At 42.9% G+C, this 130,597-nt stretch overlaps 19 protein-coding genes across 27 annotated transcripts in view; 14 read left to right on the top strand and 5 right to left on the bottom strand.

Annotated features, from left to right (window-relative positions):
- Nucleotides 1–1,779, top strand: part of LOC129588762 (uncharacterized) — a 9,757-nt gene extending 7,978 nt beyond the window's left edge. For all 3 annotated transcript variants that reach the window (XM_055483128.1, XM_055483129.1, XM_055483127.1), the window contains 2 exons: nt 1–155; nt 1,110–1,779. The exon at nt 1–155 is cut by the window's left edge and continues 100 nt beyond it. In XM_055483128.1, the coding sequence (XP_055339103.1) occupies nt 1–155; nt 1,110–1,481 (527 nt within the window). In that variant the 3' untranslated portion in view covers nt 1,482–1,779. The remainder of the gene's footprint in view (nt 156–1,109) is intronic.
- Nucleotides 1,780–4,865: 3,086 nt separating this feature from the next.
- On the top strand, nt 4,866–8,225 carry LOC129588726 (uncharacterized). Its single transcript, XM_055483083.1, has 3 exons — nt 4,866–5,704; nt 6,692–7,183; nt 7,880–8,225. The coding sequence occupies exons 1-2, from the start codon at nt 5,018–5,020 to the stop codon at nt 7,172–7,174; spliced, it is 1,170 nt and encodes a 389-aa protein (XP_055339058.1). The 5' UTR covers nt 4,866–5,017; the 3' UTR covers nt 7,175–7,183; nt 7,880–8,225.
- Nucleotides 8,226–9,321: 1,096 nt separating this feature from the next.
- On the top strand, nt 9,322–14,597 carry LOC129588827 (mucin-2-like). The gene is made up of 5 exons (XM_055483220.1): nt 9,322–9,652; nt 10,274–10,603; nt 12,823–13,164; nt 13,467–13,937; nt 14,101–14,597. The coding sequence occupies exons 1-5, from the start codon at nt 9,517–9,519 to the stop codon at nt 14,529–14,531; spliced, it is 1,710 nt and encodes a 569-aa protein (XP_055339195.1). The 5' UTR covers nt 9,322–9,516; the 3' UTR covers nt 14,532–14,597.
- A 1,055-nt stretch (nt 14,598–15,652) lies between these two features.
- On the top strand, nt 15,653–16,576 carry LOC129588814 (uncharacterized). The gene is made up of 2 exons (XM_055483202.1): nt 15,653–15,843; nt 16,091–16,576. Exons 1-2 carry the CDS (start codon nt 15,730–15,732, stop codon nt 16,370–16,372), a joined length of 396 nt encoding a protein of 131 aa, XP_055339177.1. The 5' UTR covers nt 15,653–15,729; the 3' UTR covers nt 16,373–16,576.
- A 793-nt stretch (nt 16,577–17,369) lies between these two features.
- Nucleotides 17,370–18,374, bottom strand: LOC129588790 (uncharacterized). Its single transcript, XM_055483173.1, has 2 exons — nt 18,108–18,374; nt 17,370–17,867 (listed from the first exon to the last, which is right to left on the bottom strand). The coding sequence occupies exons 1-2, from the start codon at nt 18,240–18,242 to the stop codon at nt 17,592–17,594; spliced, it is 411 nt and encodes a 136-aa protein (XP_055339148.1). The 5' UTR covers nt 18,243–18,374; the 3' UTR covers nt 17,370–17,591.
- Nucleotides 18,375–20,988: 2,614 nt separating this feature from the next.
- Nucleotides 20,989–22,398, top strand: LOC129588764 (uncharacterized). Its single transcript, XM_055483134.1, has 2 exons — nt 20,989–21,312; nt 21,822–22,398. Exons 1-2 carry the CDS (start codon nt 21,187–21,189, stop codon nt 22,095–22,097), a joined length of 402 nt encoding a protein of 133 aa, XP_055339109.1. The 5' UTR covers nt 20,989–21,186; the 3' UTR covers nt 22,098–22,398.
- Nucleotides 22,399–23,205: 807 nt separating this feature from the next.
- On the top strand, nt 23,206–27,669 carry LOC129588759 (uncharacterized). Its single transcript, XM_055483124.1, has 4 exons — nt 23,206–23,301; nt 24,802–25,052; nt 25,232–25,381; nt 27,500–27,669. The coding sequence occupies exons 1-4, from the start codon at nt 23,291–23,293 to the stop codon at nt 27,667–27,669; spliced, it is 582 nt and encodes a 193-aa protein (XP_055339099.1). The 5' UTR covers nt 23,206–23,290.
- A 4,866-nt stretch (nt 27,670–32,535) lies between these two features.
- LOC129588855 (uncharacterized) lies at nt 32,536–34,153 on the top strand. The gene is made up of 3 exons (XM_055483252.1): nt 32,536–32,666; nt 33,095–33,241; nt 34,005–34,153. Exons 1-3 carry the CDS (start codon nt 32,585–32,587, stop codon nt 34,130–34,132), a joined length of 357 nt encoding a protein of 118 aa, XP_055339227.1. The 5' UTR covers nt 32,536–32,584; the 3' UTR covers nt 34,133–34,153.
- Nucleotides 34,154–34,713: 560 nt separating this feature from the next.
- On the top strand, nt 34,714–37,064 carry LOC129588793 (uncharacterized). The gene is made up of 5 exons (XM_055483177.1): nt 34,714–34,933; nt 35,398–35,581; nt 35,723–35,961; nt 36,213–36,362; nt 36,496–37,064. Exons 1-5 carry the CDS (start codon nt 34,852–34,854, stop codon nt 36,807–36,809), a joined length of 969 nt encoding a protein of 322 aa, XP_055339152.1. The 5' UTR covers nt 34,714–34,851; the 3' UTR covers nt 36,810–37,064.
- Nucleotides 37,065–42,162: 5,098 nt separating this feature from the next.
- Nucleotides 42,163–43,005, bottom strand: LOC129588758 (uncharacterized). Its single transcript, XM_055483123.1, has one exon. It carries the CDS (start codon nt 43,003–43,005, stop codon nt 42,163–42,165), a length of 843 nt encoding a protein of 280 aa, XP_055339098.1.
- Nucleotides 43,006–54,633: 11,628 nt separating this feature from the next.
- On the top strand, nt 54,634–55,683 carry LOC129588757 (uncharacterized). The gene is made up of 2 exons (XM_055483121.1): nt 54,634–54,714; nt 55,142–55,683. Exons 1-2 carry the CDS (start codon nt 54,642–54,644, stop codon nt 55,681–55,683), a joined length of 615 nt encoding a protein of 204 aa, XP_055339096.1. The 5' UTR covers nt 54,634–54,641.
- A 2,035-nt stretch (nt 55,684–57,718) lies between these two features.
- LOC129588778 (uncharacterized) lies at nt 57,719–63,919 on the top strand. 4 transcript variants are annotated; one of them, XR_008690510.1, is made up of 5 exons: nt 57,719–57,859; nt 59,499–59,593; nt 60,402–61,032; nt 62,100–62,269; nt 62,936–63,919. XR_008690510.1 is itself a non-coding variant. In XM_055483153.1 (5 exons), exons 4-5 carry the CDS (start codon nt 62,194–62,196, stop codon nt 63,475–63,477), a joined length of 618 nt encoding a protein of 205 aa, XP_055339128.1. In that variant the 5' UTR covers nt 57,719–57,859; nt 59,460–59,593; nt 60,402–61,032; nt 62,100–62,193; the 3' UTR covers nt 63,478–63,919. The 4 variants fall into 4 exon arrangements, 3 of the variants coding, with proteins under 3 accessions (XP_055339128.1, XP_055339130.1, XP_055339129.1); XM_055483153.1 differs by having other exon boundaries at nt 59,460–59,593; XM_055483155.1 differs by lacking the exons at nt 59,499–59,593; nt 60,402–61,032.
- A 513-nt stretch (nt 63,920–64,432) lies between these two features.
- Nucleotides 64,433–66,017, bottom strand: LOC129588777 (uncharacterized). Its single transcript, XM_055483152.1, has 2 exons — nt 65,694–66,017; nt 64,433–65,175 (listed from the first exon to the last, which is right to left on the bottom strand). Exons 1-2 carry the CDS (start codon nt 65,770–65,772, stop codon nt 64,631–64,633), a joined length of 624 nt encoding a protein of 207 aa, XP_055339127.1. The 5' UTR covers nt 65,773–66,017; the 3' UTR covers nt 64,433–64,630.
- A 5,679-nt stretch (nt 66,018–71,696) lies between these two features.
- LOC129588727 (uncharacterized) lies at nt 71,697–75,994 on the bottom strand. The gene is made up of 6 exons (XM_055483084.1): nt 75,145–75,994; nt 74,468–74,639; nt 73,784–74,028; nt 73,082–73,240; nt 72,746–72,895; nt 71,697–72,127 (listed from the first exon to the last, which is right to left on the bottom strand). Exons 1-6 carry the CDS (start codon nt 75,230–75,232, stop codon nt 71,922–71,924), a joined length of 1,020 nt encoding a protein of 339 aa, XP_055339059.1. The 5' UTR covers nt 75,233–75,994; the 3' UTR covers nt 71,697–71,921.
- A 285-nt stretch (nt 75,995–76,279) lies between these two features.
- Nucleotides 76,280–78,669, top strand: LOC129588844 (uncharacterized). Its single transcript, XM_055483242.1, has 2 exons — nt 76,280–76,491; nt 77,621–78,669. The coding sequence occupies exons 1-2, from the start codon at nt 76,404–76,406 to the stop codon at nt 78,466–78,468; spliced, it is 936 nt and encodes a 311-aa protein (XP_055339217.1). The 5' UTR covers nt 76,280–76,403; the 3' UTR covers nt 78,469–78,669.
- A 711-nt stretch (nt 78,670–79,380) lies between these two features.
- Nucleotides 79,381–82,876, bottom strand: LOC129588828 (uncharacterized). The gene is made up of 4 exons (XM_055483221.1): nt 81,868–82,876; nt 81,635–81,728; nt 80,401–81,135; nt 79,381–79,970 (listed from the first exon to the last, which is right to left on the bottom strand). Exons 1-4 carry the CDS (start codon nt 82,460–82,462, stop codon nt 79,847–79,849), a joined length of 1,548 nt encoding a protein of 515 aa, XP_055339196.1. The 5' UTR covers nt 82,463–82,876; the 3' UTR covers nt 79,381–79,846.
- A 1,485-nt stretch (nt 82,877–84,361) lies between these two features.
- Nucleotides 84,362–85,899, top strand: LOC129588854 (uncharacterized). Its single transcript, XM_055483251.1, has 2 exons — nt 84,362–84,496; nt 85,064–85,899. Exons 1-2 carry the CDS (start codon nt 84,409–84,411, stop codon nt 85,891–85,893), a joined length of 918 nt encoding a protein of 305 aa, XP_055339226.1. The 5' UTR covers nt 84,362–84,408; the 3' UTR covers nt 85,894–85,899.
- Nucleotides 85,900–94,208: 8,309 nt separating this feature from the next.
- Nucleotides 94,209–98,199, top strand: LOC129588848 (uncharacterized). Of its 2 annotated transcripts, none has more exons than XM_055483247.1 (2): nt 94,209–94,385; nt 97,185–98,199. In XM_055483247.1, the coding sequence occupies exon 2, from the start codon at nt 97,220–97,222 to the stop codon at nt 98,039–98,041; it is 822 nt and encodes a 273-aa protein (XP_055339222.1). In that variant the 5' UTR covers nt 94,209–94,385; nt 97,185–97,219; the 3' UTR covers nt 98,042–98,199. The 2 variants fall into 2 exon arrangements, with proteins under 2 accessions (XP_055339222.1, XP_055339221.1); XM_055483246.1 differs by lacking the exon at nt 94,209–94,385 and adding an exon at nt 94,481–94,598.
- Nucleotides 98,200–111,107: 12,908 nt separating this feature from the next.
- LOC129588763 (uncharacterized) lies at nt 111,108–122,350 on the top strand. 3 transcript variants are annotated; one of them, XM_055483131.1, is made up of 6 exons: nt 111,108–111,616; nt 112,659–112,728; nt 119,440–119,547; nt 119,642–119,732; nt 119,891–120,112; nt 120,417–122,350. In XM_055483131.1, exons 1-6 carry the CDS (start codon nt 111,396–111,398, stop codon nt 121,757–121,759), a joined length of 2,055 nt encoding a protein of 684 aa, XP_055339106.1. In that variant the 5' UTR covers nt 111,108–111,395; the 3' UTR covers nt 121,760–122,350. The 3 variants fall into 3 exon arrangements, with proteins under 3 accessions (XP_055339106.1, XP_055339107.1, XP_055339108.1); XM_055483132.1 differs by having other exon boundaries at nt 111,112–111,610; XM_055483133.1 differs by having other exon boundaries at nt 111,113–111,616; nt 119,440–119,541.
- The last annotated feature ends 8,247 nt before the right edge of the window (nt 122,351–130,597 follow it).

The raw sequence follows: 130,597 nt of genomic DNA, 5'->3' as shown, positions 1-130,597 counted from the left end.
AGCGTTTCAGCAGCCTCTTCATCCCGCTGATCGTGCTGGCGGCCATCTGCGTCTTCGTCGCCGTCATCACCGTCGCCTGCCTGGTCAAGAAAGCCCAGACCGCCCGCCACGAGCAGCACCTCAAGGACACCCACGAGAAGATCCTCCGCCCGCTGGTCAGTGCAGTGCAATCAACTGCAATGTATAGAAGTATAGCGTGTTGTAGCGTACTAACTTGTAAATATTAAACAGAATAATTTATTTCATTTTATTAAATAATGATTTAATTTGTTCAGGCATTGTAAATGATTTGATTGCTTAATTGTAGTACCGAAGTATGTAGTAGAAAATTTGCCCACGCATGAGAATTCCCAGCGGTTGTAAAATTAGTCACCAAAGTAGATGACTTCTCGCCATACGATATATTGATAATAAGTTAATAAGTGTTCATTTAAGAAAGATTTGTGATCTACCGATCGTAGTACGGTGCCATACGCATTATCGCGTCAGTTGCTCTTATCTCTAGAGGCCTTGGGTAGTACTAACTTCGCCGTCACTGTAGAAAGAATTATTATATAAGCATTTATTTATAATATATTAATATTTATAATTTATGAGCATAATTATATAAGCATTTATTTTTATCGTAATAATACTCGTTCTAATTTATTAACGCTTTGTACTGTGATATTTTTTATATGTAATTGTTTTTGTTGTTTTTAATTTTTATAAATACTGTAATGTTCTTGTTTTTCTTAATACATAACGCTGTTAAGTGCTTACTACTTAGCGGTTAATTATCTGGACTTGCATACTCTGTATGACTGTATCTGTTGCTCTTTTATCTGCTAAAAAGTAAACTGTAAAAAAATTAAAAGTCCATTTCTTGAACTAACGAATTTCCTTGTATTAGTATATGGATTCGGATTTTGGCTGCGTCATATATTTTGTTACTAATAAAAAGTCGCGGGCGTTTTGACCTGGCGGTCACCGCCAGTACGCAGTATTTTTTGTCATATAATAACGGATTTAGTATTTACCACAAAAAGAAAATAAAATCGATCGTTGCTGCATGATTGGCTTTCTTAAATTATAATTTAACCCTTTTAAAATCTTTTCAATTTCGGCAGGACGTGATGGGCGTGGACAACCCGATCTCCGACGAGATGATGAAAGCCGGGGAACTGCGGCCGCACTCCAACGGCACGGGGCCCCCGGGGGCGGGCGCCGGGCCCGGCCGGCCAGTGAATAAATCCAGTGTGGCGCCGTTGCCGCCGCGCGGCGCCCCGCACGCCAACGGCAGCGCGTTAAGCGCCAAGGAGAGATGTACGAGACCGAGGGATGGCCCATTGATCCGGCGGCCTATGCCGTTGCTCACCGGCGCACCCACGACGAAGAGGACACCAAACTGTGAACCCCGGGAAGCGCTTTTCTTCTGTCACATTCAAGATAAATTCTCGTCGTGCGTTACGCCTCGGGGCGGGGGTCTGCGGTTGATATGAGCACGGGATATTTTTGTTATGCGTGGAAATGCACCGCGGGTTTTTTTGCAGCTAACGTGTTTGGGGACGGGTTTTTTTAGTATTCTGGATTTTGGATATGCACTTTTTACATTTTATTATAGTGTCGACTGTCTGTTTTGCATACGTCAGCTGGAAAAACGACGCAGTTACAAAGATATCGTTTGCAGATTCACACCGCTATTTTTTAATGGAAAGTTGGAAACTGCCAAATACATCAAATACTGTATTTTCACGAGTTTAAGGGACACAAAACCCCTTTGGACCGCCCGCACTAGGTGTCGGCTTCTTTGACGTTGTAAAATAAAAGGCTGAATATACTCAATATACATGTAGTCAATGAAGCTCATAAATAAATAAACAAAAAATAGTAAATAAATTACAGCAAATAAACTGCAATTATTATGAATTATAATATCCGTAAACTGTATAGAGTATTACAGATGTAGCACAAGCAAAAATGCAGTAAATAAATAATAAAAATAAAACTGAAATACGTGATAATAAATTAGGTACTGTACTGTACTGCATGTAATTGCATATGGATTGTACGTCTTCGTTTTTGTTTCTTGGGTTGTTTTATCCCATTTTTTCGTAGATTACATGCTAATTTTGCGGGTTTATATTTTAAAATATGGTCCATTCTTATCTCCTGTCCTAAAGCAAACCCTTGTCTACCGGATACAGCAGCTGCAACTGCAGATATTTTGTAGTGCAATGGCAAATGGTGGCCCTCGTGTTCATTTGTGGGAAAGTGTTGCTCTCATAATCTCATTCCACTCCGACATTAAAGTGACTGAAAAGTTAACAAGTCGCCGCGTCGCGCAACAAACATTTTTTTCTTTAATAGAATATTGTTTTTCTATTATTTTTTAGTTGCAATAAAATGTTTTCGTTTTCTGATACAGCTGATAGACTGTTGTGCCATTAAAGTGGAAATGGAAAATTAAACCGAATGGCGAATCTATCTATCTATCTATATAAAAGAATAAGAAGCTGCACGAATTTTGTGTGTGTCAGGGTTTAAGTCATAGACACGTTCAACCAAACTTGAATGTCTTTATACCGTTCGATAGCCCTGAATGTGTAGATTTGTACAAAGTTATCAGATTTCAGAAAAACGTAAACAGTTTTGAGAAAAAATTCAAAACTCTGCCATGGGAAGTCTACGGGGCGTCAAAAACCAGTTAACGGAGCGCAGTTAAGTAAATATGTAGCTGCCACCTTGCGCAAGTTGTGGGGCTCTACTGATTTTACCGTAACGGCGAAGAATTATATTGTACGGCTGCAGCTTGCAACTCAGCTTGCAACACGATGACTCTCAGATCGCTACAAGGGAATTTCGGTGCCTCATGAAAGAAAAATGTTTACTTTTACCCCTGAGATTTTCAAAATGTTCCGCCATCGCAGTAATATCAAGTACTAAATTTGCAGTTGACACTTTAAGTTTTTTGTTGAAAACATTGCCAGGTCAGAAGTGGCAATAAAAAGAATAATTTTCCAAAAAGGTGCTGAAAAAAGTGCAAAAGTAGCATTCACCATTCTGTTTTTCGTTTGGCAAGTTCTTCTTCGATTCTTTTGATAATTATTTCTTGACATAGTTTACATAATGGGTTACCCAGCAAAAATTATACCATTTGTGTATAACCTAAAATCGCAGGGAGACAGAATAGGGAAAATTATTTTTGGAATCTCCTTTGTAGTCGAGTTCGTTTAATTTGCGTTTAAATTTTCGAAGGTAAAAGGCACACGTTTGAACTTTAAACTTTGTCCAGGTTTGATTTCTACAGATTATTTTAAAAGGTACATGTACAACGTACACATAGTAATCTGACAGCTATTCCAGTTATGAAATTTGTGCAGTTGCTGCTGCTGGGCTGCGAAGTTTCGCACAGTAAATCTGTGGAAACTGCTACAAACAAAAACTGAAACAAACCGGGAAATTTTTTGTTTGTTATGTTCAGTTTTAGTAAGCGTGGAGACTTCTTGCGAGCTATGCTGCCGTTCGGGTTTCAAACCTCATGTTACCAAATTTGATAGTTTCACAGGCAGGTGAGACACGAGCGGATCTCGCGGAACATCACGCGAGACAGTATTCTGCGCAGTGCTTCGTAATTCCGTGGCACAGTGACAGCCAAATTCCGAATTCGCACAGACTAACAATACACAGCAATCCCGAAACTGGCGAAAGTCGAAAATTAGATTTGCTTTTAGCGTTTTCGGAATTGCACTTTCAAACCACAAGTGGACGTGGAAAACTAAAAGCCAAAAAGTTTGCGACCACTTCGTTAACAAAATTTCAAAACCTTTCGGTTGGTCTCATTACTTTCACCCCGTGCGCTACACTGCGCACTATTTACACGGTAAACTACCTTTTGGGTTTTCGCCTTTCACCGTCCCTTATGGTCCGACGTGGGAAAACACTTTGCAGTGTATTTTCTGCACAATAGTTTTGCTATGTGTAAAAGAAGTACGCGTTATTGTAAACATATCTGAATTGCAGAAAATATTCTCAGTGTATGTCCAGAAATCCACTGCGCGACAACATGATTGGTATGTTGTCAAATTTGTCCGACTGTTTAAAAGTGCAGCTGCATGTTTCGGACATTTACGAAAAATATACTTTACAAATATCTTGCAAAATGAAAGTGAATGTAAAACAGAAATATTTTGAAAACAAGCAAATGTGGTCAAAGCAAATGCAAATATCAGGCGAAGGGAATTTTGTCTTAGACCGTTGGGCAGGCAGTAACGCAGTGAACGGAGGGAAAAGAGTACGAGTACCGAATTCGAAAGTTTCAAAGTTTTTTGTGTACAGAAATACGAGTACGATTGAAAAGCAAAGAAAAGTGGTGAACGGAGTGGTCAAATTATTAATCAGTTTTCAAATGTTCTAAACGGTGCAATCGCGCAGGTATTTTTGGTTGTTTGGCTGGCTGTTCATTAACACTGACTGCTGATAAGTACGTATGACATGATACTTAATAATGGAACTGATAGTACGTATTTTTTAAGTTTGTGGTATTTATAATAACGAAAACAAGTACAATATTGTAGGAGCAGGTCTCCATAGTTCGTGCAGTTATCAGCCGCTAATTTACTCCGCGCAATTTGCGCGGGGTCCACTAGTATCGAAATAATCGAAATAATTTGAGTAATTTGGCGGACTTGCAAAATGCAAATCCAGTGTAGTCAGTGGTCACCAATTTCCATACCAATGGAATCACCAACCGCGCGCGATCGATGGAATTTCCGCTTCTGACTCAACAAAATCCAACTCCGCCCCGCCTCCCAACCAATCCGCGCAGCCCTCTCTCTATCTCCAGCTGTTGCCATCTGAAACCGCTGCACATTGCGACAGCAGCTAATTTTTTCACGTTCATTCACGTCGCGTGTGCTGCAGCGATTAAATCATCGTTAAACTCGACAGTTCTTGGGTCTCCGGCAGAAATCTCAGTTTTTCTCCTTCCCTCATTCATCCAACGATTTTCTAAATATTTTTAAATCATCCCCGGACCATGGCCCACAAACACAACGGCAAAGTCGCCCCGCACGTCCACCATCACGACGCCGGGGACGCGCACTCAGAAGGCTCACACTGTGAATCCGACATCCAGCCCATCGTCTACCCGGAGAATATCCAGCGCCGGCTGAACGCCTTGAAGCACATCCACATGGACATTCAAAAACACGAACATCACATGCACGTCCAAATCTTCCAGCAGGAAGCGGACACGTACAAGAAGATGCTGCCACTGCTGAAGAAACGTGCCGAGATCATCAGCGGCGTCCACGAACCCACCGCGGAGGAAGGACAGTTTAAGCTGAAGGACGATGCCCCCGCACCGGAGACCACCCCGGCCGATGGGCAGAAGGGAATCGCGAATTTCTGGCAGACGGTGCTGATGAACAGCGGCCACACCGTGGATCTGGTGGAGCAGCATGACCATGAGGTCCTCGAGTACCTGGTGGATGTGCGCACGGTGTACACGGAGAAACCGTTGGGCTTCAAGCTGGAGTTTGAGTTCCGCGAGAATCCCTGGTTTAGCAACAAAGTGCTGACGCGCGGGTATGAGTTCGAGGATGAAATCAGCCGGGAAGATCTGTATTTGATCACCGGACTGCAGCCTAAGACCACCCAGGGCACCGTCATCGAGTGGAAGGACGGGAAGAATCTGACCAAGAAGGAGAAGATCACCTACCAGGTAATTTAGCAGTTTTAACAAAAATTCACCGTAATTTTGGCCGATAAAGTGGTTTAAAAAAGCGCTGGAGTTAGCGAGAGCGACCGCGGGGTTCCCCGAGTTTTCTCGGCTTTCTCTCTTCGATCAGTTGACTTCTGGTTTTTGGAAAATATAGCCTAACTTCTACAGATATTCTCGTAAATATTTGTCACAAATTTGTGTAATTTTGCCCCGTAAATTATCGGTAAATTTGAGCTGAACGCGTGGCTGTTTTTTGAAATTTCCGTATGTTTTTTAAAAATTATTCCTTGGTTGGTTTTATGTTGGATTTGGTTGTTGTTGATTTTGTAATTTTCCAGAGTTATTTCTGAAATATTTGATTTGTAAAAATGATGACCTTGTCGCGGTAGTTCGGAAGATGAGGACAGAATGCGTTGCCGTAGCGTTTCTGTGGATATTTCCAGAAATCAGGTCGTGGTAAATGTGGTGATGCTAATGAATAGTCTGTTCGGCCCAAGGAGCGGATATATGGCTGGTACAGAGCTCGATGTGATTGCGCCTAGTTACGTTTCCGTCAGTTCATGTTTCCTTGATTTTTCGCGTTTGACGGTTGAAGGTAGTCATTAGTGTGAACTGTGAAATGCGTGAAAAGAGCGTGATCAATGCAATCAATAATAAAGTAAAGTGCAAAGTGATTTAGTAGATTGATACGAATTTCATATGACAGTGTGGAGTAGATCAAAAGAAGATGCCAGCTCAAATCTTTAAATGCTTGTTGAATATTTCGATTTTTACTTTAATTAGCGGAATTAATTTGTTCAGTTTTGTATGAATATTATTCCGATATCTAAGGGAATAAATAGCGGAATTAATCAGCTTAATTTCCTAGTGAAATGAATTTGCTCAATTTTTATGCATTAATAATGATTACGGTAAATTACGGAATATTTTTTTTACCGTAAAAAAAAATCACGGGTTAATTGGTGAAATTATTTTGTTACTGTGTAGCGCAATAAGAAGACGGGTGAGCGTCGGCAGATGAAGACGGAGGAAGAGCAGGACACCTTCTTCTCCTTCTTCACCCCGGCCGTCACCGATCTGCGCGCCCTGATGAAATCCCTGTCCGCGGCGGACGACAGCGTGGACACGGAGGTGCGAATGGCCACGGCGCAGAAGATCCAGGACGCCGAGATGGAGTATGAGCTGGCGTCGGTGCTGCGGACGCGCGTCATCCCGCGGGCGCTCCTCATCTTCACGGAGGAGGACGACGAGGATGTGTACAGTGATGATGAGTTCGGGAATGAGGACGATGAAGATGAAGACGAGGACGACGATGAGGACGGCGCGGGCGATGCTGGCGAGGATGAGGACGAGGAGAGCGACGATGAGCCGCCGGCCAAGAAGGGCGGCCACGGTCCCGGCGGGATGAAGAAGGGTGTGGCGGGGACGCCGCCCGGAAAGGGCGCGGCCGGCAAACCGCGGAAGAATTAAACAGGCGTGGTAAGGGGAATTTTACGCATTTTAATGAATTTTTTGTTTGTAAATAAAATTTTTTATTAAAATTATTTATACCGCGGAGGAAATGGGAATTTTCGCGTATTTTATTTGCACATTTATCCGGTATTTTTCGGTTGATGGCGCTTATCGTAGACTTCATAGTTGTAGTAAATTTTTGTGTGATAAAATCTACTTGTGTACCTATTACAATATTTCTTGTATTGTTCTGTTTTCACGGTATGATTGTTATTTTCCTGTCGTAGGTTACACAACTTCTGAAATGTACGCTTTAAATTTTAATATGTGTATTATTAACCCAATAAAATGTATGGGAATTTTTTAATGGCTGAATCATTTTAGTTATTGTTGCGTTTTTTGCGAAATAAATTGTCTAATTATTGTGGTAATTTTTATCTTCGAGTGCGGTACTGTATAATTTTTGTTGTAATTTTCGTATCATAAAATAATTGTATTTATTGCGATTCTTGTGTCTTTTTGATGGATTAGTAATTGAATATAATATAAGCATTGTAATAATTTCGTAATATTATTTTGTAATTATTCCGTTAATTTTGTGATTTTGCTATGAATTGTAGAAATGTTTCTGTTAATTAAGCTCTAAAATTGGGAGTTTGTGTTTGATGTTGCCTTCAGATTTTAATGCTGATTTGCTGCTAATGATTATTGTTCGTTTTGCAGATTGTGTTGAGTAGTCTCACGGCGGTGTTGGATGGAACAGTTTCTTTCCTAACGACGATTATTTGATGATGATGATTGATTGGAAGCGATACGTGTTACTACACTCTACTAAATGTCAAAGAGGTTTTTTCGGTTATTTTACATGTGGCGCGGAGTAGTTGCTTGTTCTTTCCGAGGGACTTGTCGCGGGTAGAATTGGTTGGATATGCTATTTTTTGTATGGTTCTCACTTTACTCTGTCTGTTCTTCTCTCATTTAACGTCCGCTGATGTCGCGGCTTGACGCTGGCATTATTACCCTTGAAATTGGGACGCTTTTTCGGTATTAAAATCATGATTAACGCGAAGAGGATGTGCTGTGGAAAAGGATGGTCAAGTGGCTGGGAAAAATCACGGAATCACGTTGATCAAGTGTTGCTTATACCATGGGTTGCATTTGTGAATGAACGGATTTGACTATCGTGATAAGTGCTCTTAAGAGTCGAAGACTGCTTTAGGGATTTTTCTGTGTAAAATGCGAATGTTGGAAAAAATAATGCAGACCGGTAGAGCTTTCCTTTTTTATTAAATCATTATTCTTTTTAATTATTTTTTTTATTGGTGTGGCGTAAAATAAAAGCCGTGAATATATCACAGAAAGGGGCTCAGTAAACCAATTTAAAAATATGATCACCCGGTATTGCCCGCACTGAAAATAACGAAATTCGTAAATTCAACAATATGAAAAAAAAGTATATCACCGAAAGAGACTGAATTATTAAATAATATTAAATTGGTTTCTAAAATAATGAAGCACATAATAACTTAACAGCACCAAGGCAGTACATCTGTAATTTCTACTATTTATTGCAAAAATTATAAAAATCATTGGTTTTCCCGATTTTTATTGATAATCTCCTAGTAATTACTTTATAATTTCGGATGATTATTTTCGGATTTGTTTTCTTAAGTTTTTATTAATACTCTGTTGCTAACTTATTATTATTGAGTGAATGAAAATCTAAATGGATTAATAAAAATTCAGAAAAATCATTTCAGCCTATATGGATTAACGATAAAATAAAAACCTTACTGGACATTTCTGTGGTGTATTTTGTCATGTGTACAATTAATAATAATTATCTATTAATTGGTACAGAGTGCTGTATACGTTGTCCCTGTATATGATGTAGTGCCGATTACAACGAGACGACAGGATAATTAAAATTGTAAATTTTATGGGAGGTTATTGCCGTGTCAAAATAACGAAGCCGAGTCATCAGGAAAAACAAAGACAGTTAACCAATAAGTCTGAGGATATTTTTTAAGCAGTGAAAGTTGTGTGGATTAAATATGATCGTGCCCGGCAGGCTGGATACATGAATAAAACATTGACACGCCGCTGAAGAATCGCGCGCATCTTTATATATATACATTTAACAGCTGGGCGGATGTAAGAAATAAAATAAATTACACCTGATCTGTCGGATGTACAATGGACTGCCGGCAGATTAAGCGCCGACGCCCAACCGCGAAAATTACTGCGGAACATGACGGTTGTTTAACTTACGATTTCGCTCCGCGGTATATCTTGATGAAATGTTTATTTTACGCCGTGTCGCCGGGTAATTTGGGTCGAGAAATTACTGTCTGTTTGTTATGTTTGATATTCGTGATTTTTTCGGGATGCTGCCGATTACCATGGAAAAATTCTTTACTTATAAAATTTTGGGAATAATTGTTGTCGTGATGCCGGTTGTGTTATTGACTACCAGTCCAACAGTATACGGCGCAAGTACGTATTATTAGCTTTTGTTATATAATATGAATACTGTACTTAAATAACTTTAAATTATGTTTTTAACCGATATTTTACCCACACTTGAGATTCTTCAAAATTGATCTTCCGCAATCCGCATTACATATATCCCATATATAGATATGATTTTATTTTATCAAAATGAATTAATTTTCTAATTTGATAATAATAGCGATTTTCTCCGAGAACGTTTAGGGCTGTGCACGGATTTATTATTATGAGAATAAAAAAGCGCATCTCGATTTTATAAAAAAAAAACAATTTGTATTAAAAGACTTTCCACACAGAAAAGCTCACGTTGTAATTTATTTACGAGCAGACTTTAAGCACAGTATTATACGCAGTCGCTTTGCCCGTTTTGGTGCCATCGTTCTACGTTATTCACAATTTTGCAGATAATAATACGATTATATTTCCGTCAATATACCGTATGAGCCTTAATGGTTGATAAAGGGTGAAGCTCATTATGTACAACAGATTTAATTTGTTAAAGAAAATAAAATATGGAATAATTACAAATAAATCAATATGAAATTACAATAAATACCGAAAATTTCAAATAATTTCATTTAATATGTGGAATTTCCTTACGTGTAGAGAAGCCGCAGACCGCCCGTCCCCGGCAGTACGGCTACTGTCCGCCGCTGTACAACTTGCAGTGCAAGTACCACTGCTACATCAACCAAACCAGCAACTACACACTGACCTACCAGGATGCCGTGGATCTCTGCCAGTCCATCAACGCCACCATGCCCACCATCCGCTCGGCCGGGGAGCAGCGCTGTCTGGAGCGCTACCTGTCGGGGACCTGGTACAGTATCTGGCTGGGACTCAGCATCGCCGAGAACCCGAACAGTGCCGGACAACACGGCTGGCAGTGGGCCGATACGAAGGTCAAGTACGGCGGCTTCACGAAGTGGTCCATTGGTACGGTGACCTTTCTGGTATTATTCCTTAAAATGCAGACTTAAATCCTAGGTGGACACCTAAAACGGTATATACATAGATGTCCACGGGTACAGTTTGTTTTTCAACAGTTACTGTATCTTTCTTTATGAAATTTAAATTGTGTACATATGTGTTGGTCAGGTGATTTTTCGTTATACAGTATATGTAATATCGGACTTAATTTTTGATTCGTTGGTAATAATGATTGATTAATTTACTCGCATCTCCTAGCGTAAACAACAAATGCGTAGATAAATACAGCGTAGAGTTTTAACTAAAATAGCTACTTAAATCGGTTGTATCTACATTTATAAAGTTAAACTCGGAGAGAATAGATATGTAATATGTAAATCAAACACCAGTTATACATCGCAAAACTTCTATACGTATTTGTAATTATGGGTAATTTCATCGACATACTGTTGTATAACACATGTACTTATATATTGATTATTCGGATTCCATGCAGCTGGTTGGCATTTGCCGACAAAATTTAATTTCAGACTACAGAATACAGTACAGTACACTCCTGCAAACGATGCTAGCAGTCGTGAGATATTGTATAGTGCAAAGGCGCCTGCATGCCCACGATGGCACACAAAATTTGAGCGTTTGCTTAAATACGTATCGTACTTACATGTACAAATACAGTACAGCTCTATCGCACCAAGTGTGGACAGTTGCATAAAATAAATTTAAAAATAATTTTGTACGTCATTTTGTTTATTGTTTTGCACTATTCTAGTGTAGTTTTTTATTGCGGATCCAGAAACATCAAAGCCAAGGTCTTTTGATGTGCCAGTAGGGAGACCAGCGCTATTTTAGGGGAGGGGGTAGCGGTCGTTTGTTTTATGCTTATGAATGTTCCTGGAAAAGTATCACCACTTAAGATTTTTGCGTGCAGTTTTTTGGAAGTTATTGAATGATCCACAAGGTGTCCGTTACGCGCTATCAAAAGCATCATGCTAATCACTGCTTGCGGTGATCCCGGAAGAAAGTGGTTCTCCCATAGACTTCTATGGTAAAAAGGACATACCGAGAAATGCGGTTGCCTAGCACATGGAGCTGAGTGACCTCGAACTGATAACTTCCATGAATCAGTCGTGGGTCACGTTAGCTTATTTTAGAGTGTTGACAAATATCAAGAACACAGGCGAGTAGGTATAAGTGCCGGACGAATGGAAGAAAAAACCATTAAAGCGGCGACTAAAAAAAGCTAAGACTGCTGCTTAATGTTGCTGGAACGAGATGCCTCGGGCTTACTGTGCGGACGAAAAGCTTAAAAAAGACGCCCAATACCTTCTGAATGAGATTTTACCAAGAACGGGTGCTTGCGACATTCGGCGGCTGTTCGTCGAAGGCGCAAAGGAGGTCATCCCCGTATATAACGAGGCCCGCCGTAACTTTGCAAAGGTCACGCAGGCTTCATGGGATTCGATAGGTGTCCTGCATATATCGCAAGAGCCTTGGTTGCGAAACAGCCCTAACGTATTAATTTTGCTTTGCGGCATCAGTGAAATTTTTAAACAAATTTTAAGTCGGAAGATGGCAACCATAGTCAATGGGTCGAGCCAAATTTTAAAACCGGTCGGTTTTGATCTTTATATCGCAGTAAATTAGAACACGCTTTCAGCAGGGCAAACCAAAATGCAAAACATGCTAAACACATGCAGCAACCATATCAAAATAAAATAATTATAAATTTGTCGACTCCTGACCTTTAGTGATTTTTGAGAAAAAGTGTCCACACTTGGTGCGATAGAGCTGTATAAGCTTTCCAAACTTTTTTTTACTAATTTTCGGGTTAAAACTTCTACATTTCTTTTCGTTGACAAGGGGTGTGCAGTAGCAGCAGTACTCTGTACATAAAACGAGAATTTCAATTCTCAACTATTTCAAATAATCTTCATTAGTAAAATTTATTGGAAACTGTTTTAAACAACCTCTATTAATAAATTTAACCGTGATAAGTCCGTCTGTAAATCTGTATAAAATTATGCAATACGTAGTACATACAGTATTAGAAGCTTGCCGCGTTTGATGGTGTATTGGTGTATATGATAGTTATTGTTTTAGAATATCGCATATTGCTGCTACAATTACCAATAATAATTTAAGTATTTTTGTATATCAGTTATATTCCCGGTATAGAATTAAAGATCACACGTAGTCTTATCTCCCACTGCTGCCGTTAATAGGGGAACCACGGCCTAGTACGGTCAGCGACCCGCGGGAATGCGCCGAGATGAGCGCCGTGGTGGGACAGTGGCGCGCCACCGATTGCGACACTTTCCGCTACGGTGTCCTGTGCGAAACCCCCAGTCTACCCTTTCCCGATATGACAACGACCGCGGCGGCCGTTACAGAAAGCGAGCCGGAGAACCCGGAGGATGACGAAACGACCACGGTCACAACAACAGTGACAACGGCGACGACGACAAATGCTACCACAACAAGCACGACTGTGACGCCGCCAACCACGACGGAAACCAGTACAACGACCGCGGCAACCACCCCAGCCAACACCACACAGATCTCCGGTACAAAACACCTTGTCTTATTTCTAGGACAAAATGTCTCGAAAGTATCTTTCGATTTTGTAGTTATTCTTTGTGCGCCGAAAAATAAATATTTTTTTTTACACGTGTATGATTTAATACAGTGTATCAGTGAATATAGCTGTGTTATTTAAGCTGGCAATTTTTGGACGTATATTTCTCGATTAGACCTTCGGAAAATTTTAACCGGCAAAGTTCTCCTTCCACAATAATTGTTACAGTTCAAACTGCGCGCACGAGAATCGGTGAAAATAATAATTTTGATTATATTGGTAATTCCTTAGGTAACACAACTGCGATGACGTCACTGCAATTCACCGACAATCCCAACGTCAAGGGCAACGTGTCGGCCATGTTCACCGACGCCATCCTGGACTTTATCACCAGCGCCCTCATGTTCACACACCGGAAGCCCAACTCCACTACCAAACATAACGTGCAACACAGCCAAAACGTCTCGGTCATCATCAACAACTCGACGGATTTCAACGCAACGCTGACCGAATCCACCACGACACCGATTCTTAGTTTAAACAAGGCAGTGGACATTTCCACAGTTGCGACAACAGTGTCAACCACGGCACGGGCGGCGACGAGCGATGGATTCGTGCTACCAACGGATCTCCCGGTGTTCGACACGAATGCAAAACCGACAATGGTGACAACGACAGCGGCACCAAGTGTGTCGTCGGTGTCGCAAAATTTGTCTCCAAATGTGTCGCCAACATCGTCAAGTTTCTCACAACTGTCGCCAGGTTCGTGAACTTTTTCACTGGTATTGCTAGATTTCCCAGCATCCTCTTTGTCACCAATGTCGTAAAAGTTTGTCACCAGTGTCGCTAATATTGTTTTCAAATTCGCCGCCATTACTAATTTGCCGATTTTGTCACCAATGTCGTAAAATTTGAATGTCGTCAGGTTCGCCGACTTTGTCACCAATGTCACCCAGCGTCCAGTGCTTCACCATGGACCGTTTCACCCTGGAATGCCGACGCGGCCACCTCAACATCAGCGAGACCAACATGGAACTGATCAGCGCCACCACGGCGGTGTACAACGGCGACAACAGTTTCGACTGCCGCACGGTCCAGTTCAATCTGCACCGCTGGATCCTGGAGCAGTTGGGCGTACGGGAGCGGCGCTCCATGAACGACATGGTGCGCATCGTGTGCAGTCGCGGCAGCTTCGACGTCAGCGATCAACGTCCGGGACTGTCCGACACGACGTCCATCGAGTTCGCCACCAATCTGTCGGCCAAGTGTATGACGTACTTTACGGCATTTATCGAGTACATGATTCGTGTGTACCGGTCACTACAGGACGCCGAGAAAAAAGATGGCGAGCAGTGAATTTTTAAAAACTGTTTTTGCTTTATTTTGCGTGCCAGTATTGTACACATAAATACGATTGTTAAAATAATTATAAAGATTTACTGATTTTCTGATAAACTGAGGAAATTCGGTGGTGTGAAAATCCCGTGATTTGCAGCACTGTGGTGAACGGTTCAAATAAACGTATCCGAATCTACAGTTTTTACAACACATTTTAATGTTATCATAAGCTTATGTACCTTAATAGACGCATATTGCATACTTTAAATTATTTTTGGATGAACCTATTCGATTACTATTAAATATTGGTTAATTTCCCTCTACACTAATTTCCTTTGTTTATCGAAATTTCCTTTGTGCTTGTACAGAATGATCATTCTGTACAAGCACAAAGGAAATTTCGAACTATGTTTCATGAAACATAGTTCACAATACTGTACATAATACGTTGCACTAAAGCACAGGTGAATTCTGACGATGAAATAAATTTTAACAATTTATTTTTTGCTGTTTATTTGTGTTGTGGTATCCGATACCGTATGTATACTTTATGCAATCTCGGTAGTTTTATCTGTCTTATTGCATGTTGAAGAAAACAATACGGCAGACTTGCGTGAGCGCTGCATGACAAAATGTTACCGATGAGCGGTAATAAAAAATCACGCGGATATGACGTACATTAGAAAAACCAGCGCTAATAAAAAAATGATCAACATCCCGCGGGCAAACGTATCTCGTCAACAGACACTGCCGATCATGGTATCATCACGCAATTTCCCACCACAAACGGTTTGTTTACTAGCTCACCGATGGAGGGTGCCTAGATCGACCGGTAAAATTTTCGTAACACACTGCCACATAGTTTTTTACGAGAATTATGGAAAACAAATAATCTGATTGGTCGGTTATTTTTCCATGCATTTTTGTCCCTCAACCGTACAGTTTAAGCTTAATACGGTAAAGATGCAACAGAGTACGTACAAACTGACACTGTTCCGCTGGAAGTGGGAAGGATTCCGTGCGTATTACGTGGTAACTGGAAGAAAAACAAAGTAATAAATTTGATGTTTATCAGCAAAAAAATTCACCTTGCGTGAGCTCAAGGAGAGACGTCAGAGCGGTATAAAAAGCAGGGGAACACGGAACACTGTATCTTTCCCATAACTTCTCCAACTTTCTTATCAAGCTGAATCAAATTTTCCTTAGTAAATTTTAAATGTCAACCATGTCGCCTGTAACGGTTTGTCTGCTTGTATTAACAGCCGTCACCGCTGCTACCGCCATTGCCGCTAATAACGACGCGGCTCTGGGCGAAACATACTCCGTTAACGTAGGTTACCAATGTTCTAGCGTGTGCGGCTGTCTTTTTTACTCTGGTTACTAGCGGTCACCTTCTGGTAAGCGATGGCTACAGCGGGTCACCAACGGTTTCACTTAGTATTGATACTCGATACTGCACCCATAACTACGCACTTTAAATTTCGCTACAGCCTTTTAATAACGGCATAGAGACCCAGTTATATGCGATTATCTGAAGTTAACCAGCCACGAATTGTGACCTTTCTCGTTGTTTTCAGGCCAATCAGCTGCTGTTACGCGTTCGCTCCCTGATCGACCGCTCCCCGGTGTCCCGCGTGAAACGTTACGCTTCGACCGATTGCAAGGAGATCATGGTGTTGGCGGTGGCGGCCTTCAAGCCGTGCAAGAGCCTGGTGGATGCCGGTTACACGAGCAGTAAGTGCCGCTCCAACCGCTACACGGTCTACGAAGGACTGGCCGCCTGCCTGGACGAGACCAGCGGGGACGATCGGGATTTCCTCTTAACCATCTACCGTGCATGGAGAAATCTCGATCTGTAAAAAAACACGCCACAAGGTCCATCGTCGGCGCAGCTAGCCATTAGTTACTGTACATAATTTCTGTAGTGTTCATACATGTAATTGTACGAGCTCGTATCGCTTGTCAGCCGTTTTTTGGGCGTTCATAATCAAGTGCTGTAATTCAGTGTATCACTGAGTCTTTATCTTGTCTTGCTTTTTGTGCAATAAACTGGTAATCTTTAACTCGACGGAACCGCTGATTTCCTTCGATTACGAACACGTAACAGTAACCGGCATATTAGCATTCATCGGGTCTCACAGCACGGTTTCGCGATAGAAAAGTTTTTTGTTCATAATTCCCCTTCAGTTTTCCTACCGCTTAAACGCTTCACGCTGTGAAAAACTACCGGCATCGTTTACCGGCATCGTTTACGCTTTTACGAAAATACCGGCATCGTTTACGAAAATACCGGCATCGTTTACGCTTTTTACAAGACGTAATGATGATAAACATGCCCGAAGGCGAAGTATATTGCTCGATGTGTATATTGCTCAGGTTTCACGCTTGCCGCTACTCTGCAGCTGCTGTTTGCTTTTTGTTCACATCTAGGCAAAAGACAGTCAAGACAAAAACGTCCAATAAAACCTGCCAATATTAAATTGTGGCGGCACAGTGTTTTAGTTGGCACACGAGCGACGGAGACTCACGCGATATCATCCTCAAGGCGATGCGTGATCGCATCTGATCTGATAACCAGGCACGCCGCTAAATACACTGTACCTGATTACTCACAAAACACCCATTAAAACGGTTTTCTATTGAAGTGTTTAACAAGTTAAAAATTAGGAAGTTTATACCAAATAAACTGTACCAGTAAAATGTAGGAACAGAAGCAGTATGCGCTTCATTTTAACGCATGCGCAAAGAAGCGCTTCTCTTTTCGAACCAAGATTTTTTACGCGCTTTGGTTATATGTTCTTGTCACGTTTCTTAATTTAATTACTGGATTTTTTAATAGTGAACCGACAGGTTGAATTCAGTTGTTAAATTTTTTTATTGTTGAGGAATATTGGGAGACTGTATATTCTGTCCGTTCCAGTTATTCATCACCCCAGAAACAACCGTCACTCGTGACAGCTAAATAAACACCATACACCACGCGAACCTAATTAAGCGCTACATGATAAATCTTTGTACGTTATTGCCGACAAAAACCGCCACCAGTGAGTATGCTGTATTTGCGGATGCCGGCAGCATTTACAAGTCCAGGCTCTTCCAGGCTTCGTAGACGGTGAAGAGGTTGCTGCGGTCGGTTCCGCTGACGTCATCCAGACAGGCCGCCAGTCCCACGTACACGTAGCCACGCGTCTCGCGGCATTTGCTGCTGGTGTAACCGGCCATTACGATGCGGTAGCAGGGCTTGTACGCCACAACGGACGCCGAGATGATGTCGCGGCAGTCGGACGAGGCGTAGCGCTTGACACGGTCGCTGCGGGCGTGATCCAGTAACGAGTTGACTTGTGTGTTCACATTCTACACAAATCAATTTATTACACAAATGAAACGAACGTTACCACGGTTACATGCGTCGAGACTGCTGTTACCGCTGCTGATAGATTATCTATAGGTTACGGTACGTAAACTGCATTAGCAACCGCTAGCTTTACCTTTGGAATACAAAAAGGTTACGAGCCTTAGATTGCACTGGTGGCATCCAACATCACGATACGCTTACGTTGTTGTTGTGTTTGCCATACAACTGACTTTGCTTACCGTCAGCGCGTCACCGACATTGAATGGGTCATCACTTGGTGCTCCGCCTGTTAAGCTGCTCCATGGGGATTGTGCGGCATTTGTCGCCAGCAGGAAACTACCGGTTAATGCGACAAAGAAGAGTACGCTCGACATTGTAATACCGTTGCGTTTAAAAGTGAAACACTGGAAAAGTTTGTTGCTGTTTGTATTTGAACGAACTACTGAAAAAACTTAGGACTAATGTTCCTTTATATATACAAAACATTCGCCCTTGACACGTAAAAAGGTCAAGGTGGTCGTAAATCACCCCTTACCGAAAAAAGCGGTCGACCAAAATAAAGACCAAGACGCCGTGCATGTTCCATTGCGCACACGTTCCTTGGAAAAAAACATATACGACGAAATCAAATGCTCATAAATTCCACAGGTGACATACGTAATTAATCATGATTACCAGGTTGATGCAACCCATCAGCGAATTATCATCAGCCATGATTCACACGTGTACATCCACAAAAAAAACACAGTTTGTATGCAGTTGGTGTAAAAAAGTCGGTTTGTCGCTGCCGGGCATTTATTGCATCGAGCACACGGAAATTACATCATTTCGCAGCTGTCTGGAATTACCGGATATCCAGACAAGCATAATACAATTAATGTGACAGCCTGTCGCCGCCTTACAGACAGATCCGCACAGGCCGCTCATTTCGATGGCGTTTTGACGTCATTTGCTGGAAAATTTGCAGAAGTGGCATGTTTAATGTTTGGCGTTGGGCCTGTTTATTTAGGAACCATTTGGCCTTCCTTTCATTCAATTAATTTAAGAGTTTTTCCGTTATAAAGAAAAGATGACACTTTTCTTCGCTATCACCTATTCGATTCTATACCTAACAGGTTAATCTATTTTAATTACTGTGAAGACAAGACCTCAGGGCACTTGAGAGTCTGGTCAGTTGGAGAACAACCTCAGCAACAACAAAGCAAAAAGTGTAATGACGTACACGCAGAGAAAAAACTATTCCTAAAACTATTACAAGCTATTCTTACAGTGCACAGTAATTTAAATAGAGCGAAAGGTGACTTGTTGGGGATCGCCGAATTGGAGGCTAACGCGCTTATTTTTCTAAATCCCATAATCGATGTTATGCTTGACGCTTCGTAACTGACTGTCCTACTTCAAATTCAGTTGAATTGCAACACTGTGTTCTTCGCTACTTCACTGCACTACTTAAACGATAAATTCGATTTTGGTTTAATCAAATCACCGGGAGAATTTTTGTGGTGTTAGCAACAAAAGTGTATTGTACACTTGTCGTATTGGTCATGCTAACCAGTCAAATACTGGTTACATTTACTCACATACGCTTTTGTATTCTTCTAGACCATTTTTACAATACAACAATTACAGAAGCACAAAAACAAATACAAATACAACGTAGAAAGTGAATTGCGCCCGAAAAATTTACTAGGATGCTGTTGCGTACAATAAAGGTTCATTTCTTCGCAATGAAAACCTTTTCTTGTTGCTCTTCTTGTTGACGGCGAAGAGATTGCTGCGGTCGGTGCCGGTGACTTCAACCAGACAGGCCGCCAGTTCTACGTACACGTAGCCGCGCGTCTCCCGGCATTTGCTGCTTGTTGTAACCGGCCATTACGATGCGGTAGCAGGGCTTGTACGCCACGATGGACGCCGAGATGATGTCGCGGCAGTTTGAGGAGGCGTAGCGCTTGACACGGTCGCTGCGGGCGTGATCCCGTAGCGAGTTGACTTGAGTGTTCTTAGTCTAAACAAATCAATGTTAAGTTGTTTACGCGTATCACGCCTGCGCAACAACGAAGCGATTGTGGTTGCATGCGTCGGGACTGTTGTAACCGTTGCATACTTAATCAAAAATATTAGAAAGGCTTTCTGCCTTCGTAGCAGCACTCATTACCGTTAGATTACCAGGTTGCTGGCCTTAGATCTGCAATGATCTGACAGCATTGACCGTTACGTTACGCCTACGGTGCCATAGCGGTTGCAATTTAATCCACGCTGCTTACCGTCTGTGAGTCGCCGACATTGAAAGGGTCATCACTTGGTGTTCCGCCCGTCAAACTGCTCCACGGAGACTGCTGTGCGCCAGTGGTAGCCAGAAGAAGGCGCCGGTAAATGCGACAAAGAACGGTGTGGTTAACATTGTGATACCGTTGCGTCGAAGCGTAATACACTAGGTACACTTATATCCCTGCTTGTGTTTGCACGATTCTGGATAAACACCGGATGAACTTATATACGGTATAAAAAAATTTGACCTTGAAACGTGCAAAGATCTAGGTGGTCGTAAATCACCTGATACCGAAAAAAACCTGCCCAACGAGTAGCCGTATTGCAAGCTCCATCCCAAAAACAACAGACAATCAGGTAATCATCTGCTTCTTTCGAACACGTTCCTTGGAAAAACACATACGATGAAATCAGATTTTCTCATATTCATATAAGATTCACATGCGACATACGCAATTAATCACGAATACCAGGTTGATGCAACCCATCAGCGAATCATCATCTGCCATAATTTACACGTGTACATCCATAAAAAAGAACACAGTTTGTGTGCAGCTGGTGTAAAAAAGCCAGTTTCTCGCTGCCGGGCGTTTGTTGCAGCAAGCACAAGGAAATTACATCATTTCGCAGTCTGGATTTACCGGATATCCAGACACTTATGACAAAATGTGACAAGCCTGGCACCGCCTTAAATCCGCGTTGGTCGCTCAGTGGGACTGGCGCTCTGACGTCATTTCTACATTGGAATAATTAATCTTGTTTTTATTGCTGTTCCGACAATCGTTTGCCGGCTCTTTCTGGAAGCGTCCCGCGCATCGACAGTTTGCGCAGGTGTCACGTTCAATATCCGGTTTTTTTGCGCCGTGTGATTTGTGGAGCAATGGGCAATTTGACATTCGTATTCGGCTACATAATTTGAGCGTTGTACCTATATAAATTATAAACACCAACCATATAGTTGCTCGTAATCACCTTCCATTCCTGCACTTTTTAACAAGTAAAGCTATCTCGACTTTTGGCGCAATCCTATCGTCAGGCGAAATTATAGCAATGGCTAGTAAAACTGTTTTGTTTGTAACATTGGCCGGCAGTTTTCTGCTGGTTTCCTCGGCTTCGCTGAATCTCTCAGGTGGTGAAACGGTCGCGGATCCGTTCTCCGTCGGGGACACTTTAACGGTAAGCAAAACAGACGCGATTAACTTGCAGACTGGCGATATTAATGAACTTTTGCATTGGTTACCATACAACAAAAGTGTTCCGCTTTTGTAAGCCTGTTTTATAACAGGAGCAGAAACAGTAATGTATCAAGTGTGAAAGCAGAATTACTTTTTTGTATTGCTCCTAGGATTGCGGGTGTCAATTTCTATTCCGCACTATAAGAAACACTTTCTACTTTGTATTCCATTAAAAAAAGCTAATACAAGGTACAACATTCAAAAGGTGAAAACTTTATTAAATTATTCGTGCAGTTAAAAATCCATAACAGTATTTGCTACAACGATATTGAACAAAGAGTTGTAATCACGGTTACGTAAACAAAGAGAGGTGACAGCAGTCAACAACTGTATTTTCATTCTTTTCACTAACCGGTTTCCACTGGTTTTTGCCGTGCATTGTACAACAAGTGCATTAGCTGGCGAGCAGCTGCAAAATACAGGCGGTGTTATAATTTTGTGTCTGTTTAGAATTTGGAGACTCAAGTCAACGCGATGATGGATCGCGCCCGCACCCAGCGCGACAAGCGCTACGCTTCCGACGACTGCAGCGCCCTCATCGACGCCTCGGCGGTCGCGTACAACTCCTGCGCCCGCATCGTGAGAGCCGGTTACACCAGCCGCAGCTGCCGGGAGACGCGCCTCAACGTGTACATCGTTCTGGGGGCCTGCCTGCGCGAGGTCACCGGCGTGGATCGCGAGAATGTCTTCACCATCTACGGCGCCTGGAAGCGGTTGGATCTGTGAGATGGCGAAGCGGATGTCCGGCTGATTCCTCCTTCTGGTCAGCGGAACACAGTACGATGTTCTTTCATGAATTCATATATGCGAATGCTCAGAAAAGCTGCGATCTTTAGTGCTTTACCATATTACGACCTGTGTCGAATCATGTCTGAAAGTTTACTTTTAGTTTGGTTGTGGTTTTTTTTCTGGTAGTTTCTGGCAGCTTAAATGTTGCGCATGGATGACATTTTTTTATCTCATGGTGTTCGAAAAAAATGGGTCCTTGGTTATTTTGCGTTTGAAGAATACTAAAAAGTGGTGTTTGCTCGATTCCAGTTACCGTAATCATAGCCGTATTGGTGACCTTACATTCTTCCAATCCATACAGCTAGAAGCATTCTTGAAGCGCAGAATAACAAATATGAACATGCGCACAGAATACGTAGCGCCGTTAAATGATGTGCTTTATTAACAAGCCTGATTAATCATACATACGCGGAAACCGAGACGGTTATCAGTGATAATTTCATGATACCATTTCTGTGATATTTTTCAGAAATATTTTCCGGGTTATGATTAATACCGGCTCGCTTGAGATAATGTCGGTGCTATAAGTTTCCTTGAATGTACAAAGCGAATAGAACACCAAATGGAAACAGTTTGACCATGTAATATCGGGAACATGTAACACTGTTTACACCGGTGACTGCGCCGCCCACATCGCCACGGTGGTCCGCGTCGTTGTGGCGGCAACCGCAGTATGACGCCCATGTAACACAGGAAGGATTAATGTGATACTGAAGCAAAGCCACATTTCCGGGAGCTTAAATTACTGTCTTGTTTATTTATTTAACTGTTGAAGACCACACATCACAAACTCACAGCATGCTCTCGATGCCGAAACCACGGAAATCCTTTTTATTAATCTTAAATAAGTGGTAGACTTTATAAGGTCACAAGTCACAGCGCGATCTGGACGGCAAATGTACTGTTTTATTTATCTAGTTTCATTTATTTATCATACTGTGAAAATGCCTTTCAAAGCATGGTTTAAGCGCTGATATTTTCTCCGTGACGATTTCTCCGGATGTCCCCATGACGATTTCTCCGTCGCGGCCGGGACACTGCGCTACAGCACTTTTCCCACCGGCAACTGTACCGTTCACATCGCCACGAAGCTTCGAGGCGGCAAGTGTCGAGCGACACCAACGTGGTATATGAATATCAGGTCAGTACTAGTACTCGTAGTATAGTACTCGCTCCCCTCTATTACACTTTAAAGGATTTGGCCCACTACATACCGGTAGGACCAAATTCGTGTACAGAGGGACTTTCGCTGTCACCAGACATCCAGGGGAACATCCAGGGGAACTACATCCAGGGGAACATCCAGGGGGGGATACATCCAGGGGAACACCCAGGGGGGATACATCCAGGGGAACTTTCGCTGTCGCTCACAAATACGTTTTTGTACTGCTTTGTGATATTTTGTAGGCAAAGGATTTGTATATGTAGGCATGGAATCCTTTCGCGCGCGCACATCCGGTTGAAAAGCTATGGGTGAATCAAAATTCCAATAAGTTTAAATGTATTCGGGTGTACCAAACGTCTCATTATAAACCGATCTTCTTCAAATTTTGCACGTAAATTCGCATTAGTTAAAGATCGTCTTTGCACCAAACCACAGTTACACAACCTTTTTCAAAAGCTTTAAAATGATTTAAAAAATTTGTAAAATTCATTTAAAGTTTGAAAAAGGTTATGTAACTTTGGTTTGGTGCAGAGACGATTTTTAACTAATGTGAATCCTTTTAAGTAATGTGAATTTACGTGCAAAATTTGAAGAAGATCGGTTCATAATGAGAAGTTTGGTGCACCTAAATGCATTTAAACTTTTTGGAATTGTGACTTTTTGGAAACACCCAGAACTTTCCAACCGAATATTGCGCGCGCAAATGGATTTCACGCCCACGTGTACAAATCCTTTGGCTACAAGGTATCATAAAGCAATGGAAAACGTGTTTATGAGTGGGCGAAGCGATTTTTCACCTTTAACTTTTATTATGCAATTATCGATACCAGGAGTGCAACCGCGCCTCCAAGTTTGTTGTTCTAATTGCTGTAGCTTACTAGTCATCCTACCACCATTGAATGGGTCTTTTTCTGACGAGCATGATTTTAGAAACTTCGTTTCCGTTAAAATATTTTACTCCACTGTAGCATAACAACTCCAACATTTAGCTGCATAGGTTTGGCTTGACATTTTCCATCTCCTATCAAAATTTAACGGGTGGTAATGGTTAGTGGGCACGCATTCAGGCCACCTGAGCCGCAAATGCCGGGAGTAACTAACCCTAACGATCGGAGGCAAAACAGGATGAACACTACTTCTAGCCAAAATATCCAGGAGTTACCTAGAGCGTTTAAGTTGTCCGTCCAGCGTGAAAAGCTGACCACGCAGTCACGTCGTGAGCAGTAGCGAGTGCGTACATCTAATATGGCCCTTAGATCGGGGTAACGATGAGCAGTGACTCCCCATTTCCTTGACGGAAATTCGTCGATCTGGTGACCATCAACGCAGTGTAGTCCTTATATAATAGTTTTGGTCACGCCACATACCAAAACGTACCCGCCAGGTATTTGGAACCGGCACTGTAGATAGGTTTTACCGTGATAGAACGGTTAAAGAAGTTGTAGAAAGTTCAAAATTATCTGTACGGATTCACAGGAAATCGAACATCCCCGATGGCGCCGCACTGTACATCCTCCGGACGGACAACGGCACGCATTGGACGACGGTAAAGATCATCGCCGGCGGGCGTAGTGCAGGCAATTCTTATCCCCCTTCTGTGGCCCAGCTGAAAGCAGGTGCCATCTCCTTAACGACACAGCTGAGAATTGTGTACATTGGCGATGGGATTCACCGTGCAACGAATTCCAGTCATTATGAACTGGAGATCGAGTATACCGTACTGAACGGTATGCTGCTTTTTAACAAGGGAAGAGGACTTTTGTAACGGATGGTTGAGCTGATTTATACAGAACTGGTACCATCTGCTGGGCTTTATCCTTTAAATTTTAACGATGCAAGAAGCGAGTTTTTCCGTATCTAAGGCCGGTACCCCTAATTCTCCTAGTTGTCCCTGTTTTCTATACAGATATCGATGGTTTATTTAAAGTATGGTGTGAAGCGTTGGGTGCTCATATTTACCGGGATATCGCCTGCGAAGACAGGACTCGCCTCACATGGCCCAGTGATTACTATGACACTGTCAATCGGAATCCAGCCACTGGCTTTGGTACTTGCGGTACGAGATGTATTTACTACGGCACTCCCTTGCATTTAGCAAATTACACTTTCTTTTTATGACAATAAGGGGTTTCCGATTTCCGCAACAGCTTTATACGCGTCCGATAATCTGCTTACCCACGTCAAAAAGTTTTTTCTGAATTATATCAAAATACTACAACATATCGGTAGTCTGTCACAACGTATACCGACGGCAATATTTGGGCAGCCGTTTAGAAACCAGATTTTATATCAGTACAAATTTATATCGAAGTTACACCTTTTTGCTAAACTTTCATAAAAGCTTGCTCGTCGATTGGCATAAAAAAATTGTCTCAACAAAGAAATGCCAAAAAATTATTTCAATTTATGTATCGCAATCACTGCGCGCGAAACGTTCGTCCGGTACTCAGGTATAGCCTAAAAAAAGTGTAGTTTTAGCGCAAAAACAAATGTCGGTCGACCGACATAAATTACCAGACCTTGCAGAAATAATCGTACTTATAACTGCAATTTTTTTAAAAGACATATTACTGTAGACTTCGCTTTTGAATGCATCGCGAACAAAATGTTTAGCGTAAAAACGCCCGCGCGTTGACAATAAAACTGTTGCTACAAAGTACAGTCAATGAAAGCTTCTGTTTTGCCTCCTCTGATTGGTCAAGCGGCAGCTTCGGTGTTCACAGCACGTTCACGTTCAGCGCCGTTGTGCCGTCTCTGCTTCTGAAAACTAACTTTGAAATTCACAAGTTTTTGCTTTCTAAAAGCCATAATTTTTAATTACGATTCTGCATAACCATTTCCAAGTTTTCTGTTATATGGCTGTCGACAGCCAGATTTGTTTTCAGCATTTCCGTAAACAGTAATAGTGCTGGCATTCTGTATCGTAAAGCTGCCAGACGCAGCACGTCTGTGGAAGTACGCGCAAGAGCGCGTTCCCGTCTGCGATGCTGCGAAGACCCACGAGTTTTGTACTGATTCTACGGTAAGAACTTCAATGAAACCTCGAAAGATAAACTACGGACTAATAGAAATCTGTTTGTGTCAATGTTTTCAGGTCGTTAGAATATGTCGCACAAGGGGAACATTGTGCATGACGACATGCAGTAAAACAGAAGGTACACGTTTGATAAATGATCGTCAAAAGCCTGCATTTTAGTGGTGCTTTTTATTTAAGATGAATTACTTCACAAAACAAATGGCTCGTTTAATCGCCAATACTAGAGCAAAATACAGTCTTTATTTGCTTAAGACGAATTTTTAGCTGCATGTCGACATGCAAGCGTTTAAATAATACAAGGTTTCTAATATAAGGTAAACAAAAATTTTCTTTGTATAGCAAATAAAACTTTTATCTGCGCATGACTTCAAGCTCGTATTTCTGTTCTTTTAATTTTCGAAAAAATAAACCACAGAAATCATAAGATTTGTTGCTTGCAGTTTGACTGGTAATAAAAATAATGATAATGTTAGAAACGTTTCCTTTTTCAAAAAATTTTGAATGAATAAACATGATTTTAGTTTTAAAGTTTCTTTTGATCATTTAACTGAATGTTTTGTTTGCAACAATAATTTAAATTTTTAATTTTTTTAAATGCAGTTGCATCTCAACATGCATGCGTTGCACAGAAAAAATCAGACGATTAGCCAGAAAAAAATACTGTCGAGTACAGGACTTGTCGTGTCACTTGACCGTAGTGGAATGCATATCCAGAGATATCTAAACTATCTGTGGTTAAAATGCGCTGAATAAATTTTTTGCAGGATCAATGAATGAAGGCTCTGTTTCGTCGGTTTCCGGAAAGCAGTATCGCCGTGAAACGCATGGATGTCGACATCCAAAATTTACAACTGAATACCACATGTTACCTTTTATTGATTTTATGCTGAACTGCTAAAAGCGTATTTTTTCATGAAATAATTGAATAAGCGTGTAATTTAAAAAAAAGAAGGTCGCTTTTATATACCTGAATAAATATATTTTACATCGATTACTCATATCGAAATCGGTCATTTTAGTATAAATCTAAGGGTTATTACATGGCCTATAATATCTACATGTGATTCAAAAGCTACCATTAAACTATATCAGAATTATGACGAGGGTTATATTCAACAGATTTGTGAACATTTCTAGAATGGAGCAGTAGCGAAATCATCGGCACCGTCATCGGCTGCATTATTGGCCTGATAATTTTCGGCACTGGCGGTGTAATCTGGTACAATAGAAAGGGCCGTTTCCTCTGCCGATCCCAAAAGCGAAAACGCGATATTATGGCCAGCATTGTTGTTTCTACCATATATTAGAGATCCTTTTATTTTGTGTGGATTAATGTTGAGGAGTACATACAACTATGACTGCTGTCGCGTGTATTAAGAAGCAACGTTTCACATTCTGGCAAGCTTGAACCACAATTGTGAACCCTGAAATGCCAGTATTACAGGATCCCCCTGTAATTTCTCCCGAGCGTTTCCGTCAGTTTTCCCTTACAGCGTGAAATGTAGTATGTACTCTGACACGTTTTACATATTAAATCATTATGACAAAAAAAATAAATCGAACGAAGAGTAAACTGTAGAAATCTGGCGCGACGGGGTAGAATGGGACGACCGATGCTTATAATTAGATTTTACGCGGAACCAGAGGTGTCTGTTGTTTAATTGTCCAGGATTTTGCCTCTGTGGTGTTTTCACAATTATTTTAGAAATAATGCTGCTGCGGCAAAATAAAACAATACAATACGCGGCCATTTGCAAGCTTACCTATTTCTCTTGATATTAAACTGATGCATGTATTATACGGCATTTAAATATGGGGATCGTGTGCGTAGTAGAGATGCACCGGCAGTGCGGTTAGACCACGAGGCTCGGCCGTCATCAGTACTCTCATAGCATATAGGCCACAAGCGGCCAAGCGGCCCGCGCTCAAGCTCTGACTCTGACTCAGACTCTGACCGCTCAAACTCTGACTCTGACTAATCAAAGTCTGACTCTGACTGTCCAAACTCTGACTCTGACTGAATAACCTAACCTAAGAATAACCTAAGAAACCTAAGAAAACTAAGAAACCTAAGAAACCTAAGAAACTTAAGAAACCTAAGAAACCTAAGAATAACCTAAGAATAACCTAAGAAACCTAAGAAACCTAAGAAACCTAAGAAACCTAAGAAACCTTAGAAACCTAAGAAACCTATTAAGAAACCTAAGAAACCTTCAGAGTCAGAGTCAGACTTTGGGCGGTCAGAGTCAGACTTTGAGTAGTCAGAGTCAGAGTTTGAGTGGTCAGAATCAGAGTCAGAGTTGGAGTCTAGGCCTCTACAGGCCCCTACCGGAACACGGCGCAATAACGCTGCTCCCACCGGTAACCGCGCCTTCCACAAAGCCACAAACAGCCCCTCTTTGCGACAGTAACTGCATGCAGTACGACGCCTACGTTAACTTGGGAGTGAAAGCCGACTTACCGTACCGCGTATGTATCTGCTCTTCGGACGGTGGTGTCCTGTATGGTTACTACACAGCTGTAACAAAGACCATACGATGACAATTAATACCATAATTGTTACAACAACGAGTGCTTAACTTACCGGCAGATGTTGTGTAATTATTTATTTTTGTTTTGCAAATGTGTGAATTTGTGGCTGCCCACCCATGACCATCTCTACGAATCTTTATAGTTTTAGAAAATACGTTCACCATACTGTCGTGATCTTGTTTTAATCCCTTACAGAACTCTGTACGTATTTGTCACTTGCTGGATGGCACCATTTTTTTCCGCGAAAATCTTCTTACTGATGGCCCTTATATATGGGGAAAACAATAGCATGGTGTTTTCATAGCATTGAATTACTCTTGAATTCAGTGAGATTGAAGAACGGCTAACATGGAACACCTTGAACGCCCGGCTGGGATGCGCCGCATCACGTACACTTCAAATTGACTCCGAATATTGAACACTTGCCTTACAACGAACACTTTTAAAGGAACCGCAGATGTTTAGATTCCACAGGTATTCTGTTTATGTAAGCGGAAAATATGCTTTCTGTTTATTTAACCGGCTGATAGCAGGAAGATTATTATTATTGCAACGCGCATCTAAAAGGTTAAGAGGGTCTGTTTCCTTGATACCCATTCAACCGTGCGTAACGTATTACTCTTGTGCTGTTGAATGAAACATGTTAAAAATTAAAATCTACAAGCGCAACATTCTCGTCCGTCGTCTCTAAAGTTTTTAACTGTACTGTACAATGCATAAGTTTTTCATTACTCGAGCATTCCTCGAGTTTTTCATTACTCGACATTTCTCCCATACTTCCCTCTTCACTGACACGGTGCTTACCTTTAGAGCATTTAAAGCGCATGTTACGGCAATTTTTTTCCACTCAGCTTATCTTATTCTACCCTTGTCTCTCTTGTACTGTATTTCTGGTGCTTTTGCAATAAGTATTTAAACATCTTGCGTATCACAGCATGGTCCGGGTTCTTAAATTACTGTATCATGTTATTTATTTATTTAACTGTTACAGGATAAACCCCATGTTCCAGATTCACAGCATGGTCCCGATGCCGAAATTACTGAGTTGTTTTATTAATTCTGATAGATTTTGTAGAGTCACATGTCGCAGCAGAAGTCCAAAATTATTGCCTTTTTATAAGGATAACTTGTTTATCACACATTGAAAGTGTCCTTCATAGCACGGATTAAGTGTGAAAATTAGTATTTTATTTATTTATTTAACTTATTTGCCGTACTGGGAGGCTTATAATTTTTACAGCGTGTTTTGAATGCTGAAATTACTGTACATACAAGTACCTATCTATGCCGTATTTTATCCGTTTAACTGGTCGACAATGTGAGCTATCAAACACAAAATGTAGCACTGCAGAAATTTCTTGCTGTATCATTTTATTTATTTAACTGGTTAATACTAGTAGGCTATTGTCGGTGTATCTCTTATACGAAAAGTAAATATCTTAGAAAGAGAAAAGTCTCTTCTTAGATAGTCACTTATTCTTTGCTTGTTAAATTTGTTGGCTAACAAAGTAAATTTCACTCGTAGTAAGCCTATGTTGAAGTGAAACTTATTAATTTTCTCATTATGAATCTTCAACGTCTTGCAATTTTTTCTTAGTTCAGGTATCTACACAGTAGCACTTCATTTCGTGAGCAAAATGACGCGCCTAATACCGTCCATATCTGGCACTGTCGTGTTTTTGTCGGCCGGACTGATCGTCGCAGATGCTATATATCCTCTTTCTCACTGTAAGAGCGCTTTTCCTGTATCGCGCTTTGGAAGGCTGTAAAATTATTTAATCATAATTACATAATATATAATTTACGACTAAAAGGCGATAGATATGTGGTGCAGTGAACTGTACAAAATCCGAATGCAATGTCGCATGAGCAAACCGTTTCTTAACGAGTTTGAGCAATACCGTATTATGGGACAGCGCTACTAACGAAGTACCTCTTCGTCATAAAGTGTATTGTTACAAGAAAATATCAAATGAACTCCGGTGTTGTGTATTTAGTTGAAATGGATCGTTTGTGTGGTCAGACCGTGGAGCTGAGCTGCCCTTATGAGGGGTTTATCTTGGTCGGGACACTGCGCTACAGCACCTTTCCCACCGGCAACTGTACCGTTCACATTGCCACAAAGACCCCAGGCGGCAACTGCAGAGTAAAACCAACGTGGTACCTGAATATCAAGTCAGTACTCCCTCCCGTCTGTTGCCCGTTATTTGTATTGAATAGTTCTGCTCCTTTTCCAGTGACTAGTGAATTTAACCTAGAATGCATATTGTGCTTTACATCTGAAGTCTAAACCCATGAGAAGATCGAGATGGTTTTTTTTCAACGTTTAAGTTTTAATTGTGCACTAGTTAGTAGTTATCGTTACCGTAATCGTGTTTGCAGGTTGGTTATTTAATTGCTATAGTTTATTAGCCGCTCCAGCTAACGGAATCTTTCTCTGACTAATGAGATTGCAGTACAATAATTTTTGCAAAATACTTTATGCAGTTAAACGGAGGCGTTTAAGTGGTTTAACCCTCCGTTTAACTGTATGGCTATATCTTTATCTTTTTTATTTAAATTCAGTCACAATTTACTTAACTGTTGGCGCTGGCAGTTGTCACATTCTGGCTAACTAGGCCGAAAATTTCAGGACTTACTAATCCGTTCATAAAAAAATTAAACGTCGAGTGCGTTTGAAGTAGAAATTATTCTTCTACGAAAATAAATGGTGGGTAGCAAAAAAGGGAAAACAACAAATATCACCACACCTGAATACTCGTGACCATTTACACTGGACTTCAAAATAGTCTTACCCTCAGGTATGTATAGCGCTATTACTGCGGGTGTTACTACCATTATGAAGTCCACTGTACCCGTTATCCGGCAGCGTGCAAAGCTGACCATGCATGATGCAACCACTTCGTGAGCGGTAACCAGAGCGTAACTGCTAGCGTGGCACTTTAGCTGGCGTGGTTATGAGTGGTGATCCGTCGTTTCGTCGACCATCACTTCGTTGATCCCAGTCAGGAAGTCGGGCTGGCGTTTTGCTTAAGCCTCTCGCTTTGCTAGCGTTTGCTTATTTCGTTTTTCTTAAGTTTCGAAGGGTTCTTCGGTTGTTTGGTTTTTTTAGTTTTCTTGAGCGTGTTTTGTATACGAGTTCTCAGGCTCTCACATATGTCTATTGGACTAATTTTAGTTTTCTTACTTTTCTTATGTTTCTGATGTTAAATTCTTATTTCTAATTATTCTTTATTATTCTTCTATTCTTATTTCTAATTCATATGTTTAGGATTTCTCTGGCTCTTTGGTTTCTTTCACTGTGCTTAGACTTCTTATCTTTCCTCGTGTTTTCTTAGTCGTTGTCCTAATGTTAATCGACGTCTTGCTGTCGATCTTGTGACAATCATAGTCGGCATAGTTTCTGCGGTCCGTTATGAACCACATGCCAAGACGTACCCGTTTGGTATTTGAGAACGCCGAAGTAGATTGGTGATTAAAGAAGATCCAGCATGTTCGAAATTATCTGTACTAATTTACAGGAAATCGAACATTCCCGAAGGCGCCGCACTGCACATCCTCCGGACGGGCAACGGCACGGACTGGACGAAGGTGAAGATTATCCCTGGTGGGCGTAGTTCAGCTAACCCCTATCCCACTTCCGTGGCCCAACTGAAAACCCATGTCATCTCCCAGAAGACGCAGCTGAGAATGATGTACAGTGGAGACGGAAATCACCATGCGACGAATTCCAGTCATTATGAACTGGAGATCGATTACAACGTACTGAGCGGTACGGTATTCTAACAATGGGAACTGACTTTCGTAACGCTTACACATTCAGCCTTCTTCGCTAAAGCCGATCCGATTGTGCGCTTTTTAACGCAATTTTCGAATACTTTCTCGCATGTAAAAACACCAATGGTATCCGTGCCTTTAAAGAGGATGACAGTCACCATTTCTTCCCATTACTTTTAAACTTTGAAAATACGTTAAAATTTTTTTCCATTGCAATTTTCATGACTTAGCAATTGAATAAGCGATGTTCAGACAAAAGTGAACAAACTCGCCTACAAAACAATGAAAAAAATTTTGGAAGCCCAAGCGCGCAAAAGCGCGAAGCGGGAAGCTGACTATTGTTTCTACTTATTTGAGGCTGACTAATTTCCTGAACGGCCAAAAACGCTGCTTGACTAATATTGTCGCGGTTTCACTGCATAGACAACAGTAATCCGGTTGCTGTATGGTGTGAAGCGCTGGGCGCTTACGTTCACCAGGATTTTGCCTGCGAGGGAGATCGCCTCACATGTCCCAGTGATTACTACGACACCGTTAATCGGAATCCCGCCACTGGTTTTGGTGCTTGCGGTACGAGATGTATTCAATTACTAATTGCTAGTAAACACTTGCAGTCTTGAACAATGACGTTGTTTGTCACGTAACACGATATTTATCGCGCACAACATACGAACAAACTATTCTGCGTTCGAGAAAACGAAAATTTGCTCAATAATGACGCAGTAACAGTAAAGAAACAGTAACACAAACCGACTCAAAAAAGAAACGTAACTAGCAGATCAAAAACAAACCATCAAGCTGATGCTGCTTCTCGACCGTTCCTAATACACAAGCAGCATTACCACGCTGAATTTCAATGCTCAACCGTTGCAAAAGAAAATGCTTAGCACGCGTTTCTCCAGTATGCTCCGTTATGCGTCTGGCCAGATCGTTAATAAAATCCATGGTGAGGGGTCCGCAGCTGCCCATTGTTTCTAGCGACCATTGTTTCTAATTCTGCGTTAAATACAAAGTTGCTGTAAATAGCCAGGAAAAAATGTTTCAAGTTACGACCGGCTTATTATTATAATAATAAAGTTTGTGTACGGCATTTCTAGTCAACGTTAGCGGACCGGTCTAGCGCGACGGCAACTAATTATTTTCGTAATCTGGATACTATAAAGTACCGGTATGCCATAATATTACTAAACCTTGGTTTGATAATATTTTATGAGTTTGAACAACGATTCGATACTCAGTACTGTTTTCGGTTTAATCTATGTGCTTGACCAGAAATGGCTCTTTAAATGTCCCATTTTCCTCTTGAATTAAGGCATTTTGTGGGCATTTTTAGGTCTGAGCAGTAGTGATATCTTCGGCATCATCATCGGCTGCGCATTTGGCCTGTTAATTCTCGGCATCGGCGGTGTAATCTGGTACAAGCGGAAGGAATGTTTTCTTTGCCCAACGAGAAAACGATAAAGTGGTATTATGAAAATGCTCTCCTTTTTGCCTTATATACGAAGTATTACAAATGTTTTTATTTTGTGCGGATTAACGCTGAATAAAGTATACTTAACTGTGAATACGTTTGTGTCTTTAAGAAAACGTTGCATTTTCTGATAAAATCGAAGAACGCTTCCGTGTTGCCGGTATTAAAATGTACTGCGTTTCCTTCGGAGCGTTTTATTACTCGTATTCTGAACTTCTAACATATTAATTTTATGCATTATGACGAAGGTATTTTAATTATAGCACCCGGAGATGACATCAACGCATCGATGTGTAAAATGTACATAATTAAATATCGGTCGTGACATTCTTTTCCAAGTCTCCACAGATTTAAACACAGTTAACGCTCCGTTCGATTTCCATTGTGAAGACTGAACATGCGCCAATTTTGTGACTCATTTTGCCTAGTGATTTGTGCAAGTTGACACAGTGGCGGTTATCATCGCTGTACTGATAACGTCAAGTTTATCGCCTTGTCGATGTCGTTATCTGATAAGCATTACCGAAATGTGCGCATTTTCTGCATTGCACCTGTCAGTTACAAATCGCCACCACACGTCCACATAATCTCCGTCAGCCGACTTTCATAACGTTATACACAGCTACCTTTCCAGTTGTGCTGTATATTTTTATTTTACACGGAACAAGGAATCTACTTTAGCTGATTGTACAGGATTAACGCGGGCACTATGAACTGGGAAACAATTTTGTTCAGCTGTTTTTTGGTGGTTTTTTATGTTGGATCAGGCTCAGGATTTTATTATCCAATTAGTAAGTGGGAAATAGATGATATGTATAGAGAACCTTTTGGTGAAGCCAGTTCAATTGAAATGGTCGAATTATGCATATATTTTTATCTATTCATGGTGTTTGCTAAGTGTAAATATAAATTGAAAAAGTGTATTTACAAGTACGAACTCATGCTTCGTTTTTAGCGCTAATGCGCAAACAGTGATGGCGTTTGCGCGCGTTGGATGTGATCTTTTTGCACGACATGTTGGTTGATTTTATTAATAAATTTTTAAAACGATGATTTTCCACTGATCGACTGATACATTTCCCCTTTTTTTCGTTCTACGTTATACTTGTACGCCATCTTGTTTACAAAAGTTTTCACGAATATTTTCGCCACAAAATGAATATCTACTGTTTTCTAATAGTTACCTGCTAATTAAACGGTTTAAGGTGCGCTAAGCGTTAGTGTATGAAACATGTATGAATCATGTGCATTACAGCTGATCTGGACGATAAATGTAACCGCACCATCCGAATCGAATGCCCGTGGGCGGTGCTATCCAGTGGGCGTGCCGGGACCTTTCGTTATCGCCGCGTTCCCGCTGGCAACTGTGAGGTCAACATTACTATCAGGAATACATACAGTACCTGTCGGTACACACCAACACTCTACTTCAACATCAAGTACGTCAAGGGAAAGCGTTAATTTTAGACGAGCTCGTGCCGGTAATTTTATTCCAATTTTAACGTAACTGGCGAGAGGAAGGAAGAAGCGTACAACAATATCGGTAGAATCACTGCGTATAAAATCGTTTTTTATGGTAGGAAATCGAGGATCTCCGAAGGCGCCGAACTGCTGATCCACAGCACGCATACCGCCCACGGTTGGCGCTTGGCAAAGCGCATCCCCGGAGGACGTAGTCCGCATAACAGAGATCCGACCTCAGTGGCGCAGCTGAAGACACGGATGCCGTACATGGAATCGCAGCTGGGTCTGGCCTTCATGGGCGATGGACGGACGTCGTCCAGCTACGAATTGGAGATTGATTATGCGGTTCTTGTCGGTAAGCCACTCTGTCGCTATCATTCAACCTACTGTATATTGATTGGTTAATTACAGTAATGATGCAGGAAGTGTTGTCCTACAGTTTATCAAGCGGAATTTCCCTTTAACTGTATAACACTTTAGTTACTAGTACTATTATTTCCCTTAACTGTACGAGCACTTTAATTACTTGTACTATCATTTGGTCGAACCACGGTTTCTTAACACGGTGAAGTACTGCGTTGGTGAAATTTGCTTCTATCACTCTAGATGACAACGAGTACAAAGAAGTGTGGTGTTCTGCGCTGGGCGCGTACATAAACGACGATATTGCGTGTGATGAGGACGATCGTATCACCTGTCCCTATGATTACTACGAGACTATCGGGCTAAACCCTGCCACCGGCTTCGGCGCTTGCAGTAAGTGCTTTTTCCATAACATTTTAAATGTGTCAGAAAACACACCGTTCGACGTTGCTTCGTCCAGTAGGCCTTAGAATCAAGTTCTTTTAACATACAGTAAATGTTGACCAAACTGATTGAATTCATGTAGAGCTGAGCTCCGGCGCCATCGCCGGCATTGTTATCGGCTCGGTATTCGGCGCCGCCTTCCTGTGCGGCTGTTGTGCGGCGTGTTGCTCCAAATCGAAGCCAACAACCACCAGCACAGCGAACCATTCCATCAACAGCACTGTGGTGGTGTCCGGTTATACACCGGAGGAACCCTCTAACGCAGCGCCCCCTTTCCCCTTCCGCGACGACCCACCGCCCTATCCCGCTGACGGATTCTTCCCGCCACTGCCCGATCCCTCCACGCTCCAGGCCACTGCAGCAGCATCGACGAATACCGATCCACCGAAATATTAAAACCTGGAGCAATCGCATTATAAATTTAAACACTTCGAAGTATCAAAAATTCCTGTGATAATGGCACTACATATATCTGTACCAGTAACCCATTCATGCAACCTTCGGACGTTCATTTAAAAGAATTGTGTGATTTTGTAACCGTATTGAGTAACGTAGGATTTAGTGTTCAACCACTCAGTGTCAGTGCGAATACGTGAACGAAAACCTCTGAAAAACCCAAGATGAAATTCAGCAGTTAATGCAGAAACGTTTCGATTAGCCGAGAATAACATTTCTGCAATAATTCACGAAGTTGAAACTGCATCGGTAAATGGTAATTAAAAATTTTGCAAATTTTAAACGCAGAAATCCCAAAGTGATCTTTAGATATTCCTCTCGAATATAAATGCGATTCTTGAAGTACATATTTACCATAAATTCCGTAATTTATCGTAGATACAGGTATTGTCATAAAGTACAACTTCTGTAAAACGTGATCCGCCCTTAGTTTATATTGACCATATTTCTTCTTCCATTACTTCGACATTTTCCGCATTCAGGATACTTCACAATACGGATTTGCGTTCCGGCCACCAGAAACACGGCATTCTCTGTGTTGTTCTACAAGAGAAAACTGATTTTTGTTATTTTCGTGTACAAGTGTGTTTAAAACGATAATGAACCACGAAATCACTTTATCAATCATTTTTGAAGAGTTTTGGTCATCTGGAAAAATACACAGTCGAATACCGCGCCTCTGGTGTCCGGTGTGCGAATCCGGAGTCCATATTGTAAAATTGTCCGGAATGTGAAAAAACGTCAAAATATAGGTATTCTCCTTAAGCATTAACTTTTTTTGTGAGACGTGTTCTCAATAAGATGTTGTCACGACTCGATGGGGGCGGCATAATATATTTATTATGAACTGCCACTGAGGGCGCAAAGAACCAACTGATTGTTGTCAACAGGAAACAAGGGCATACTGCTATCGCGGTTGCCATGCTAGATGAACAACACGCAAAGGTTAATAAAGGACAACACATTTTTATGTAAATATAATCAATTTTCTTAAAACAAGATCACTTCCGTCGCTGCCCAGTAGATAGATGCTAGATGGGCATCACACAGAGGTCACTAAAGGACAACACATTCTCGAGACGTCAGGGCCACTGCACTACGCCACAGATGTACTCGTACATAGAACCGGTGATTCCCAAATATTCCTGTTTACTAGTATAGTTATTTGGCAATTCGCATTGTCTACGTACATTTATCTCTTGATTTGTACTTCTTCTCAAAAATTAAAAAGAATTATTTTCCTTGTTTAAAAGTTTGTAGTAATCTAAAAGTTTCTTCCTATTAACTGCTGCAAATGTTAAATATTTTGTAAAAAGTTGTAGTTTCTGATGCATTGGTTGATTCTTCCTTACAGAGAGATGAGTTGGTGGATGCCAAGTTGCCCAGTGTATGACAGTGATTCTTGTGGCGGACTTAGTGAATCTGCAAAGTTTGGAGCCGGGGAAGATCTACCTGTCTGTTAGCGCTCCTACGGTAAGGTCACTGGTTTTTTGAATAATATTATTATTTGTATTTAACGTTGCAGTTTTTGTTACCGGAAGCATGGAAAATCCTGGATTTATTTTGTAATTCATCAATATACTCGTCATGTGTTACCCAGTGTTGGATTAACTGGTTGACCTTTGTTTTGATATCTGTACAATGTGCGCGTGCTAGCTTGCTACGTTGTTCCTTATAATCCAGATCGTGGCGTTTTTTTTCGCTCGGGTAGTGGTATCGCCCCAGACAGCTTCACCAGGAAACTGCGTAGTGCCGATGATGAAAACTGGTCCGTAATACGGCCTTACGTAATTAGCAACTGCATTAATTTTGACTGATTTAATCTTTATGTGGACCTGCATTCTGGATTGCTTGGCTACTGCGGTCTTCCTTCTGAATCGGCTCTGCACCTTTCGGACAGCGTTACCCGGTAAACGTTCCGTGTTCATTCATCGACTCATACTGGGTTATCAATAATTTTACATGCTGAATGCAAAGATTTAAGACGCTGGTATAGAACGGGGAAAATGAAGCACATAAAACCCCTTCCCGGTACTGCTGCCGTCACCCGGCGGGGTTGTGACGTTTTGGTGTAACATGGCTCATAAGCACCGCGCCGGCTTTAACCAATTCCCTTAGCGATATTACTGCACAGTACGGGATGATATACAAGCTTGTCCGGTAATTTCTGGCGAATCAATACAGCGAATTACAAAAATTTGCGTGTTACGCCAAACTCCACACTACGGCGCGCCACGCCATATTGTTTAAACACGTAACTTGCATTTGGCTGGCTGGTGGCTTGGTACACGCCATATAATTTTAGGAGAATAATAGTAACTGCCTGGCGGAAAGTGGCTAGAAAATGCGGTGCAGTAAGCGACGATCTGACTGCGGAGCGCAAATAGGGAATCTAATAAACGTAGTGAAGTGGCCGTCGTTAAAAGCGCGAACTTCGCGTTAGCTGTACCTTTACGTAGGAAATTACCGGACAAGCTTGTACACTATAGAGCATATCGGAGAAAGCTGCATCACTTGGCTGTACCTGACGGTCACAAGCGCCATGATTAATTTTTATATACATTTTTAATGCCTCAACTACGTTTTATTGTTTTAGAAAATTTAGTTTTAACGGAAACGTTTAGAATCAACGATTTCTGATAGAGGAAAGTTTGCTCTTTCTAATGATGTGTTTTCGTAAAATGACGATAAATATGCACATGTACCGGGCCAAATCCCTTAAATGTGTTGAGCTATGCTGTCACTAGTAAAACTTTTGCATGCCTTTTTGTTTACTTAGTTTTATTGTTATACAAGAAACAGCCTCGGCTTCGCCTCCGCGTTTCTTGGGTTCTAAACTCCTAGGCCGGTTTACGGATTGTTAACTTAGAACGGATAAATCTGAAGAGCCCGATAACAAAAATTTTTAAAAAAAAATGGATGTTTTGGTTTCGTGCAGTCGAACGCAATTACTTTGACTTTACAGATCATTTTTATTAAATTTTCGTAGCGAAAAATCATCCGAATCTAATCACCCACGAGAGTACCACATTCCAAACTAAAAGGACGCTAAGACTGGACAATGGTGCTAGATAGGTCACCCACTAAGAACTTAGCGAGCCCTGTTCTATTTTGCTCAGTAATATTGCAGTTTGGTCATACGTTCACCTAACGGGCTCTGTGCACTGGATAGCATTGGTAGCTCGGTCACTAGATCACTTAACGGAGTTTGTGCACTGGACAGTAGTGGTACCTCGGTCATTCTTTCACCTAACGGGTTCTGGGCACTGGACAGTGGTGGTAGCTCGGTCACTAGTGTAATAATTATGTCAATTGGTATTTTGTATTGTATCTAGGCAAATATTTCAAAGTTTCAAGGTGACCTTTAAGATGGGTTGGATCAATCTGGTCTTGATGCCGGCTCGATATTTTCATAAAAAAAACATGCCGGCCACTTCTGAACTATCCCGGATCTAATGGCGTTGTCCGTTTTTCCAGAAGTTTTATTGTTATAGAGATCTCAAAACTATGGGGCGCCGCGCGTAGTATAGATCTTGTACTTAATAAGCTTCTGTAGTTGAGAGTTAACGGTCGGGTGAAGTTTTGAACTCATATCACGATTTTTAATAGCGGTTGCTACCTGCTACTTCGGTTTTATGCCATAATTTTTTGTCTCCCGACCAGAAGTCCTCTAAACGAAGTGTCCCCGGCGAAATGTCCCGCGACGAACTGTCCCGCGACGATTTGTCACGTAGACGTCGGGTAGTGTACATGTGGGACACTTCCTTGTCGGGGTCCGCGGACCTGAAGGTAGAAAAATGTTTTTGGAGTTTCGTGTTGACGTTGAGTGGTTAGTGATATACGCAGATCATGCGCATCCGAGTCCGATAGGCGTATTTCCGTGTTCAACACGGAAATACGCCTATCGGACTTGGATGCGCATCATTAGGGACCGATCTCCCTTAAATCGTGCATATAAATGCACGCAGGTAGCCAGTTTCTAAAACAAAGTTGACATGGTAACAGCGAAATCCAAGAGAGCCTCTTGTAATACTGCAGCGCGCTACACCACGCCAATTGCGGAAACAGGATAATGATTCCAAATACCATATTTATTGGCACAAATACTATAACTTCATCTGGAAGACTCCCCAGCCGCCTGGCTGTTACGTTAACCTGGTCGTTTCGGTGTCAGTGAGCATCAGTATCACTACCTTCCATGGGACCTTCACCGGCTTACTCGGCCGGCTGTGTCCGGAGCATGCCACGCCCACCGCACAGCGAATCACGCATTGGATGTTCCGTCTCTTGGGCGTTTTGGTGTCCTTTCGAACCAAAAAACGCTCGCTTGAGAGCCGAACTGGTGAAGAAGACACAACAGGAAACGGGTCAAAATACCGGCGACGGGTGTCCCGTAAATGAACGGAAACGGGAATACTTTGGTAATGCCGTGGGTATAAATAAACTTCAATAAATGCCGGAAGAAATGGGGCACGCGGTGAATTTTCGTGGGAGTTCGTTTGGGCACCTGTATTTGCTTTCCATAGAGCACGCATAAAGATGTTGCATTCGGTCCGCGACTGACAATTTCATGGCCAGGACCAAATGACCAATAAATAGGAAAAACGATTAACTGCACACGGACTCATGCTGTACTCGTATTCAAAAACTTGGGCTGTGCACGTTTCGAAACTGAATCCGACATATCTGATCGATTTCTCAAAAAAAATGAGAACAAATCGGCAAGATATTCCATATTAACCATGTAGCCGGCAAATACCGGCAACACGACACGCCATATTTGCCGTGTAACCGGTTTACGCGGCATTTTGCATAAATAATGGAATGGGCGGTAGCGGGATACTTCATATGGACACTAAATAAAAAAGGCGGCACCATAATACGAGCACATACTATACAAAGCGCGACGCTATCAAGCAGTTGTATTATTATTAGAAATGGCAAGACTTCTATTCGGATACGTACACTATATTGTACCGGCTGGTTCTTGACATTAATTTTCACAAATTACTTTACATAATTAGTAAAGCAAGTGTCATGTATTCATAAAAATACAACTTTACTTCATCATCGCCGGCAGTCAACTGATGGTCAAATAGTGACCTGCGTACGTACATCTAGGTTGGCAACCAGACCGCTGCCAACCGCAAGGTTACAGTACATCACACCTTTCCTTCTTATAAAAAAAAGGTTATGACCTTACTCGTACAAAACGTTCAAATTAATACATCAACATGGTAAAATTTACTCGCCCGCGCTTTCCATGCCGTTCATCCCGACTGGAGCTCAAAAGTTACAGGATGTCGTATGGCCTTCGCTCCTCGGCGGAAATGTACTTGTTACTCGTTCGCTCGGGACACTTCCGGGACGAATGCCCTTTTTCGTCACACGTGTTGCACCGCTTGTCGCGGAAGTAACAGCTGCCCGGGGAATGGTTGCGGCGGCCACACCGGTAACACTCTTTCCCGGCACCCTGACTGTTCTTCCTTTCTTTCTGGGAAATCTTGTTGACTTCAGTTTTCATATCGTCCATTTGCAACTCTTTTCTGGTCATTTTTATTTCAATGGCGGCATTCAAGGCGTCCTGAAGTGTTGTCAGTGACTTTGTACAGAGCTTCTTCGTCGCCACTTCATCTTTCAGCCCCATGACGAATGCTGCAATCATATTCTTCTCCCTTACATCGTCCGGAAAGTTGCATGTCTCCGCCTTTGCCCGAAGGTCACACGAAAACTGGATCAAGGTCGCTTCCGGCTTCTGCTTTGTACTAAAGAATTTCACCCACTGGGCGATCCACATTGTCGGTACCGTGTAAGCAGAATCCAGGCGTGCGTATAGGTCGGCGATCGGTAAATCCATCGGTTCTTGCGGCTTGCACATCTTTGCCAAAAGTTCGAATGGCTCCGGACTCAGGGCATCCAGAAGAAAGGCCACATGGTAATCCGTCGGTACTTTGATCAGGAAGAGATGATTCTTCAGTCTCAGCTTCCAGTACGGCCATTCCATTGTGGCGGGGTCGAACGGCACAATCCTTAATAATTGTTGTCCCTTTCCCGCTTCCGCTCCGGCAGCAGCAGTGGCTGCGGATAGTGATGGAGGCCGTGCGGCACTGCTAGTATTACCCGTAGTCGTAGACATAGTTGCCTTTTTAAATTATCTTAGGCCTTCACGCCAATGTCATGTATTCATAAAAATACAACTTTACTTCATCATCGCCGGCAGTCAACTGATGGTCAAATAGTGACCTGCGTACGTACATCTAGGTTGGCAACCAGACCGCTGCCAACCGCAAGGTTACAGTACATCACAGCAAGCAAACGAAATTCAAAGACGTTCAATAAAACAATTACCAAGTGCAATAATTTCCTGCACTACTCTGTATGCTGTACTACCCGTTAACTTATTCTCTCTGTGTCAAAATTAATGAAAAACCAAATTAAATGTTGCTAATTCAAAATTAACTAAACATAAAAATAAAAAAACAATGTATTCACATTTACTGAAAAAATGTATTTATTGGTTAATAATCAATAAACAAGTCATAAGACGAATTATTACGATAATATCGGATAACCAAAGATATTTAATGGATTATTTAATAAAATGTAAAAACTTCAGTAAAATATGTTAAAAAAATATAAATAATTTGTAGTTAAATTAACAGTTACCAATGACAAACAATCCTTATCAATTGAACATCAAACAATATATCAATCAATAGCATTTTAGATTCAGCTGCATGACCTATAATATTATATTAGTGACCAACAGCACGAACGCCTGCATTACGGAGATCGTCGACCGGAGCGCCACCACCGTCCTCTTCAACTTGATCCTGCTGGACGGCAACCAGCTGGACCTCAAAGGCTTTGAGGTTAAGTACGCGCTGGCTAATCAGCCCTTCAAGCACGCGGGCAGCAGCTTCCTGGACCGCTACTCGCCCTACATCATCACCGGTCTGCAGTCCAGCAACGCTACCGCTTCCATGTTAGCACCCCCGTCAGCTGCTGCGGCGGCTCCGGCCAGACCTGCGGCCCGGATTTCATCACCGACATGCCGGAAGTGGGCGCGCCGCTGCCGCCCAAGGCCGCGCTTTTCAATCAGGTGTCCTTCCCGCTGCATTGGGAAGCGCCCAGTGAAGCGGAGTCTGTCAACCATTCCGGCTTCGATGGTAAGCGGCTCTATAGCTCGAAGAAAATATCTATCAGTAAGTTTTTTGTGAGTGTGTTTCTGCTGTTCTTCCGCGCTGTCGGCTGCTAAACAACGCTGCTTCTGATAAACTATATGCAAACGCAAACAACGCGAAGTGAGACAATACGACAAAGGGAATATGTCACACATCGTCGCATCTCTTATCAAAGAAAGGCCGTTTCTCTAGAAAAAGGGGAGAAACCGTCCAACCTGCTTAACCCGATAGGCTCCAGGGTGGCTGGTACCTGCACCAGATCACGCTGTTTAAGCGCACGGGTCTTTCTTAATTTTCCTTGACTTTTTAAACATGACGTACCGTGCAATACTCCAGCATCGACAACTGCACCGCAAAGTGCGCTCAGTTTTACGTGGAGCACTGACTACCGACAATTCTGATGGACGGCCCAAGCGAGCATGAAAACATGCAACGTCCGGACCGTTGCTGTGCGGTCTCTCCTTTCGCTGAGTTTCCATTATGTAGTCGGTAACGAGTCTTTAGTTATATGATTTACTCCAGCAAGCAGCACGCCCAATGTGGCCGGCGTAGTGCGGCATGCAGCAGGTACTTGATCACATCGCCATGGATCGATTATTTTCTACAGACGAGAAGCACACTCTCTGACATACGATATACCACACTGCTATCGATTCAACGCAGCACAATTTTGCCTTGCTGATGGTGGAACGCCGTTGCCTTTCCTTGTCAAGATTATAAAAATTCAAAATGTACTGTACAATAATCACAGCTTCACTCTGATTATTCACTGCCACCGTTAATTGTTGATTTTCTGGGCGACTGGTGATTGCAGTGACATGGTTTTTATACGCCATGCTGTGGACCATTATCCCGGGCTGCTTGGGTACGGCGACTTTCCTCTTGCATCTCCCCCGTAGGCTGCGGGCAACCCAATCCGCGGACCATGTACTGCACATGCGTTGTGGTGGTTGTGCTTATTTAAACGCGAAAACGAAAAACACGGTTGACAGCTGCACATCTGTGTGTTTCATATTTTTCTCCGCTTAGATAATTGTTAGGATAACCACCACTTGGAGCGATTCAAACACACTACCGCAAGCCATGCCGCTGTGTTTACGATAACTGTGCCACCAGGGAGCAAATAATAAATGTTGTACACTGTGCTGTGTGCACGCTCGGTCCTATCTTTATACAGAGTACTCCGTCTCAAATGGGATGGATGACATTCCGAAATGTTATTAGATTTTTCAAAGCTCGTGCATATGGTTGATAGCGAATCCGCTTTCACACATGTGCAAAAGCCGTTGAAAATCTGATATTCCATAAAATTTCTTTGGAATTAGCAGTTTTTTTACTACGGCACTGTGGTTCTCCATGCGCACCAGAGGCGAAAATGCTGGATGGTCAAATAAAATTATCCCTTCAAAAGGGGGTTCTGAAGCGCGGAAAAAACGATTAGCGTAACTACTGTTATTTGACTGTTTCTTATAAATTCCAAATTGTGAGAAACGTTAGAGTGTGCCCCAGTGGACATAATAGAGGATTAAGCTTTACAACTTATAAAAGGGTTTTAGCCGGAACCAATATCTAAACATGGAAAATTTCAACTCGGAGACGTTCCCGGCTAAAAATTGATCAGGGATATTTCAGCTGCAAAATTATTAAGAGACGTGTGCAGCTCTGTACGTATCCGCATGTGGTACCAACTTGGTGGGCATGCGCAGAAATTTTCACTTTCGCGCATCCCCAAACACTGTTAACTTTAACACCCCAAACACTCTTAACACTATACTGCTAACTCGTGCTGGGTCACGCAACTTGAGAACAGCTCAATCACTGAAATACAACGGCTCGCTTTTCGACAAATTTGCCAGATTTATGTTATGATGAACATATTTCCTGCATTTCCCTTAGCTTTTTCTTGCTTAGTACACAGTTGTTGTGCACGTTTTAATCGGTCTATGAGTAAACGTTTTTCGGTCAGCAGAGTTGCCAGTAAATTGGCGGTCGTCAAGAAAGCGGTTAACAAATAACCAGTGCTCCTAGCAATCCCGTGTCCAGCTTGGACAAAGCGCCCTACCTCTCCCAAAAACTTATCAGCGTTTGCAAGGTGTTCCATTCTGCTGTTCACGTGTATGAACAATTCATGCAGATTGCAGTTTGCAGATATCCATATATGTGCACATTTGCAATTAATTTGAATGACGGCTAAATTCAGTTTGGAAGGCAATAAGCTTCAAGACAACCCTTCAAGACAACCCTTTTTTTCGGCTGCTCTGCCTTTATTTATTATTAATTGATGCTGAGTATTGATTAGGTTGTAGAATTATGGTAGCTCGCTAGCGAGTGCATTACGAGTCAGCATATTTCACTTTTACGTTGTTTCGGCAACGCGTTTGTGCTACTGTGCGCGTACTCCAATATTATAACAACAATATAATAAGTACCGGCACCGATTGCATATTACCCTCTCAACCCTGTATACGTAGACATGGTAGAAGCCGGTAGTTCTCTACTTTGTCATAATAAATTAACTAGTACGGCAACTTTGTGGAATAACTTTCTCACGCATACACTCCGCCCTCTACGCCACTATCAGCAATGCGACACAATGGTCGCTGCAGTGATGTTTCAATCGAATTGAATGTTAATTGCTCTTTTCTTCTTGATAAAAACTGGCATGACAGTTACTAGCAGCTTTTTCCGGAAATTAATAAGTGCAGATGGTGAGTCGGTTGTTGCTTTCCTGGGATGTGCTTTAAAACGAGCGCCTTGATATATATGGATGTCCTGCTTGAGCACACCTCTGTCTTGACCATCTCGGGGTGGGCCACCCTCCTGCTGAACGTGCCTGGTAAGCTTCGGACAACAGAAGAAGCGAGACTACCTAGTAGTAATATTATTCTTATGCTACAACAGATAAGTACATACATAATTTTCTGAAAAATGATATGCAGTAAAGTTTTCTGTGGAAATAGCTCTTCTACTAATATCATAACTGTTATTCTAAGTTCTAACCTTACTTTAGCGGATTAATATTTTTTTTCGGATTTCATCAAAGTATGCCTTGAACGGGTCCCCAGCGTATTATCGGGTAACTCTACCCACTTTCAGTTTTTTACCTCGAATGCTGGTAATAAGTTATTGAGGTCATGTCGTAAATCGCAATCGTATTGAAATCATAAACACAGGTCGGCACTGATAATTTCTGTTTCGGGAATGGACCGACTAAAAGCCGCCTGGGGCGGATTTGGGCTGGAAAATTTTACTGGTTTCGGCTTGAACTGCTGAATTAAATTTAAAGAAATATTAAACAGAAAAATTGAGAATGTCTAAAAAATCATAAAAATAAAAAAAAACACGTAAAAGTTTCGAAGCAAATAGGGCAAAACTTTGTCAACGTTTTTTTTTTAAATCCAAAACATTAAAAATTTACCGACTCGTTGCAAGTTGCAACCCTTTCAGCGCGGCCCACAATACGCGTTATGTAGTGAATATGAATACGTACATACAGATAAGCGGTATAATTTTACACTCAGAATTTGTATTTCTTTTAATACTTGTTTCTTAATTAATATGTGCTTAGGACAGCTATGCACAATTTTTTTAGTTTTTGTTCTAACACAACTGAGTGAACTGCCCATTGTTAAACATATCAGTTATCAGATGAGAGTTCATGCATTTATATGTTTTTCGTGATCCGCAAAGTGTATTTTTCCGCTGTTTTTTGTATACTTTCTTTAAGGTAGCCTTGACAAAGATTACATCATCAAATCAAACCAAAATAAATATGTATAAAAATTTCAAAATTAGGCCAAACAGTTTCCCGATAGCTGGGTCGAATATCCCCCAAACAATTTCCCAATAACCTGGTAATATCTCTTCGTGGAGGTTGGCTACTGCATTTCCAGTAAAGGATCTATAGCACAGCGACGTCCGCAAATCATGTAAACAATTTTTCTGCGCTGCACACAAACCATTTTGCTGTAAATGGCAACTGTCCACCAACTGCTGCAGGCTTCATCTGGAATACTCCCCAGCCACGTACCTGGTTGTCCCGTAGATCTGTTCGTCTCGCTATCGGTGAACGTCAATAGCTGCGCCTTCCATGGGACCGTTACCGGCTTATTCGGCCGGTTGTGTCCGGAGCATGCCACGCCCACCGCGCTGCGTACGACGCGCTGGATGTTCCGTCCGTTGGGCGTGTGGAGCTCCGTCCTCTTGCAGCGTACTACGGCGTACCTGCTGCAACCTGTGACGGTCCCGCACATCGCGAATGCCACAGCATCTAACGTCAATAACATTAGTCATACAGGAGCGCCGACGGACTCGGCCGGGGCGGCATCACCGTGGAATAACTTCATTCTATCCGTGTACGTCATAGTAGCCCTCATTTTTCTAGGGGAGTGTACGATCATGGAGTTCTTCCCCCATCGACCCGGACTAGATACTGGCTGCGCGTTGTGCATGACTCACCGGCAGCCATCCGTTTTGGCAACTTGGTGAAGATCCTTTCGGTGGTGTTTGAGCTATGGGATCTTGTGCATTTGTTGACATTGAATTAAAGCACCCGCGGTACATATACACTATACAGTAGTACCAGCTTTTTACAAATCCCTTGAAGTTTCACTTTCGCGCGTTTGGATATACTTTTGCTCCGCGTTATAATCTGTATGCATTGACCTGAAAATTAACGTTTGGGCGCGCAATTTTCGGTTGCTAAAATATGCTAAAAAATTATCCTCCTCAGTCGTGCATAACTTGGCCTCGCGAATTTCAGCAAAGTCATCACAGAAACTTTACTGCACAGTGGCACACTACGCGTTCACTCTTCCAACATGGGCAAAAGTAACAGAGACAACTAAACTCTCGGGACTGCAAGTAATGCCATGTAACCACAAAATGGCTGGATACAACTGCCGAAGACACCATTATCGTAGGTACAGTCCATAACTCGTGAAACTAGGGGTTAGCTAAAGCTATAACACTCAGGAAAGGTTTAGAAAACAAATTACTTCGACTCCAAAGTAATTCTATCACATTTTCAGCGAAAACCAGCTAATCAGAATCAGAATAAATGAGAAGTTGCCACACCGATGTTTTGCAAATTAACTCAGTCGGCGTATATTCCGCTTCATCGGCGTACAGTGTATTCCGCATTAAACACTGCTATGTTAAGGTCAACAAATACACCACCGCGTACAGGGTCCACGCAACCGATACGATCTTCGACGCGCGGCCAAACCAGAGCATCCATCGGGAGTTGTCGCAGTACACACAGGGGAAATAAAATCCGGGCCGCTGCGGAAACAACTCCACTACCGTGCACTCCCATAGAAAAATTAGCGCCACCATGATGTACATGAAGAGAATGAAGCTGTTCCATTCGCAGCCCGTCTTGGCCGCATCCTTTGGCGCTACAAGACGGGTGGTATTGGCGATGATGCCGATTGTGGCATTTGCGGCGCGAGGGACCTCCTCGAGGCGCGGCAAGTACGCCGCGGTACGTTGCAGGAGAACGGGGCTCCACACGCCCAACACACGAAACATCCAGCGCGCGGTCCATTGTGCACTGGGGGTGGCGTGCTCCGAGCACAGCGGGCCGGCTAAGCCGGTAGCAGAGCCGTGGAAGGTGAAGAGGTTGTGGCCTAAGCGATAGTGAGACATGGAAATTAACGGGGCAACCAGGCGGCTGGGGAGTTTTCCAAATGTGGCCTGCAACAATTGGTGCACAAGTGCAATTTATTTGGGATATACGGGGAAATTATCTCTAGGATGATCTCGTTTATGATTTGTGGAAGGTGCCCCGCGAGTTTGCGACACCGCCCTCTCCCTGTATGGTTGATTATTATACAGCAGCTGCTCAGTTAGGTGGCGCAGGTCCACCTAAAAAAATGCTGCTGTTAAGGGAAGCATCCGGTTCCCGTACTTGCCGGCACCTAGCATCCGGTTCCCGTACTTGCGCGGTAACGTTTGTTTTTGTACCCGGTCAAAGACTTTTTCCAGTGTTCTATGCCATTCTGTAGCCAAAACACTTGTACAACACATATCGGTGGGAAAAGTGCTTCTGCGCGCTACCTCCTATTAGAGAATTAATGGTGAAGTAGAATTCAAATAAAATGCCAGGAGGCTGAGCAGCAGCCATAGGCCGATCTTTTTAAAATTTAGCACACACGCAATTGGGTGAAGAAGAAAATCTGATGAAAATCGGTTGTAGGAATTTGTAATAAATGACTATTAGTCCATCACCCATTAACTTACTATAAATGGCTATCTGAACGACCGTACGATTTCTTACTTACAGGGGACATATAGGGGAAATTCAAGACGGAAAATTACAGGGGAAATTCCAGACGAAGGTCGCGATCCCCAAGCAATTCAGGATAATAGCCCACAGCATATGTAGTATGAACATCTTACCGCAACTGTTAACCCAGAAAAGCGACAATCAGCGAGGCAATGGGAAAGCGCTGTCTGTGATAACGTTACTAATCCTGATTAGGAAGAAAAGAGATCCAACGTTAGCAAGGAGCCAAAAGTATGCTATATTTAAGTGGCATCAGTGTGAAGTAGCGGCGCCAAGTCGTATGTGAGATGAGAATGTACTTCTCGTCAATACCAGGCCACCAGTTGGTAGATCACTGAAATAAGTACCGGCTGCATGCCGCACAACGACATGTGCCGACTAGAGTAGGGGGTATATGTTGCTTGCTGGAGTAAATCGGGAAACTAAAATAGACAGCTGACTGATGTTGCTCTCATTTACCGCAATCTCACAACTAGTCGAAAACGCAGCGAAAGGAGAGACAGCACTACCAAGCGCTGTCTGGAAACCGCGCGTCTTCATGCTGAAAATGGGACAGTCCATCAAACTTGCTGGTAAGTGCGCAACAAAACTGATAACATGTATTTTTATTGCGGTGTGTAACCTTCAAAACCGTCCGGACGGATAAACCGCTCGTCGGATGCTTTTGACTGATAAGCCGGCAAAACTGTCCGTCCCGAAACCACACTCCGGCAAAGTTGTTTAATCGCGAATATATGTGTGCAGTCCGGCAGACGGTCCGCGTGAAAATCTTGGATCTGAATTCGAACTGGGCAAAACATTCTGGTAGGCAAAATTTACGGCTGACGTTTTACTGGATCGGCAGACGGTTTTGCCGAATTCATGGCGCAAGCGATCGGCGGACGGTTTATCCGTCCGGACAGTTTTGCCAATTATTGGGTGACACATTCGCTGTGTCGTGATGTCCGCATATGCAACCGGTAAATGGCAGCTTGTTTAGCAGTCGCTGGCGCGCAATAACAAAACATACGTAATCACCTGAAACTTGCCGGTAGCTGTACTTTCCAGCCTGTAGCATTCAGTACAACGGACAGCAGCCACTACAGCACCAGTCACATCTCCAACTTTAAAAAGATTTGCTTTCTGTTTAGCCGATACATGGTTAAAGAAAAACAAGCGTACAGAGTGTACTCTAGTTCACGGTGACACAAAATCGACTGCTGCAGTGCAGTTGAACAGTGCATACAGATCGAACGCCAAAACAACCCCAAACCTGTTTGTTCTAAAGAACAACATTATGAGCTGGAAACTGGGACAGCGCACTCTGAACAAATATCACCAGAAAGGCCATCGGTCAGTAGACCAATTGGTGACACATGGAGCGCACTATGAGTTACCCGGTTTTTAAATTAGTGACCGATTTTTGAGCACCCGCTTTTTAAGTTACCCGGTTTTTGAGGGACCCGCGATTTACAAAGTGGACACAGGATTTTCCACGCTTCAGGTTATAAAAGGTGAAAAGCCAGGCCCATAAGAAGTTATTAAGCAAAACAGTGACTTTTACACAGGAGCGCCAATCATTTTTTAAAACGTACAGTGTAATTTTTAATGAATTGTTTTTATTGCTTTTATTAAAACCCCTAATGCTATACGTTTGCGCCACAACGTGCACTAACGGGAGAAGACTGACTTTAATTCCACCTTGACAGCTGTACTCCCGACAACTGTGTCGTCTCCACACAGTTGCATCGACTTATATACCACATCAATATGCATACTCGCATAACACGCTCATATTCGCATACAGCCACAAAGCTATGAAACCATACACACCAATCTGACCACTGCACAACCGCTCCTGCAGGGGTGTTGCTAAAGTCTGTGACTGTGACTGGGTGGGACTGGGTGGGAGTGGGAGTTTATGTGACTGGGACCTTCTGTGACTGTGACCGTCTGTGACTGTGCCGGACTGGGCCTGGGAGCGATTGGGACTGTGACCATTTGGGACTGGGACTAGTGTGCGCAACTTGACGCCAAATCGACCGAAAGCGCACTTCCGGCCAGATTTAAACTGAAGTTTTTTTTAAAGTTTTGCACCTTTAATGCATTAATGGTTGTCGTCAATAAAAGTTTACACAACAAAATTTTTAATAATATAATTTTACAACACACAAGCCCTGGTCTCTCCCTGGTTTTGTCCATAAAAAAAAACAATAATTCAAAAACTGCATGAACTCTGAAATATGTAACAGCGCATCGCGCGATATTGACTGGAGCAGTGGCTGGATGTACAAGCACAGGAGGCTAGGAAACGCCTTTTAAGAAAGTGGCAAAATAACCGTTACTTACCGTTAACAGTAACCCATGTAAGTTCTGCAGCAAAGTGACACGTGCTCTTCTAGTATTGTTTTCTGACTAGTAAACCCCGCGCAAACTGCACGAAAGAAATTAACTAAGTACAGTAAATTACTTACCTTGCTTACGTGATTTATGGAAAATCTTTTATAGGCTATTTCTGAGCGAATTAACCACCAAATTCTAGAATATACCTTATTCTTGCAATTAATGCGACATTTTAATTCGTATTAAATTTGTACTGTCCGAACTATATGTTTACAGCCAATATATGTGCAGTTCACTGTAAATTGTGCACAATACAGTATCATAATATTGTTCTATACATCTGGTGATTCTGGTCTAAATGCTGCCCGGTGCCTTCAGTTGCACTGCTGGCAACAGCATCCATCCCATCTTCTAGCAAATTGCTGTTTGTTAATTGGACAGATACATGGAAAATCACAAAAAACCATCCTCTGCAAACGAGGCGACAGTGTTATGGCCACGCCGGATGTTGCGCGCACAAACGGTTTCCACGCCAGCGTATACAAATCTTCTGGCCACAGAATATTATAAACCGAATCAAAAATGCGTTTGGGAGTGCGCGAAAGTGTAAGTTTTCGTGCATGTACACGAATCTCAAGCTCATGGTCAAGTGTGTGGCCCGTACCACTGCTGCCTAATTGTAAATTTCAAAAACTTCTTTTTTTGTAAATTATATTCATTCATAAAAAATTAAAGAATTTGCTTTCGTAAAAAAATACGCTGACATCACACAATTTCAGGTAAAAATAAATTAACTGTTGTACTGTTTAAACAGGCGATCTAAAAAGCTGCTGTTAGATGGCCTCAAACACACGGACACTTTCAATCGTTCAGAGCTACCGCCTTAGCTTTCTGATTGGCCAGACGGATTTCGATTAAAATGTTTGTAGTTTAACACACGCATTTTTAACTTCGGTTAAAAAACTGGCCGGAAGTGCGCTTTCGGTCAATTTGGCGTAAAGTAGCGCACACTAGTCCCAGTCCCAAATGATCACAGTCCCAATCGCTCCCAGGCCCAGTCCGGCACAGTCACAGAAGGTCCCAGTCACATAAACTCACACTCCCACCCAGTCCCACCCAGTCACAGTCACAGACTTTAGCAATACCCCTCCTGCAGGCCATATTAGTCCTGCCTTCCTCTCATTCCCACTTGACCATCGCTCACACCCACTCACGCATATAAATGCATAACACCATAAAGGCATGAATTTCCCGCACAAATATGGTCATAAATGATACAGCTCAGTCGCACAAACAAGAACATAAAGATATGTTCAACCATGCAGTCCACGCTATCCATTGTCCATGGTCGTAATCCACGGTCGTAGCATAATTGTATACCAGAACAAGTGGGCGCAGCCTGAACGACTGGACAGAGAGCACTCAGAGCAGAACATCTGTGTATTGTTCGATATCGCAGTACTGATGGTTGCAGACAGCAAGCTGCCTCTTACTCTTAACAGCCAGATCTTTTATGAGTACATTACTCAAGAAAGAAAAGTTGAGAGGCCTAAACAGTCCGAGCCTCCGGCTCCATACTCGCGATTTTCAAGCAGCGGAGCCTTGATTCACAGGGGCAATCGCAGCAAGCATGCACTGTCTTGAGTAGCGTTTTGGTTTTATGCATAGACACCAGCGCGATCGCCTACCCTTCCAAGCCCAGTTAGTATTTTAGATCAGTATATACTCGCAACCGTAAATTTTCGTACAGTGGGTCTGTGTGCGTGCATATTTCAATGTATAATATAGTACGGACACAAAGACGCAATAAAGGCTGTGTTTTTAATTAGTTAATACCAACTGTGATTTCTCTTCTTTTTCTCGGTGATAAGAATCATCACAGTTACAAACAGCTATTTACGGGAACTGATGCGTGTAGTTGGTGAGTTAGTTGCTGCATTCCTTAGGGTGCATTAGCGAGCCAGCGACCGCGTTAACATGGAAGCAATATTTGGGTATTCATCTCTTTTGAACATGTTGGGCTGCGCCATTATCCTCTTGAGTGTGCCTGGTAAGTTATTTTATAGGCTTTTTGTATTCTACAGCAGATATCTATAAGATGGCCGCAAAATGGGTGCATTAAATTCTATTGCCAAAATGGCTCTTATCTGATACCTTCATCGCCTTCCAGAAGCGCCCTGGTATCACCGCCTTGGTACTGCACAAGTCTCGCAGTATTGGTTTTTAACGCAACTGACCAGTAACACTGTTAATTCCGTTAGTGCTTCTTTTATTGGCAGTTTACTTTTCCGCTTTCCGCTATTTTACGCATAATAAACTTTTCCATTCTTAACTGCCTTTAAACTGAAATAAGTATAAATTTTCAAAATTAGACAAAAAACAATTTCCCAATAACCGGGTAGAATATTTCTTTTAATGGAGGTTCGCTATGTACACCATTTCGCCGGTACATTGTAACCGTTTACCAACTGTTGTAGACTTAATCTGGAAGACTCCGCAGCCGCCTGGCTGTCCCGTTAACCTGGTCGTTTCGATGTCAGTGAGCGCCAATATCACCGCCTTCTATGGGACCTTCACCGGCTTACTCGGCCGGCTGTGTCCGGAGCATGCCACGCCCACCGCACAGCGTATCACGCGCTGGATGTTCCGTCTCTTGGCCGTGTGGTGCGCCGTCCTCCTGCAGCGTACCATGGCGTACCTGCTACGCCCTATGGCGGTTCCGCATATCGCTAGTATCACAGCGGCCAACGTCACCAATTTCGGCCAGACAGCCGTGTCAGCCGACTCGGCCGGGACGATATTACCGTGCAGCTTCATTCTTTCCATGTACATCACAGTACCCATAATTCTTCTATGGGAATGCACGCTCGTGGAGTTCTTCCCGCACCGACCTGGACTGGATATTGGCTGCGAATTCTGCAGAAACTCCCCGGCACTCATCCGCTTTGGCCACATGGTGAAGATCCATTCGGTGGTGTGTGAATTATACGCTCTTGTGCACTTGTTGATATTGACTTAAAGTGGTTAAGATAAAATATCCGGTTATTCCGGTACAAAGTGCCAGCTTCGCATGCATTTATCGAAGCTTGTGCGTTCGCGCGCTCGGAAACACCTTTTTGTACTACCCCATGATAACTATAATCAGAAGACAACTGATCTGTATACATTGACCGGATAATCAACGTTTGCGCTCAACATCCGATCGCTGACATATGTCGATTTAAAATGGGCGGAAAGTTCCCCGTTTCATTGTGATACACCTTGCTCGACACCAGAATTGGTCTTTACTTTATTCATGTCTGCGACGGCCATCTGCCATATTTTTAATTACGTTGTGTTCATATTGTTTTTGTTAAGTGGTGCTTGCATTCTTTTAATAAATCCTTCCCAGTTTTTTTAAGCTGCGCTATAAAAGACACATACTTATGAGAACAAAGCTACATAATTTTTGAACCACGTCATACTGGAAACTGGAAAAGAATCAAACTAAAGAAATGCAGTACCACAAAAATATCACTTGTTAAAAAATTCAGCGGGACCTTGATCTGTTGAGACCATCAAGGATCCTACACAACCGATCCACTCAGGCCGTACAGATTGACAACGAATATTGGTCAAATTTTCTCGCGACCGTGCACTGATTGAAACTTTGATTTTTGTTTATTATTCAGTAGGCCAAAATTTATGTACAGTCTGTACATGCTGCAAATAAATGCAAAAATAAAAAAGATTATAATAAATTTATGAAAGAAGTGGAAGCATATTGTAAAATCACCCTCTGTACATACCAGAGCTAGTTTCCAAAGATTTAAAAGGAAAGCAAGATTCAAGCAAAATCAACAGAGTGGCTGGGAACTTCTTGATTTTGATGCATCGGCCAACATCGATAATTGACTGGTGCTGGTGCAGCAACTTTCGGATAAGCTCGTTTCTTTTCCTCTTCTGCGCTACCAGCATGTTGTTGCTGATTTGAGCAAGCTGCCTCTTAAGGGAAATGGCCCGGTACGTGGTGTCAGAAAATGTGGGATACGTACACTAAAGTAACACTAATACTTTCGCTTTCGCACACTCCGAATCACTTTTTTGTAATACTTTATAACATTCTAAAGCTAAATGATTTGTATACATTGGTCGGAAAACCGTTTACGCGCGCAACATCCGGTTGCCGAGATATGGCGTACTAAAAATGGGCGAAAAGTTTGAATGCATTGTTGTACACCGAAAGTCTGGCTATTATCCAATCTTCTTGAACCTTTGCTATAAAAGACACATGGCAGGCAGGGTGTAAAAGGTACCAGTGTCACCTGCCACTGGCGGTGGCTTACTGGCAAGCGATAAAACGTGACAAGTGGCAAATGCCAAGATATATTTATGCACGAGTTAGAAATATTTAGAAATTTCATTCAATTAAGAATGACATGATTTTGCATAAAAGCATAAAATATTTCTAATTGCACTGCAACATCGAATTGCTCTCTCCAGGGTCACCGCCAGGAATGCGCCGAACGAGTTTTTTTCCGCAGCATGTTCGCATTTTTATCGAATTCCAACCAACAAGTGCAGATAATGAGGCGAGTGACATTGACAACCGGAAACAATTATGTTTCCGGTAAGCAGCAGCACAAAAATCGGCCACGTTCCGTCGAATCGCTTGCCTTCATGGTGTGTTTTCCACAAATAACCACCTGACACAACCCGACCAGCGTTAAGGGTAATGGGCACCGCACACTGCTTGTTGGTTTAACTTGCCGAGAATGCGTGCCGTACGCAAAGCACATGCAGCTCGACCAAACTTCTAACGAAGAAAAATGAGTTACCAAACAACCGCAGTTGAGCTCTGTCAACAGCTGGTCAGAAGTGAGAACTGATAAGGACAGAATGGCTAAAGACCTGCAGATCGTAGGTGCTTATCGAGATTCATTTATTATGTATATTTATTCTGGTATATAAATAATCGTAAAGTGGTAAGTACTTACAGCTACGGAGATTACACGTTAACAATCCCCAGTATTGCTGTGGATTCACAGCCATTTCTCATCACACTGTCGCAGTGGGCAGCGGAAACAGATGCCTTATAGCTAAAACTGTCTAAAAGCACAGAACGGAGTAATTTGGCTGGCTGATATCATATGTATATTTCACTATTCTGGTACACTTCTTCTGTTTTTCGTGTGGAATTTGTCTGATTAGCTAAGGTAAGTTTGGCGTAAATGTCGGCGACATTTGAATACTGTGCTGGTCTCTTAACTGTGCGCCAAAATGTCTCAGGAGCATAGCCTTTTCGTTTTAAAACAAATACATGGCTGACGTCTTATGTGGAAAGAGTACCTCAAAACGCACCTGAAAGTGTTTTATGCTGACAATAAGTCAATAACCAACAACAAGCCCGCGCCGATAGACATTAATTAAAATTTTAATTTTACACGGTGAAGAAACAACCGAGATCATTACTGTCCCTTCCAGTTTTCGATCGCGCGTTTAATTTATCAAAGACAGCAGCGGCATTCCTCTAACAACAGCCAGCCTAAAACGTTGTTGTTTAAAGCTTCGAACTACGCGGAGCAAAAGGGCTCGAAGAATTATGCATCGCACTTGAAGTGTGATCCTAGCATTAGTCTCTCAGCAAAGGCAGACCCGAAAGTTCCAAACGTTTCGACTGCGAGGGGGTAGAAAAGGTACCCGAATATCCTCCAGAAATCCGTACTTCCGGCGTTTACTGTCTTCCGCCAGCATACTGCCACGCTTCCGGCATTTACTAGCGAAGAAAATTAACAAAATGAATCGAGTATATTGCATATTTGGTGGCATGCACAGTACTGGCGCACTTCTTAATATATTTTCGAAATTTTTCGTTAGTGTTTTCTTATGTGTTCACTTTTTAGTGAATGATATGCTTACAGAAAGCTCTGCGTATAACAAAAAAGAGAAAAGCTAGAAGGTGCTAAGAAGAGTGTTCGTCGATCTGTCGGTGGTGTTTTAGTTGTTTTATGTATTCGCGGGGTAAACGTTTATCGGTCAGCGAAGAGTCGCCAGGAATTTGTCTATCGGTTACAAAATGGTTAGTAATACGTTGTCGGTGTGTTTCGCAATTTATTGTCTAGCATGGATGAAGACAACGACGTCACACAAAAAATTATCGCGTTAACTGTACTATACTTAGTACCAGTACACATGCAATTTGACTGTTTAGTTTTTACGCTTTTCACTTCATAGTTCAAGTCCAATTTGACCGACAGCCCAATTCAATGGGTAGAGAGTGCACACGAGTCAACAAACCTAATTTCGATCTGCAATCGTTCGGTAACGCGTACAACCCGGCTCTGAAATGGGTGGCGTAAACGCCGTAAAGGAACATCGCAAATTACAAATTTTATGGGTTACTCTAAGTGGGATACCACGTCGCGCCAGACCACACTATTTTTGCGGTTTAGGCATTTAGGCATTTAATATACGTTTAATTAGTATTAATTATAATGAAATATTTATAGTGGCCTAATTGTTAGGTTATTAAATTTCGTCTACCGTATTATTACGGCAATGAGGGGTACTCTCGTGCATGCGGGCATTTAGTGCGCATGTGCACAAAAGATTCCAGAGTCATGGATAGCATGGACTATAAGAACAGAACAGTGTTTCTCTTGCTATAGCGAGTTGCGCAAAGTCATGACTTTCTGACGGAAACCAGAATGTAGTGGACAATTCATTCTTCTACATTTCGATCTATAATGAGTAAAGTACAATTTTACGGAGCAGTTGTGATTTCTCTTTTTCTCTCGGTGAAAACCATAATCACAGACTCACAGTCACATGCAGTTCCTTACCGGAATTATCTAGCGACCGCGTTAACATGGAAGCCATGATTGCGAGCGTTGCGTACTCCGCTCTTTTGATCATCTTGGGCTGCGCCACCCTCTTCTTGAATGCGTTTGGTAAGTTATTTTCAAGGCTTTTTCTAGGCTACAGGCCTACAGCAGATACCTATATGATGTGCTGCAAAATGGTCTGCATTAAATTTTATTGCCAAAATGGCTCTTATACTATTGCCATCATTGGCACCGGGTACCCTGGTATCACCGTCTTGGTACCGCACAAGTTTCGCAGTTTTTGTTTTTAACGCAGCTGACCACTTTTAATTTTGTTAGTGTTTTTTTTGGCAGTTTACTTTTCGACATTCCGCTACTTACGCATAATTAACTTTTCCCTTAGCGTAGGGTAGCGTTTAATGAGTGTAATCCATAAAATCAAACCGAAATAAGTGTTAATAGTTTCAAAATTAGGCAAAACAATTTACCAGTAACCGGGTAGAATATATCTTTTGATGGAGTTTGGCTATATTTGGCTATGGAGTACGTATTGGCCTGTCGACAAATTGAGAGCATGTAAAGGTACCGGTAGAGCGATATTAGCGCGAAGTTGACGCTGCACTACGCTTATCGCAGCGCATAACTGGGTTTCGCAGTTAAATTGCCGTTACTGCATCGGCCGTTTTCTAGCTAAATTCCGCCAGGCAATTATTACTAGTATTATTCCCATTAAAATATCTGGCGTCACCAAGCCACCAGCCAGCCAAATGCATGTTACCTGTTTCAACAGTGTGGCGTGGCGCGCCGTAGTCCGGATTTACGCGTTACCCGTAAATTTCTAATGTTCACTATTTTTACGAATGCTCAATTTGTCGACAAGCTTGTAAACCATTTCGCCGGTACATTGTGTGCAACCGTCCACCAACTGCTGTAGACATCATCTGGAGGACTCCCCAGCCGCCCGACTGTCCCATTGACCTGTACGTTTCCGCGTCAGTGAGCGCCAATATCATGGCCTTCCATGGGACCGCGACCGGCTTACTCGGCCGGCTGTGTCCGGCGCATGCCACGCCCACCGCACAGCGTATCACGCGCTGGATGTTCCGACTCTTGGGCGTGTGGTGCGCCGTCCTCCTGCAGCGTACCATGGCGTACCTGCTACGCCCTATGGCGGTTCCGCATATCGCTAGTATCACAGCGGCCAACGTCACCAATTTCGGCCAGACAGCCGTGTCAGCCGACTCGGCCGGGACGATATTACCGTGCAGCTTCATTCTTTCCATGTACATCACAGTACCCATAATTCTTCTATGGGAATGCACGCTCGTGGAGTTCTTCCCGCACCGACCTGGACTGGATATTGGCTGCGAATTCTGCAGAAACTCCCCGGCACTCATCCGCTTTGGCCACATGGTGAAGATCCATTCGGTGGTGTGTGAATTATACGCTCTTGTGCACTTGTTGATATTGACTTGAAGTGGTTAAGATGTAATATCCGGTATAAAGTGCCAGCTTCGTATGTATTTGTGGAAGTATCTGCGTTCTGAAATTCCGACAACTTCCGGGTAAGCGCGTCTCTTTTCTTCGACTTCTGCGATACCGCTTGCTGGCCCGAGAAAGCTGCATGCTTCTTAACCGGGTGCACAGATAGACCATAATTATGGCGTAACCTAGCGAGTGCTCATATCAAAGAAAGACCGTCCTTCCAGGCTAAGATGGATAAACCGTCTGACAGGTTGCCGTCCGTATCTGTTCATTTCGATGTTGTCAACACCTGCGCTTAATCATGCTTTATTAGTGTAGAAATCATCGTTTATTGTCCCTACATTTTCAAAAATGGCCAACCTTGTGGTGCTCCTGCATTAACCAATGCACTGCTGTAGTCGCCAAATCCGTCCAGACGGATCAGCTGTACACCGGACGCTTTTGCCTATAAGGCAGCAAAACCGTATTCCGGTTCAGGAAAACGTCCGCCGTAAATATTTTGTCCACACGATTTTTTGCACGTTTGGAATGCGCATAAACATTTTTAACCGTTTTGCCGGATTGTGTTTTCGAGGTTTCGCCGGCTTATATGGGAAAAACATCCGGCGGATGTTCATACTTCCGGACAGTTTTTTCGGTTAAAACACCACAGTGAGCATTTAGTTCATGTTACGCAGTACGCACTTACCGGCATGTTTATGGATGGCCCGATTTGCAGCACAAAAGATACGCAGCTTCAAGACAGCTGCTGTTTTCTAGGTCTGCTTTAATGGCTATTGCCGAATAAAAGCTTAGGGCAGCGTTTGCCTGCGCTGTCTCTCCTCACGCTTAGTTTCCACTTTCCAGTACGCAGTTGTGGGACTGCGGTGAACGATTGCAACATGAGTCAGTGCCTGTTGTAGGTTAAAACTGATTTAGCAACACATGTACTTTTAATACGGTATGTGGCCGACTAGAAGTACTGCAGCCTGCAGCCTGTACTGCTCCATATCGTCTATGATCGATTTTTTGGTATAAACGAGAAAGTGTACGCTCCCCTTGCATACAGTTTAGCGGCTCTAGATTAGCGCCGCTGCCAGTAAAACGCAACATACTTCCGGCTCCTTGCAAGATGCTGACGACGGATCGTTTTTTATTTTCTTATCAGAATTAGTAACGTCATTATCTCCGGAAACTGATTATTGCCACCGTTCAGTGACCGTTGACTGTTGTTTTCCGGAGTGATTAGCAATTGTATTAACATGGTTTGCATACATATGCTTTGGACCATTTTCTTGGATTGCCTGGGTACGGCGACTTTCATCTTGAATTTCCCCTGTAAGTTCTCGAAAAATCTAATCCCCGGATGTTTAAGTTGCGAGTTCTTTGCATTGGCTATAATTAATTATTCATAGAAAATGAAACACAATGTTTGGAAATACAAACCCATGTGTTACATTTTATCTGCATTTATCCACTTTCTAGGTCTTTGTCAGTTTATTGATAATGGCACTGCCTTCCGTCCTGTATAAACTGAATGTTTTCATATTTAGGTGCCTTTGCGTGCAGAATTTAAAATAACATTGGCTCACATAATTAGGCTTGTGGAGTACTTATTAGTTGTTTGCATTTAAAGTTTTTGAAATTCTTTTTGTTTCACGCCAACGTAAGCCAGTCTTTTGGCTACTGAATAGCATAAAACAGTGGAAAACATTCTTTGAGATAACGCAAAAGCGAAATTTTCCGCGCATCTACGGGAGTTTGTTGCAAGCTACCGGTAAACTTCCTATAACAGCGAAATCATACGCTATTTCGTATATAAGTATAACCTGAAGAATTGTTGAATAATGCAAGTACTATCCCACTGCAGTATCGTTACCATACAGGGCGCTGTCGCGGACTCATGTACATCTTCCGCAAATTATAAATGATGTCATCAAATGATGATACAAATGATTTCCCCGTACACCGCAATATAACACACTTGTTAACCAATTGTTGCAGGTCACATTTGGAAAGATCAGCCGCCCGGCTGCCCCGTCAATTTCCATGTCTCGCTGTCGCTGGGCCACAACCTCTTCGCCTTCCACGGCTCCACCACCGGCTTGGCCGGCCCGCTGTGCTCGGAGCACGCCACGCCCAGTGCACAACGGACCGCGCGCTGGATGTTCCGTCTGTTATGCGTGTGGAGCGCCATCCTCCTGCAGCGTACCGCGGCGTACTTACTGCGTCTGGAGGAGGCCCCTCGCGCCGCGAATGCCACAGCCGGCATTGTGGCCAATGCAACCCGTCTGATAGCGCCAACGGACGCGGCCAATACGGGTTGCGAATGGAACAACTTCATTCTCTTCATGTATGTCATGGTGCCGCTGATTTTCCTGTGGGAGTGCACGGTGTGGGAGTTATTCCCGCAGCAGCGGCCCGGATTTTGTTTCGGCTGCGCGTACTGCAACTCCCGATGGATGATTTTGTTTGGCCGGGCGATGAAGATCGTCTCGGTGGGGTGGAACCTATACGCGGTTGGGTACCTGTTGACGCTAACATAGAAGAAACGATCAATGCTGAGTACGGTGTACCCCGATTGCGTTAATCTGCGAAACATCGGTGTGAAACCTTCTCACGTATTCTGATTCTGATTAGATGTTTTTCGTTGAGAATGTGATAGGGTTACTTTGGAGTGGGAGTTCTTAGTTTTCGAAAACCTTTCCTTTGTGTCATAGCTCTAGCTAACCTCTAGTTAAAGTTCCACGAGTTACGGACTGTAAATACGATACTTGATGGTGTGCCTGGAAATCGTATTTAGATATTTTTTGGATAATAGCAGCTCCGAGAGTTGTGGTGCATTCCTGTTAGACGTCAACCTTTAGACACGTGTCGGTCACCGTCGGTGCAAACTGCAAACACGGCAGTGCACTTTAATGCCATGCTCATCAAGAAGGTTGTTTGTCAGTTACGGTCGAACTCCGGAATGTCCGCAATCGTTGAGAATTAAACGCTCAAAGTTATTAAAGTAACATCGCGGACGTGCAGATACAAGGCCCGTGCGTGCACCCAGCGCGGCTCCTGTTTGAATGATGACACATGCGGCCGATGCGCGGGGCGATATAGTAATGAGAACAACTAACTAGAGTCGGATGTTGATCAGTACATACGGTTAATTGCTGCGCGGTGCATAAGCACCTTATATAGCCGTAACTTTGTACTCCAACCGGGTGACCGCAGAAGTACAGGGAACTGCTTAATTAAGCTCTTGACAGCCCCTCCAAGATGTACAGATACAAATGCCCCAATATGCATGCACTGTACAAAATATCCCATGATACTAGCACCGCATGTAATCAACCTGATGGTAATTCAGATAAATTTTCTCTTCCTAGCATGTATCTTGTCCAGCAAAGCTTCAAAAAATGTGAATGATTTTCAAAAGAATGTGAATGTATTTCGTATACCGTACAAATTCAATAAAATGGCAGATAATGTGTTTGATTTTATTCGACATACTGCAGTAACCGCAAGTTGCGCGAAACGAGGACGTTTGGCTCCATGTACGGAGATCATAGAATACAATTACCATAAAGCAGTATCAGTACGAGCACAAAAATTAATTCTGCGCGTGCATTTCTGAAAGATAAAAGCTTCAACTAAGGGATTCAGGAAGCATACAAAGGCATTATGTATCTGGTATCTTCCCTAACAACTTCATGTTACTGTCAACAAATGCACAAGAGTGTACAGCTGAAACACCACCGAAAAGATCTTTGCTACGGTGCAAAAGCGCAGGGTCCCCGGGGAGCTCCTGCAGAACGCGCAGCCATTATCCGGTCCGGGTCGCTGCGCGAAGAACTCCGCAACCGTGCATTCCCATAGAAAAATTATGGGTACTATAACGTATATAGAAAGAATGAAGTTGTTCCACGGTAACGCCACCCCGGCCGAGTCCGTCGCCGGGGCCGTGTGACTGGCATTGGTGACGTTAGTTGCTGTGACATTCGCGATGTGAGGAACCTCCACTGGGCGCAGCAGGTACGCCGTGGTACGCTGCAAGAGGACGGCAATCCACACGGCCAACAGCCGACACATCCAGCGCTTAATACGTTGTGCGGTGGGCGTGGCATGCTCCGCGCACAGTTTGCCGAATAAGCCGGTAACGTTCCCAAGGTAGACACTGGCATTGACGTTCAGCGAGAACGAGACGAACAGATTAATGGGACAACCAGGCGGCTGGGGAGTATTCCAAATGAAGTCTACAACAGTTGGTATACAGCCACAATATACGTTAAAATGGCCTTTGTTTACACGCTTTGCAGAAGTCGCTCTACTGTATATGGCTTTTCATTACGTACTGTTATTAACGTATTATCTAAGTAATCTAACTACAATAGCCGAGCTCCATTAACGAAGATATTTTACGATTAATAGCAACGGACTGTCGCTATTATGCAGCTGCGCCGTGACGTTTAGGGTTTAGGGAGCGATCTACAACGAACCTCTACATAAATTCCCCCACGAAATATAGCTCCCACCCCATAAAGTTTAAATGTTTTTAGATTTAGCCCGATATCTAGCAGAGCACTATAGAGTTCAAATTAGTACGCCCTGACGATTTTTGAGCCCAAATCTTCACGTATGTTAATGGGCTAACTGGATCTCGTTGCTGTCTTTACAGTAAGATGTATACCATTTTCCGATACTTCGTACACATATCTATATAAATTTTAGCCCAAAATAGTACAAAACAGTGCTTTGATTGCCAGGAACTTACCAGGGAGACTTAAGAGCAGGGCCGCGCAACCCAACAAGTTCAGGATAGAGTTATAGAGAAATAAAAGCATGACATCCATGCTGCTGCATGGCTAAATACACACCAGGAAAGCCATAGCCGACATAATTTAAACAATATTATTACCCAAATCAATTTGCAGAGGAAGCTGTGTGTAACTGTGATGCTACATATTATGTAATTTTTACAGGAAAAGAAAGAGAAATTACCATAATATGATTGCAGCAAGGAATGTTTTCCGTTGCTGGCAATGGCGTAGCGCAATGCAGGCAAAGATGTCTGTGAAACTGTATGTGTGAGAACGTCAGCCGGAAAGTTGGCGTACCAGTTGATCGATCATCAAGATGTAGATACCCTACAGAGCTATCGGCAGCTACCATGCCTGCAGAATGCAGATGCGGTAAAGCATGTTGTACCGGCACCTACTCGTAGTTTACGTAATTACGTGCTATGTACATGATACATAAGATAAATGCGCGTGTTTACATGAATCTACTACTTTGTAACGTCTATTGCGAGTCTGTTACTTTGTATTTCACAGCTAAATTTCATTATGCTGTACATCTTATCCACCGCGTCAAACCTGCTCGCAATGATCTGCTTACGAGCAGAGAACTACGAGTAGCCGAATAAAGGGATCGCAAAGTACGGCGGTGTTTTTTTGTCCCTCATGGCTTCCCTCGGAAATCGATTAACTAATAATTTTATGCTAATGGTGCTGACAACTGATTATTGCTTTCCTGACATCTCATTAGAAACTTTGACTGGCTAATTTTTGACAATGTGCCCCGTTGCACAGCTCCTAAAACAGAGAATTGTGCGGGAAATCTTCCTTGTGTTCAGTTCAGTGTTCTGTATCAGTAAGAGACGATAGACGAAGCGGAAATGTATTATGTACTGAAGTGATGTTACTGGTGTGCTGTAGTTGTGAACTCTAATGTTGATGACACACCTTATTTTGAACCAAAAATTGTTTTTTGCATATAAACTATCATAGATAATAAATTACTTTTTTGCAACACATGTGCATCTCCGCTAAGCAGCAAAATTCATTTCCTGTCCGTTCACTGCACCGTAAAGCGGTGAGTTTAAAGGTTTTAACAAAGATACTGCGAAATTTTTGTGAAACTATTTGTGTGCGACATGTTCTCACCTCAACAAAAGCGGCTGAACAGTGTTTACTACCGCCCTGCATTGAATAAGCACTATTTTCAGTTCTGGGATTTCTACTTGGGTAAATTAGCGGTTAACAAAATATTTACGATAACTGGAACTGCAAAAATTTTGAATTGAATAAATTGTAGCCACAACTTTTGCCCATCCAGTGGCTTTTTGGAACGTAAACAAGAGTGGTGGAGGGCAAATTCGTACCCGAACTTCCTGATGTTCATTTTACTTCTTCACCCAACTTTTTATATGTTGTATACAATGTGGTACTTATGATCGCTGCCTTATTACACAAAATGAAGAGAAACTGATGTAATGAAGCTGTTTAACCCAGGAAAACCGGGTACTAGAAGGGATGGCACTACAGTTTTGAAAATTGGCAGTCTGGAACAGAAAAATTCAATTAAGAGAAAAATAATTTTTTTGAATTTTTAGCGACCATAGGTCAAGCAGGAGATGACCATGTCGGCCTAACACGCATGGTAACCATGTTGCGCCGACATGTTATCCATTGTCGTTTATAACAACTGATAAAAAAATCGCATAGAATATGTCAATAGCTCAAACGAAAGATCTCAACGAGGACTTCACTACAAGTGCATCGTGATGGTCATTGGGATGACCAGTGGTCAGAAAAATTTAAAAAACGAAAAATCACTGAAATGCACCATTACATAAGTGGTAGTTGGATATTTCGCAACAGTTGGTCACTTCTGCTTATGTTTGGGACAACTAGTCATCGACCCTAATGTATATCGTAGTTTGAGTAACATGTGCGCAGTGCAGTGAAAGCAATGCTATATCCGGCTATACGACTTAACTGGATAGCAGAGATAAAGAGCCGGGCTGGTTCCTGAAAATGACCACCATCGTTAATATACCGTTGTTCAATTCTTCAAAGTGTTCTACAAGTGACCAATTGTTGAAAAATACGGGAATTTAGCACATGTGGACGTTAAACCATTAAACTTAAACTTAACATCGAGGCCAGTAAAGTTCTGCCAAGCCTGTTATATAAACTTGCGTCAGCACATGTACAAAACAACAAATTTCGGTATTTAGAAAAGAAAACAAGACTTCTAAGTTACTTCAAATCTGCGTTATATTCTCAGCGTCGCACAAATTGATTTCTACAAGTTACAAGGCATGCCGTATGAGGGCTCATGGACCGGAAGGTCAAAATGTGTGCTTGATGCAAGGGCACAAGCGTCACTAGCCGAGTATTAACGCGAGATACATAACTTTTACCGGACCTCTCACTCACTGCTACTGTTTAATTAAGATAAAATTTGCAAAGAATATACGAATTGTTTGATGAACAATGGAGTAGCCAGCTCGAAGGACGAGGCATTTTGCCAATAATAGCACTCCGCACACAAGCAAATGCACTGTACAGCCAATATAATAGCCGTTCACGCAACTATTCCGATCCGACGTTCAGTCGTTTATGCGGTTATGTTGTAGATAGTACGGGTCATAGCCATTTCGGAGATACCGAGGGCAGTCATTACAAAACTGTTCTGCATTTTTTTTACATTCATTTTAATGGCGTTTAGTCAAAAACTACAGTTTTCAGGTATCCGGTCTGTGCTGACCAGTGGTCACTTCGTTGACCATTATGGTCCAGTCAGTTTTTTACGATTTATTGGCAATAGCCGCCCAAATAACAAAAAATGCACGCGCTGACACCCTACGTAATCGTTAGAATTTAAACATTAAAACAACAACCAAATTCCCGGTCCTCCCTCGGGTTAAAAGGTAACGTGCTCAAAACAGCCGTAGCAGGTCCAGTCAGTTAATACAACAATTTATGGGCTTTCTTTTGATTGTTTATTGTACCGTGTACGATGCTTCTATCAATGGATATGAATTTTTGAAGAATAATAATTATTTAGTACCGTGTCCAACCGTGTCAAAACCGACATGGTATTTTCAGTTGACCAGCACTGACCAGTGAACGTTTTTTCTCTAAACTACGCTTCAATTTTGCATAGAGCTTAGCAGTTACTTCTTTCATAATTTTTCTGGGAATTATCTGATGTGGAGTTGGCTGTAAAGGGAAGCAGGACCTCAGAGAACTCCGTTTGGTCAGTTTTGACCATGTTTGGCCACTCCGTGGACCTTACGGACATGAGGGAGTTAAAGGTTATACATTGCAAACTGTAGTCTAACATCTGTTCTTTGAAACAAAAGCATTAAAACCAACCTATGACCATAGTTACGAATAAGAGAGAAGAAGTCCTCCACCATGTCGGTCTAACACGCATAGTGTGGAACGGGTTAATGAGAAAATTTGCGGGATTTCGTCAAATGACGTTACAACTGAGCGGTTGCAGCTCCAAACAAATGGCAGACGTGCTTCCAAGTGGTCGGGATCTTTCAGGCTTTTGCTGATTCTTTGTCTCGTCTACCACAATCACTGTAGGCACACGTCGTGGAAAACTTTTGGAATAGCAAAGAATAGGTTACAGATTGAAAACTGCAAAGCCGGTAACTGCAAAATGATGCAATACTTCATTCCAGAATCCAGGCTATCCTTAGCTTTTCACAGCTGTCGATGTCGATACGTACACGGCGGCTCCCGAAATGATAGCTGTTTAATTTCTAGCATGTGTAAGTCTACACCATAAACGGTTTGCCTCTCTACCGAGCCAAAATAAACATTCCCTGCCAGCATATTTGTTCATATCAGCTGACGTTCCAGCCAATCCCAGGAAAATCATTTTCCATATACCTGATGTTTTATCTTAATTTTTGCATTTCCACCTAGTGTGTTGTAACGTGTCCTAACCAGGCTATCCGTAAAAATAGCGGCCATAGATTCACTAATCATAATGCTGCTTCAGTGGGTAAACGGTGTTTTGGAACGCATTGGCCGCTCCCGATCTAAGTCGCATATTGGAGCTTGTCTAATCAGCATGTTTAGAAAGAGATGGCTGTACAGCCTGTACTGCTTTTGCGTGGTGTTCTGTTGTATGTTGTTCACAGCGTGCGGGATAGTGTGAATTTATGCAGAAGGTCGTATTTTGCATTTGTGACACTGGCGTTTAAAATAGCGCTTTTCTTAATGCCCTGCTTCTTGATGGTTTTATCCATGTTTTCGATGGTACGATTAGGAGATACCGGCGAGAGATTTGAACGCGCGCTTTCGCTTCCAAAAGGCGCATTTGGCACCCTTGCACGAAAAAGGTGCGGGCTGGTCGTGGTGTTAGCCGTCCTTCTCGCCGGTGGCGAATGCATGGTAGCACTTATTACATCAGAAGATTCTGTAGACTGGTTATATGATGACGCAGCGTACTATGGCGTGCCATTTACAACATTAGCATTTAACGTAACGATCGTTCAGTTTATAACTTTGATATACAACATCATTCAGTATGCCTCGTGTCTTTTTGTTACGGTAGCATTTGCTGCCGCCATCGGACCCGTTGCGATTAAAATGCGACGGATAGCGCAAGAGTTTTCAACTACCACTGAAAATTCTGTTCTCGGCATATCCCACGGTAAAGAAATTTACGAGTACAATCCGTGTGCGGATTATGATGATATCATTCGGTTCATGATTAAATTTAGCAATCTCATGATCTTTCCGGTTTTCTTGTTGTGTATTTATGCTGTATGCGCTGCTGTATTCATTATTCTTCATATATCAAAACGGATCAATAGATCCATCGGATTTACTGTTTCCCGCGACGGTGCTAATTTGCTACATCACCGTTTTTGTTATCTGCAGTTTTTTCCTTTAGGTAATCCTATGCGTAATAATAATTTTAGGTGTTTGTATTTAGAATTTCATTCATTTCTTCTGTGAGGTGTATCTGCCATACCATAATTAAGTATCATAAAGCGCTTACTCTGATAAATGCAGCAATCAGAAAAATAGGGAAAGGTCAGGGCCACACCGACCGTCTGACTACGCAGTGCAGCGAATCCCCCATCCACTACTCATTGAGGTTGACTAGGCAAATACTTACAACTTACAAGAATATGCTGGCAGTGGCAGTGCAAAACGATTACTTCCATACGTATTTCCAACTGCCACCAAAACGACAATCAGTGCCAATACAGTATCTGTACATGGCCACTATTATTTTTATGATAACTACCAGTTCTTCAGATCCCAGAATGCATCCTTATTAGTTATTACGTGTAAATCGGCTAGTATGGGGTGAGTATCAGTATTCTTACAGTTTAATGTATAAAGCGTTTGTAAAATGGCTCTGGCACGGCAAATTCGTTATCAGATCTCTGTCACCGAAACAAATATAGCAACGAGATCATAATACTTAATTACTGTATTATGCAAAATTTAATCATTTTGATGAGCGTATTAGTGTGTATGTATATCTGCACTGGCTGTTGCCGCTTAGAACATGCATACAATATTTTCTGTCCCACATTTCGCAATGTTTTATTCAGTTTCAGACAGTGCAGAATATCAAGTTGAGGTTTATTGGTCGTCCACGCCGATCGCACGCACGGAAACAGGATTTCTCTGCTTCACCAAAACCATATCTAAAAGCACCGGAATTGGCCTTTTTTCTGCTTTTTTTCGGAAAATCACCGTTTTCTGAACACCAGTACCTTTTGTTTTCAGCTAAAGCCATAACGCTATTTTTGCACAATACAACTATGGCGGATGTACAACTCAGCATATACCGTCTGCAAAGGCCTAATAGCTTAGCAGAGATACTTGTTTGACACTCAAATACGCCAGCGGTCAATGGTGATGAACACGAAAACAGGGAAATAAGTTATCGTGCAACGCCCACAACCATGATGGAAATATTAGCTGGGCTGTGTATACAAATTATGCAATTCTGTGAGTTCGCAGTGAGTTTATTCCCGCAACTGAAATATAAACATTAAATACTAACAAAATACAGATTCAGTGCACCCTTTTTCCATGAAAGGTTCGCCTCTTGGCTCAACATGGCAACTTGATAATACACAGAATACGGAAAGACAGCAATCTAACAAGGCAACGAAACAGGGTCAGCATAACCGCTGACAAGAGGCTGACTACAAGATTTATGTAACAACTTAGAATTTGTCGGGAGTGCTGCCGCTGGGATCCCACAGCGGATTAGAATCCCCGTTACGGTCACCGCCTACCGGCCTCCGGTATGGCCCAATAAAGGGGAGAGGCTTGCCGGCCAGCCGCATAATGAAGATGGTCAGGAAGACGCTGAGCAGAACGCCGATAACGAGCAGCAGGAAGATGGCCGCTATGCTCAGGCTTTTCAGCTCTATATAAGAAACACCGGCATTAATTCGCGTAATAGGTAAATTATTAAAAATCATCTGTACTTGCTAATAAAATCACCGTAATTACTACTGCACCGATTAAAGACATTTATAAAATAAAATCTGTGTAGAAATTAATATCTTTTTGGATAACCCGCTGCAGAATATGCAAAACTAAAATTTTAAGTAACCTAAAATAGCTGATTATGTGGCTAGATCGGGAGAGATGGCAAAATGCATGCGATGCGACCTCTTAAAGCCATCATCACTTAGCCATGCAACGTTCTCTGACGTTCTCGAAATCTGAACAAATTGTCGCTTAACCAAAAATAATGTTACTTGGTATAACGACTGAAGTTTCTAAAATTTTCAAGTAGTTCGAAATTTAAATTCTGGTGAAAATTAATATGCTGTATTTTTTATATCACTTTTAATTCTTTTATTTGTTCTACTGTATTATTTTGATATTTTTACCGATAGCCTTTTGTGTCTGTAGTAAATTTTATTTTTTATTATATGCATATTTTTCATTCATTTTATTCAATTTTTTATAAGTGTTTTCGTAAATTTTTCGTTTTTTTATAGCAACCAACAAGTTATTACTCGATTGTACTGCGTACCATCGAACGACCGGTCAATATGGGCCTCCTGCGGTGATCCGTAATACGAGCGCGTAGTCTGGTCGCCGTCGCGTCTAGGCGCATCGGTAGTGGTATACGATGAACCGGTATAGCCGCCTCGTCGCGTTGTACCCAGTCGCGTACTGGAACCTAATACAGATCAGTCACCGATTAAGCAACACATTCTTCAAAACACCCTACACTTTAAACTGTAGTGCTTGATAGTCATCAGCAATTATCTGTGGTTATATAACAATTATATGAAAATGATCGTGTTTACGGGGTAATTGGCAGGGTGATACGGGAGTGTGTTCTATGAAAATAAGGGAGACGTACTGCATGTCTGTTGGCGGAAAGCGCGGTTGGAGATGCCGGTGGTGGGATAGTAGGCCACCGGGCAGTTCAGCCGGTCGTCGCTGCTGTCCACGCAGATGATGTCACTGTGGATGTAACCTTTCAGGGCGCGGCAGTAGGTTTCGCTCGGTCCGGTCACATCTGCAATACCACGAAAAAATATTCGTTAACAGCCGTTAAGAAAACCTAAGAAAGTTCTTTATTAGAATACCGATCGAAAATAATGGAATCTTCTTACAAATTTAATACGGTTCTAACTGATTCCTTAAAAGCAACAATTTATACCTTAGCAAAATTAATACTTTATTAATTATTACGCAGTACTTCACTGTATTTAAATTACTTTTTTAAATTATGTGTATAATGATTATGTCGCACATTTCCACTAACTCTTGGCACGATAAAATAAATCACATTTTATTTTACAAAAATAATAGAATAAACAAGTTTGAAAATTCGCTAGATTTAGTGAAAAGGGTTAAAAAGAGTACGTGTTGGCTGTTTAGACTGGACTCTGTTTGTCATCAGTTATATACATTGTTTTCAGCTTTTAAATAATACTTAAAATTTTTTATAATAATTAGAAAAACGTTTTATAAACGTACGTACGTATGTTTTATAAACAATAAACGTACGTAAACGTACGAAGACTTATTAATTTTTAGCTGTTTTATAAGCGCGTACTTTTAACGATGGTATAATCGAAGACCACTTCGTGCGAGTAGTTGCGGGCCGTTTTCGGTTCAATGTACAGGTTGAAGGTGAGACGCTGTTTGTTGCTGTACGATGTCAACAGCTGCGCCACCGAATTCGGCTCACGGCTGCGCGGGCTGGAACCACCTGGGATTCGCTTAATAAGGGTACCGCGGCTGCCGGTCTGCACATTCTCGTACACCTCCAGGAAATCCTCCATGGCCAAATCCGAACGCCTAATTCAAAAGAAATCCTCATTGAAAATGTACGTGAAGTACACGTTAGTAAATTTTGCATCAACAAAAATAGTAAAAAAATAAAAAAATAAATATTATTTGTATTTATGTGGCCAAAAAAATTATGAGATGTGAAAAAAACTGGGAATAAACTGGGAATAATCTATACAATAATGCCCGTAAATTACATATTGTGTTTTCATTCTAAAATAAGATGCATATTCGAAAAACAGTGTCATTTTGACCTGTTACACAAATAATTTTTTTTAATTAGGCGGTACTAACGGCGACTGCGGCTGTCTGTGCGTCGCTAAAATCTCGATTTGCACTCTGCTTTACTGGACAAGATCGCACTTTGATTAAGCACCAGTGTGGACGTCATCGACCGCTGTTTGCGGATAGAAAGTATCGCAAAATTAATGGAAGTACGAGTACTTACGGTATGTTAAAGTAGACGGCATGCGGCGTCGAGCAGTAACTGGTCTGTACACTGACCGAGCAGTTCTCCAGCGGCACAATCCAAAAGTGCAGCTTTCCCGCTCGTCCGCTGGAACTGTCGCTGTCGGGACAGGTTAGGTAGACCGTCTGATCGCAGTACTGCTCCATCCGGACTACAACAAATTATGCCAATAATTTTAATAATTAAATTTTTAACAAATCCGATTAGTTGTAAGTTCAAAATTTACAAGGTAAATTAGAGTAAATTTTTAACTTAATTCGATGATTTAATAATTTTGTGGTAGACATTTTCTAGCGTTACACAACCATTAACAACTCGATTTTGTTCATAAAGTAAATATTTATACTGGAGTTCAAAATCATACTTAAAGACAAATGATAGGATCAGACAGATCAGCGTTAATGAATTCAAACTGAATTCCTACTGATTATTAAGAAAGCGTGACTATTATTCATTTATTCAAATTATCATCTACCAATAATAACTGGTTAAAGTTATTATCAGACGGATTCAAAAATTATTATTTGTATTTTGGAATTATATGCTTTCATTCACCATAAAATTGCTTGGAATTATTATACACAAAAACTGACAAAGAAAGCAAATTTTTTAAAATAAAATAAACGAAATTATATTTAATAAAATATGGCACTCACTTTCGGGATATTCGTAGTATAAAGCTCCATGGACACAAGCCGCAAGAAACACAGAAGAGAGAAACAATCGAACAATTCTTAATTCCATGTTGAAAATTTTCCTTCAGTTGCGCACCAAACCAGACTGACAACAAAATGTCTCACCGCGAGAATATCTCCACTTTAAAAATACAAATCACTGCAATCTCTGTTCAACCGCTGTTTACATCCAGAACGCGCCTTCAACGTCCGGCAAAATAAAGTCAAGAACACCAAAACGCAAAAACTATGGACCGTTCGCTCCACTTCCACACGGCATAAATATGTCCGTCGAACAACGCAAACAACAACTCTGTTTTGACTCACGAAGACTTCGAAGTGAAACACACGCACTGCAGCCAGTCAGCGCTTTAAGCTGGAATTCCTACGAGGATGCACGGAAACGCGCGCCAGTCAATTTCACGTTAACGCTGACAGCATAGGCGATGTGCAGCAGTGATAAGCGGTGTTTTTCAGCGTCGCGCTGACAACGAACAGTAGTGCCTGCTGATCGCTGGCTGCTGATTACGCGGCGGTGATCAAGGTTATATTTCTGTGGTTAAAAAGCCGGTATCATGTGTGGGGATCTTACCACAATTCCAGCATCGGCCACACCTTAGTTGGACGAACACCGAAGAACGACGTGGAAAACGGGCAGTGGCTTAACAGTGACGCATGACCTTAACGGTTCCGGAAACCGGTGGGGTGTTGTAGCGTCAGTGTGACGAAAGTAGCGACTGTTCGCGAAAATTCTGTTAGATGAGCAGAAAAATGTCACACAATGGGCAGGATCGCGTTGTCTGGAGTACTAAGGTCGTTTCAACAAGAAAATATTAACCAGGTGTCACAACGGATTTGTTGGAGGCCGGTTGCGAAATACTTGTCTGCTGTAGCAAAATCAGACTGCGTTGTATCGTAGACTTGATTAATGGAAACAGCGTATGAGCACATGATGTAGCATAGTTGACATGGCAACTAATACAGTTCGATTTACGCGGTTCGAAAATTGGCAGTCTAACAAACATAATACAGCTTCTTATTATGTTCTGTTGTACTGAATGTTATTAAAATTAATTATAATTTCTGTAGTCAATCGGAAACGTGACAGTGTGAATCACATACGCTGTGTATATAGACCGATTTTAATACAGGGCTTCGCGGCACTTTGCCTACTAAGCTCGACTTTTAACGTATAATTATTTTCGGTGAAAATTTCGTTGCCCTTGCGACTTCGCAGCAGCATGAGTCATGTGTCTTCAATGCTCGTTATGTGCTGTTTTTGTTTAAGCAAAACATGTCCGGTTAACAAAGGACTCAATCGTCAGTCAAGTGAGTTCTTAAGCGCCGATACCAATGCGCAGCGGTATTTCTTTTACAGCGGCTATTTAATTTCCAAAATTTGGGAATCAACAACAATAACAACTAGGTCATCATCTGCAACTGCAACCGTACATTACCACAACATCCAGATATTGAACATTCAGACGGTGAAAACGCTATGGGAAAGATGCGGCCGGGAGCGTCCAGCCTGAACACTTTCGCCGTGAGATCTCTCCACCTAATTTTTTCGAGCCTTTGCACAATGCCACAATGACAAAAGCATCGTTTTAATAATTATGCGTGTTTCCGGTATACAAACAGTGGAACACAGCAAGAATTTTCGACTAAGTTTGTTCAATCAGTTCACAACTGCGGTTAACACCCGCTTGTAGCTGCCAGAAAGGTTTACGGGTTAAAGGCTTCCGATCAAAGGCGCCGCGTAAACTTTTCTGCCGGACTGCTGGCGGCATCCATTGATCCGACAATGACACCACTATGGCCATTCAGAGCCACTGTGCTTTGGTGTTCCAACCAGTGGCAGAACTAGATCGTTAATTAATTCTAGAAAAGTAGTGACTCTCAGCATTCAGACTGGACGAAGAACAACATTCTAAGGAAACCCGCCAACTACCGCGAAAGTGGCTCAGGTCAACACAAACGCGAAAAAATTCTTGACAGTACAGTCTGTTGGGTGAGGGCAATAAATTATGCCGGCACATGGTGCGGCAGAAAGGTTTACGTCACTTTACGCTACGTAAACCTTTTCCATTGATACGTAAACATCTTCCCTTGGCAGCGTAAGCCTTTCTGCCGGCGGCACCTTTGATATGTAAACCTTTTTCATTGACAGCGCAAATCTTTTTTCCGGCTACACGCGCTTTAGCATTGCGACACCGTTTAACTGGGAATTCGGACATCGGTAAAATGAGAACCGTGAGAATATTTGTATAAAGCCAGGTTTAGATTCTCTCTAGTGTTCATTCTCGCTAGAAATTTTGGAAACCGCAAAGTTCTCAGAGAGTTCGTCCATGATCGCTTCATAATTTTGTACAGAGAACTATCTTATGTTAGTGCGAACTGCGGTTTTCTGTACCAGTCAAAGTTCCGCCTTTCCGGTACTGCGCGTTTTTCATTGCAGTTCTGAAAACGCTGGACGAAGCTACCCAAGGGAACATAACCGATACGATATCGTTGAACAAGTTGTTTAACCTAACCTCCAGCCACGAACCCAGTCCTGATGACATCATTATCAGAGCTGCATTGTGGACCACCGTCGAGCTGCGCTGCCCCGCCGGGGACGACTACCCAGCCCCGACGCAAGATCCGCCATACAAGTTCAACGGTGTGCTGCAATCTCCCAACACGACCAACTTGGAAGACGACCGGAATGTGATGTGGAATATCTGCCTACGCCCGCGACCCCAGTGTGGGGAACTGATCCAGGTTTACACACCGGTAGCCTACACCCCGATGACTCCCGGAGACCGCTTCTACACCATCACCCTTTTCAACTTCTCGCAGACGCACAGCGGCGTGTATGAGTGTCTGCAGTATAACGGCACTCAGCTGGTGACCACCCGGAGGTACCGCGTTAGTCCCCGCATGGCGCGGGAGACGCTGTTCGATCCGCCCATGTCCAATATGACCGTCACCGTCGGGGAGGAGGTCAAGTTGCGCTGTTATGTGAAATTCGACGCTGTGCCGCATCCGTTTGGGGAGCGGTTTCTGTTGCGCCGCGAGGAGTATTTGATTTACGCGTCTGACCATGGTCCGTTTCGCAACGGGGTGGGGTCGCGATACGGCGCGGACACGTGGTATTCAATCTTTGACGATGGTTGTAAATGTGGCCTGCAACTTCGCATCAGCAACGTCAACCGACGCGATGCTGGACGATACCAGTGCTGGTTCCGTGTCGATGATCTCTTTGATGAATGGTTTGTGCAGGAGTTCTATCTGAACGTTGAGCAAAAGGGCACGGACCGATGACTATCCCTATTTCTGCCTTTGCCTTGCGAGGAACTACACAAGCTACTCTCACTGTTTTTTTTTTGTGGTGTTGCCATAGCATCGTCACCGTACAGCCGGTGTTCATCGCGATGATGACAGAAATTTTTGCGTGATGTGGTGCTCCTTGAACAGCAATGCGAACCTCCACTGTTTTTTATTGGTTGCGGCCTAACAAAACTCATAAATAATAATAACACATCCCTATTAAAAGTTTTTGTGTCAATGATAGTATTTTCAGCACTTTTTTTCGAACGTTTGGTGACACGTGATACGTGCGATTCACAATACCCCTTAAATTGTTGCGTTTTTATCCTGTAAGACACAATTTTGTCTGCTAACCGCCATTTTTATTCTTTCCAGGCATTTTTTGTCCTAGTACAAATATGTACTTTTTAACCGGGAAAATAGTGACCATAAAATTATTATTAATTTTTTTGTTTAATTAGACGAATGCCGTAAATTGCGTATGTTTCTCAAGTTGTTCAGGATGCAGTCACTAGTATGTAGTACCTAATAGTATTAATTGTATGTGAGTGATGACCTATTGGAAAAGACATCAATAGCTGCACCGTAATTATTCGACGGTAATAATCATTACATCCAGTAAATCTGGAAATACCTATGTAGTCTCAGGTAATATGGTCTGCTTGTGATCCTCAATCTTAAAGTACGAAAATCAGTACTGCTTGCGGGTAAAGGGTTTTGTTAATTACTCGAACAAAGTTGATGACCATTCAGTTCACAACCAAGTGCGATTGTCCTGCTTGTTTTGGGCAACGGTGTTCAGTCGATAAAAATTAACGTGTTGATTATATTTGCCAATGGGATCCATTTAATCCTTTTTAATGCTGTTAGCCGATCTGCTAACAATTCAAACTGGCTGCTAGAAATTCTAACAATTCAAACTAGCTGCTCTTCTCACAAGTCAGCAAAGAAGTGTGCACTGGTATAAGATAATAATTGGTCACACCGTCAATACATAACCACAGAAATACTGCATTTTCTAACAGTTGCTTTGAATCAACTACTGTAGAATTAGATGCCGGATAGGTATATGCCGAAATTGGCGAAATATAATTACAGGCCATATAACTGCCAACCGAGGCCATATAATTACAGAATACTAATAAGAAAACTCATGGAGTCATGGTCGTCATCGTTAGAAACTAAACGAATGAATCATCAATAATAGTATTATTACAAATCAGGATACTCTGGATAAAACGGCTTCCAGGAGGGATATGCCATGTGGATTAGATTAAAATGAGTTACATGCTCCGAAAGGAGCTACGATTCGGTAAAGGTTAACTAGCAGCAACACCATCCAAAACCGCTTGCAGCGAAGTGTCGGCTCCCTTCAGCGTCTGTAGCATGCATTCAGCGCGGCAAAGGTCACCTTGGTCAGCGAGGCAGCCTGCAGTTGACGCAAATCCATCCCTTGCCAGCGCTGTGGAATGTCGTCGGCGCGCAGACAGTTAAACCTATGAAATATCAAATTAATTTTTTAAGACATCACCTCATGATCGTCATTATGCCAAATGCCGATCATCATCCGACGTTAAGAAAACTAAAAGTATTCGTGAAAACTGTTCGATTTATACAAGCTTGCACAGGAGATTAATAAAAATTATCAAGTTTTATAATCACTCGGGAGTACTGACTAAGTACTAATACACATTTTTTAAATGTGGAATAAAGCAACAATACCGTGTTTCCGGTTTCCGGCGCGTAAACTCATATTTCGCGAAATTGTGCGAAATGCGAAAAACGTCGAAGTATACATACTTTCATCGTACTGAACAAAAGTTGTTAATTCACAAAAATTGTGTCCGACATTGTACGAAAAAAATTCATATTCTAATTTTAATCAAAATTTGAAAATTGTATTTAAAAAAATATGACGCGACTTACAGCTGCAGGAACATGCGCATACCGCCCCACTGGCCCGGATAGTCCTTCATCCAACGCGCGTACACTGCCGTAATCTTTTTCCGAACCTCGCGACTAACGGCCGGACACTGTTCATCCACCGCGGCCAGGAACCCCCGCAGCTGGTCCGCGGAGGTCTCTGTGTGCCGAAACTGCAACCGCGGAATGACGACGGGCGAACAGGACGCCCAGTTGCGGCGCATAAACCCGCTCTCCCGGTCGAACACCTCCCACTCGTGACCGCAGTGCATGATATTGACCACCGACCCGATCAGGGCGGCGGACACGTCGTAATCCATCAACACCAGCTGCTCGCACACCGTCAGCACTTCCGACACGTTCAGGCACTGCAGGGCCCCGTTGGGCGGTCCGTGGCAGATGGAGAGAAAAGAGACATTGGGGTCCCGGAGGAAACTGCCGCCCCCGTTCTGGACGAGAAGCCAAGGGAGGCGGAGACCCTGAGCGCTGATCACCGCTTGTATCATCCACAGGCGTTCACCGAGATCCACGCCGTCCGCTCGGAGGGTCAGGGAGCGGGTGGACGGCGACAGGCTGTTGCCAAGTAAGGCCTGGATTTTGTGGTCGCGGTAGGTGTCGTATTCGCCGGGCAGGGAGTCGTTCGCGATGGTAACGTGGCGGTGTGGGCGCACGTCGATCAGGATGTGCTGCTTGAACACGTTCTCCGTAGACTGAAGGCAAGACCACAGCGTGCACACACTAAAAGATCGTTAAAGATCAATAATCGTACATGTTAGTTACAGGACTGAAATTTAAAACCATTTGTGCGGTTTTTAAAATGAAGATAATATAACTTAAACAAATTATTTATGGTAGCTGGATCGAACATTTCCAGCATGTATCCGATGCAGTGTAGAAAATAAAATGTTTACACTCTTTATTCTTGTCAAGACTTTCATAAATCTTTCTGTCGTTTCTTTCAAATATGTCATGTTTCGCTTAAAATAAATCGGTTTTATATCAAGAATTTATAACACGCTAAAATACTAAAAGCAAATTATAAAAAAATTTTAAGAAATATTATAAAAATTATATTATTTTAAAAATAATTAAAAAATATTTAAGAAATTAAGTAAAAATATTTACGAAAGTATTTAAAAAAATATATTTCAAAAAGTATTTAAAAATATTTATTATTCCCATTTAAAAAATATTTTTCCTTTTCAGAAAATTGTTAACGCAGGTCTAACTTTCTTACCGGCGCACTCGCCACTGGGACTCCACATCCAGTTGGGACAGGATAGTCGTGTGCAGTGGAAGGCTGAGGTCGTTGATGGAGACCGGATCCGCTTCTGCAAAATGATGACAAATTCACAGCTGACAAGTTTGCTAACAGGGAAACGTTTGTTTGCGCAGTATACGTCAGAACCTATCATCTGATAAATGTTTCGGTCCTATATTGTACACGTTAAAAGGAAAGTCGGCACTCACCATACAGCACGGGGCTGCAGCGAGGGAACATCAGCCGAAGACGCTGTCCCACCAAGTCCTCCTTCACGTACTCCCGCAGTGCGCTCCGCAAGGAATCGGCGGTCCAGAACAAACTGTGACCCTCCTCATTCCCATGCATCTCGGCGCAAACGAAAACGACCGTGTTTTCGCCCGTCAATCGCGCGAAGACACGGCACCCGATAGCGAAGGTATACCGACCTCCCTGCATCTTCTGATGCCGTCCCGCGCAAGTGAACACCATATCGTCCACACCCTGATCATGGGTCACTGGGCAGCTGGCGTCACAGAGCACTCCACGGCCAGGCTTCAGTTTCAGCTGGCACACCTGGTTAACGTAAATTGCCAGGAAATCCACGGTGGTTAACGCTTGTCCTAGGGGATCGGCGACCTCGTAGCGCCGGAACAGAAACCCGCTGCCGCGACCTGCGAAGCATTCACTGTCGTCCGACGGTAGGGTCGCCACCAGATGATTGCGGTGAACGACATGTACCGATCCGTCGTCCTGCAGGCGGACCATACAGAGCAATCCGTAGTACTTCTCTTCCTTGATGAGGGTGCACGACCGGAAGACCATCGGTTGATCGGCGGCCGTCCGCAGCGCCACCTGCACCGCGGACCCTTCCCAGGCGTTATTCAGGCTGAGAAAATGATGGGGCCAGAGTTGCTGCGCGGGGACCCACTGGGCGGGAACTCAGCTGGCATCGAAGTCCACGAGGAAACGATCGTCCTGGATGTCCCGCACAAATCCCATCCACCACGACTGCTCGGCGTCTCGCTGTAGCAGCACTGTGTTCCCGTGGTGCAGTTCACGAGCATTTTTGAAGAGGTCACGAAAATAACGGGTTGTGGTGTTCATCGTTAGACAGTCGTGCAAGTCTGAAAAGGCGAAAATGCGTCCAGAAAGGCAAAAACCAACAAAATAGAAGCGAAATTACTGGACACCTTCACAAAATTAATGGCAATAAACTTCGTAAAAAAAGTTTGGAAATGTCAGTTTGTTTTAATTCTCTCTGGTGTGCATGAAGAAATTAGAAATGCCAATTTAACCAGTTTCTTGGTAAGCGAGCACATTGCTATAGTCTTCGCTACATGCCACCTTTAAGGTGTTTCCTTTACTACCTCGGACTAATTGCTGATGCCTGTCGTCAATGTTGTTCCGGTATAATTTAATAATTAACTATAAACTTTGTACAGAAGAAGAACTTGGTAAATTTTGTAGAAGAATTGACACAATTTGTCTTTTGTACGCATTTATACAACTTTGTAAGTGGTTTTTGTTAGCTCATTTAACATCGTTCTGATTACTCAGTTTATTAGCATAAGCCAGTCACGTAATCAAATCCTGTAACAAAACACGCAGTTAATTATAATCCCAATATTATTGTTGTCGTGTTAAGTGCTTTTAGACCCTTGAAACTGCAGTAATGACTTGAAAATACATACAAGCGCAAACGGAGGGACATACATGTAGACGCCAGAAAAATTTCTGAGATTCCCTCTCTCGTAACCCTTTGCATATGGGTGTGGCCGCTACTTCTTGGTGTTTCTCCCAGTTTTGTTTTATCTGTACAACAACCACCCTTTCGCTGTAAAGCAGGAGTAAGGTCACAGTCACCGGATCATTCCAGGAAAGAATTAACAAAAAGCAGAAAGGGGCACGACTCACGCAACGGAAAGTGTTGGCATTTTGTCGGGGCACGTGTTGCCCGACAAACCTGCATGTCCTGAAAACCATCTGGCTACGACCTTACACTCCGGCAGCATCGAGTTCACGCTCTGGCAAAACCATCCCGGTGGAAGCCCAGATAGCATTTTCGAATGCAGAATAAAACTTCGAGGGCGAAATTTACTGCGCACGTTTTTCTTTACCAAACTGAGCTCAACGATCACCGCCTGTTACGTACAAGACATGCTGACTGTTTGCAAGCATCTTTGGCATAGCAACTGATGTACGTTGCGACTAGTAGACTACTGTCAAATTGCTGCAGAAATTAAGTAAGTCTAAAAACTAAGAACTCCGCTAAAAATTTTTTATAATGTGAGGGGTGACATGGTACAGCAAAATTGCAGCGAAAGCAAATAACTAAATATGTTAATAAATACAAAGTAGTAAAAATTTGTCTGAATGGGCTATTCCACATAAGTGTGTAGGACGCGACACGTGTGTACACGTATTCACTGTTTATACCGACCCAGTTATGCTAATTTGATGGTAGCAGCTGATGCTACTTGTAATTCGACTCGGGCAAATTATTGCGTTAGCGGTTCGATTTCGTGCCTCCTGGCAAAGATAAATCCGGCGCGATGCGTGAAAGCCGTGCACGACCACAGTATCAATCTCCAGTCGGGTAAAAGGCAGGAAAGTACAGGGATTGCTCTCAGGTGCTTGATTCTCTCCCTTATAATAATAATCGAACACTTCGCGCAAAATCAGCGTGATTTCACTGGAAATAATTTTATTAAATACGGTGAAAAAAGTTTTAAGCGAAATTTTGCCACAGCCTACCGGTACAGAGTAGCATGAGCCAAATCTACTCGTTATTAGCTTTTTGCTGCTTTTGCTTAAGCAAAACCTGCCCGGTTAACAGAGGACTTAATCGCGTATCAAGTAGGTCAACTTTACTGTGTACTGTGTAGCGAATATGCACATCTGGAAGGCTGGAACGATGATGTATTTTAAAATTTCATAATTTAGCATTACATGCCAGTATTAATATATCATGAGGATTTTTCATAACATACCGACTTGGGAAGTACTTACATAATTATAATATATTTAATTGGTATGCAAAATTTAGGTGGACATTACGTTCCGCATACAATTAAGTATATTCGAGCACTTTTCTACTTCGGTAGATGTTTCGGTTGGACACTTTGGTCGGGAACCGGCCACGAAACCAAACAAACACTATTTTATCTTACTCAATTTTGTGTCTGTTTTTGCTGCAGTTGTGAAGTGAACATATCCCTCAACTTAAGTATGCCTTACGTAAATCTTATCAGCCAAATTTCACTAAATTTTCTACCTAAAGTTAACTTGTATTCACTACCCAACTGAAACGATCATACCAGAGGCCGTGGGTCATTAATAAAATGGCAAAATGCGGCATGCGCCAGTTCACGCACTGCGCCGTTTTCGGCTCTTTTCACTAAGGCCTTGAACTTTGCGTTTTAGTTCTGCACCAGCTCGATGTCGCTTCCCAGGGGAATAACTCTGAGCCTATATCGTTGAACCAACTTTTTAATCTGACCACCAGCCACGAACCCAGTCCTGACGACATCATCATCCGGGCTCCATTGTGGACCACCGTCGAGCTGCGCTGCCCCGTCGGGAATGACAACCAAGCCACGGAGCGTTACACGCCGTACAAGTTCAACAGCATACTGCAGCTAACCAACACAAGCAACTTGGAAGAAGGTCGGAATGCGGCGTGGAATCTCTGTCTACGCCCGCGCCCCAAGTGTGGTGAACCGATCCCAATGTACACACCGGTAGCCTACACCCCGATGACTTCCGGCGGCCGCATCTACACCATCACGCTGTTCAACTTCTCGCAGATGCATAGTGGCATCTATGAGTGTTTGCAGTACAACGGCAGTCAACTGATAACCTCTCGGAGGTACCGTGTTAGTCCCCATATGACGCGGGAGGTACTGTTTGATCCTCCCATGTCCAATATGACCGTCACCGTTGGTGACGAAGTAAAGCTGCGTTGCCATGTGAAATTCGACGCCGTGCCGAGTCCTTTTGGTGAGCGGTTTCTGTTTCGCAGCGAGGATTACTTGATCTTTGCGTCCAAGCATGGGCTATTTCGCAACGGCGTGCAGTCGCGAGACGGAGCAGACACGTGGTACTCGGTGTTTGCCGATGGTTGTGAGTGCGGCCTGGAACTTCGAATCACAAAAGTCAGCCGCCGCGATGCCGGACGCTACCAGTGCTGGTTCCGTGTCGATGATCTCTTTGACGAATGGTTTGTGCAGGAGTTCTATCTGAACGTTGGGTAAAAGGTCTTAAATGCATTAATACACAACCTCGAAATTTTACATGCAGTATGAGCCTTGAGGCAGCGCCTTGTGCTTTGAATTACTATGTAGTATGTTCTCTAGATCAGCATAAATTCTGTTGTTCATTGGCGCATAGTACGGGAACGCATACCGCTTGCAGATTGCTAAAGCAATCCACTGCGGTTCTGCATGCCTTTTTCGACCGAAGCGTAGCGAAGGTCCTCTATGTTCAGCGTTCATGAAAAATGTGGTGTCTGTCGGTCACCGCCATCTATTGCACGTGTGCGCGGCGTATTTACTGTGAAATGCACGTATGCGCGCTGGCCGTATATACTCAAGGCGAGTGCAAACGGTGGTGTCTGTCGGTCACCGTCATCTAATGCACATATGCGCGGTCTTTGCGCTGTCAAATGCACGTAGGCGCGCTGGCCGTATATACTCAAGGCGAGTGCAAACGGTGGTGTCTGTCGGTCACCGCCATCTGATGAACATATGCGCGGTATTCCTACTATTAAACTGCATACATAGACGGTCACCTACCGCCATCCAATGCATATTTTTTACGGTCACCACATACTGTGAAACGGACACATGCACGGGCCCAATACTATCAAAAACCAGAAATGCTGGCTGGCCGTATATGCTAGGGCCGCGTGTAAAATGCGGTGTCTGCTGGTCACCATCTCTCTATATAAGGTGTCCAGAGGCGCGGTAGCCGTATCAAAATTCTGTGCTGCCTACTGGCGTTTAGAAGAATGAAATATTTATCTCTTTGATAATTCAAGGTAAGCATTAATTTCTGTATTCCTATCTTAGCACAACACATACTTTGCAGTTTGCATTGTGTTTGTCCATCGGTCACCGCCACCCTACTTAAAAGGGCAAAAGGCGCAGTGTCCATTTGTACTCGAGGCTTGTGTCTACCGTAAAGTGGTTTTTCGGTAACCGATACGACGGTACTCTCTTGCCTTTGCACTATTTGCTGCTTAAAATCATTACCTTCTGAATAATGTAACCGCTCCACGAAACTGAAACACAAAGTCTGGAAGTCCGGAAATAGTCATATACTCATAGCTGCTTGGTTTGACTAGCGCACTGCCGGCATGCCCAAGCTGCATCCTGATCTGACCGTAGGTAGTGCAATTTCATGGAGGGCCGCAGCAGTTTAACGTGCAAATAATCCTAAAATCGCATCTTACAGCCACTTCATCTGGAAAATATTTTGGTATTTCGCCGGAAAAGTAACCGCCATCTATTCGAATGGCGATCGAGCAAAACAAACAAGAAATTGAAAATTGAAGAAAAGAAAGAAATTTGGAATTTGCATTAAATATTGTCCAGACACACGTCTATAGCCGGCCGGTTAGACCATGCATCCGCCGCCCCAGAAGGACGTTCATCGTAACTGAGACCGTAAATACGAGTACATGTCCCTCCAAGTAGGCTTTAGTTTTGCACAATGTTTCTCAATATGACCGGCAAAAATATCCAACTCAAAACTTTTGCCATATTCCGAGAACACCGGAATATTGATCTGCCTGGAAGACCTCACCGGTCTCATGGTTGTACTCTACAGACACGGTACATAGTATATACTTTAAAATCGTAACATTCAATTTACAAATTTTTGATACCAAGTAGATAAAAAATATTTATTAATTTACTCCTACGCTTCGGTTATACAGTGCCCGCCGAAAGCGAGTGCACTTTCCTAGTATTACATACATGTAGGTGCGCAGTGCACGCAGTATCACAGTATCCGTAGAGCTGAGCTACGTTATTCAGCACTTCTTCCCAACATTTTCACATTATTTTGGTGTTATTAGCATGCTGGATAAAAACAACGGCGGGGTTTAAACTTTGATTCAGTGTGCGCTGAAGCGGCCTTCTTGGCACTGTTGCGTTGAAGACCTACGTACAATTAAGAAGTTCGTTTTCATTAGACTAAAGCATGCAGTTGTTGTTGTTGTTGTTGTTTACGAATACTCCCAGAAAGTTTCCTTTCCCAATAACAGCTACTTAACATATGTAATAATGAGTCAGTCAAATTTCACGAACACGATTACTTGCAGGACTATAATAACTTTCATGTTAAAAATATTACATGTTACTTTCATAATTTGGTTTAAGTAAAAGCGGAAAACCTTTAGTTTTGTGCATGCACAACAGCAAAAACAAACTGCGCACCTGCTGCGCTAGTTGTCTAGCTTGTCTACGTGAATGTCTGTCCGTACCATCCCCGTACAAATTTAGGGCTGTCATCCCACCAAGGTTTCGGAGGTGGGATGTGATGGGAATGTGAACATGAAGCGATGTGATTGGTGGGATAGATTATTAATTTGTTATTCAATTTCTGACAATTTTTCGCAAATGAATTTAAAATTTTTATCCTCGCTGTTTACGGCAAAGAAGCCAATGAAGGCAGTTAATTGACCGACCTAACTATCTGTAGTAAACTACAACAAGTTAACAAAAGTCCAACCCAAAAAATTGCACGCAACGGAATCTGATGGTTCTCACAGTTCCGCAGTAGTTCTCGAGAAGTACCCTAGGTACTGTACTCTGTAAAAAGCCGTAGACGAATTGCGTCGAATACTAAATTTTAACATCTCTTCCACCATGGTCACTTCAGCATCCCGATCTCCGCCCGTTTTCGTAAATAATTTTACAAAATGAAATAGCGCCAAATCTCAATGTCATCAGTATCAAACTGTTACAAGTTTTTGCAAACCAATCAGAGGTGAACCAAGTCACTCAAAGTATATGACATTTTGTCAACGACTGTTCAACTTCTCGCATTTCTCCCATACTTTGGCATTTTATTTTTACCAAAACAAATTCATCCCATCACATCACTGTCCCATCACTCATCCAATTTTTTTTATCACGGCCGCAACTTTTCGGCGTGATGTGCTTGTGGCAGGAAGACGGCGTGATTGTGAAAATGTGTGACGACAACCCTACGTACAGATGAGTGTCTAGCTACTGTAAAGAATAATTGTAACCTGACTGTACAGGACTTGATACAGGATGTATCGTAGTAACAACGATAGATCTTGCATAGATGATAGTGCTCTCACAGGGGATGAACGGCCAGTTCACCCCTGTGCGCGAACTGAAACGGAAACTGAACGCCAACACACTGCACACTTTATCTCTCTCAAATACATCACATCAACGGCCACACCCTGCTGCGGGGCAAAAAGGAAAAAGCATCCAGCTCAGACGACGAAATCTAGCAACTGAAGAATCTACCAGATTTAGAATCTGGTAGATGGAGAAAACACGGCAAAAACAGCAAAACAACCTAGCAGCCGCCTGTGCGCGGGTGAACGGAGAGGCCACTCCTCCTCACAGTGCAGTACATATCATCAGATACTTACAATTGTTGTCAATCCTGAATTTCAGCAACAGTACAAGTACAGTGAAGTACGATGATAGCATGATAAAGACAACGTGTAACATTCGTAAATCTACCGAACATTAAAGACAGTCAGACAAAACAATATCAGCATAAAACTCAGAATCTCCACACGCCACACCAACTAGATCACTGGTTGAATGGCGAAAACGCGCCGAAGCGCTTTGGGGTAAGTAATACTCGCCCCAGATCCCATCGGGCATGACACACAGAGACTCCGAATTTACACCTCCACGTCCCATCCACCCATCCAGAGGGTTCGGGAGATCCACTCCACGGTCCAATGTGAGCGAAACGACAGCTTCCAGAATGAACATCCATGCGTCCCCGAAAACAGAAAACACAGAGCCCCCGAACGCTGCACCAACTAGGTCACTGGTTGAACGGCGAAAACGCGCCGAAGCGCTTTGGGTTAATACTCGCCCCAGATCACATCGAGCACAACATCCAGAAACTCCAGGCTCCCCACCCTCAGGGCCGCATGAATCCGGAATGCGAAAATGACGTATGCAAGCGACGGCAGGTCTCGAGTCAGCGCGGCTCCCGAGCGCACATCCACGGTTTCCAACCTCACCGTTCCCAAAAGCAAAAACAGCAGAATCCCCGAACGCTGCACCAACTAGGTCACTGGTTGAATGGCGAAAATGCGCCGAAGCGCCTTGGGTTAATACTCGCCCCAGATCACATCGAGCACAACGTTCAGAAACACCGAGCTTCCCGCCAACAGGGCCGACGAAGTCTTCTCCGCGGGATGAATTCAGGAACCGATTCAACTCCATGATATGAGAGACGGATGAACAAAGCGAATCAGATCCACCAGATGAGTATGGCGAAGTGAGATGTTACACGGGTGCTAGAGAGCCTCCAGTGGCGGATGCTGGCAGAACCCGACCGTGAAAGCGCTCAGGACTTGTCCCTGCCAATCTGGCGTTAACCAGAATGGCAGGGCTCAGTTTACCACACAAAAATATCCGCAAAAACAAAATGACAACACAGGAAATTCAAAAGGACTCTAGACAAAGACTGTCTAGAGGAAAAAAAGAAAAATATACTAAGTTATATTAAGTGTACATCATCAGATTCTACGCAAGATGTAACTACGATGCATCCGTGTTAACATGTTCGCACATTAAAGTCCACTGAGTTAACTCCACGAACCGGATTTTTAACGCCAAAGCAGGGTTTCACAGGTTCTTCTATGCGTATGGAGTTGCATAAGAATATATTAGTAACTTTTGAATAGTCATATGAATATATTCAATAGAATTGTTATATTGAATAGTCGCGGACTACAATGTGATATGTACATTTTAAAGGGAAAGTTCGCACCCACCATACTGTACCACGAGGGAACAACAGCCGAAAACGCTGTTCCACCAAGTCCTCTTTCACGTAATCCCGCAGTGCGCATTGCAAGAAATCGGCGGTCCAGAACAAACTATGCCCCTTTTCATTCCCATGCATCTCGGCACGAACAAAAATGACGGTGTGTTCGTCCGTCAGTCGCGCAAACACGCGGCACCGGATAGCGCAGGTATGCCGACCCCCCTGCGTCTTCTGATGCCGTCCCGCACACGTGAACACCATATCGTCCACCCCCTGGTCATGGGTCACTGGGCAGCTGGCGTCACAGAGCACTCCACGGCCAGGCTTCAGTTTCAGCTGGCACACCTGGTTAACATAAATTGCCAGGAAATCCACGGTGGTTAACACTTGTCCCAGGGGAACGGCGACTTCATAGCGCCGGAACAGAAACCCGCTGCGGCAACCCGCGAAGCATTCACTGTCATCCAGCGGTAGGGTCGCCACTAGATGATTGCGATGGATTCGTCGTCTTGGAGGCGGACCATACAGAGCAGTCCGTAGTACTTCTCCTCCTTGGTGAGAGTGCACGGCCGGAAGACGATCGGTTGATCGGCGGCTGCCCGCAGCGCCACCTGCACCATGGACCCTTCCCAGGCGCTGTTCAGGCTGAGAGAATGATGCATTTCGTAGCACGGGCAGCTTGGCCGGAGTAGTCATAATCAGACCGGTTTACTGTGGATACGAGGTAATATTCCCGCATGCCGGAAAAACGCTTTGTCACTCCGGCGATGATGACTCTTACAGTGACCTACCTGGAGACTCATTTATTTATTGGGATTGGGTAGCCACAGAGTATTTCCACCGGCACCTCGGCTCACTCCACCATTTGGCAATTCACACCCAGAATCTCATATTAACTTTTGACTATAGACCACAGAGTAGTCTTACTGGCTTCGCGCACAGCATTAGCTATTCCCACCTTTACTGCATTTTTTAAACTGTGAAGAGTCGGCTTGGTTTCCTGCCATGGATTTTATTATGCGCTAGTACTTTAAATACCGGCTGCCCAATAACGAAGTCCATAACGATCGTCGCCTTTTTCGAGCGCTTTATGATCGAAGCATAAGAGAATTAGCGTTATTGCTGCTGCTGCTGCTAGAGCAATTTTAATTATTTTGTCCTTTATAGAAAAGCATTAAATAATAAATTTGTTAAGTTGATGTTCCAGATCTGGAGTACTTCAGTAGAACCAGGAAAACCGTACATCAATTCAGTGACCAGAGAAAGAATTTTATTAGCCAGTTTTTTTCTTTTTATTACTACGAAGTATCTCCATCCGGATATTTTGACTTACCCGAGTTTGCCGCACGGTATGTTAGGATTCAAGCTGTGGTTTGACCAGCAATAACCCAGCAACAAAGAGTCACGTATTTTCAAGATTATCTTAATATAGTGTCACGCATCTGACACCTGACCGGAACGGAAACATTTGTATTTATTAAATAAAAATGTTTTCGTTTCTGTCAGATGTTAGAATATTATTCCAGATTGATAACGCGGTCGTAACGCTACGAGTAGTTTACGGAAGGTCGCGATTCATCGGAAAATGAGCTTTCCCCTGTATGCGCAGTTTCCGTTGTCACCATTCTGGATTCCGACGAGAGGGTACCGTTTTGGGAAACGGCAAAAAATATGTGGATTGTGGGGAACAATTTTGTCGAGGCACTTTTTGCCGGTCACACCTGTACAGATATACAGTATTCCGTGTATGACATGCCGAAATGTTAGCGCACCCCAATACATTCTTGCTGGTACACGTATATTTTTTAGCACTTGGCATATTTTGTAACATAGTTGGCATAGCAACTAATATTGATTGTTTGCGTTTCAACGGCTATAAAACGTTAATGCAGATATTAAGTCGTACGTAATATTGTGTTGCAAGCGATGTGCGTACAAAGTATGTAATACTGACTTCCGACTCGTGATCAAGTATTAGAGTAAGTATGTAGTGACCATGTACTTGGTAGATTTGTAATCGGAAATTTGTAATCGCAGTAAATCGTATCCACAGTAAATCAATAGATTTGTAATCGCAGTAAGTACTGTAATCAAAGTGGCGTACTTGCATACTGTAAATTGGTAGTATACAAAAAAACTTGTATACTTGTTATAAAAATTAATCAAAACGGCACACTTACATACTTCGTATCCGTTTATATTAAATGGTTCATTTTGATGCTTATTAATTAGAACAAGCGCTTCCCTGCTCGAAACCAGTCCTTTCGGTTCCGACGCTTAAGCTTGTTTATGCGAGTTGCAAGGATTCTAATGCACCATTGCACACCTTGTAGTGATTTCACTTTTTGGACAAACCTTTTTCTCACTTTCTTATTATTGTTATAATAAACTATAAACAGATAAATCTGAACCGCCGACTAACGGGCTGATTTCTCTTTTTTTAAGTCTTGCATTGCACAACAGGTTAATGAGCACTCTGTAAAGGCCGAAGGAACTTCGTAAGCCGAACACCGAGGGCGATTCGTCCAGGAAGATCCGGTCTTGCCTATCAATTTTTGTATACGTATTCGCAATGCTCCTTAGGACTTATTCATTTTCTGTATCGCTGTGTTAGCAATCATTTAATTTTGACGGCATTCGTTCATTCCTCAGTTAAAAACGCGAAAAATTTTTATTTTGTTTTTATCTCTAAAAAAATATTTTTCTGGCCAGAAAATGACTTGCTTTTCACACTGAGTACAGTATTTCAATGAAATGATACCGTCAAACGCGTGTACATGGCTTAGATGGCTACATGGCCATGTAGACATGTAGCCATCTAAGCCATAATTCTCAGCTATCCAAAAAAATTAAAATACCTCACGCAAGTTAATAACGTTAAAAATCCCAATAGAAGCATTGGCAGATCTAAGAAAACACAAAGTATAAGAAAATCAAAAGAAACATAAGAAATCTAAATAATCCAAGAAATTTGAAAATTGTTACAAAGCTTACAACGTTAAGAATACTGTTTAAAAAATTAAAGACATACCGATGAAAGGATTTCGACAAAATATAAACAAGATGCGAAACAGTAGCATGCCGAAATGTCCGTGTGCCGAAATGTCGCAATGCCGAAATTGTCGGACACGAAATGGATCGTACGCATTGAAGCAAAGCGATGCGTGCATCGCGGCAACTATAATAAAATTACTTACCTAACTATAAATCTCTAAAATATGAAGAACAATCCATCAAGCGCTGGATAGACGTACTCTAGCGAGAAATAATTTGCTACATGATAATAGTACTACATATGTGGCATTATGATTAATTCCTGTCTCGTAATATCTCGCATTGGCGTAGCGTGCGGTAGTCTTGTATGTCAGCGGCTTTGAGTCTCTGTTTTCGAATTTACGAGTATAGCGCTTACTTTGAGTTTGAGCTGAGTCAATGAAACGGTTTGCGTGTTGTGATTGGTAGCATGATCAGGCAAAAGTTTACCGGAAATAAAATACTACCTTTGCTCAAGAATGACTATTCCACGCAATATCCATGTGTAGACACGTGTTTACAGTTTATACCGACCCAATCAGATGTATTTCCAGCTGATGTTGATTGACTCGGGCAAATCAGTACAGTACTTATGTTGACGATTCGACTTATGCCTCTTCGTCTGGTTAAATCCGGCGCGGTGCGTAAACGCCATGTTCAACCAACAGATCCCACTCCAACCGGGAATCAAACAGCAAGTACAGGGATTCATGTGAGGGAATTGCTTTCTTCCTTCTGTTAATCGAACATTTCGCGGAAATTACCGCTGTTTCTCTGCAAATAATTTTATTAAATGCGATTAAAGAAGTTTTAAAGCAAAAAATCCTGCGGAATAGCATGAGTCAAATCTTCTCTTTATTAGCTTTTTGCTGCTTTTATTTAAGCAAAACTTGTCCAGTTAACAAAGGGCTTAATCGCGTATCAAGTAAGTCAGATTTTACTGTGGAGCAAAACTCCGTCTGTCTGTACATCGCCGATGGTAGACTGTTTCTGAAGCGATCATCTGATCGTTTGGCTTAGCACGACAATTACTGCAGATGTTATCAAAATTACACGTAATAAATAACCGGATGTTAAAATGATTTGTGCATAATATAATCGGCTTTTCGGCTGCGAATACTCCCGGCGAACGCCGTGGTCGGTAATTTCTATTTAAAAAAAATTTCAACCTGAGCCTTTTCCACACAAGTTTTCGAGTTTTATCCAGCCCACTGTTTTCGAAGTGTGTTTTAAATTTTCGAAGAATTATAGACATCAAAGGTTTGGTCTATTACAGACAGCCGTTGCTTGTTCGTTAATAATTTGGTCAGTACCATTACGGGCCCCTTTTCGCATCATGGTAATTGCATTATTTAATTTGTAGGCACACTGTTTCATTTAAGATGATAAAGATGAGCACGGATGAATATTGGCTTGCGACTGGGCAAATAAATTAGTTTAAAAATTAACAGGCTGCAGCGTATTCGAGGAAGTAGTAGCAGTTATTATTTTGCTTGAACACAATTAGTTTTTTGTATAAGACAACAGATCGCGTTCAGTTGATCAGATGTAGTGGATGACAGTGAAGTTATTGTTACTTTTTGAGAGTTGTGTTCGTTAAAATAATTTTACTGCTTCCTACCTTTCGAAACTACGCGCGGCGGTGACATCGGGATCTGCAAAACTGGAAAATTTTCCAAGGAAGGGTTTTTGACACCCATATTATGTACATATACAAAGTCACCGCACACGTACACCGTTTCACCAAGGCCAATCACTGTGAATTGTATTTGCTAATTTGCGTTCTGCAGTACCGGCCGGTAGCACCACTGGAAGTAAAAACTAATGCAGAATGATTGCACTACTACTTGCTTTGAAGCGAAACTAGAGTCGGCAGACTCGATACCCGACTTGCGATTCCCGGATTCTTCTGCTATCAATTTTAAATAGCCTTTTTTAAGTTTAGCGTTGTTGTAGAACTTCTACCTTCGTACCCTGGAGTTGGCCTTGATCTACTTTTTTTTAGCTAAAGGGTGCAGACATCTCTCTCTACGCTTTACTGACCTTCCCCATTGCCTTCATCGTCTTCAGACGCTCGATCATTTCTCACGGTGCTTATTAGTTATTAGATTAGTTAAGGGAACTGACCCGGTACAGGCAAAAATTCGTGTACATGTACAAAACCTTCACTCTCGCACACTCCGAAACCCATTCTGCATGGTTCATGGCATTGTGTAGCCAGATGATTTGTATATCAGTATATGTATACATGGGCGTGTAAATCGTTTGCGCTCGCAACATCCGCTTGCTTAGTTATGAGTTAAGACTACATAATTATTAGATAATTCCAAAAAGTTTAAACGTTTTCAGGTGCACCAAAAGTCTCGTTGTGGGCCGATCTCGTTCAAATTATGCATGAAAACTCAATTTGACAGGAAGAACCGTTTTCACAACAAACCAGGTTTTCATCGTGTTTTCGATGCCGAAAATTTAAAATGAATTTCAAAAACTTTTAACATTACTTTAAAATTTGATAAGAATGGTGGAGAAATGGGAAATCGGTGTAAAACTGATATCATGAAAATGTGCGCTTTTACGTATATAAAATTTGAAGAAGATCGACTTATAATGAGACGCGGTACCGGCTGCGTTTAAACAAGCTTTTTTATTTCATCCATAACTCCCCATCGGATGTTGTACGCACAAACGATTTCCAATCCAGTATATAGTATATAAAACTCGTTTTGCTCTATGTACCGTATAATACGCTAAAACTATGCGTGAAAGCGACAGTTTTCGTGCATGTACGCCGATTTGGTGCCATGTACTAGATCACTTCCTTTAAAAAAGCAATGAAGCTACGTAATTAATATCGTTGTACTACAGCATCAAAATATGCAAATTGTGTTATATGTATGCACCTCGGTAGTTAACACAATCGAATCATAATATTAACAAAGCGGCTCCCTCACCCTCTAATAAACAGGTACAAAAACGAAAGTCCACAATAAACTTGGATGGAAAGAGGTGATCATTAAAGTTTCGAAATTAAAGTTGCTTTAATTTGATTTTTTTTAAAAATCAGGTTTTGAGTGTGGCAATTAATGCGTTTCCCGAAACTTTACCTAAACACGTCATCAAGCCGGTCGGCACTGTCATAAATCATAAGTGCTCGCTTTTGTTTGCCGACACCGCCATACTGGCTTTTTAGCTTCGGCCTCTCTCATGGCGGAGCCTGTAAGCGCCTTATCGAGATCAGTGACGGAAAACCATGATTCTGATATTTTTGCTAGGGCAAGACCACAGACTGAATATGCAGATACAATTTAAATATTATAGCGATACGCTTGCTCTGCACGTTATATGTGATCGAGCAGGTTCCCTTACATCCTATTGCAAGAAACTGGTTCTTTGCTTTTCCATTAAATTAGCCAGTGATTTATAGCATAATTTGATCTTCTGTATTCGCCACTAGTGCCTCAGCACGCTTTTCCGGCTTTTTTCAGTTATGCTGGACGTTTTGTTTTTGTAGTTTTGCGAACCCTAGACGAAGGGTCTCCTGAGAATATGACTGCTCCGATATCGTTGAATAAACTCTTCAACCTGACCTCTGACCACGAAGCCGGTCCTGATGAAATCGTCATACGTGCTCCGTTATGGACCACCGTAGAGCTCCTCTGCCCGGTAGTAGATGACAACATAGCAGCGACGGAAGGGGAACGTCAGGTGCCGTACAAGTTCAACAGCGTGCTGCAGTCGATCAACGGTACCGACTTGGAAGAAGGCCGGAATGTGGTGTGGAATCTCTGCCTACGCAAGCGACCGAAATGTGGCGAAATATTTCCGAAGATATACACTCCGGTTGCTTACGCCCCAACTGCTCCCGGTGGCCGTTTCTACACCATCACACTGATCAATTTCTCGCAGACGCACAGCGGCGTCTACGAGTGTCTGCAGTATAACGGCACCCAGCTAGTAACCACCCGGCGGTATCGCGTCAGTCCTCTCATAACGCGCGAGACGCTCTTTGATCCGCCCATGTCAAATATGACCGTCACCGTCGGTGAGGAGGTGAAGTTGCGCTGCCACGTAAAATTTGACGCCGTGCCGGATCCCTTTAGTGAGCGGCTTTTGCTGCGAAGCGAGAACTATTTGATCTATGCACCGGCCCATGGGCCATTTCGAAACGGTATGGGCTCTCGAGGCGAAGCGGGCTCGTACTTATCAATATTTGATGATGGTTGTAAATGCGGTCTACAACTGCGCATCGGCAAAGTCAGCCGCCGCGATGCCGGACGCTACCAGTGTTGGTTTCGCGTCGACGATCTCTTTGATGAGTGGTATGTGCAGGAATTTCATCTGAACGTTGTGGGAAAGGTCGGCCAATAGTCAGTGGTCTTGTGTTTCTGTTGACCAAGTGGCAGTTGGTAAGTTTGAGTGTGTCTGCTTCGATGGTGCAAGTTAAATTTTTTACTATACTTTAACCTTTGCGCTTGATACGGTAGCCCCCATTGCAATGGGAGCGGGCGAAGGACGTTGTGGTGGGTTTAAACTGTTATGTGCTATACGGGCGGAAACAAATTGTTGAATAACGACAATGATATAGCAGGTTTTTGGTTTTTCGGTTGTCATTGTCTCTCCCTTCTTAATCTTGACTATCTTGTAACTAATGATGCGATGTCCTAGATTACCGCTATACACAGAAACGAGTAGGAATAAATACGGTGGCTGCAGCGCGTATGTGTAGGTAGATTGGGATCAGCTCACGCTGCGTAATACTCTGTAAATTCCAATACTTTCTGGTTATAGAAGAGTGGCTTGTGAACAAATTTTTAATGTGGAATAAAGGTGCGAATACTCCTGGCGAACGCAGGAGCGGGGGAGCGTTGCCGAATCGCTACGTAGGGGTACAAATACATAAAGAGTCCGAGATCATACGCAACCGACAAACTATGCTCTGATTGAAAATGTGTGAATTATCAAAATGTCGGTCAGCAAATTGTCGGACAGCAAAACGGGGGTCAGAGCCTTGATGGGCTGCCATTATTTTTGTTTTATTCATAACCTTCTATTTTTTACAACCAGTCACTTCGTTTTCAGCTGTTCTTATACTGTGTGGAACCGTATTAAACAATTAAAACATGGTAACCGCGATCGCTGTATGCAACTCCGCATGAAAAGAATCCATGCTTATCGAATCGACAGCTAAATCTCGGACAGTGCAAAGTGCTAAAGCGGTCGGTTCTGAGCTCACGTCGATCACGGATTAACCATAATTATTTCACTTTGAACTTAGTTGAACTGTTGAGAAGCAACATGGACTTGATGGTTCAACCTGCGGACCGACATGTTACTGACCGACAATTCGCTTTCGACAATTTAGCTGCTCGACGTTTCGCTGAAACCGTTTTATGGACCGACGGCTTGCTTACCAGTCTGGTTTCTAGGTTTCTTAGCTCTTTGGTGTTTTTTTTTCCATCGGATTCTGGCTGACTTTTATTTCTTAGTTTGACTTAGGCTCCTCTTGTTTTTCTTTTGTTCTCATGGGTCTCTTATACTGATTGTTGTCCTATGTTTTCTGTTACTTTCTTATGTTTTTTATCTCTTCTTCTGTTTTTTTGTATATCTTATATCAGCGAAAAGTCGTCAAAAATTGTCGGTCAGCAATGTACATAGATCAGAAAATTGTCGGTGTGCCAAAGATAATACTGAGGTAGTGTTACTTTTAAGGATACCGTTATAGGCACCCCCTAAAACCCCCGTTTATTATAGGCATCATTTTGTCGCACCCTGTGTATTAATTACTATAGACACCCATTTCTGATAATATCGTACACAGTACTATATATGGCCCGAGACGCTCAAGCTCTGCTGCCTTCCCTTACCATTAAGTATGTACGAAAAAAATCTTACAAATGTGTGCACTACTTCGCTTACTGCCTTATATGGGCTCCCCTTGCACTACTCTCCCTTATCTGGGCTCCCGGCTAGTGAGCAATACCCGTCAAATTATTTATCGGATTTATAGCAGAACCCTTTTCTACTTCTTTCAACCGGATTTACAAGTGGGCACACCAAAGAATTCCGAAATTTCACATCTGAATTATATTTATATAATTATCTATATATATTTTAATTATATCTTATTATCTATATATAATAATTTTAATTATATCTTAATTAAATTAAAATACACTCGATGCTACCAAAGTACTGGCGAAATAAGTATTTTAAATAAATCTAAATTTTCATTCAGTCATAACACTGATAACAGCTGCAAAACTGTGAGTAATAACGTAACCGCCGATATAGAGGGTTGCTCATATTGGCCGGGAGCCCAGATAAGGGAGAGTAATATAAGGGGAGCCCATATAAGGCAGTAAGCGAAGTATAGAGAACACGAACAGAGCGGCTCTTGGGCTAGCATGTTCACTTATAGCCGACGAAATCGCCGCCCTAGCCATGTTCAGGCACAGAAGGTAGCATAATTGCAGAAATCCTTCATGCCAGGACAATTCAACGACAAACTGCTAAAGAGACCGGCAAGGGTGTCACAGCCCAAAACACACAAAAGCCCGCAGTGAATAATGCGTCATGTACCTGCAGTCAGGAAGGGTTTACTTAATCTTTGCCGTCAGTTGTAAACAGACGCCGAGTTTTTATGACGGATGCTGTTCGCAGCTCTATTGAGGTAACCTACCACGAATCAATGTCCTTGAAACCAGGAAAGCGATCAATACAGTAAAACCCCTCGTTACATACACCCTTATACAACATTCACCTCTTTATTACATACGTCCGGCTGAGAACCGAACTGTTCGGTGGATTATAACATAGGGGCGGTTCTCTATATAACATTCAACCCTCTATAAGTATAACATACACCTTTCGGGGAACCGCCTACAGTATTTAACATACAGTCAACCCCTGCCTTACATACAGCTGGCTGCATGAGGTTTCAAAGAAAGAAAGGTTTCAAAGAAAGTTCCTGTTTCAGTTTCAGATCTGTCCAGCACCAGAAATGACAGTAAAAGCAGCAAAAAGGCATTGAAAATTAATGGTTACCGGTTTATTTTGGAGAATTAACTGCCGGTAATACAGCAGCTTTTTGAAAAGGTATGCAAAACAGAAGGGCTGCAGAGTCTTTTTTTGGAGGATTAACATAAATTCGTAAGAAAAACATCAGCGGCACCGTGCTTAGTTGCTGTTGATCAATATATGGCCAACCCCCTGGGGGTGAGTTAAATACCGCCCCCAGAGGCAGTGCCCCTGTGTAACACACACCTCTTTACAACATTCAGAGAGCTAGGAACGGAGGGTGTATGTAGTAGAGGGATTTTACTGTATATCCTATTATCCGCTCCTTTTCGCGAAACATAATCTGTTTTGTTCAAGTTTTTGCTAACTTGTGTACACTATGTGCCCTTTAGCCAATCCTCGAATTTTACCGGAATTGATCATTTATATCATTTATATGGTCGACGCGTCACAGCCGCTTTGTTTTCAGCATCATTTATCCTTCATCTCACCGGCATTTCATTTTGTTGCTCAGTTAACCACATCCTTCTGTTCGTAATCGTTCTGAATTGGAGCGACCTTGTTTACTGGAATCGGAACGGCCTTGTTAGCGTTGTTGTGGTAATCTGTAATACGCATACACCTCTCTCCTTCCTTTACATTCAATACCTTGCTACTATCATAAACTTTGAATTTAATTAAACTGGGTTTAATAATTAGTAGTGGCGCTATGTCATTTCAGAAAATTTAAAACCCAGTAATGCTAATTTGATCATTAACTGTAATTGTAATGTTAACGGAGGTGTTTTATAGGTTTTGCTACAATTAAAAGCAAATACTTCGCAATTGTTTTCTGTTAAAGCAGAGAATAACTTTTGCAGCCGGCAGCAAGCAGTCACCTTTCCGTTTGACCTTTCCTTTCCTGTTTGAGCGTACCACACAGTAGCCAAGCCGGTAGCTCTGGAAGGACTACTCCTCCACGGGTGTCACCTACGGCAGCTGAAAGAATATCGTTGGACGTTGGACTGCGCAGCCGAAAGCGCCATCGGCGCGCTAGCTTCCGGCATATCGGTGATGCGTTCCGGATCACAGGTTGGCCGAACCCGCGGCGGCCGCTAAAGCGCCTGTGGATGAAGCGGAAACAGTAGCATTGGCTGGGCTGGAAACCGGCGATGATCTTCGACGAACAGCGGTCCAAGGAACGGGTGACGGCGTGCTCGAACGGCTAATCGACTTAAGCGCGTACATTATCCGGATATTAAGTACAAGATCTATACTACGCGCGGCGCCCCATAGTTTTGAGATCTCTACAACCATAAAACTTCTGGAAAAACGGACAACGCCATTAGATCCGGGATAGTTCAGAAATGGCCGGCATGTGTTTTTTTTTATGAAAATATCGAGCCGGCATCAAGCCGGCATTAAGACCAGATTGATCCAACCCATCTTAAAGGTCACCTTGAAACTGAGAAATATTTGCCTAGATACAATACAAAATACCAATTGACATAATTATTACACTAATTAAACCGAAAAATAAATAAATTATTGTACTTATTCAAACACTCGCGTTATTCAAACATTGCTGCCGGTGTTGCCGAGCTCGAAACACGTTTAAAATCAACCGATATAAATGTAAAAATATCAAATATAAAATCAATACGAAAAATCACTGGACGAGTGAGTGACCGAAACACTATCACCGACCACTGAGCGGAATCTCTAGATGAGTGGGTGACCGAGCTACCACCACTGACCAGTAAGAAAAATCACTAGACAAGTGAGTGACCGAAACACCATAACTGCCCACAGAGCGGAATTTCTAGGTGAGTGAGTCATCGAGCGGGCTTTGCTCTTGCTCACCTAACGGGCTCTGTGCACTGGACAGTAGTTGTAGCAGGGTCACTTCCTCACATAGCGATTTTTCTCCTTACCTAGCGATTTTTCTTACTGGACAGGTGGAGCTCGGTCAGTCCCTCACCTAGTGATTGAGTGCGTCAAAAAATCGCTAGGTGAGTAAGTGACCGAGCTACCACCACTGTCCAGTGCATAGATCCCGTTAGGTTGATGGGTGACCGAGCTACCACTACTGTCCACTGCACAAACTCCGTTAAGTGATCTAATGAGCGAGCTAGCACTATTATCCAGCGCATGAACTCCGTTAAGTGGTCTAGTGACCGAGTTACCACTACTGTCCAGCGAATAGATCCCGTTAGGTAGATGGGTGACCGAGCTACCAATGCTATCCAGTGCACAGAGCCCTTTAGGTGAACGTATGACCAAACTGCAATATTACTGAGCAAAATAGAACAAAGCCCGCTAAGTTCTTAGTGGGTGATTATCTAGCACCATTGTCCAGTCTTAGCGTCCTTTTAGTTTGTAATGTGGTACTCCCGTGGGTGATTAGATTCGGATGGTTTTTCGCTACGAAAATTTAATAAAAAATGATCTGTAAAGTCAAAGTAATTGCGTTCGACTGCACGAAACCAGAACATCCATTTTTTTATAAAATTTTTGTTATCGGGCTCTTCAGATTTATCCGTTCTAAGTTAACACTCCGTAAACCGGCCTAGGAGTTTAGAACCCAAGAAACGCGGAGGCGAAGCCGAGGCTGTTTCTTGTAAAATACTATTTGTTTGTTTGTTTGTTTAATTGGCTTAATGTCTACAACGATCAGGATTAACCTGCACGAGGTGGTAGACTAACAAAAAGAATGTGCTGTCACAAAGGCGAAAGCACTTCGGTAAACAAAGCTACGGACAATCCAACAGCAAATCTACAATAAACAACGGTGTTTGGCATCAACGAAACGTTTGGTCCAATTTAACTCCGTCCATTTTACACGATCCAAGCTGGAGCCAAAACTGGTAATGCTGGAGTAACATTCTATGGGTCATTCATATTATAAAGGTCATTCAGCTGGGTTTAAGGTTTACAAATTTATCCAATAGAACGCACCGGTTTTGTTCCTTTGACTTTACGATGACGCTATTGATTTTTGGTACATATTTCTAAGAATTCTACGAGCATTGATAATTTTGACATTTTGCCCTTCATTAATTATGATCTAGATAAATCCGGAAAGTCTAGGATATTATTCGCTGTTTTTTTATTTAATGGTTGTCTTGCAAATTTCCCTACAACTCGAACGCTGCTGTTTTTGTTAATCAGTAATTAAAATAAATTCAAGTCAGTAATGATAATGGAGAATATCAAGGTAAAGATCTATATTACAACGTAAAACCCCGTACGATCTGGTCAGAACAAACAAAAAAATTAATCGAAAAACTGCTAACGCCATTCGATTCAGCATGCCTGGAAACTGTGTCACATGCATTTTGTTTTGGTAATTATCCGCTCCGGCTCTCGTTCACAATCGCCGGTGCCGGTAGAGCTGAAAGCTCAAGGTGACCTTGAAAACAATTTCCCAGTCCGGTTGCATAGTGCACAAAATCAGTAAATTTAAACTGGTCGTACTTTTTCAGATAAACAAATTAAAAAGATTTTACTGTAACACAGACGATGCTGCTAGTGGATGGCTTCGTTTCAATAAACCGTTAACAGTTTAAAGCGCTCAAAAACATGACTTAAGGATAAGACCGCTCGTTAAAAGCCATTTAGCTGTGATTGCGACCAAAAGAAATCGTTCAAACGGGATGACCTTTCGTTACAGTCCGCGCAAAAAAAGGACAGTGAGTAATAATTAATCAGCATATACCAGTCCGTAAATGAAATGGGATACACGAACCCAACATTCCCGTACAGAATCCGCAGAAAACATTTCCATAATCTGAATGCCCATATTCAAAAGACCGGCGCGGTATTACATTTACTGAGCTCGTTAGGTGAACGAGTGACCGAACTACCGCCACTTTCCAGAGCACACAGCCCACTAAGTGAAAGAGTGACCGAAGTACCACTACTGGCTAGAGCAGAAAGCCCGTGAGGTTAACGAGTGACCGAATTACCGCTATTGTCCAGAGCACATAGCCCGCTAGGTTAATAAGTGACGGAACTACCACCAGCATCTACTGCAAGCATTCTCTAGGTAAAAATTTAGTACCTGGTAGTCTCAGAGTCGAGGGAAAGTTAACAAAAACTTCCTGCTGAGTCAAAGTGACTGCATCTGAGTGCACAAAAAGCCATAAATTCACGTTTCATCTTATCTGCGTTTTAGCGCTATTTTCGGACCATTTTGTTTCGCTGAAGGAATAACGTGTTAACTAAATAGCTGTTCGAAATCATTTGAATAAACCGGCCGTACACTGGAGACCACAAGAAACGCGGAGGCGAAGCCGAGGCTGTTTCTTGTAAGATAATATGGCTACAATCCAGATGTCGAACGTTATGGTCTTGGACAGTACTGGTAGGAAAATGATTTTAATAAATATTACAGTATACCTCCAAAAGCTTATTACAACGGCAACTAGCTATCCACACACATCACGGAAACTAAAGTTTTGCCGGTTCTACGTAAAACAATTTTATGGATAAGCAATTGCAGTATTCATACAACTACAAAATCTACTAATACATTTTCATGTTACGTTACCGGCATCCGCTGAGCAAAAACGGTTAAGCTATCCGCGAGGGCCAACAGAAGGTGATGGTAGCTGATAAAGTCAACTCCTTTCTTAACCTTTGCGCGATGCGCAGCGCAAAAAAAATTTAAAATGTGACGTAAGGACGCATAAGCAAGCAAACAAAAATTCTGGAATGGGTTGCTTCTGTATCTGTAAATATTACAAATCACCAATCAGTTTGTTAATGGCTACGATTGAGCCTACACAATAAAAAGTGATAGCGCCACATCAAGCAAATTACTTAAATCGGGTAAAAGATTTGTCTCAGTTCGCGCAAGAACGAGCAGTGGACAACATCAACTATAGCCAGCTATCTAGTATCTACCAACTGTGCATTGCCTCTGCCAGTTTCTACACTCAGTTTCTCCAAGCCTATTACGGAAGTTAGCCATCGTGACCTTTTTGTTATTTTCCTTGCTCCTAATTTGTTAATTTCATCAAGGTTATCCTTTATCAAAGAAAATGGCAAAGGATCAGAACTGTTAGGGCTCCCAGAAAAGCTATTGGGGAAGCGTATCAACCGTTAATAATTTGAATCGCTGCATGCATGTAGGTTCAGTTTGGTGACATCGGTTGAGCGAGAAGAATAAAACCATGCTCGTGGGAAAAACAGGAGATCAGTTGAAAGATCACTTACTTCATGTATGGTATACACGGTGCGCAACAACTTGACGTAACGGTGTACAAAAAGCCAAGCAAGAATCTGGGATGTCTTGGCAGTTTCTTCGTTGCTATAACCGCGCTTATTGCTGCTCAGACTACAACGAGCGGAAATAAAAACGCGATGTGATCGAGGAAGTCGTGAAAAAGTTTAGACAGCCGTGCAACCCAGCCTACCACTAAGAGAGATGGCTGTACCTAGCTGCGTTATCACGCAATATACCTTCATAGTTCCTACCTGCAGCAGTCGTTAAGGTTTTAACGGTTTCGCTAGGTTAGCTGCACTGCCACACGTAGGTGGCTAGCCACGTTACACGGAACCATACACGGCTTTGTTACCGGTTGCTCGAATGCTTCGAACTCCCACTACCCGCTGCTCGTTTCGACAGCGCATATTAAAAACATTGTATATACAGATACTGAGTAGAATTTTTCAATGGTTTTAATTTAATTTAGAATTTTTATAGTTTTTATCTACAAAAATTACCCTGTATTCTAGAGTACAAACTTAAAATATGCACACGCACCAACGTTCGAAGTGTCTAGCACAGTACGGGTGGAATTTCGATTTATAACAGAGCAATCGAGGCGGCATTACAGACTATAATTACGTATTACATTCGTACTATACTAACGACGTAACGTACTATACTAACGTGAAATGCACGTAATACTGGGCTACACTACACTATTATTATGCCGTGTGAAGCTGGTGGTGTCGCAGCATTAACTTAACTACAGCAAGATGTTGTAGAACAAATTATCGAAAATTGAAGACTTACTGTATGTCTAATACAAAGTTGCAAGAGTGTCCCATATTTCTGTCGTAAAGGTCCAGATACCACGTACGTGTTAAGCACGAAAGTTGCCCTATGAACGACTGGCACTACACTTCGTCTACCACAATGACAAATTCACTTCCCTCCAGATTTAAAGTAACTGTCAAGAAGAAAAATTAATTTAATATATTAGTATCGATAGTTTACAATTCTGATCGATATTTTTTGGCACGCATCAGACATCCTGCAAATGCTGATACAGTTTAACTGTTTAAGCAATGTGGCGTGGCGCGCCGTAGTAAAGAGTTTTTTGTAAATTGCGGGGCACGCTTGTACATATGCATACACGTAATGCAACGATTGATTAATGATAATTTTTTATATAGTCGATTTTGTTTAATCAAATATCTATACGTATTTAATTACTGTATATCTAATAAAAATTCTGGCAAAATTATTTTATGCGTCATCTGTAATAATATATGCGTAATCAGTGGAGAAGTGCGTGAAGATAATTGCATTTGTTGACAAATTACAAAAATTGCCACATCATCTGCACAAAGGAAACAGTAGCAATTAAATTTAACAAAGTAGATGGACGATAACACTGGCGTGCGGAAGTGATTGATTCCATTCGCGCTGGCTGCTGATTAAGCGATTATTCCGAGCATCTGTCGCCGGTCACACCTGACACCGGTGTATGCTATGTATACATAGCTCACGCGCTCGGTGATTGTTCTTCCCGTGATGTTTACCGATTAAGGAGAATACACGGTGGGAGGGGATCGGCGGTGACTATTACATAACCGATAAGCGGCTATAAACGGCGCACGCGCGCGCTACAAAACGGTAAACACCGGCAGACGAGCAAAGGTTCCTTTGTAGAAGAAAATCAATATAATTAGTTAATTACCAGCGCGGAGAACGTGCAGTAATTATTTCTCACAGCGTTGTTTATCGAGGGAAACGCAGCTAACGGCTTCAAGGAAATTATTAGTTGGAAATGGTGCCGCTTGGGAATTTTCTACTGTAGAAGAAATGATCGCGACCGTTGGCTAATTTGTGTTGATCGGTTGTGACATATTGCTCATATACAACACCAACATTCGGCGTAATGAATTACACTGTATTTTTAGCCGTTGCAATTGCCATTCCGGTCGTGCAACGGTTTTGCCTAATTTGTTATAACGGTAAATGTAATTACAAGTGTACACACACTGTGCGTAAATATCCTGACTCACAGACAATTTCCGTTACTGAAAATACACGAATCACCGCACAGCAATAACCCCCTTTGGAAAATGCCTCACGCACGCCAAAGCAGCATCTAACTCGTATTTTTAGCCGCGAGTTATACGGAGCACTTTCAGACGCGAATTAATTCCGACAGACTAATGTTGTATACGGGCTTACGCGCGCTCTGTATAGTCTGAACACCAGCATCCATGTATACACACACATGACACAACAATTCGCCGTAATCGTCGCCGGTCCCTGGTCGACCTTCAGCCGCGCTGTGGCGTTATCACACAACTGGCCAAGGTCACACCAAAGTCAGACACTTTATATGAATGTTGGCGAGCCGTCAGCGGGTACATGTGTTTACGGGCCGCGTTGTCGTATGGGTAACAGCGACGATTATTAAAAATACTCACTCGTCTCAATTGCAAAAATGGGTACATGCACACTTGTCGCGTCTCACGTGCCCCGATCATGTTGCGCGACAAACAGCCGAGCGGAAAACCGCTTCGCCAGTCTCGAACTTGCAGGTACTTTGATTAATTTATGTACAGTGTTGTGTGCTGTATGCGTGGAGTGTACATGACAAAAATTGTATACACGTTTATACGCACTTGATGAATAAATCGTTTACTTGGTAAGACACTCGGGTTTCCACCGCAACTTTGTTGTTGTTGCGTAAAACTTAAAACGGAACACGCGGTATCGCGAGGAATATTTGTCTGATTAGATATGTTGAGTAAAATTATTATGGTGGAAAATTTGTTACATCGAATCGGCACTAACAGGATGAACTGTAACAATATGATTACTTGGAATGATGAACAGTACATTAACGGCTTCAAATTTCCACGGGCGTTTTAAAATTCAAGTAGCAATTTCCTAGAAACAGTAACCAAATTTTGATACAGGTTTATATTGGACGAAAAGATGTGCACGGTCGTTTAAGCGTGCATTAAAAAAATGGTAATTAAATTTCTTATAAACCATGTAGTATTTTATTGAACAAAACCAACACAAAAATGTCGGAAGAAAATCCACTTGAACTAAAACTGAATTACGTCAGACCAACGACTCGCAGTTGAACGCGTTTCTGCGGCGAAATGCAAATGTGGTTATACGGTCGTATAATTGCTGCGACCGGGGCGTTTTTTGCATATAAGGGCCATGCGTCAGCGCCCGGATTCGGCGGAAGTGGGCGCGTTGTCAACAATTTCCCCGCGCTGCACTTGATTAGTAAATCAGCAAAAGCGGACGAGAGCTCGGCATACAACGCGATAAAACACAGTGGGAGAATTTTGCCGGGTAAACTTTTTTCCCGGCGCGAGCGCTTTCACAGACGTGCTGCGTTTTTCAAGGTCTGTGCCGGCAATATCAATGCGCGGGCCCAATCGCGCTGGACGGATCGATTTTTGCCTCGAAATGCGGGGAAAACATTCCAGACGGCTCTGTGCGTGATCCGCTTTGCTGGAATAGGCCGAAAGCGGAAAAAGAGAGCCAAGGGAAAAAAACTAGTTCAACGCCAGCACATCTGCGACGCGTTTGCGCTCGCGAGCCGATATGTCGCGAGTGAGAGCTGGCCGCTATCTATAATTAGTGCCGCGGCATTGTTATCATTCTTTGACGTCTTTCCGGCGCTCGATTAGAGGTTCTCGCTCCACTAACAACCATGGAGAAATTAATGACTGTCTGTACTATTTTTAAAATTTACTGAACTGACTACCGTAAGAGAGGCTTTAATTTTAGAAATAATTATATCAAATCCGAACCATTAATATTATTTATTTGGTTTTCGAAAGCAGTGCTAGAAAATTTATTGTCGGTTTCTTTCTTAATACCGAATAAAAACTACCTGGTAAAAAAAATTCAGATTTTTTACGCCATAAACAAACAAGGTTTAAAAAAAACAATGCAGCAATGATAACATGGAAATCACGGTCCCTTCCCATGTTAATTGGGACAAATTCTTCATTTGATCATGTTTGTTGAGCGAAGCTCGCCTTGCACATATTGAGAAATTAAAATAACATGGAAATAAAATAATACATAATCATAGTACATACTCATAATTAATAAAAAAAATACATAATCATGTATTATAACTAGTCATGTATTAATAACTGCATTATTGTCAGTTGCAGTTAGTGTTGTTGCTGTTGCGGTTAATGCTGATCAAAGCGGAAATACATTAAAACAGTATTCAAGTCTAATAAAATCTGAACGAAGTCTTAGTCAATTATTTTTAAAATTACTCATTTCGTTTTGATTAGAGCAAGGTTTCTAACCAAAATCTTTCTTTTCCATGATGCATAAAATCGAGCTTCATAATAGTTTTTATGACGCAGTAACTGATTTTATTAATGAATGAGTACAAGTTTTTTTTGAATCGTCGAGGTTTTTATGACGTGAAATGCCATCCGGGAGTATAAGTTAATTAGCCGCTAAGGGCGGTTGACACTGCGACGCCACTGCATGTTTTTCCACCACCGACTGCAGTATTACTAACGGAGCCCGTTCAATTAAAAACTTTTCGTTCTTGTCAGCTCGCAGCGCAATTTTTTCTGCTTTTCTCAAGCCGTTTGTCAGTCACAGAACCTTCTCTGCGCCAGTCATGCACAACGGGCAATCTCGCACAGCAATCTTTCCTTTTAGAATTTTTGTATCGATTCTAAAGCTAACCCCGGCCCGAACAATTGATCATGACCAGTACAGCAGACACACGGTGCACACGAGTGCACAAAAAACTCGCCCCGGCAAAAATCTATATCATGGCTGTCATTCACGCGATTATCGCCAGTCGTACGAGCGCAGCAGCGCCATAGTTCACATTGAGGCCAATCGATAAAGCCCGTCTGCTGATACTGAACGCGCTATATGACCGCATTTGAGCGGGTGTATTATTTTCCCTCTCTCTCTGGTCTGTTTCTCGGTTGATCTGTCTGCCGAGCAAGCGATACAGCAGCACGCGTTTACTCACGTACGTGCTGCCATTTTCTCACACACACCGAGGAAACTCAGTCAGTGGAACCAACGAGATTGTACGACCGCAACAGCAGCACAGCACGTGCCCCAGCCGGCTTTCGATCTGTGGCACTCGCCTGACTGCCACAACGCGCACTGTGTACCAAGCGCCTCGTACAAGCACCCTGTATTCGACCCCGCGACCAATCAGTACCGCTCCAACGTTGTCTGCTGCAACAACACACGTAAGTACGCACTCAACACACACACACAACGCTCAAACAGCAGCGGCCTCTCACACAACCAACCCCACACAGCATTCTTCATTTCGAGGCGATTAAGTAACTCTGGCATATTCCGACAAACACAGCACCGAAGTAGAAAATATAGCGGAAACTCAGGACGTATTATGTACAGGCGAGCGGTTTTCTGGATGACCACGGGAGAATCATAAACCTGAATCTTGTGTGTGCTGATTGAGTGTACAAGTGTATTGTATAATCGATGATGTCAGTGTCGGGCGCGGTGGATTATGGGAATGTACTGCAGATGCGCGCTGGGCCCGCACTCACGGTCTCCACCGCTTCCATGCTGCACCACCACCCGCTGCAGTCCGGGGCCGCCACGGCGCCCCTGCAGTTTGCCGCGTGGGAGACCCGCGAGTCCAGTCCGCTGAGTGAGGACGCCTCCGGCCAGCTCAAGGATCCCAACATGGAGCGGTATGTGTACGTCGCAATAAATCACACTAAAGTCTTACGTTGTCTGTGAGATGACGTCAGGGTTACTTGGCATTCGGGCGACCGTACGCGGAAAGTTCAAAACGCATAAACCTGATCTATCTAATGAGGTTTTTACGCAGAAAGTTCAAAACCTGATATATGGGGTTTTTAATCGCGATTCCCGGAAAGGCGCAACATGTTTACGGTGATGGGTTGTCCTGATTACGCTTAATTGATCAGGCAGTCAGTTTAGTTGTGACTTAATTATTCTTTCAACCGCGGCAAGTTTCCAGTAACAGGTCCAAAGAGCAAAGATTGTGGAGTGTGTGTACGTGTGAATGGGAATATTATTTAATTTCTGTTGAAGGCAGAGAAAATCGGTTAGGTTAGCCAAAAGTCACAGGCGTTACAAGTGTTATTACGCAGTTCCGTTCTGGAAATTGTTTGTTGTTTTGTGGCTGTGGCTCGAATGAAGTGGGCGTTTGTGTCATATAGTGGCAGTGAGCCGCTAAACAGCAGCCGGAAAAGCATTATACACTTCGTATATACTCACACGTATTCGGCCATCTCATGATCAGGCGCAGCCAGCAAGTCCAGATTGTGGGCATTGCATAACGGTCATGCTTGAGAAAAGAATGCCGGCAATTTGTTTTGGCGCTGGTGTGAAGAAAGCGCGAGCGCGCGCGTGGAAATTATTCTAACAAGTTTTTTTACGGTGTGCCGACATTTGCCGGACAATGACAATGGCAGAGAATTGATGCGGACGCTCTCGTCGTGGCCGGTATGGCGGCGCAAAAATTCTTCTGCCAGTGTTGTGCAGCGTTTCATAACCACGGCGTTAATTCACGGTGTTTACCTGGCACATGCAACACACGTCGCGTATATGCTACACAGAGAATAAGAGAATCATTATGGTTACGTAGTCCGTTCTGACCAGCATGAAAATTGTTGGTGCCGTATCGCTGCCAAGTAACGCTCTCTCACACTCTCACACACAGCAGCTACTCACAATTCAACACACATATACAACAACCGTTGCATTTTTCAGAACGTTGAACTTTTCCACATCGCCGCATGACGACGAGTATGGATACGGGAAAAAGAAGACGGCGCCACGGGTGAGTCTATATTGTCTCGAAAAAACTGATCAGAAAACTATGGTTTGGTAATTAGTCAGTTGAAAAAAAGTGCCGCGAGGGAATTGTGTGCGACTTGTAAAACATTTTCCCACCGTACAACGCCCATCAGCAGCATGCTTCATTATTACATAAAGTGTTTTGCACTTATCTTTCCGCTCTCTCTCTCTGAATCGCTTCTCCGACTAAGCGCCGGTAAAAGTGCCGCCGTAAGCGGAAAATGAGAAAAACGTGAAACGCTCCCCAACCGCCGCCCTTGAGCGGACGACCCCGGCTGTAATTTGTTTGCCGCGTTTATTGGGCCAATTTTTTCTCTTCCCTTCTACCTTGGTGCATCCTTGTTGTCTCGGTGGAATTACACTGAGCTTTACCGCTAAGCTGTTCTATCGCCGTATTGATGACGCAGAAATCGACCCGGATCCCAGTGTAATCCCGGGTGCACGTGCCGTTTCGGGGAATTCAGCGCTGCATACTGCTGTGCAGGCAAACGTATATATTTTCCCTCTTTGCGCGGCCGCACCTTCACCGTACATACGCGCATCCTCTCCAGCCGCGGCATTGATCTGCCCCGGCTTAAAAGGGGAATAATTGCCGGGAGACCGGTTTTGCTCCGGTGTAATTTTTCTCCCGAGCGGCCAGTATATGTGCGCACTGCCCTCCATAACGATCAATACTATTTATCGGTGCGCACGTGTGGTTTTACGTGTGGGCAATTAACGAAAATCCGCCGTTGATCGGCGTCATCCTATACCATGGTGCAAAAGGTTTCCCGGGAATTTTCGCATGGTCGACTAGAAGATGGGCTATTGTTTGATCCCGGGACATGTGCCGTCTTTTACAGTCGGTTTCATTTCCGCTCATTAGAGGCCCGCTGACGTAGAGGCGTGTGTGCTGGAAAAGGCAGTTGATCATTAGTTTGTCTGTAGCTTTAACTGCCACGCCGGAAGCGGCAAATTACATTCCATTAGGGGAAAATGATGGCCGGTAAAAATAGCAACTCGGCCGGAAGAGTGCGCACTGTGCCGTTTGGATTAAAGATCCGAGCAGAGTTATGCAAGATTCGCCAAATTGTCGATTTTTTCTTAGGTTTCTTAGGTTTCTTAGAAGAAAATTCGCCGATTTTGTTACTTTACTTAGGTTTTTAATATTTCTAAGAGAATATTCTTTTATATGGCTGATTTATATTTTTTATTAGGCTTCTAATATTCCTCGAAGAAGATTAATTAAAAACTGCAGAGTTTCTAATTTTTTTCAGGGTTCTTAGATTCATTAAAATTGTCGACATCTGCTTTTTAATCTTAGATTTCTTAGATTTCTAAGAAATATTATGCACTTAAAATGCGGGCGACACAAAATTACGCAAGGCGATTATATCACATGCCGCGCGCTCACGGTCAGTTGCGTGCTATTACGTAAACGCGTGATGGTCCCCTTCAGCCGGGCCGCCTGACCATGGCATTGGTCGGCAAAGGGGCTTAAACAAACGGGCCACTCAAGGTCTGCCTTGAACGCGGCCTCACACATCATACGCATGTTCACGGTCAGATTCCGTGGCTGCCTGCCTGTGTGTGTGGACGGATCTTGTGTGTGTATACGTGTGATTATTGTCTGACACCATAAGCCAGCCACTGTGGAGAACAATGCGCCGCTCTCTGATGTAATCGCTGGCTATTCAGAGCGCGCCGCATACAGTAGCCGCATCATGCGGATGGTGTTGCGTGGATATGGGGGCCAACCTTGTGCGTCTACTCATGCGCGCCCGATTGCCGGCATGCTGCAACATCTGTAGCGTCAGCTCAGAGAGCCGATTACCGCACACAGCTGGTGTGAGCCCTTCAGGTGACCTCGATTTGCTACTGTTTACTCACTCAGCCGAGCTGTCGTATGACCAACACTCCATATAGGCTCTCTCTCGCTCGATGTGGCCGTTTTTAAAATTGGATTAATCCGTCTGAGAAACGCAACTGACACATTGCCGTAGTCGAACATATTACTTCATTTTTGTATGAAACTTGGCAGAAGGAAATTCTTATAAGATACCGCAAAATTTTGAAACCACTTAATAGATTTTTTAATACTACAATTTATTAGTAAAACGTAGGTGCTACGTTTTTAACGCATAATTGCGCACGCACATATTGAACTTTCTTAAGTTTCTTTGGTTTCTCAGGTTTTCCTATGTTTCCTTGAACTGGAAACCGATTATAATTTTTTACAGTTCCACATAATTATTACTTGCCTACTTGGTAATAAAGGTTATCTCACTATGATAATCAACCTACTTAAAATCAAATTCAACAAAATTTGCCGGCATAACCATTTGCCTGCCTTTCTAATAAATTTATTTATTTATTTAATAATTCGGGATTGGGTCAGCAACAGCAGTGACATTGAAAGTAGGTTGAGTATCCGATTAAACAATAGTCTCCCGGTGCATGTCGGTCTTCGGACGCCGACGCGCACCGTCAACGCTTATTGCGGTGTTAGGTAGACGCGCACACTCCAACTCCCGGCGCCGCATTTAAACCCGGGCGCGGCCTCGTTCCCGGTATCAAACGGGGATAAAATAAAAGTGGGAGCGCGAGAGTGCGCAGTTAGATGGTGTTTGTTCGTGCTCGACCGAGGGCGAACAGGCATCAATCAGCGCCGGAGCTAAAACCAGGCTGGGCGCCTTAATTGCTCTCTTCCCTCTTTCTCTCTCCCCGCTCCAAATCCTGGCCGTTATAGCGCGCCACCCGGCGTCTGGCGGCGACTGATCATGGCGGGATCGATCGTGCGATGTTGCGCGCGCGCGAGTTCAGTCTGTTCTAACCGCGGTGAAATGGGTCATTTTGGGGCGGACGTGCGTCCGTTTGCCCGTGGTGCCAGTGTATGTAATATACCGCTACTCGTGTGCCAATGTTTTTGGGTCATGTCAGCTCTGTCGGCGTTTTTCTCTCTCTCTCTATGTCTTTCTCATGCTCAATTTTTTATTATTTTTCCACTCTTTTCAGAGTGAGTGTTTTCGCAGTGAGAGGGAGAGAGTGTTGTGTGTGTGCAGCTCTTGGCCTATTTCGTAATCAGGCAGCCGCGCGCTCGCGCGGAGATATGACGCGGCGTTTATTTGTAGTGCTCTGTAAATATTTCCCGCCGTTAAACGTTCTGTTTCGCCATTTTTACTGCTCTATATTCTGCGCCGCTGTGGAGCTCGGCTAACGGCTTATGTAATACACCACCGCCATCAACGCCATCTTTTAACGCCATTATAAAAATATAATATCCGTCCGCCATTAGTGCGGGCGCGCTATGTGTGTACTTTAATAATTGACCATTTACCTTTCGAGTTATTCCCGCGCTGCACCCCGATTTCATCCCGATTTTAAAAATTACAATCAACCATAAAACCACTCAATTTCCTACAAAACAAAAATCTTTCACTAAATAATTGTTTTCTTCTAAACTTGTAAAATTGTAAATTTTCTTAAAAGCACTGAAAACAATTTATATGAATTTCTGTTATAATAGCATACAATAAAAATAGTCCCGATTTTATTCCAGTTTAACAAATTCTTAATCATCAACCAAAGTATCCAAAATTCCTCAAAAAACGTACATATTTAATTAATAATTTGTAATTCTGTTTAATGGTGTCGCATTAGTTTATTTAAAGTGTAAGAAATATTTTATACGAATTTCTTTGGATTCTCAACGAGTCGAAGGAAATAATTGCTGCCCTTTCGGTGCAGTCACATTTCCGTTAATTATATTACTGCGCCCGGCGCGCGTGCAGCACATGACCCGAGTATTTAATTTGAACTCCTGTGAATTACCGCCGATAATGCCATTTTCTCCAGTTCCCAACGGAACCGGTATTGTGCTGGGCCCACGTGAACCTCCCTTCATACACTAGCAGCGCCCGCATCGATCTAATCAACCTTAAAGCTGAACTTTATACACCGCCCGCTGATTGTTTTTGCACCACGCGCGATCCTTAATAAATACCCCCACAACTCCCGGAAAAACCAGGCTCTTTTTCCCGTGAGCTCATTTCCGGGAGAGCACTGCCTGCATTTTCCGTAAACAGGCAGAGAAAAAGTCTTCACACGAAAAGCCCGGGTTTTTTCGCTGGTAAAGCGGCTTTTCTCCCGGTTGCGTGCGTGCGCGTGATCCCATTGATCACTCAGAAAAAGGAAGAGAGAGGGAAAAAACGGGATCGATTAGGGAATGTGCGTCAGCGTGCGCGCGCGTCCTTGTTTGTCTGCTCCTGCGGCTTGAACGGATAGAACGAGCGAGCGCTCGGGAAACGTGCAAACCCGGGTATCCGCTGATTAGCCGTGCACTGTGATGACGCAGGCGCTTGTTTACGCCAAATGGGATTTAATGGCAGAGGGATGACTGGCAGCCATATATGCGTGGTGTACATGACAGTGCGCGGATTTATGTTTTATATGTATAATTATACCGGACCGTTTCGTCTGCACTTTACAGTATGCCGGGGTTTGTTTTTCTCGCTTCTGGTTTTCGCCGAATTCTGTTGCGAGCACATGGCGCTGCTTTGACTCGGTTGGAAGGTACTTGACCGAAGTTCAGTAGTGTGTGTGTGTGTGCGTTATGTCATAGCGCCTGCCAACAGCGCGTTTGTGTGCCAAAGCGTTTTGGTTATGCAACGGCTAGTTGTGTGTTTAAACTGGGTATGAATGCGTGTGTGTGTGTGGCGACACAGCGTAATCGGCTACTTTGTAAAGCGGCGTAAAGGAGGGGCGTGTTATGATGGGAACCACGGCCCATCCAAATTGTGATGGTCATCATTAGCGCTGCACGAAGCCACTTCAGCGAGAGAAAAAAACGAGGCAGATTTCTGAATAAAAATTTAACGACTCATCGATCAATAAAAACAGCCGCCACACTATTATATATTTTTATTAAAGACTAAAAACACCTCCAGAAAAAATTTAAATCAAATTAATAATATCAACGACACATTGAATAAAATTAAAGAAAAAATGATTTTTAGTATACGTATAAAACTTTTTTATAGTATTTTTATATCTGAGTTTTTTTTGCACGAAAAAAACGGATGTACGGAAATTATAATCTTTTCAAACTAGTGATTTACTTCTTGGCTTCGATGCGTTGAACGATTGACGGATCTGCAACGCAAGATATCGGCAAACTTAGCCGGAAAAACGGAATCGGAAACCCGAGAAAAATTGTCGGTTTAAAGCGGGCGCTGACGCAATAAGTGGCGCGGATTACATAAGACCGCGGCGCCGAGGCCAAACGCCGCAGCGGTCACACACAATGTCCTTCAGTGACCCTGTTGGGCGGTCAAGCCGGCGTGTACATGCACACAGTACTACACACACGCAGCCGTCCGTGATTGATCACGTTTTCGACAGCGCCGCTGCGTTTACCGAGCGGTCAGTGCCGATCACGTCCCCATCACACGCTGCGCCCGGCTGATGCCGGCGTGTACAGGGCGCTATATGTACTGTACTGTGTACACGGCGTTTGTACTGTACAAAATTTAATGTACATTGTACAGACGTCATTTGTATCACATTCTGCTGAGTACGGCGGATAAGTTCTCAACCGGACGTGTATCGATTGTGTCGTGTTGTGTTCCGCTTTCAAGTGGGCATCACGTGGTGCTAGGCGGTGAAACCGGGCGAAGGGTCCTCTCGTGAAAAAACTGCAGCGTTTTCTTACGTAAACACCGCGTGCGTGTTTTGGTGCTTTGTATACGCCAAAACACCGACCGAAGTGCGGTTCCGTGTTCCGTTCCAGGATTTTCTGATTTACCGAAGCGCGTTTTTGCGTGTACAGAGAAAAATTGCTTTTTTAAAAATAATTAATTATTAGAATAAATAAAAAATTATTTCTGTGAAATTTCCGAAATGACCCTTGAAATAATTTAGTTCCTACGAGTAGTAAAATTTAATTTAATTAAAAAAGTTAACCTGAGCCGGTATTGCTTGCCGAAATTATAAAAAATATATTCGAATAAAAATAAAAAGTTACTGGAATACATAACAGATTCAATAGATTTTATGTTAATTTATGAAATGCAGTAGTAACACTTTACGATTTAATCAAATTAAATACTTAATTAAAATATCGCAGAAGAAATTCAGTTTCTGCTGTGTAATCTATTTTCACGCCGGCGTTTCCTGTCGAAATCGTGGAAAACAAAACAAATTGCGCATCCAGGTCGAAATTAAATATTTATCGTGTGTACGATATTGCAACGTGGTGTTTAGAATGAAAATATTGCGTGTTACGTACACAACAATCAGCCGGCATCCTCTGGCCGCTATGACGTGCAGCGTGTTGTTGCACGGGGCATTTTCCGACGGGTACCGCGTGCGCCGATGACATCACCACACAATCACAATGTACAATTGTATCGCAAGGCAGTACATGTCAACAATGCGTCAGCCGTTGTGCGACAGCGGAAATGACTCGCGTTTCCCCGTGATCACACACCCTGTGTATTGACTATGGGATATACGAATTACCGAGTCCCGGGTTAAAAATAATCCCCCGTTAATCGCTCCGCCGGCACCGTGCTTAAATTAGGCTAATTGGACGCGGCCGCTGCGTTGATTACGCGGCCGTGTACAGTATATATATAAACATCCGTGACCGTTGCACTCGCAGCGTGCGTCAATTACACCCGGCAATCGAGATGAGTGTTGTGTTGTTCCATTGCAGGATCCCATGTCCCATCGGATTATCGAGAAACGCCGGCGGGATCGGATGAACAACTGTCTGGCTGATCTCAGCCGGTTGATACCGTCGTCCTACCTGCGCAAGGTACGTGTACGTATTCATCGGCAACCCTAGTGTTTTTCCAATAGTTAAATTTCGAATTATTTGAAAGCTGATTTTTAACGGATGCTTTTTTGCTGGATAGGGTCGCGGGCGGATTGAGAAGACGGAGATTATTGAAATGGCCATTAAGCATATCCGCTATCTCCAAAGCAAGCTTCCATCGCGATTTCAAAGTGAGTGCGGCTACCATGATTTAATTATATTTTTTTTATTGATTTTTTCTATATGATTTTCAGTTGAATTAGTATATTTTTTCTGTGTTGTTTTTATTTTTATTTAATTTTGTTTATTATTGTTTGTTTATGTATTTATGGGTATTTTGTGATTACAGCGGATGTGGAGCACGTGAGTCCCTCGGAATCTCCGACGCCCGAGAGCAAAGACAACACCGGCAGCAGCACCAGTCGCAGCTACGCCGAAGGCTACAAGGACTGCTTCGTGGAGTTACTGCAGTTCCTGGTTGATGTCGAAGGCTTCTTCGTCGGGGAGGGCCTGTGCAGCCGGCTCCTCAACCACACCCAGAACGCCCTCGACCGAATGGGCCACGATATAGGTAAGCCGCTACTTCCGGTCACCATTAATTAATATTATCAAAATAATTATTATTCTTATTGGTAGTACATATACAATTTTTACTTTTTAATTTAAATATCAGGGTAAAATAAAGCGTATAAAACAAAAACTGATTATTTTAATAAGTACGTCTGTTTGTTATTACGATATTTAATATTATGTTAACCGAATGCACTGTATTTTACTACAGTAGGCCACTGGAAAATCCTAAAGAAAGATTTGGGTTAATTTTATGAAATAATAGTAAAATCAATGACATCGTGACAGCCGCTATCTTTTGGCAGATTTAAGGGAACACCTCCCACCGGACCTTCTGCAGCCGCTCACCAAAAGCCGTCGCGATTCCTCCATCGAGAGCGAAGCCCGTATCGGGCACTTACATCACCACCACCACCGCGGCAGCCAAAAACTGGAGGTCACCCCGCTTATCAACGGCCACCGCCCGCGGGCGCTCTCCCAGTCGGACATCCGCGGTATCCGCATTACCAGCGACTACGATTCGGAGGCGGAGATGCACGCTTCCGGCGGCAGCAACAGTCCTAACTCCTCCGGGAACAGCGGCAACTCGCAGAGCAAAGGTGGCGACGCGGAGTCGGCCGCCTCCAGCCAGCTGAAGGAGATGCTGCAGAGCCCCTTCCACACGTGGGGCCGCAATTACCGCCCGGTGGGCGGGCAGCAGGACGCCGCCGACGGGAAGACCGAGCCGGCCAGCTCTACCGCGGCCGTCCGCAGCGCCTCCCCGACGTCCACATCCGCCAAAGACACCACCGACGCCAAAGAAGGAGCCCCGTACAGCTTCAAACGGACCATCAAGGAGCGCTTCAAGGAGGAGCTGCGCCGCACCAGCGACCCCGAGATCAAAGTGGAGGAGAGCCCGATACTGTTGGGCAAACGGCGCCCTGATTCCCGTTCCTCCGGATCCAACGAGAGCATCGACCGCGAAGGCTCCTTCGACTCCTTCCCTGCCGACTTCGTGGCCACCGCCCACAAGCGGCGGGCCTCCGGGTCGCCGGCCGTCACCTCCTCCTCGACGGTGCCCATCTTCGCGCTGCATTCCTCCGGGGCCTACTACGTCCCGTCGTCCCTGGCCACCCACCTCATCGAGTTCGAGCCGGACGCCAAGGTCGGTCCGCATTCCATCTGCCACCCGGTGACCATCAACGTCAACTTCTCGGTTACGGCCACCACCCACAGCGGTCCCAAGCCCACCTCCACCAGCACCCCCAACCTCCACCCGTCATCGGCGGCCGCCGGACCCGTCCCGACCTTCCCGCGGCCCATGTTTCTGACCCCCCAGCAGGCGGCGGCTTCCTTCCTGCAGACCCCGCTACCGTTCGTCCCCGGGAGCACCGTCGGCTCGCTGCCCTTCATCTGCCAGGTCCCGGGCGCCGTGCAGCACAACGCCACGGTCATCCAGTCGGCCACCTCCGGCGGGAACATGGTGATGCGGCGCGGCTCCCTGCCGGTGACCCCGGCCAGCCACCACAAGGAGCCAGTGCTGGCGCCCATCCACTACGCGTTCCCCACCTCCCACAACCATCCTCCGGGGCCGCCGCCCACGGGCGGGAACACCACCCGCACCTCGCCCCACATCCTTAATCTGTCGCAGCCGCATTCGCGGTTGTAGCCACCACCCTTGCGATGGTGACCTTAAACACGCGGGAATGCAGCGGACGTGCGTAACGTCAAAATGAGTGTCGGTGTATAGTGTGTACAATTCTGTGTGTATTATAGTTGAGTTTTTAATTAACTATCCGTGACAGTGCACAATGTGTTTTTTTTCTTACACAAAACAAAACACTGGCTGTTGTGTTTCCTCGGTTCTCCTGTTTTTACTTTTTGATTGATTATTGGTTTTTTTCTCTGTGTCCGGTCGCGTCCCTCTCCCTGTTGTGAAATATTACGGCAAACGTGGTTTTAATCGTTTTGTTTTTGTAATTTTTCTTTTTCCGGGAGGATCCGCGGTTTTTTGATTTTCTGTTTCCAGAGACCTTTCTCTCACTCTCGACGGAGACCGTCTTTTGTTTGTTTTAGCTGTCGCTGTACAGTGTCGTTTGCTCTATTTATTGCTTTTGGGGACTGTTTTTATTTGTTTCTTCTATGAGGAGATTCTGTGGCATATAGTTTTCTTTCTTATATAATTACGAGGTATCTGTTATCCAGATATTCTATGAGATGTAGCGGTTAAAAATAATGATCACTATCAGCGACGCCGGTGCTTGATGCAATGCTTTAAGCAGAGATTTTCAATTTTTCAGTCGGACTCATAGACTCCACAGTAATTTAAAGAAAAACAGAATTTTTTAACATGCAACCATCGCAATCACGTCAGCGGCTGTATAAATGAACAATTTTTTGTATATAAATGAGCAAAGTTTCAGCAGCAGGTTCCCGTAAAGCACGAAAGAACTGTTTCCAGTGCTTTCTGGTCTGGATTCGGCAAAACAAAGAAACCTGCTTCCGGTACGTGCAGTTCGCGTGGACGATCTTGCAGTTTCTATCAGATACTCTTTGAAATGTGAAAGAACATTAGGGAGCTTGGGACACATACTGTTATAATTATCATTGCTAAGTTTTTTTGGCTCACAGAGATGATGAATAGCCCCATACCATTTTGCAAAAATTTGGTTTATTAAACTGTAAAATACTATTACTCACCCCCAAATGCATCGTTCGATTCACACGTATAAAGGATGCAATCTCGGATCCGAAGAATTGGTAGCGTTGTAGAAGAAATCGGTGAACTGGGCGAGCCTTTTTCCGGTGTAGTTGGTTTGCTGAGCTAAGGCTGTTGTCTGTTTATCTGAGTCCTTGGTTAGCATCATCGCCGCCGTAAAGTTACAGATAGCAACCAGAGCCTAAGAAATTAAACCGTAATTTAAATTTATCAGACGCTAGGTATTTATTTACCATGGCTTTCACGTGCGAAGGTTATCAGGTCAGTGTTAACTTTATTAAAGTGCGTCTAACGTTCCGCTGACGTCTGCCTGGGCGTGGGAAGTAAAGACTACGTAAAACTACATACTACATAATAGTATTTCTGTACATTACATATCTGTACATACTACATAACACTTCTGTACGTAGGTGCTACGTATTAATATTTCTGTCGTCTCGCACAGTTGAACAACCATGCTATCAGAGGCTGCCATAAAGACGGCTGTCCGTGGGTATCTCAGCGAAGGGAGGGCGGCCAGATGAAGTCTGAAAGAATTTCCTGTTGAGGAAATTCTGAAAAATGGCGACGGAGCGGAATCGAACCGCTGGCTACCGACTGTGTGATCCACGTAGCACAGCCACTGTGCCATCGCCGTTGTTGGCTGAGATCAAGATTTTTGTGCTTGAGCTTGAGACAACCAGGTAGACGGCGGATGGGGCGGCTGTCCTGAGGGCAGAGCCTTCTACTCTGACAATGCCGATTCATGCTGCTCTTTGAATGCGAGACCAGTGTATAGAACTTAAAGTTAAAGCACCGCACCTTCACGAGACTTTCAACAGAAAGCGATGCCTTGAATGCTTCCAAGTCGCCCGCTGCGTTTGCCAATGTTCTTATCACCGCATCGGCAACATTCATAAGCTGTTGATGTCCCGGGACGTCGGACGACCGAATCTCCTTGGCGGTCGATCTTAAGCGCGAGACCTGCTCAAAGACGAAACGCAGTTACGCTTCGTAATGCACTGTAAGGACGTGATGCATTACTGATAATCAGTTGTACAAAAAGAAGCTGATAAATACATACAGCGCCAAACAAAGACTGCAGAAATTTTCATAATTAGTGCATGCATGAATTAATTGACTTGTGTATAAGTCACATCACGCTTCCGGTAGGATTTGTACTAGGACATCATCCACCAATTAGCGCAACGTAAGCCCAAGTATTCAATGCAACGCGTTTACATACAGAGTAAACATGATGTCATACTGAATGCAACAACGAAAAAGGTTTAGAAAAGGTCGCATCCACACCGGTCGATTGAGTAGGCAGTGAATTGTGCCTTAATCACGCGTGCGGGATTTGGATAAGCTGATCTGCTGAGCGGCCGGCCCAATATGGCTGTGACCTTTCCTGTCTATTCTCGTTGTTGCGTGTACGCGCTTTATTGAGCTTTGTTACTAGACGAACGAAATACTGTACATTATCGAAGCAATAATTGCGGACTTAAGGAAGCATAAACTAGCTTTTTGTACATGTCTGAAGTTACCTCGTATACGAAGAAGTTCCAGGCGAAGAAATCTATGCCGTTGCACATAAGGGCACATGCGGGAAAAACCAAATCGGAGAGATTGATTGTGCCGGTTCCCGACAGATAAAGGATAACAAAAACTGCTGCGGAAACGCCATATATATACAATAGAAAAGATGTGGAAGTCATAAGGTCACTAAATTTAAATATAAACCGCATAATGTTATCGAAATCCTCACACGGATTATAAATTTGGTTGGCGCCTAAATTTTGAGTCTCCGATATTTTAATAATCGATAACAATGCTTTCTCCATCCTGCGTATTTTAAAAGCAACCGGAAAAATGGCCGCTCCAAAAAATGGCCGCTCCAAAAACTACCGCGACAAAACAGCACGATGCGTACTGGAATAAATTATTCGTTGAGGATATAGCAAAAACCGTCAAAACGGTGGACTGTAATTTTTTAAATGGGACTGCGTAACAATATGCTGCATCGTCCCAATGCAGGGCCTCTGTAGATTGGACAAAGACCAGCATGCATTCGATGCCAGTAAACATACAGGCCAAAGCGACGATTATTCCACAGCCATTCCACACACTTGATACAAACGCGTCCTGAGGACGCGCCATTGCGCGCTCAAACCGACTGCCGGTGTCCCTTAATCTCAGCATGGAGAAAAAGGACAAAGCCATAAGAAACACGGGCAGTAAGAGAAGGGATATTTGAAAAGCGAGGGTCACAACTTGAAAATACGAATTCTCCGGAATCGTTAAACAGGCATGTACGATGTTAGCAAATGTTATTATTATTATTATTATTATTATCGTACTACAGTAGCCAAACTCCATTACGGAGACTTATTACCCTCAGGTGAAAACCGTTGGGCAAACCAGGCTATTGGAAAATTTTTTTGTTTATTTTGAAAATTTTATACTTTTTTTGGTTTGATTTTATGAGATAAAAGTTACCCACCTAGGAATCGAACCCAGGACATACAATCTTAAAGCCAGACGTACTACCACCAGGCTATGGGCAATTAACATTAAATGTATGATTATTAAATGTATGATCATATACGACATAAAAAGTAACACCACGACAAAGGATGTTTTAAAAAAATGTGTGATAAATATGAACCTTAGTACGGCCAAAATCAGTGAAATAAGTCGGGAATGACCTATACGCACCAAAACAATGTATGACCACTGACGGATCATTGTGACCATTATATCAAATGATCAGCCGGGTTGGGATATAAATATTGAAATGGCAAAATTTAATGGAAACAAAACACAGACTACATACATGTATATGTAGAAATATCCGATAAGATTGCCGGAAACATCAGCTTGTGCATGTAAATATGGTGAGAGAGGATAGGATGCCTTTACTTTGGTTCTTGACTGTACGGCCAGACAACAAGAAAGTGACTGTGTTGGCCCGGCCTTCACAGTCACTCTGTCTGGCTGTAAAATCTTTGTCAACGTTATTTCCATGATATTACACACGTCCCAAAGGACATCTGACACTACATATTGAATTTCGTTAAGCGGTCAGGTAATATTTGATGCAAGTCAGACGACATGGATCGCTAAGCCCTACTGAATTTTTTCATGATTTATGATTTACTTGGCGCATTTACACACTCAAAATTTTACCGTGCGGAAGTCCTCACTCAGCCGCTGTGAAAAAGAAGGAACTACGTTTTAACCATTAACTTCACGTATATTCTCTTACCGTTTACGCGTATTTTAACAAATTCAAGCTCGACGTTTGCGTAGTGCATGCCTGCAATTCCATGGTCAGTACAACGGTACTGTAAATACTAAATACATTACTTATAACAGAGCAGGCCTGTATGCTGGCGAATGTACTGCATTGGTGTAGGTGTGGGTTGATGAATGTACTGCACTGGTGGACTAATGGCGATTGAGACAATTTATTTATTGATCACATTGCTCTACAGTATACATCCACCGGTAGATCAACAATACTGCTGCACACGCTGCTGAGTTAAGACTGGAGAATGGTGCATCAAACGAAAATAAGGGATTGGTAGAAACTGAATGGTGTCACATGCACATCACGCTCTACCAGGCACCGGAAACAAAATGTACAGAGCACAGCACGTGGAAATATCCGTAAAAGGGCGAAAAAAAACAGATCAGAAATGCAACTTTTATGCATTGCTGATATCTGCCGGCTGAAGTGTGGCGTTGCGGTGGCATATTTCTTTAAGAATTTGGCGCGGTATACTCGTTTTTAACAACAACGTCACATTCCTCGTTGACTGACTGCTGACGTACAAACAAATGGTGTTTCTGATAAAATTAATACGGTTTTATAACTTTTGCACTATCTCCGTAGAAATACATGTCCATGTCGAATTCAAATATTGTCCTTTTTATACTCGCAATCTCGTACCAAACAAGCTGATAACTATATTAAATTCTTCTTTACAAACAGCTGCATTGCTAATCTACGCACCGACGGCGGGTTTAGTCACTTTTTGTACGAGCGCCGCGGAGTTGTCACAAAGCTCACCGGTCCCATTGTGAGACTCTTATCAAGGTATTAAGGTTAATATTAAGGGTTTAAAATCACAATTATTGTGACTCGTGAGAAGAATTACACGTAAAACTTTCTTGAAAATCGAGTAGCATGCTGGATTCAGGTGCCCGGCTGTCGAAACATGCTACATACCGTATATTGGTGTACCAAAATGGTCAAAGAAAATCCCTAACAGCAACACTTTTAATTTCGAATACATTGATCATACGATATAGGCGAGTGCAGTATGCCTTCAAAATTCTCTTATTTTGGCACAGTTATAAGGAAGGTTATAATAAATTATTCGTTTTATCGATGACCGAATTATGCCTTGCGATGCCCGCTGCCGACTTGCGATATATTCATATTTCACAACTTCGACCTCTGTACAGTACTACTGACTGTAACTGCAAAGCATGATTTACAGTACTGCCCTTGAAAGTTCGGCCATGAATGGAAAGATTGAAAGAAGTTTAAAAAGGCAGATATTCTGGTATCTTGACTTTTGGAAAGCAAAAAATTTCTATGAAAAATATGGAAGTATCATGCGCATTTTAAAACGTTTGCGGCATTATGGTTGATGAAAAATATCACAGATACCGTAATTATCGAATTTGCACCCCTGGGGTGCAAATAGTTCAAACGTCCTGGAGGAAGGGGGCCTATATTTCGGGAAGGGGGCGTTATTTCGGAGGGTGGTACTATTTTTCAAACAGTATGTTTCGGTGAGGGCCGTCATTTTTCAAACATTTGCGCATCCTGTTCTGTTGATACTGAGCGCAGTATATACTAGATAGTGAGATACCGATATCTGAAGTTTTACAACCTTACGAGCAGCATTCTGAATCATCGTACAACATCATTTTTGTGACTGTTTCTGTTTATTCATTAAATCATAACAATTATTATGAAGCAATTTGCGGAATATCTATCATTTTGTGGCGCTAGCCATTTAATAACGCTCCCTGGGCGGTAAATTCGGGGGGAGGCGCTATTTTGCAAACGGGTTGCTGGAGGGGGGCTTATTACGGAGGGGGACCTTATTTCGGGGAGGTGCAAATTCGATAATTACGGTATTTTGCGCTTCTTGGCATGGTCTGTATTTCTGTGCTGCATGGTAGGTCCAGCCGGGATTGTATACTACCGGTCTACCCCTATTGAGATTTCTCGTTTGACAGCGTGAGTGCTACTCCGTAGTCCGAGCTTCGTTAACGGATACATTTAAGCATCGTACGACTACTGTGCACACGGCCTTGACGTCATCCAGCTTGCCCTTCATGACATCGTAGCTGGAACTTCTGTAACGTTAAACAGAAGCTGAATTAGGAAGACCTTTGGTCACCGGTCCATTATTTTTATTTATTTTACGTTCATGCAGGCTCAAAGATAAGCGCAAATACAATTCATTAAATTTCATTTAGATATTTTTGGTTGGAGAGAAAACAAGTGATGTGGCTTATAATATTCAGCTATTAAACAGCCGATTACATTGGATGAGAATAATACGGCTCTGGGTATTCGCATACAGTTGTACACATTCGAATCGCAAAATCGGTGCTCGTGTGCACAAAGTACAGCGCGCATACCACCATACGGTCCACACTCACTACTTGAGTAAGTTTAACCCAGATTTTCCAAATGGGTTGTAACTTGTAACTATTTATGTAATCATGTTCACGCAACAAGTGCAAGAAAGCAGCACGATTTCTAGTGATAACCATGCTTCATTGGTTATCGCTAAAAATCCTGTGAGAAATAGAATTTGCTTCAAGATGTGTGCATGTAACACCGTTGAGCAACGCTGCCAGTTGAAATTCACGGAAGTTCTTTCGGTAGACTACGAGTAGTGGATGACGCCTTTGGCGAATGATTGCGTGTCATGGTAACTTGTGAGAGATTAAAAATATTAAAATTAGCCATTACTGTTATTACAAAATATTAACATTGGTCGATAACTCAGATGCGTTGCCCATGGCGTAAAACATTGCACAACTTGAATGTGCTCGCTGCAATATGAACGACAACGATGTTTATAAACCGCGTAATTGCTGTACAGTTTGTCAGTCTCAGAGAATACTCAGGATTTGATTTTCTTCTGTGCTACACAGCTTGAGCTATGGCTACCAAAACGTTTTGCGCCGCTTTCTGTTTTATTGTTGTAGTCGTTACAGTTTCGTCAATCGAGGCTCCCATTTCGACCGGTTCCACTTCGGTTGGTAGCGGAAGTAACAGAGATCCCACTGGAACTATTCTCAACGAAAACAGCCCAGAACACATTATGGGGGAAGGTATGTAAAAGGTGATTAGTTGACCTTGCCTGCATAGTATTTAGAATAAACGAATTCTTGGCATATTCTGGCATTAAGGTTAACTCTGCTGTTAAGTTTTGCCGTCGCTGGGTGTTGCCGTCGCCTGTGGTGCAGACTCGCAAACAGCGATTTAAACAATCACTCTGCTTTCTAAATAGTGGATAGAAAGGGGCATTACTTCCAAATAGTGCACCGGGTACCTATGGAACGAAAACACACATACTGTATATACACGTCATGTTATACAACCTAAACCGAAAACCCGTTCTTTGACGCATTACTTCATGTTGCTACACTCATGTGTTGAAAACCGATCTCTCAGGACGACTTCAACGATCAACTTCTTTCGGGCACGCAGGCGCACTCGCCTTAAGGTTTATTGATAGTATTTTCACTGACACATCGGGAGTTTTTAAGCGTTTCTCCGTTACCCGACGCGTATCAGTTATCTTGAGTACACTTGACAATGTGACATACTTTATGTCATTCTTTAGAACGTAGACCCCGAAACAGGTTTTGTGTCTTCATGTTAATGTATTCAAAACTGGTGATAACCGGCACGGGATTGGTGGCGTAGACCAGCTATACTGTACGAACAGATCTTTTCGTAAAAGGCTGGCAACGTTGCTTGTTCTTGTTCTCTTTTATATCCCTGCTTGTACTTAGATAAGCCCACTGGACCAAACCAAAAGAATTTAACTACGAGCCCCCGCTTTTTGTCGGCGATTGAACTTGTTCCTAAGCCCAAGCCCAAGCCGCCAGCGCCAGCACCGCAACCAGCGCCTAATAAAAAGGGATGATGCCAGCACCACGATCCGGCCCCATTTCATGCAAAAGCATACAGTACATATTAGAAATAGTTTACAGCAAACGACAAAAACTTAACATATTCATAAATAATATGATCAAATTTAGGATATTCCTGGCGTTGAAGATACAATCATACAAATGAGCATTCAATGTTTTTTGAAAATAGATGTCACTACGGCAGAAATTTGATGTTTTGGTGTAATTTTGAAAATTCTGTTTGTTCAGCAATATTGATGTTCATTAAACGAACGAACGGTTTTTTGAAAAAAGAAGTATACTTGTATAACCCCCGTGGGCCAACGCCAATGCGAGGACAGTTTCGTAGCCCTTGTCAGAAATGTGATATGGTGTAATCGTAGCTTTTGTTTCAAATCTGGATACTACACATCCGAAGTAGATCCGAATATGAAACCTTTAGATATGCATTCTTAATTATGCCACAATTCCACATCTGATCAGCTGTTCAGTTCTTACCGTGAATACATTTTCTTGATAGACTGCTGAGATCTTGACGAACTGCGATATGATGTAAATTTAGAAAACGCTTTTTGACGAGGATAGGCACTTTTCCCACCCTTGAACGAGGAAAATAGGGTTTACCGAGTTTCC

Source organism: Paramacrobiotus metropolitanus, unplaced genomic scaffold, assembly GCF_019649055.1.
Source record: "Paramacrobiotus metropolitanus isolate TYO unplaced genomic scaffold, Prichtersi_v1.0 Parri_scaffold0000031, whole genome shotgun sequence".
Lineage (NCBI taxonomy): Eukaryota > Metazoa > Tardigrada > Eutardigrada > Parachela > Macrobiotidae > Paramacrobiotus > Paramacrobiotus metropolitanus.
This window is presented reverse-complemented; position numbering and strand designations above follow the sequence as displayed.

What these genes read in the sequence shown, in the direction of transcription:
- LOC129588844 (XM_055483242.1), top strand. Translation starts at nt 76,404, where the DNA reads ATGAGTCATGTGTCTTCAATGCTCGTTATGTGCTGTTTTTGTTTAAGC. An exon ending in AGGACTCAATCGTCAGTCAA is followed by an intron (nt 76,492 to 77,620) that starts GTGAGTTCTTAA and finishes TTTTCATTGCAG; the next exon opens with TTCTGAAAACGCTGGACGAA.
- LOC129588777 (XM_055483152.1), bottom strand. Translation starts at nt 65,772, where the DNA reads ATGGATGTCATGCTTTTATTTCTCTATAACTCTATCCTGAACTTGTTG. An exon ending in CCTGCTCTTAAGTCTCCCTG is followed by an intron (nt 65,176 to 65,693) that starts GTAAGTTCCTGG and finishes CAACTGTTGTAG; the next exon opens with ACTTCATTTGGAATACTCCC.
- LOC129588763 (XM_055483131.1), top strand. Translation starts at nt 111,396, where the DNA reads ATGATGTCAGTGTCGGGCGCGGTGGATTATGGGAATGTACTGCAGATG. An exon ending in CCTACCTGCGCAAGGTACGT is followed by an intron (nt 119,548 to 119,641) that starts GTACGTATTCAT and finishes TTTGCTGGATAG; the next exon opens with GGTCGCGGGCGGATTGAGAA. An exon ending in CCGAATGGGCCACGATATAG is followed by an intron (nt 120,113 to 120,416) that starts GTAAGCCGCTAC and finishes ATCTTTTGGCAG; the next exon opens with ATTTAAGGGAACACCTCCCA.
- LOC129588727 (XM_055483084.1), bottom strand. Translation starts at nt 75,232, where the DNA reads ATGGAATTAAGAATTGTTCGATTGTTTCTCTCTTCTGTGTTTCTTGCG. An exon ending in CGATTATACCATCGTTAAAA is followed by an intron (nt 73,241 to 73,783) that starts GTACGCGCTTAT and finishes GTGGTATTGCAG; the next exon opens with ATGTGACCGGACCGAGCGAA. An exon ending in TTTCCGCCAACAGACATGCA is followed by an intron (nt 72,896 to 73,081) that starts GTACGTCTCCCT and finishes GATCTGTATTAG; the next exon opens with GTTCCAGTACGCGACTGGGT.
- LOC129588764 (XM_055483134.1), top strand. Translation starts at nt 21,187, where the DNA reads ATGGCTAGTAAAACTGTTTTGTTTGTAACATTGGCCGGCAGTTTTCTG. An exon ending in CCGTCGGGGACACTTTAACG is followed by an intron (nt 21,313 to 21,821) that starts GTAAGCAAAACA and finishes GTGTCTGTTTAG; the next exon opens with AATTTGGAGACTCAAGTCAA.
- LOC129588757 (XM_055483121.1), top strand. Translation starts at nt 54,642, where the DNA reads ATGGAAGCAATATTTGGGTATTCATCTCTTTTGAACATGTTGGGCTGC. An exon ending in TATCCTCTTGAGTGTGCCTG is followed by an intron (nt 54,715 to 55,141) that starts GTAAGTTATTTT and finishes CAACTGTTGTAG; the next exon opens with ACTTAATCTGGAAGACTCCG.
- LOC129588848 (XM_055483246.1), top strand. Translation starts at nt 94,511, where the DNA reads ATGAGTCAAATCTTCTCTTTATTAGCTTTTTGCTGCTTTTATTTAAGC. An exon ending in AGGGCTTAATCGCGTATCAA is followed by an intron (nt 94,599 to 97,184) that starts GTAAGTCAGATT and finishes TTGTTTTTGTAG; the next exon opens with TTTTGCGAACCCTAGACGAA.
- LOC129588759 (XM_055483124.1), top strand. An exon ending in CGAGTATACCGTACTGAACG is followed by an intron (nt 25,053 to 25,231) that starts GTATGCTGCTTT and finishes TTTTCTATACAG; the next exon opens with ATATCGATGGTTTATTTAAA. An exon ending in CACTGGCTTTGGTACTTGCG is followed by an intron (nt 25,382 to 27,499) that starts GTACGAGATGTA and finishes GAACATTTCTAG; the next exon opens with AATGGAGCAGTAGCGAAATC.
- LOC129588758 (XM_055483123.1), bottom strand. Translation starts at nt 43,005, where the DNA reads ATGTCTACGACTACGGGTAATACTAGCAGTGCCGCACGGCCTCCATCA.
- LOC129588790 (XM_055483173.1), bottom strand. Translation starts at nt 18,242, where the DNA reads ATGTCGAGCGTACTCTTCTTTGTCGCATTAACCGGTAGTTTCCTGCTG. An exon ending in ATGTCGGTGACGCGCTGACG is followed by an intron (nt 17,868 to 18,107) that starts GTAAGCAAAGTC and finishes TGATTTGTGTAG; the next exon opens with AATGTGAACACACAAGTCAA.
- LOC129588814 (XM_055483202.1), top strand. Translation starts at nt 15,730, where the DNA reads ATGTCAACCATGTCGCCTGTAACGGTTTGTCTGCTTGTATTAACAGCC. An exon ending in GCGAAACATACTCCGTTAAC is followed by an intron (nt 15,844 to 16,090) that starts GTAGGTTACCAA and finishes CGTTGTTTTCAG; the next exon opens with GCCAATCAGCTGCTGTTACG.
- LOC129588778 (XM_055483155.1), top strand. Translation starts at nt 62,194, where the DNA reads ATGGTTTGCATACATATGCTTTGGACCATTTTCTTGGATTGCCTGGGT. An exon ending in TTTCATCTTGAATTTCCCCT is followed by an intron (nt 62,270 to 62,935) that starts GTAAGTTCTCGA and finishes CAATTGTTGCAG; the next exon opens with GTCACATTTGGAAAGATCAG.
- LOC129588854 (XM_055483251.1), top strand. Translation starts at nt 84,409, where the DNA reads ATGAGCCAAATCTACTCGTTATTAGCTTTTTGCTGCTTTTGCTTAAGC. An exon ending in AGGACTTAATCGCGTATCAA is followed by an intron (nt 84,497 to 85,063) that starts GTAGGTCAACTT and finishes TTTGCGTTTTAG; the next exon opens with TTCTGCACCAGCTCGATGTC.
- LOC129588726 (XM_055483083.1), top strand. Translation starts at nt 5,018, where the DNA reads ATGGCCCACAAACACAACGGCAAAGTCGCCCCGCACGTCCACCATCAC. An exon ending in AGGAGAAGATCACCTACCAG is followed by an intron (nt 5,705 to 6,691) that starts GTAATTTAGCAG and finishes GTTACTGTGTAG; the next exon opens with CGCAATAAGAAGACGGGTGA.
- LOC129588793 (XM_055483177.1), top strand. Translation starts at nt 34,852, where the DNA reads ATGAACTGGGAAACAATTTTGTTCAGCTGTTTTTTGGTGGTTTTTTAT. An exon ending in ACACTCTACTTCAACATCAA is followed by an intron (nt 35,582 to 35,722) that starts GTACGTCAAGGG and finishes TTTTTATGGTAG; the next exon opens with GAAATCGAGGATCTCCGAAG. An exon ending in TGATTATGCGGTTCTTGTCG is followed by an intron (nt 35,962 to 36,212) that starts GTAAGCCACTCT and finishes CTATCACTCTAG; the next exon opens with ATGACAACGAGTACAAAGAA.
- LOC129588827 (XM_055483220.1), top strand. Translation starts at nt 9,517, where the DNA reads ATGTTTGATATTCGTGATTTTTTCGGGATGCTGCCGATTACCATGGAA. An exon ending in CTTCACGAAGTGGTCCATTG is followed by an intron (nt 10,604 to 12,822) that starts GTACGGTGACCT and finishes TGCCGTTAATAG; the next exon opens with GGGAACCACGGCCTAGTACG. An exon ending in CAACACCACACAGATCTCCG is followed by an intron (nt 13,165 to 13,466) that starts GTACAAAACACC and finishes GTAATTCCTTAG; the next exon opens with GTAACACAACTGCGATGACG.
- LOC129588828 (XM_055483221.1), bottom strand. Translation starts at nt 82,462, where the DNA reads ATGGTCTTCCGGTCGTGCACCCTCATCAAGGAAGAGAAGTACTACGGA. An exon ending in CTGCAGCCCCGTGCTGTATG is followed by an intron (nt 81,729 to 81,867) that starts GTGAGTGCCGAC and finishes ATCATTTTGCAG; the next exon opens with AAGCGGATCCGGTCTCCATC. An exon ending in TCCCAGTGGCGAGTGCGCCG is followed by an intron (nt 81,136 to 81,634) that starts GTAAGAAAGTTA and finishes ACGATCTTTTAG; the next exon opens with TGTGTGCACGCTGTGGTCTT.
- LOC129588855 (XM_055483252.1), top strand. Translation starts at nt 32,585, where the DNA reads ATGATGTACAGTGGAGACGGAAATCACCATGCGACGAATTCCAGTCAT. An exon ending in CGATTACAACGTACTGAGCG is followed by an intron (nt 32,667 to 33,094) that starts GTACGGTATTCT and finishes TTCACTGCATAG; the next exon opens with ACAACAGTAATCCGGTTGCT. An exon ending in CACTGGTTTTGGTGCTTGCG is followed by an intron (nt 33,242 to 34,004) that starts GTACGAGATGTA and finishes GGGCATTTTTAG; the next exon opens with GTCTGAGCAGTAGTGATATC.